General features: G+C 42.5%; 4 protein-coding genes, 1 long non-coding RNA gene and 1 other non-coding gene across 8 annotated transcripts in view; 4 read left to right on the top strand and 2 right to left on the bottom strand.

The window, feature by feature from the left end:
• The first annotated feature begins 27,716 nt into the window (after nucleotides 1-27,716).
• FABP3 (fatty acid binding protein 3) lies at nucleotides 27,717-34,655 on the top strand. The gene is made up of 4 exons (XM_039858689.1): nucleotides 27,717-27,887; nucleotides 31,139-31,311; nucleotides 32,908-33,009; nucleotides 34,382-34,655. The coding sequence occupies exons 1-4, from the start codon at nucleotides 27,815-27,817 to the stop codon at nucleotides 34,433-34,435; spliced, it is 402 nt and encodes a 133-aa protein (XP_039714623.1). The 5' UTR covers nucleotides 27,717-27,814; the 3' UTR covers nucleotides 34,436-34,655.
• Nucleotides 34,656-35,322: 667 nt separating this feature from the next.
• On the bottom strand, nucleotides 35,323-81,780 carry ZCCHC17 (zinc finger CCHC-type containing 17). 2 transcript variants are annotated; one of them, XM_039858685.1, is made up of 9 exons: nucleotides 81,669-81,752; nucleotides 74,429-74,539; nucleotides 73,405-73,525; nucleotides 68,304-68,361; nucleotides 57,364-57,464; nucleotides 55,942-56,033; nucleotides 51,595-51,695; nucleotides 49,664-49,809; nucleotides 35,323-36,246 (listed from the first exon to the last, which is right to left on the bottom strand). In XM_039858685.1, the coding sequence occupies exons 3-9, from the start codon at nucleotides 73,468-73,470 to the stop codon at nucleotides 36,085-36,087; spliced, it is 726 nt and encodes a 241-aa protein (XP_039714619.1). In that variant the 5' UTR covers nucleotides 73,471-73,525; nucleotides 74,429-74,539; nucleotides 81,669-81,752; the 3' UTR covers nucleotides 35,323-36,084. The 2 variants fall into 2 exon arrangements, with proteins under 2 accessions (XP_039714619.1, XP_039714618.1); XM_039858684.1 differs by lacking the exon at nucleotides 74,429-74,539 and having other exon boundaries at nucleotides 81,669-81,780.
• LOC120599620 (5S ribosomal RNA) lies at nucleotides 63,098-63,216 on the bottom strand. The gene has a single exon (XR_005651944.1). It is a non-coding gene; the product is annotated as a 5S ribosomal RNA (ribosomal RNA).
• A 159-nt stretch (nucleotides 81,781-81,939) lies between the features above and the next one.
• SNRNP40 (small nuclear ribonucleoprotein U5 subunit 40) lies at nucleotides 81,940-110,716 on the top strand. Its single transcript, XM_039858683.1, has 10 exons — nucleotides 81,940-82,136; nucleotides 84,067-84,196; nucleotides 85,607-85,700; nucleotides 86,919-87,084; nucleotides 95,936-96,058; nucleotides 102,992-103,112; nucleotides 104,994-105,076; nucleotides 106,089-106,150; nucleotides 109,383-109,486; nucleotides 110,209-110,716. The coding sequence occupies exons 1-10, from the start codon at nucleotides 81,993-81,995 to the stop codon at nucleotides 110,256-110,258; spliced, it is 1,077 nt and encodes a 358-aa protein (XP_039714617.1). The 5' UTR covers nucleotides 81,940-81,992; the 3' UTR covers nucleotides 110,259-110,716.
• Nucleotides 110,717-121,998: 11,282 nt separating this feature from the next.
• Nucleotides 121,999-144,179, top strand: part of LOC120599606 (sodium/potassium-transporting ATPase subunit beta-1-interacting protein 1) — a 40,271-nt gene continuing 18,090 nt past the window's right edge. The window contains exon 1 of one of the 2 annotated variants that reach the window (XM_039858687.1): nucleotides 121,999-122,491. In XM_039858687.1, the coding sequence (XP_039714621.1) occupies nucleotides 122,438-122,491 (54 nt within the window). In that variant the 5' untranslated portion in view covers nucleotides 121,999-122,437. The remainder of the gene's footprint in view (nucleotides 122,492-144,179) is intronic. The other variant, XM_039858688.1, reaches the window with a different exon arrangement.
• Nucleotides 130,123-132,348, top strand: LOC120599610 (uncharacterized). Its single transcript, XR_005651939.1, has 2 exons — nucleotides 130,123-130,442; nucleotides 131,727-132,348. It is a non-coding gene; the product is annotated as an uncharacterized LOC120599610 (long non-coding RNA).

Below are 144,179 nucleotides of genomic sequence, written 5' to 3'. Positions count from 1 at the left end.
CACAACACTGTCCCTCTGCAGGGGTCAGAAGCCAAGAGGTGGTCACCCCTGACTCCTCGACGCTTGGCGCAGAGCCTCTGCCCAATACATAGATGTTAAAAGATGAATGATCCGATAAAGAAATCTGAATCTCAGTTTCCTTATCTGTAAAGTAAGGATACTTACCTCATAGGGCTGTTACAACACATAGTAGGTGCTTGACAAACGTGAACTCCCTGAGCTCCCTGTCGTCCCTGTTTCATGTAAGACCCCAGCATTGCACTCTTTCAGTTGTCCTCCCCTCCATCCACCTGTTTCTCAAGCTCTCCTGACTTCTGTCTTGGACCACATGCTCCCCAGAGCCACCTTGTTCGGTGGCTCATCCCTCTCCAGGATGCCCAAACCCTGGCCCCCAGCTAAGGATGTCAGAAAGGGTGTGTGGGTCACATTCCTGGCAGACGGTCCAGTCCTTCCCCGGGGAGGTGGGAGAAAGCCAGAAGTGGGTTCTGTAATTACTCAAGGTTCATCCTCATGCTCCTCACTCAACCCTAGACAGAAAAATGTTAGGGAAGAAAATCTAGAAGCCTCACAGCTGCTCCCAGGGCTAAACATCTGGGGCTGAAGATCTGACCTGACTACATCCTCCGGTGATTCGCAGGACGCCAGGCTTAGCCATTAATTAAGCCAGGACTGTTCCATAAACACTCACTATACTTTCCCTCCTCCACACTTTTGCCCACATGATGTCCTCCCATTTGAAAGTCCTTGTCCTCTTCATCCCCCTTTCTGTCCTTTGAAGCCATATCTACTCAGTGAAGAGAAACGCCACCCTCACTCCCAAACCTCTACCCGGCACCATTAGGAATTAACGTCCTCCAACTTCCCCGTGTTTCTACAACATGGGCCTCCATGATGGTCTTACAAAGCTCGAGCAGGTACCAAACTCCTTCACCTACAATGGTCTCATTCAAGCCCCACAATAATCTTAGAAGTAGATTTATTCCTCACCTCACCCCAATTTACAGATGAGGAAACTGAGGCTTAAAGAAATAGAGTGGCATGCGTATATGTTAACTGAGCACTGACTAAACGCTTGCTGTGATTATGTGGTTGTTATTGTTGCTCCAGGCCACACAGCTCAGAGGAGCAGAGCTTAGAATACCACCCAACCTGGCCTTGATTGCAAACCCAAGGCCTGTCCCCGACATCTCACTGCCTCTCTTAGAAATAAAAGGTGACAATATCCAGTCCTCTTCTTTTTCTGTTCAATAATTCGTGCAGTCCTTCCATAGTCTGAGGCCCTTAGGAGACTTTGAGCCACCCAGGGATTGTCTGACTCATCTCTGGCTGCCCCTTCCCCTGCCATGGGCACAGCACAGGGCCTGACGCTAAGGCAGTAAATGCTTGCTGAATGAATGAATGTCTGAACTTTTACCACAAGCCCAGTCTCCTCACTCTGCCGTGACTGATCCAAAAACAGCACAGACACAGTCCTCTTTCACCCAGCAGTCCTCTGTGCCTGGAATGCCGCCAAGCAGTCCGAAATGAGCCTTTCTCATAGCCTCCTGCCCCAGGGTCAGCTTCTTTTGACACTTCTGCATGAAGCGCTAAATTTTTAGTCCCCCAACCCCTCCCTTTCCTATGAGCTAGTCCAATAGAAAGTGCCCAAGACCAAGCAGAGGAACATCTAAGACTCTTGTTCTGTCACAGCCGCTTCTCCTCTCTGTATCTCCATCTTTTCCCATGAAATAGGGGTGGTTATCCTGCTTAACCTCACGGAGCTGTCATGAGCACTGAGAAAGCATTCTAAGAAATAGGCAGTTATCTGAAAGGAGTGAGGGACTAATTGTACTGCAAGTGTAAAGAGATAGTCCCCTCTGGTTTTAGATTAAAGTTGCCATTGTCCTGACCTCATCTCACCCAAAACTGAGATGTGCTGGGCTCTCACATCCCCTCATGTCACTCTACATAGAAGCCAACCAACCCCACTGCAGATACTCACTGTGTGGCCTTGTACCGGTAACTCATCCTCTTTCAGCCTCATGCTTCTCATCTGTAAAATGGACATAACTGTTTTTGCTCCAGGTATCCCAGGGCACTACTGTGGAGATGAAATGAGGTTGTAGATAAAGAAGTTTTATTTTCCTGTGTCCTGACCAACCCATCAGCTTTTCACTCAGCCTTGAAACTCCTGCATGGGCCCAGAATCACTGTCTCTCACACCTCCAAAGGCAAGATCAAGGTCAGTAGCTATGTGTTCTTGGCAAGTCACCCAAACTCTCTGAGCCTCACTGAGGGTTGGGATTCAGGACCGTCACAGCTCTTCCAACCATGCATTGCCATGTAAACTATGTCCATATAGAGCTACATGCAGAGGTCACTTGGTCCAATCCCCTGTGTCCATCACTCAGCCCAGACAGATGCTTAGCTCTCCAGGTCCCAAAGGAAGCAGGTTCTAGATTCTTGGGGTACTCATTCCAGGGGTTCTTTAGTCTGTCCTCATTGGACTTAGTTTTCAAATCTGCAACATAGGAACAATCCCCCAGCTCAAACCCCCAGTGGCCCCCAATACCCCCAGTCCATCCTTGCCCCATCTCTTCTTACCATCTTCCCGTCCATGGGAGCTCAGATGTACTCTGGCTTTGAGCCTCCTGCCCCCTGGGCCTCGCTCTCTGCACTGGCCTCCACTTCCCACTGCGGATGCATTTACAGAGCAGGGCTGAAACTATCCTTTATGAATATGCATGTAGGATAATGAGGGCTTGGGATTAGGGAGCGTCAGGGAGAGGCATGCACAAAGGCACCATCCACCTGCTCTCCCCATACATAGCCCCCGCACCAATCTGCCCTTCCTCCCAAAGAGTACATGGGAGTTTGGGTTAAAGGCTGAAAAAAACAACTATGATAATATCCACAGCAACCATTTGTAAGTGCTTACAGCATGCCAGGCACCCTACTAAGAGTATCTCCTGTAAGATGCCTTTAAGGTAGGAACTGTTTTCTCCATTTAACAGTTAAGAAAACTGATACTCCAAGAAATAACTCACACATAAATCACATGTGGAATGTGCACAATGATTACGTGCCGAGTGAGGATGGAACCCAGGTTTTGATGGACTCCAGAGCCAGTACTCTGAAACCCTGCCACCCAGATGCACAGGGCCTAGCCAGGAGCCCTGAGCACATGATCATGGGTGCCACATCTGGACCTCACACTCCAGCAGATGAACTCGCTGTGGTCTTAGATGACCAAGGCTTTGGGAAAGGACCGAGGTCCTGGAATTGACTCCATTGGGAGAGTCTGGAGACGGCAGACAGGTATGTGCACACATAGTGCATGTTCATCCATGTGAAGATACATGTCTGATACAGGTGCGAGCATAGATGCATACACAGTGTGTGTTTGCGTGTGCATGGATGTAAGCGTGTGTGACGGAGGTGCCCCTGACGTTGCCCAGTGTGTGCACCTTTGTGCTGCTTTTGTTCCTTCTGCAACCAAATTTAGAGAGGATCTGCTGTCCTGCCATGTGCCCGGTGCTGGGGATGCAATGGGAACAAGGCCACACAGTCCCTGCCCTCCTGGAGCAACGGTCTGGTGGGCTTTGTACCCATATGCGGTGACGCTCTGGAAGGAGTCTTTGTGGGAGGTTTTCTATATGGGATGTGACTAGGGAGCGAGAGAGAAGACTGTGGTGAAGGGGAGAAAGATAAGCCATACCGGGTGGAATGCTGCAGGGGAGCCCCTGACACTTGCCAGAAATGAGGGGTGCAAAGTAAGCCAGGACCTGGCAGGGGTTCCACGGGGGTCACAGGCCTGAGGACTCTAAAAGGACTCTGGATTCTTCCCTCACAGACTTCAAGGGTCTGCCATGAATGCACATGTGGGCACTGTGCGTGCATGTGTGTAACTTCATCTGTGTGCACGGATGATTAGGTGTGGTGTTTGCATATGTGGATACATGTGGATTTATGTGTGGAGTGGACACGTGTGAAATGGGGGACATGGGTAAGTCATATGCATTGTGTGCACATGGGAGTTTTACACGTAGGTGTGTGTGTGAATAATGTGTGTGCAACAGGGCCTGTTGTGGGGAGGAGAGAAGACAGTGTCATTCGGCCCAGGCGTCACATTCATAAGCCTCACAAATGCGTCAAAAAATGATATGGATTCGGAGAGATTGATGGATGGAAGGAAAGAAGGGTGGATAGAGGGATGAATATGTGATAAAGCAAATATTACAAAATGTTCATTGTAGATTCCGGGTGGTAATGTTTTGGTGTCCACTGTACAATTCTTTCAACCTTTCTGAGTGCTTGAAATTTTTCATAGTAAAACATTAAGAAACAACATAAACTTAAAGGGCAACGGCTGGATGTCTAGTCCCAATGAATCATGCCCAAGATGGAAAGAACAGGAAGCTCATCCTGCAATTTTAAACTGATATCTCGTTGCCACTTCACCACACTGTGAACTCACGATTTTATAATTCCTATACTTATCTTGCGAATCTCTTCAATTACATTGCTTTGGGTTTGTAAGTGTGAGTGTTTCTTTGTGTGTGTTAAAGATGTTAACTTGTTAAATTAAAACATGTAAAACATTCCACAATTGTGATATTTCTTCATTCTTAACTTACGGGAGTCTAAAACAACAACTGGCTTAGACCTCATTTAGCCTCTGAGAGTCCCTGCTGTGTGAGGTATGCATGTGGGCTTGCACATACATGCACATGTAGGGACGTGAGCACACATGAGTGGGTGAGGCTGACACCCATTGAAAGTCCACCCCAGAAGCTCAGCCTCCTCCAAGCTATGAGGCCAGCACAGTTCCTGGAGTTGAGGGGATGTTTTGGGGCTGAGGACATGCAGCTGCCAGCCCCAAGAACTCTGTCATCAGAGGCTTGGACACGCTCAGGCCAAGCGGCGTCCCCGAGCCAACAGCGGGAATGTGGGTGGTTGAAACTGGGTTGTGACCCAGAGGAGAGAAGGCAGAGTGTCCAGGGCCCTCTGGTGCCCTGCGGCTCCTCCCTTCCTACCCGTACATGCACTTCCTCCTGTCGGCCGTTCCTCTTCCCCTACCCAGTGCCCATAGACCCAAGCCGCCAGCATCCCTTCACTGTACAGATGGGGAAGCTGAGGCCAAGAGAGAATAGAGCTGCCCAAGCCACACAGCAAGTCAGCAGCCGAATCAGAACCGAGATCCAGCCTGGGTTCTATTCTCTGTCCCCACTGCCTGCCATCTCTGCATCTCCCTCCTCCAGTCACTGCAGGAGGCGGTCCAAGCCCAGCAGACCCAGCCGGTGAGGCCCCAGAGTCCCCTCCTGCCCGCGAGGGTCACAAACAGGATCCAGAAAGCCATGTGGGCATCAGAAACAGCACATGGCAGGGAGGCAGGACCTGGCTTCTAACCCCAGCTCTCCCATGGATCCCGTCAGAAAAACCCTGGACAACTCCCTGTCCCCCTCAGGGCCTCAGTTTCTCCATTCGTAAACTATATGAGGTGAAACACAGCTGTGGCTTTCACATAATGTTTTGAAGCAGAATCCTCAAGCAACCACAGGAATTGCTGCCTTGGATGATATAAGAGAGCAGATAATGCCCGCCCACTTGGCCCCTTCATCTGCCCTCCACCAAGAAGCTCACCCAAAGAGAGTCCCACCCAGTTGCAAATCAGTGGCTAAGAGACCAGGCTTCAGCACAGAACCAGGGCCCGAGTCTGGCTGCATGATCCCAGACAAGGCTCTCCAAGCCTCAATTTACTCCTCTGTAAAATGGGGGTAACAATACCAATCTCATAGGGTTGTGCGAGGTTAAAGAAGAGAATTCATGTCCAGTGTTTGGCACATGATAAATTTATTAAAACTTCAAGGAACAGTGGCTGTTATTATTAGTTACTCCCAGAGGAGAACCACACATGAACCCACTGGCTTCACCGTGACTGGCATCTGTTGTTTCTGACCCCAAAGCCAATGCATTTTGGCAGTTGCTACCCCAAATTCTTCAGTCCCATCTATCTCCGCAGCTGCTCCAGCACAGCTGGGAATGCGGAGGCTGCTTTGAGGCCAAGCCAGGGCCCCAGAGGAGGGGAAGCGCAGGGCTCCCTATAATCAGGCTAGGTCTCAGAGCAAGGTCAGTTTCATCTGGATGACCAAGCCCCAGATAGCCATTATTAGCTCCTCACCCTACCCCACCCCTGGCCCTGGCCTGGCTGCTGAAGCCCCAGATAGAAGGTCACAGGTATTTAGCCAAAGCCATTCCATAACACAAGCAGGAGGGAAAGTCTGTGGGAAGCCTGGGCGCCCCTCCCCACCAGGCAGCAATCAGCCCCAAGGGAGAACAGAGAAGCTGGCGTTGAGAATCTGACTATGTTGGAGCCCAAGAAAGCTTCAACACCAATGGAACATTATTCAGTCTTAAAAAGGAAAGAGATTCTGACACGTGCTATATGGGTGGACCTTGAGGACATTATGCTAAGTAAAATAAGCCAGACACAAAAAGACAAAAACTGTATGATTCACTTAGATGAGGCACCTGGAGCAGTCAAATTCATAGAGACGGAAAATAGAATGGGGGTTTCAGGTCCTAGGGAGAGAGGGGAATGGGGAATTATCAAAAACAAACAAACAAGTGAAGAAACAAAAACCCACATCTAGAGTCTCCTCTCATTTAGCAGATGGGGAAACAGGTGGAGACAAGGGAAAGGACTTACCTGAAAGCACACAGTGGCTATTGAGAGGTGTTCTCTGGCTTTCTGCTCTTTCTCAAGCAAGCCCCGCCCCTGTCCCCCCAGGCTGCCCAGCTGCTGCAACAGCTTCCTAACGGATCTAAGCTTCTAGCTGGTTCTTTGGCACATCTACCAGAACAATTTTATTCATCTTTAAAAAAAAACAACTCTACTCTGGGTTTCATTTCTCCCAATTATAAAATCATACCTATTCCACAAGAGCGGGACCTCATCTGTCTGTCTCACCGCAGGATCTCAACTCCCAGATTTGCATGTGGCAGTGCATTGCCCAGGTGGAATACATGAAGTTTAGGAAATTGGGAAAATACGAGAATGCTTTAAAAAAGTAAGAAAGAAATCACCCAGGCATGTTCTGAGGGGCTCCGTACTTTCAGTGAATGTCCTCCACTCGGAAGTCACCTTCTTAGCAAGGCTCCTGGGACTACTCAGGCTAAATTACCCCTCCTCCCGAATCACTTTATTTTCTTCATGACATTTATCACTCTCTGAAAACTATCTTTTTCCCTCATCCACTTGCTAACGTATGTCTGTCTGACAATTAAACTGTCCATGAGGCAGTTTAAGCTATGGACAGCAGCAACCAATACCTGGCACACGGTCCCCCCAAGAAACATTTATAGAGTATGAACTAGACATAGTCCTGCACCCCGAGAGTATAGCAGTGAATAAAGCAGACAAAAATCCTTGCCTTTATAGAACTTATGTTCTAGTGGGGAATCAATGAGAGAGAGAGAGGAGAGAGAGAGAAGAGAGAAGAGAGAGAGAAAGAGAGAAAGAGAAAGAGAGAGAGAAAGAAGAAAGAAAGAAAGAAAGAAAGAAAGAAAAGAAAGAAAGAAGAAAGAAAGAAAGAAAGAAAGAAAAAAGAAAGAAAGAAAGAAAGAAAGAAAGAAAGAAACTGCCTCCTGTCGTTGGACATTTAGGTCAGTGCTCCTTAAACTTTCCCCTGTGGTACCTCCAATGGGCTTTAAGCAGAAAATTCCTTTACATTCTCATATTTTAAAATTAAAATGAATGTAAAGTTTGCATTGTATGCAGAGTGACCAACTCATCCTGTTTTGCCTGGAATTTATTTTGGTATTAGCACAAAAAGTCTCTTGTCCCAGGCAAACCTTCAGTCTTGGGCAAGCTGGACTGTTTTTAAAAACAGCTTTATTGAAATATATTCCACATACCATAAAATTCACCTATTTTAAAGTGTACGATTTAGTGGCTTTTAGTACATTCGCAAGGTTGGGCAATCACCTCCTCTATCTCATTCCAGAATATTTTCAGCACCCCCTAAAAAAGCTTCGTACCCATTAAGGAGTTACTCCATTTCCCTCCCCCTAGAACCCCTGGCAACCACTAATTTACTTTCTGTTCTGGAATTTGACGGTTCTGGACATTTCCTATAATGGAATCACACAGCATGTGACATTTTGTGTCTTCTTTCACTTAACATAATGTTTTTAAGGTTCATCCATGTCGTAGCATGTATCAGTACTCCATTCTTTTTTTATTACCCCAAAATATTCCACTATATGGATATAGCACCTTTTATTTATTCGTTCATCAGTTGAGAGATGTTTAGGTTGCTTCTACTTTTTGGTATTATGAATAACGCTGCTATAACATTCATATACAAGTTATTTTGTGGAAATACGTTTTTATTTCTCTTGACTTTGTACCTAGAAGTTGTATTGCTGGGTCATATGGTAACTGTTGAGCATTTTGAAAACTGCAAAGCTGTTTTCCGAGGTTGCTGTACCTTTTTACTTTCCTGCCAGTAATGGGTCAGAGTTCCAATCTCTCCCCATCCTTGTCAACACTTGTCATTGTCTGCACTTTTTATTTTGGCCATCTTAGTAGTGTGAAGTGCCACATTTGTTTCAACATAAAAATTTGATTTGAAATCTCATGAAATAGAATCACCCCTCTTTGAATGGGCCCCCTGTCAATCATGTGGCTCAGAGCACTCCAACACAATCCTCGGGACCTGCGAGGACAGGGAAACCAGCCCGATGTGTGTGGGTTAAAGTCATTTCCAAAGTTTTGATATTGCAAACAACAATTTTTGTTAATAATAAAAAAGATTACTTTTGTTTTAATGTGTTTGATTACTAATGAAATTGAACATGTTTCATATGTATTTTTATTTTTTGTATTATTTATATATAATATTATTTTTATGTCTCATATGTTTATTATTTGTACTTATTTGGTGCCAGAAAGATCTTTTTAAAAGAAAACGCTGATAGTAGTCCTGTTTAGAACTTTCGGTGGTTCTGCACCGCCCACGAAATAAAGGCTCAACTCCCTAAGGCGACCCTCGAGGCCTTGTGCCTTCTGACCCCATCTGCTCACCATTCCAAAGAGTCCTTTGATCTCTCTCCTCCTTCCTTTGGAAATTTGTGGATATCACCTCCTCCCGGCTGACTTCCAGGCTCACCTACCACCATATGCGCGTCTGATGGAATCACTTGTTTACAGGGCCGGCTTCGTGGGCGTTGGGCCTCTGCAGAAGGGTCGCGTACTTGGAAAGCACTCTTCAATTGGCTTAATGCTCTGCTGTCATGGTGCTATTTTGAAATTCTTAATACTTTCTAAAGGAGGAGTGTCTCACATTTTTGTTTTGCACGGGGGCTTGTCAATTATTTGGCCGGTTCTTCTTATTTACCTTCTGCCTCTCACACAGGATAATGCACCCCTTGACCTCAGGGTCTGTCCTCCCCCTTATGTGCCCCCAGTGCCTGGCAGAAGCTAAATGAATGAATGCCCAAAATATATGAATGGAATGAGAGAATAGATAGAAAAAAAATGAAGGAAGGAAGAAAGGAGAAAGGGAGGGAAGAAGGGAGAAAGAACGAAAAAAGAAAGGAATTAGTCTGTTCTACTTGAAGAATAAGATAGAAGGAATTTCCAGTGTAAACAAAAGCTGAAAGGACATTCCAGGTGGAGGGAACAATGTGGGCAAAGGTGCCTATAGGTGAACATTCCTTATAGGTAGGACTGGGAGGCCCCGGAAAATGTGGTTGCACTGGCTTCAGCTGAACCCCCAGGATCTGAGGGAAGAATGAGGGGTAGGAGCAATACCTGATCTGTGGAAGGAGCTGGGGGCAGGGAGAAAGCCCTGGAATCCAGAAGACGAGGTGTTAATTAGTACCCTTGGTGATGCCTCTCCTATTAGAGGTTAGGCCAGAAAGTCAAAGAGAACCAATGGGACAGCTTGGCCCAGAGTCAGGCCATCGAGGCTGGGTGATCTTAATGACTCCAATCAAAGTGACTTTGCCACCACTGGGTCAGACCTCAGGGCCTCTGACTCAGGTGCCAGCACCTCCTGCCCTTCACCCTAGCATTCCCTTGGTCCCCTTTCTACCAGAAGCTGGATGGTCATCAAGGTCCCAGGACCAATGAGAGGAGAGAAGAGGCTCCAGCAGTGGGCAGCCCCGCTGCCCACAGGGGCAGAGAGTTAATGACCTCCTGGGGTTTATGGGCATAAGGCTTGGCCCTGCCCTATACTCAAGGAAAGAGGCCCATCGTGGGGTTTAATATTGCCAGTCTGGGTCCCTCTACTCCACAGCCCCACCACCTCCTACCACTCTCGTCTTCATTCCTGCTCTCCTAGCCGCAGTGGCTTTCTTTCCAGTCTGTGATAAATCCAGTTCATTTTTGTCTCAAGGCCTCTCCACTGCTGTTCTCTCTGCCTGCAGTGCTCATCCCCCAGATCCAGGCATGGCTGCTTCTTATCATTAGGCAGGTCTCAGCTCAAACACCACTTCCTCATCAAGGGAACACTGTAAGAGTCCTCCCCAGCTGGACCATAGGCAGTCCTTCTCAACCCCATGAACTTGTTTAAATTTCAGACTGCCTGGGTCAGAACCCTACCCCTATTATTTATTAGCTTCGGTAAGTCATCGAACCTCTCTGTGCCTCTACTTCCTCACCAATGAAATGAGGATCATAGCAGCACTTGTGTCATTATGTTGTTGGAAGGTGTCAATGAAATGACACAGGCACTCCAGAAATAGGTATTAATGTATTTGATCTGTTTGTTTCTTTCCTAGCATTTTGACCTTTCTCTTTTCTCCTCTCTACCAACATAAGCAGGTGGTCTGTAGGCAGAGTAGAGGACTCCCCAGGCTGGAAAGGAGAGGAGTAAGGAGCTAGTGGTGAGGGAAGAGACATCAGTACCCCTGAGAGGGCCCTACTTTTGGCAGCCAGAACCCAGAGGGGTATCTACCACAATGACCCCAAACCACAGTGTGATCTTCTTCAACTTAGCAGAACAATTCTTGTTCCCTCCAGTATCACCCAGAAGTAAAGAGAGATGGCCCCAGAAGGGCCATTCAAAGCTAAAGGAACAATAGCTTTGCCAAGGTGACCCATATGGACACAGGACTGGGAAACACATGGATCCACCCAAGACTTAGCTGTACATAAATTCATCTCCCACCCCAATTTAGTAACAACCCCGGACTGAAGAAAAAGAAAGTTCTATTTGTTACACCCATGAGTCATGACCTGGCAATCATACCTGGCACTCAACTAGAATGCCACGTTATTTTTTGCTCACTGCGTGACCTCTCCGAGGGTCAATTCTGTCATTTCAGTTTCGCCTCTCTCACAGGATGCTCATGCAGGTTTCAGTCATAATTAAAAGCTCCCCAGGACTTGATACGCCATCTCATTTAATCCTCTCAACAGCCCTGTGAGATAAAAACTACTATAACCTTTGCTTTACAGGTAAGGAAACAGGCAAAAAGAGATAGGAATCTGGTCTGAGGTTGAGTAGCTGGTCTGACTGGAGTGCACCTCATCTAACCCTGGTCCCACCCTCTTCATACAAACAGAGCAGGTAAGCAGAGAATGTGAAAAATTTCCCTCAACCACAAAGACCTGTGCTGATAACAAGGGGGCCGAAGGGAAGATGGAGGATTGGCTCTGGATAAGGTAGGGTGTGGCTCGGCATGGGTCACTGTCCCAGGAAGAGGTGCAGTGCCATGTCAGCCTGGGGGGTGGCTCAGCACAGCGCAACCCAGAAGGGCCTTCACCAAGGGCTGTAGACCTTGAAGGAAAGGAGAACCCGCTTCTGGGCCACGTTCAGCTGCCCACGGAACACACCTACCTGACCGGTGTCAGGAGGCCCAGATCAAGTGCCAGCAATGTCTCTGGCTCTTAGGGTGACCTCAGCAAGTCCCTCTCCTCCCAGGGCCTTGTTTTTCCTGTCTGGACCAAGTACAGATAAACCAAAGCTGAAGGCTCGGTGAGCTGACTGCTGTCCTGGCTGGGCTCTTCCATGCCCCCTGGTGGACAAACAAGTGCATGCTTCCATCAGCTCTGAAATGAGAACCTCTGAAATCTCCCCTTCTCAGCCTTGACCCCTGGCCCTGAGTGCGTGGAGGAGGCACACATAAGTTCTCATTTCCAGGTCCTCAAAGGAAGTGGAAGGTCCCGAGGAGACGTGAGTTTGCCAGGAGAATTCCAGGACTCCTCACTTGCTGTGTGAGTTTGTGCTCACCTTCCTCTCTCTAGGCCTGTTTCCCTGTCTCTAAGAAGGCAGTTCATGAGACGAACCCTGATCTGGGAGGCTAAGGCTTGGTTTCCATCCTATTCACAAGTTGTGTGAGCTGAGGCAAGCCCCTGCCCTTCCCTGGGCCTCAGTTTCCCCATCTGCACAACAAGTCGATGGGAACAAATGGCCTCAGACCCCTCTGGTTCTGCCATTCAGGAGTCCAGGTGAGAACTGGGTCTTTAGGGAGATTAAGATGTGCAAGAGACCTCAAGGAGAGCTTCCTTGAGGAAATGACTGGGTAGAAACCATCTTTAGGGCTAAAGGAGGTCACGTGGCATTGAACATATATTCAGGTTTTTTAATTTGATGTATTTATTGGGAAAACCCTTGGTTCCAGACCCTGCATGACCATTGACCACACAATAAGATACAAGACAGAATCGACAGCCTAGTCGATGGCACTGACTAGTAAACAAACACTCACACTCTTGTCTGAACAAGTCACAACAGGAATATGAACAAGTCATAGCCATAGCAATGTTGGAAGGTGAGACAAGAGAAGGGAGGTGACATGTGAGTAGCATGAAAGGGAGTATAAAATGTACCATCTTTTAAAATTAAACAATTTTTCCTGTCTCATTGCCTTATGCAAAAATATTGATCTTAGTGAAAGTTCTGCCTTTTCCTGGAAAAGAGGATAAGCAAGTTGTAATGGGGATGGACAAATCTGACAAGAAGGGCTGCTCCTCTGGGCACCTGGGGTGAAAACGGGCAACTGTTGACTGTGATGAGTGTGGTGAGTCCCAGACACAAAGTGAGGTGCAGAGATGAACTGAGACCAGGGGTCAGGAATGTCTGTTGAGCCCTTAATAATACACAACAACAATCTCACATTGGCCAAACTGGCCATGTCGATATGTCTTGCCCTTGAATTTGATAGTCATTGCTTCAGGTTTCTTCCTCAGCTCTGAGGCACAAACCAGCTCAAACTTTCCCAGGACACATGGCTTTACTACAGTCTCTCCAGTGAGGGGACCTCTTTCGTTGACAATATCCAGTGGGATGCCTTTAGTTGGTGACAAATCCAGCCGTGCACCAGGGCTGGCTCACACCAGCTCACAAGAGCCAGTTGTTAAAGTTTCAGAAATTTTGCACACCAGTTGCTGGATAGTCTTATTAAAAATTAAATTGTATGAAGGTACAATTAAATTAAATTAAATTAAAAAGATAGTGCTATTCTCTATTCTCTTGAGGTCATCTACACCTACTGTATCTGTACACCGGGCCTGTGCCATATTGGTGTGCTTCTGTACATCTCCCCTCAACTCGAATTTCAGTGTTCGCTGACGTCACACTGCCAACTTAAAAACGGCCACGGTGGGAGTATTTACAACATGGGGATCGGCAAACACTACACATTGGGACTTGATTTATTGTTTCCTTGACTTTCTACACTAAAAAAGATGATGGGCAAAATGTCAAGAGTGCAGGCTAAACGGAAGCATTGAAGCTGAAAGTCGTTTCAGCCTAATGAACATATTTGTAGGAGATAGTATAACAGTAAATCACAGATCATATTTAATTAATGAATGTATTGGGAAAAAACAGACTGGAATGCAACTCCATTCTAAACTTTGGTTGAACTGCAACCATAGATTGACTACAGATACGAGAATTGGGCAAAAATTAATAAAAGCATTCTGTGAAGACCAATTGACTATATGGAATTTATAATCAAGAGTTCTTACATTGTGTTGTTATTTGTAAATTCTGTGCTGCACATCTTTTATGTCAGTAAAATTTACAGTGAACATATGTACATCTATAGTGTTCACATTTGGATTTCTGAAGAACCAGTTGTTGAACATCTGGCAGCACACCACCAGACAGATCCACGTGCAATAAATCCTTTTCAAAATAAACTTCTGCTTAGGGAAGCCCTCTCCACTGTTTGAAATATTTTCATGCTTCTGCTGGGGACGCTCCCAGGACACAGGTTGCCCTGTGGCTTTCAGATCTGCCACTTTCGACAATGACAATAAAACCAACACTTTCAGGGGCTTTGTGGTACTTTCTCAGGTCAATCGAAACAAAAGCAGGAGTGATCCTAAGTTTGAATGTCAGGGAGGAAGAGCAATTGTGGCCCTCAGCTGGAGCATGGGCAGTTCCTCTCTTTCTCCCCACATATCCCGTCATCGCTACTTCGTTCTTTTCTTCTCCTGTACATAACTTTCTGCTTCTTCCCTATTGTGCAAACAACAGTGAAAGTGAAGGCAGCTGCTTTACAGTCAATAAGCTTACCTGGTCTTAGGTCAGGAACGAGCCCCAGCCAGTTGACAAGCCGATCCACAATCCTTAGACAAAGAATCTGATTGGCCCGCTTGGATCAGGGACAGGATACTGACGGGGCCTCAGGGGTCACACCCAGTGCAGAAGGGCTACTCTGGGAGAAGGAAGGTGGGCATGGGCTCGGCAGGTGATCCCTAGGTCTATGATATTTAAGGAGGCCAGTTAGACACATAGGACTCATTGACAGGGCGAGTTTCCTTCATTCTCATTAGTGAGAAAGTCTTCCAGATAATCTGCCATAGTTACAACCAAAGTGATCGTCCGTTATCAGACCACATCCACCGTTGTCAGTGAAAATGCCTTAATTACAGATTTCACAATCTTGTTTGTAAAAGGTAAAAAAAAGACTGTCTCTTGCTCAGATATTTTCTAAATATTGAGATTGTGATAAAAGACAATCATCTCTGTTTCTGCAGCCCGGTAACCATCTGGGGCTCCTGGGTTGTCCATGGGTCCCGGTCAAGGTGATGCTGTATTATAATCACCTTTATTCTTCATTTCACAAGAGGCCCTGAGCTTCTCAGGGGCAGGTCCGGGAACCACCAGGTTCATAGCACCTGATACACTCCTGATACAGAATACTGGCAGAGCAGGCTCTGCAACAGACAGCCTGGATTCGGCTGTGTGATTTCAGACAAGTCACTTAACTTTACTGTGCTCCAGTTTCCTTATCTGTAAAATGAGGATAAATAACAGCATCAGCCTCATAGGGTCACGAGGATTAAGTCAGCCCTTCCTATCTGCAGGTTTAGATTCTGAGGATTCAACCAACCGAGGATAGAAAACAATATTTTCCATCCATGGCTGGGAGTCCATGGATGCAGCAGGCCAACTGTATGCATTATTCCATGCGTTTTATATAAGGTACTTGAACATCCATGGATTTTGGTATCTGCAGGGGTCGTGGAACAAATAAATCCCCACAGCTACCGAGGGATGACTATAAAGTGTTAGAACAGTGTCTGACTGTACACGGTAAATGTTCAACGAGTGTCAAATATTCTCATTATTATTATTATTATTGGCATTTCACACTTAGCTGTGTCCCTGCAGACCGGCATGCAGAGTGGGTGGAAGGGCTGGCATTGCCTCTCTTATTATCTGCTCCCAAGCCAGCAGGTAGTTGGTGTGTTGAGTAGGAGGATAGAAGAGAGCATGGCAGCCCGGATCAGGGGTAAGTGTGAGGGCCTTGTGGGCCATCCTTCTGGGGGCAGCTGAACCTGCCCAGGTGAGAGGAGCTCTGTCTCAGTGTGAGGCTCCAGCAGCACAAAGGGCTCGAGTGGTTATGTGTCTTGGGGGAGGGGAATACGTGGCCTCAGTGGTGATGGTTCCAGGACTGTGAATGTCTGTCTCCGGGTGAGTGTGTATCTTGGCAGGATGGTGCTTGGGAGACTGTGGGAATGTGTTGGGGACGGGACCAGAGTCATGGGTGTGAGACCTATGCAGTCAAAGAGGGCCCTGCGCTCAGGAGACTTCACTCTTGGTTTAATGCTTGCCTGTCACCCTCTTGAAATTCTTAATAATTTTTGAATGGAGGGCCCATATTTTCACTTTGCTCTGTAACCGATCAAGGGTAGGAAATATGTGTGCATGTGTCTTGGTGTATGTGTGTGAAGTCACATGTGGTTGTGTGTCTGTGTGTGTGTGTGTGTGTGTCTGAGATGTCTTTCCCTCTGGTCTCCGTGGGAATTTCAGAAATTACAAGGCAAACTTACCCCACCCAGACATAGAGAAAAGCTTCTGTTCTCAGTTCCTCCCTGCACACCCCAGCCCGGCCTCATGCCCCCACATCAGGACCCGTCTGTCTCTGCAAAATCCCAGAGTCCTGTTGCACCCTTAGGTTTGCCCCTATGGGAAGGTGGGAAGGACAGCTGGGGACCTTCAAGATCACCAGTCCTGGAAAGAGTGCAGTATGCTCAGAGAGAGGTGAGGAAGGAGACTCACGCTGGCTGGGCTCACGTTGTGCACCACAATGTCCACAGGTGTCATCGCCCACCCCCAGCGATTAGGAAGGGGTCAGCCTCTTCTCTTCCCAGACGAGACTATTCCCTGTACCTCCTCATCAAGGCTTCCTGGGAAGAGAAGCTGAAACGGGTGGTCAGGAGTCCTGGTTCTGGTCTTAGTTCTGCCCTTAATCCATTCTGGGACCTTGGACAACTGGTTGCCCCTCTTAGGCCTCAGTTTCCCCATCTGTAAACCAAAAAAGGTTGGATGTTACGACTCCTAAGTTCCTTTTGGCATTTGCATCCTACCTGACTCTTGGTTTTTGTCCCCCACCTGTGACAGCCACTTTCGGCTCTGTACAATGAGACCCTGGCCCTGGGCCAGCTCCAGGCCACTGCCCCAGTCTCTGATTCCAGGCAGTCACAGACTCCTGGATCTGGGAGCATCTGATCCCCTTAGACAGATGAGGAAAGTGTGGCCCTGAGAGGGGACGACATATACACACATCAACTTAGTGACTGAGCCCAGGGTCAAGTTAAGTCTTCCTGCCGACCCCGCCCCACCCCCTCCATGCCTCTGATGATGCACCCACCATCACTACCTCTGAATTACAAGCAGCATTCTGTTTCTCTTGGGAAACTCAGTACCCACAGCGCTACCTCCCCTCCCCCTTTGCCATCTTTCCTCCAGTCACAAATGAGAAAGGGTTTGGGGAGAGCATCGTGTTCTTCCCTCATTGCCCAGATGGGAAAACTGAGACCCAGAGAAGTGCGGTGGCTGCTTCAGATCACCAACCAGGTGGCTCCAGGAGCCTTCTGATTCCAAATCTCGTGGTGTCCTCTCATTTTCCCTTTCTTCGTCCTCATCCTCCAGGCCCTGCTAAGCACTCACAGGCCCTGGGATCGGAATCTGAGGGATCTCTCTAGGGACCCTTCCTTCAGCCTGAGGTGGGACCACTGTGTCTTCATCAGTGGTGGGTGGCACTGGCTCCGGCTCCCAGGAATAGAAGGGCAACTGGGGAGGGCCCCTGCCTGCTTTTTGCCAAAACCGCTGGGACATCCCACAACCCAACCCTTCCCCAGGCTGCAGAAAGAACAGGCAAAGTGGGGCAGCCAGGCCTGTGGAGGCCCAGAGAGCCATTCGAGCAGCAAGACCACACACGTAGGTTCCAGGCCCCTTCCTGGCTTACACTGGTACAGCTAGCTCCATTTTATTTGTTTCATCTCCTAGACTTCCATCTAAGAATTTGTTTCAAGACAGGATTCTCTGGTGTAAAAATAGTTCTCAAACCACAGCGCCCCCTTGTGTTACTCAGCTGGGGAAACTGCTATAGAGGGCAGGTGGTTTGTCCCAGGTCACAGAGCAAGGCAATGAGGGACCCTTGCCTGGGACCGTGTCTCCCAGCTGCATTTCCTTCCCCTCCAGGCTGCCTTTCAGATCTTCCCCTTAGCAGGGCCTGGGTCGGGGGCTTCATGAAGGTCCAGTCCAAGGGACTGAGTCTGGGGTTCAGTCAATAAACTCTGACAGCCAACCTGTTTTCCATGGAGGTCTATGTGGTACCCTGGGAGGGAGAGGGAGAAGTGAATTAAGGCGCAGCACCTGCTCTCAGTGAGCTCCCCATCTGAGTCTGAATATGGGGAGAATGGGTTCCTCTGAATCTAACCCTAGACACCTTCTTTCCCTGCCCACGAGCCCAGCCCTCGGTCTTACCATTCTGCCTTTTTCCTGAAGTTGCTATATCTTCCACCCTCTCCTATCTTTCACCCCAATGCTTCTGGGCTCTTCTCCTTTCTTCCACATTAGCTCTCTTATTTGACCCTGTTTCACAGCCAGTAGCCTGGGAAATGGATCATAAGCCAAATGAGGGAGAAGGTAGGACAGGACAGGCGAGTGGCTCAGCAGGACAGAGCTGCAATGCTCGCCCTCCCCAGGAGGGGGCGCGCTGTCATCTGCAGGGACCTATCCCTCCCTGGCGCTCAGGCCTGGAGCTGCAACCCAATTCCAGAGCCAGGACTAGCATCTAATCTTCACAGTCACATGGTGGAAGGCACTGGATAAGTGATCCCCAGCTTCCAGGTGGGAAGACCAGGTACAGAGATGGGCAATGGTGGCTGGAGGCCTGGGGCCGCACAGCAGCTATGAGTCTGAGTCGGACTTCAAGTGCCCTAGTCTCAAAACTAACCACCTTCTCCTGGTCCTGGCAGATCTGCTGTCCTGTGAGAGGAAGGGGCTCTGGGCTGCCTCTGAAACCACTAGGCCTAGCGTTATCTTTTCTTGGGCCACTTATTCTTGAACTCCCTCCAAAACTGCCCTTTCTTTTCTCAGGACTCTGCCTCAGCTAAACCCTTGGTTTAAGGGATGGGGGCTAAGTAGTAGTCCTGGCTGCCCTAGCCATACACCAGCCCCCATGTGGCTGCCTCAGCTTTGCTAAGGACTCAGGCAGCAACTGTCCCCAGAAAACCTTTTTCACTCAGAAACTAAAGATAGTTCTGGGCCTCACTATATGTCAGGCTCTACCTTAAAACTTGGTGTTATTTCACTGTACCCTCCGATGAGGTGACTGAGGCACAGAAGGCATAAGTGATCTGCCCACACAGCTGGTAAGTGGTAAGGTGGGGCGTAAACTCGGGAAATCTGATTTCAGAGAGAGACTTGTAACCATGGTATCGGAGACCTCCAGTTCCCTGAGACCCACTCCCTCCTTTTTCTAGACTAACATGCCGTACAGAATAATGACCCTGGTTCTCAGTCTCATTTGCAGCTAGATGTGGCTCTGTGCCTAACTTCTGGCCAAGAGACAGAAGATGTGTGCGTTTGCCAGGTCACGCCTTTAATTAAGAGAGGTGTACCCCTCTCCTGTTCCCCTTCCTGCTGGCTGCAGGCATGGGTGAGCAGACTGGGACAGCTGCCACAGTCGCCTAACCCGTCTCCAGTCCAGCCTCCACACAACAGCCTTCAGACGATGGGCCGGGCCTTTTCCTGCCTGACCTGAAACTACCCCAGTCTTATCATTTGCCACTTTCATCCCAGATTAATCATCAGGAAAATCTCATCCTTCCTTAAATATCCCTTCTTTCTCTGCCTTCCCGATTCCTCTTACCATACCTGGCAGACTCCTATGTATCCTTCAAGATCCAGCACAGAGGGTACCTTCTGTGTGAAGCCTTTCCTGACCCTCCTGGCCAAATAAGCAGCTGCCTCCTCTGGTTTTCCATGTTCTGTGTACATCCCTCTGGGGTAGTAATAGCCTTTCTGTATTGTCATAGTCTGTAGATGCATCTACCTCTTTCATCTCTCTATAAGGGCCAGAACTAAGTCTGGGCCATCAGTTGTTTGTCAGTGCCCTGCATGGGGCCGGGAGGCAAGCCAGCAGCAGTTAAGTTCAATGAGAGAGAGAGAGAGAGAGAGAGAGAGAGAGAGAATGAGAGAGAGAATGTGTGTGTTTATGTTTGTGTGTACGTGTGCATATCCTGAGTTGGCTGGAGGTCCAGGTCAAGGAGAAAGGGAGAACATCTAGAAATAGCCCCATGCCGGGCCTGGTGCCCAGATAAACTGACCCTGAGTGAGTTGGTGGGGGCACAGGATGTCTGGGTGGAGACTAAGAGGTGTGACTCAAGCAGGCTGTGTTCCTTTGCTCTCTGGGGTCTGCTAGCAGAGGCAGATGGGCCCTGCCTGATTGTCGGCAGGCAGTCCTGGCACTCAAACCTCAGTGACCCTCAGTGACCAGTGAGTATTTCAGGCTTGGGCTGAGTGTCACCTGCTCCCTTGGCCCCACAGCTTGTAGGGCAAAGGGGAGTCTGCCGCCAGTTTATCCACTGAGGAGGAGGTGGAGATGGGGCAGGGACACTGGAAAAGTTTGTCCTCTCCCTGTTTTGGCCTCACCGCACTCTCTTCCCCATTTGGAAGTTCTCTCCCTGAACCACCAACTGCCAAAATTTGAAGGATTACAGAAGTCATCTGGCTCAATTCCATGGTTGGGGACATTGAAAGAAAGAGAGTGGCCCAAGGTTGCGGAGAGCAAGGCAAGTTGAAGACTATCACAGGGCAAGGCAGTGTGGAATAATGGCAAGCCATACAAGATCTAGAGCCAGTCTTCCTGGGTTTAAATCCTGGCCCCCATCTGTAAATTGGGAATGGGGACAGTAGGACCTACTTCACTCAGTTATCGTCAGAATTACGAGAGTGGAAAGACAGAAGCTGCCAAGTCCAGTGCCTGGCACTTGGTAAGTGTTGTTGATGTTAGCAATCATTTTCTGTTCCACACTTGGCAGCACACAAAGCTTCTCTGCACCCACAATCTCATTTGTTCCTTCCGACAACCCTGAGAGATAGACATTACTATTCCCATCACACAGAGGAGGAAATAGGCATGGAGAGATTGATTGGGCCATGTCACACAGCTGGTATTATGCCTCTCAAACGTCCTGCCGGTGGTCTTCCTACCTCCTCCCCCTTGTCACTGACGGCTCATACACTGGCGATCACAGAGAGCCAGGTGGAGAGCCGGCCCTTCGTTCCTGATGCCGCCCTTGGCTCTTCTTACCCCTGCACTGCATGACCTAATTGCAGGGAGGACGACTTTACCCATCTGACATCACCCCCTCCTGACGCTGAATCCATCCTTCTAATCTCTTGGTCTTCCCACCTCCCACCCTTCTAGGGGATATCTCTCACCATAGGCTCCAGTCCTGGTCGCCCCCCAGACCACCTAGTCCTTCCTGCAAATGGCTCCTTCCTTTTCCTATCTAGTGTCTGTTTACTAAAGAGCCCAGGGATGTGCCCACCGACCCACAACCATCCCCCAAATCCCAGGCCCCTAAAACAGCCCAAGCCAGGCTAACAGCCTTGGCTCTATTCCTGCTTCCTGGAACACACCTGGCCCCAGACTCCTGAGGCCAAGATCCACTCCCTGCCAGGCCCCCTGCCATGGCTTGCCAGCTCTTCTCAAGACACACAGTACTCACCTGTCCTCACCAACCAGGCTCATCAGGCCTCCTGGAAATGCCTGAATTTTTCCAGAATCTTGAGCAGATTGCTCCTGAATGAAGCACACTGTGGGGAGAGACCATTGAACCATCTGTTTGGTGCCTCAGACCTCAGTGTGGTATGAAGTACTGTTTTATAGCATTAGGTTTACCTTTCTAATTATACTTTACCTAATCCAATATTATTTGTATTTTTGCACAGGCAGATTTTTCATTTAATAGAGCAATAGTTTGGGAAAGGAGCCAGAGGCAGCCCCAAGTCTGGGATCTGGTTTGATTACTTCCTGGGAATGGCCCTGTCCCCAAAGAGAGCTACCGTTGAGGTTCAGGCTACACTTATGCGCCCAGGAGGGCAGTTCTCTCCTGGGACTACTTGGGGCCTTACTCCACACCGGAAATGGCCCAGTCTTGTGGCCCACGTGGATGGAGTGAAAGAAGGACACGAGACAGGAGACTTCGGCCGGAGGAAAGTTGAGAGTAGTAGTGGGAGGGGGCAGAATTGTCAAACAGAGAGAACATTGAAGCGGATAAGTGGCTTTCTTTGCTTCTAGAGAGACTGTCTACTCCATAAATCCCTGTAGTCGGCTCTGTGGACATAGCAGAGAGCCACATCAACCCAGTCCTGGTGTAATAGGAAAGACAGACTCTGAAACAAAAGAACCCCCATGAAAACAGGATAAGCGCTATGATAAGTCCTGGAGGAAGGGACAGTTAAGCTGAAAGCTGAAAAGTGACTAAGAGTTAATCGAAGAGTGGGAGCTGGGGAGGAAGAGTATTCTAGGCAAACAGCAAGCAAGAAACATGGCGCCCCTTCAAAGTACAAAAAAGACAGAGTGGCAGCAGTACGGAGAGCTTGCAGGCGGGGGCCAGAGCCTAGGAGCCTTGGGGCTGTGGCAAGGGATGGGAGTCTTGTTCTGAGGGCAGAAGGCAGCCAGGGAAGGAGGCTGAGAAGAGAAACAATTAACCTTTGCCTGCACTCCCAAGCTTGTCATACCTTATCTTACCAGAGTCCTTGGGAGGCTGGCTGGGTAGGGATCATGATGTGTTTTTTTGAAGATGGAGATATTGAGACCCAGAGGGATGTGACTTGCCTAAGGTCACATAGCTGGTATGTAAGTAACAGGGGCAGGATTGAGTCTCACTCTAGAACCCCTAAAGCTACTGATAGATTCCCTTTTCATTCATTCATTCATTCATTCATTCAGTATTCATTCATTCATGCCTACTATCTGTCAGGTACTTTTCTTGGAGAAGGATTTCAATAATAAGTTAGACCAATGAGACAGATGGAGGCTAAAGAGCTTGGGCTTTATTCTGACAGCAACAGGTAGGACAGCTGGTTTCCGGGAAGGCGGAGGTGACTGCCCTTCACTCTGAGCTATTCACTCTGAGCTATACCCTCTCCTCCCTGGACAGGAAGAGCCATTATTTTCCTTCCTGGGAGCATTCTGCCACAGGCATCAGCTTCTCAGAAGCAAACTGGTATTGAGTACATCTCTTATCTTTTGCCATCATTTGATCTCTCAGACCCACAATATCTAGAACTCTTGGGGAACGAGGAAGTAACTTCCTAGTGGCAGAAAGAACACTCCACTCCACCCACTGTGGCTGTTATCCCCCGTATTGTGAGCTCAGGGTGATCTGATCATAAATTCCTAACTGGGCAGGTCAAGGAGGTAGCCATGCTCCAGGCACATAACTTCTTCAGTAAAACACTTATCTTTGCCTTAAGCAAGACCAGTCCATTGTTTCTGTGTATCTAGGTTAACATACCTTTGAGATGCCCTCTTTCAGACTCCTCTTTCTAAAGCGGGACCACTTTCAAGAGAGCACAGAATCTTAACTACCCTATAATCCAACGCCCACCTTGCTTTCTCCCACCTTCACGTAATCTTCCTTCATCTCAAATGCACGAAAGAAACTGCAAACTGTCACTTGGCAGCATTTATCTCAGTCTATTGAGATTTTCCTTCCAAGCTTATCCTCAATTTGGTTCAAATCAATTTTGGTAAAAATTCTCTACAGATTTGGATTTTTCTTAAGTTGACAGAGGGAAGGCGCCATGGTTCTGTTTACCCTGGATCTCCACTAAGTGCAGCACAGTGCCTAGGCATAGAAAGTGCTCAATTAAGGTTGGTTGAATGAATGAATTATTTAAAGAGAAACAGGAGAGATGAGGACACTTCTCTACTCTGCAGTATCTGAAGGCACCTGGTGACCTCAGTGAGGAGATATACTTGGATCCTTTTCTATTGGTTCAAGGTCTCAGAGGGCCTTGGATCATTCTTGTGCACCTCTGAGATAGCTGCCCCGGAAGGAAACTCAAAAGGGAGAAGGGAGGGGTCACCATTTATTGAGTATTAGTGTGTGTTAGGCTTTCCATGTTTTCTCTTTTCATCCTCATGACAGCCCTGAGAAGTAGATGGCCTTCCTCCATCTGGGAGGAAAGGAGACTCAGAAAGGGGAAGGGATTTGCTCTGGTCTTTAGCTAGTAAGTGGCAGGCTTGGGAGCTAGGCCTCTTCCCAAAGACAGTGCTTCTGAATACACCGTTCACCAAGGGGTTTGGAGAGACCTGATGATTCCGAAGGGAACCAGAGTTTTGCCACCCTAAAGCTGCCTTTTTGGGATATTGATTTTAAGCGTTTATTAAGAAACAAGACTCAGAAAGAACCTTTGACACACCCCCTTTCCCTACGAGATTCAGAGGAAAAGGACTACTCCTGAAAGGGAATCTTGGGTGGTTGCCTTAGACTAATTTGAATTAAGAATGGTAAATAAGAGGGCTTCAGGCAGAAGCCTGTTAGCTAGATACTGTGTCCCATTGTTCGAGTTGCCTAGCAATAATTTGCCCCCATGTGTGTTCTGCTCTTTCTCAACTACCTGTTAAGTCACCCATTCTCACTTCTGAAATCTAATATGCCACCCCTCCCTCTTTCTCCTTTGTACAAAAATTTCATATATACTCAATGTTGTCTCATTGTCTTTGGAATTTTCATGCTTATATGAATTCCCCATGTGTATGTATTAAAATTTGATTTTCTCCTGTTAATCTATCAGTGTTAATTTGGTTGTTGGCTAGAAGAACTTAGAAAGGTGAAAGGAAAATATGAATTTTTTTTAGCCCCCACAGTTCCATGGCAGGCAGAAACACAGAGCCTCACCACCATTACCAGCCAAAGAGAAAGAAAAATTCCCAGTTGCAGGTACTTGGGGGTGGGGGGAGGGGCAGTCATCATCGATAAACTCAGGCCCTGAAGAGACAAAGGAGGTCTCCCTGGGTCAGTGGAGTCTCCAGCTCATCTTCTTTGGGCTCTATCTCTCACATGTCTCCCTGTGCCATCAGCACATCCCCCCATGGAGGTGTCCAGATGGTAGGGAGGGTCCAGGGAACAGCTGAAGATGCTGAGTAGGCCTCCCTCTCCCACCTCCCTATGGCCCCATGGATCACCCGGTGCTTCTGGCTCATCTCATTGGCTCTCTCCTGGTTACTCATCTCTCCTCTTTTCCATCTTCCCAGCCTGTGGTTGCCATGGAAACAGAGAACAGTGACATCACCATAGAGTGAGAGCTAAGGAGATGCTGCTCTTGGCAGGAACTGGTCCTGCTGCCTGCTACACGTTATATCCACATCTGGATCTGCAAAAAAAGGAGGCAGGAAAAGGGAAAGGGCCCACATTCCCGTCCCTTTCTCCTCTTTCCCCAAATATAGTGAGAATAACAAGGCAAGGAAGATGTAGATCATCGGAGGGATAAGAAGGCCGTACGCACTTAGAAAGGAGAAGGATGAGAACCAGGTGGAAGGGAGACGGGGTGTGGAGTCAACTTTGGTGACTCCAGGTCTGAGCATGGTGGGGACATGGAGGTCAAGGCAGTGAGAATAGTGGGTCTCGAGTTTGTCCAGAGTTTCTTAAAGCATCATGCTGTTTAATATAGGCAGGGCTCAAGAGAGCAAAGCAAAAAAGGACTTTTTGGCAGTGTCCCCTCCCCCACAACCCAGCCGGAAGATCTCTACAGCCCCTTTCTCACAGCTGCAGCAGCTTCTAATACTGTCTCAGAAATAAGAAAATTGAGGATTCAAGAAGCAAAGCAATTTGCTTTGGGTGACCCAGCAGGTGAGGGGCAGAGCTGAGACCAGGTTTGAGGAGTACTGCACTATACGTGGAGATTATAATAAAAGCAGCGGCAACAGCAGTGAACAAGTCTACCATGCTCAGCACTTTAAATGCATTATTTCATTTGATCCCCAAACACCTCTGTGAGGTAAAGACTATCATTACCTCCGTTTTTCAGATGAAACCGAGACTTAGAGTGGCTTAAATAAATTGCCCACAGCCACATAACTAGAACACAATGGAATCAGAATTAGAATGCGGATCTATCTGCCAGCAGCTGTTAGCCCAGTCCCAGATCTCCATTGCTGCATTATAAGGACTGTGTAGGGAAACAGCTCTGGTCCTTGGGTCTGCAGCTGCTCAGTCTTTGAGAGAGGAGGCCCTGTGTTTAAAGGCTGTGACCTTGAGTCAGAAACCAACCCACTGTCCTCCTTCCCCTTCCCCGCCGCACCTGCTCTGGCAATAAGGTCACCAGGGCGCTATGCCCAGCCCTGGGGCCTGTCCTGTGGCTTTGGCGGAAATAGGACCCTCGGTCTTCTGGCAAGTGGACCTGTCCAAAATAACCAAGAACTTGGGGGAGAGAGGGCTCTTCCTCCACGGCCTCCTTCCCAGAAAGTCGGACGAAAGGAGGTAAGGGCAGATGTGCTCCACTTCCACAGAGAAACAAAGGCCGAGGAAGGAGGTTCCACCACACCGTTTGGCCGAGCTGGCAGGAGCCCAGGGCTACTGGGCCTGCAGCTTCCGTGTGTCCCCCTGGGTGAACCTCTGCTGGCTGAAGTTCCATCAGGCACCACCCCCTTATGCAGGGCCTCTTTATATGTCAGAAATTTATTTATACCTTACTTCTTCCGGGAAGTCTCCTCTGAACCCCCAATGAGGACAGGCCTCCCCTTAAAGTCACCACATTAGTTTTGTGTCTGCCTACCCAAAGGTGAGCTATGTGAATGTGTGTCTTACTCATGGTTGTCTCTCCAGAGCCTGGCACAAAGCAGGTGCTTTAATAACTGCTGAATTGAGAAATGAATGGCTCCTCTAAGCTTCAGTTTGCTCGTCTGTAGGTAGGGATAAGAACACCTACCTAATGGACATTGTTTAAAAAGTTCAATGAGACAATGTACTTAATGCCCTCAGCATGAAATAAACATCAATACAAAGGCGAATCTTATTATTAATAGTGATTTGTAAACTAAAGTGTCAAAGAGCCGTGTGGTAGTGTTTTTAAAGGAGGTGACTAATTGCTAGTGAGCAGAGGTCAGAGAAAGGGCAGCAGTTGGAGGCTGCAACAGTCAGGCAGGTGGGGGACAGAATTTCTGAAGGAGGATAAGGGGAAATGACCTCAACAAATGCCCAGAGCTGTGCGTAGAGGTCAGAAAAGCCTGGCGCATTGGCAGGGGGTACGGAGAATTGGACCACTGAGCGGAAAGGCTCGCGCAGCAGACATTCCTCAGGGAGGGGCAAGCACGTGTGGGGCGGGCACGGCGGGAAGGGTCAAGCTTTCGTCCAGGTATAGGGGCAGCTCAGCCACCAATGGCGCCCCTGGTGACTCTCCCCGCCATCGGGCAGTGGGGATTGGCGGGAGAGCGCAGGTTCTGGAGCCAGCTAGACCAGGCTTGGAAACTGGGCTCCAATTCACCTTCTCATTTCCTGTGACCTTGTCAGTTCCCCTCTTGGTCTCCTCACCTGTAAAATGAGGGAGGACCAAGATGCCTGATGACTGCGCCGTGAAGAGTCAGCCAGAGCTTTCCTGGCGTGGGCATCAGCCCAAGGACAAGTCTCCCATCTCTGCTCTAAGCTCAGGGAGGGACTTGAGGATGGAAGATGTGTGCGGCGTGCGCCCAGCTCGCGGGCACCGTGCCCCCAGCGGCTTTCTTCTCAGATTCCAAAAAGCGCCTTGAAGCCAGAGAAGGGAGCCGGTCCCTGCCAGCCAGGGACAGGGACTCGGAAGCCGGGCACCCGCTCTGACGCAGGCAAGCCGGGCGCTACAGTCTGCCCCTTCCATTTCGGTGGGCTGGGGGATGGGCGGCCAGCCCCCGGAGGGTGAGAGCCAGTCTGGGGCTTCCTATTTCGGGAGCGGGGGTTGTGGGCCACGCCTCGTCACGTGACTCAAGGGCTATTTAAAGCGGCAGCGCTGGTTAGGAGCCGCGGGTCCTGGAGTCCTTCCACGCCAGCTTTGTCGATTCTTCTTTCTCAGCCTAGCCCAGCCTCACCATGGTGGACGCCTTCGCGGGGACGTGGAAGCTAGTAGACAGCAAGAATTTTGATGACTACATGAAGTCAGTCGGTGAGCTGGGGCTCAGGATGCTGGGCTGGGGAGGGGCTGGCACGTGCCCAACCCAGCGCAATGCTCCCGTCCTGGCTGGTACCCTGAACGCCTGCTGCATCCCTTCTAGTCAAGGTTGGGGGATAAGGGGACAGGGAGACTATGGCAGCCTGGAATAGGGCATGCGAGGCCTGTTGGGAGAGGGCTTTCCTGGTCTGAACCTGGCAAGAGGGATTCTCAGGTAGGGAGATGCAAGGAGGCAGACTTGCTGGTCGATGTTGGAGTAGAGAGGTGGAGTAGAGAGGCACTGCGGTGGAAGAGGGCTGTATGATCAGGAGGTAGGGGTCAGGTTTGGATAAAAAGAAAGCATTCATTGAAGAAGGTGGGAGGCTAGCAGGCGGAGGAGGAAAAGAACAGGAGCACCGGTGGTTCAGGAATTGGAAATTGTGAACATAGAAAGGGAAGTGGGGTGGATGGGAGAATGTACTATGGCCTACAGAAGTAGAGAATTCCCAGGAGGGAGATGGAAGAGTGGGGAACCATGGTGATGGGAAATGAGGAGGTGAGATAGAGGCCCACGCAGTAAGCAAGAACCTCTGCTCCTCCATATTGGGTTAGGGAAAAGGATTTTGCCTGGAGGATACCCTCTTTCTCACCAGTCTCCGACCTTGCTCTGCACTGGTGTGTAACCAGGCTTTAATCACTGTCAGTGAGCCTAGTGGTATGGTGAGGCAAGAGGCCCCAACACCAGCTACATACAACCCAAGGCTCAGCCACTCCTTGGGCTGGAGTCCGATAGAGAAAGCCATTGGACTTCCGGGGTGCAGCAAAGGGTCCTGGAGCAAGGCCAAGACCTGTTAAAGGCAGGGAGGATCTTTGGCTGGGAGGGTCTGGTGTTTGGATGTGGAAAGGTTACAATTCAAAGAATCCTACAGATAAGGCTCTTGGAGATCCTTATACCTTGCCTAGTTCAACAGATGGGGAAACTGAGACCCAGAGAAAGTAGGAATTTGTCATAAAAATTCCACAGCAGAGATGAAAACCTGGACTTCTAGATCTGCAACCCAGATCAGTTCCCATATAGGCCTTGGGAATGGGGAGTGGTTGGAACTGCTTGGCTAATGATTGATCTCCAGCCTTTCCCCTTCTAGTATGTGCTTTGATGCAGAAGGTGATACCCTTTCCTGAAATCCCGATATGAGATTATCCTAGTTCCCCAGGTTGGGGCAGGGAAAACCGGAATGTTCACGGTGGAGCTACGTTCCATGCCTGTTCCATGCCTACTCCCCATGCCTTCCTCCCAGGCGGGCTGGATTACGGCAGGTGCACTCCAACCACCTCTCACCTGTTTCTAACCCTTCTCTGAAATAGGAACAAGTGTTGGCTCTTGAGGCCAAAGAGCCCCTACCCTATGCTGGGTACTATGCCTAGTGACTCCAGGAAGGTAGCCATTCTTGGACTAGAGGCGGGGCTTTGGGCAACTGTTGGGGGAGTTAGAATGCCTGAGTTAGTTCCTCCTCTCAAGCCTCCCACAGCAGACATTGCAGCTGAAGATCTTGGTCCCTGAAGTGAGCTGCAACATCCTTACCACCATTGCTTCCTTATTTTGCCCCAACTTGGGCTAGGGGTCTGAGAGTCCATGCAGCCTGCTTTTCTTGTCATACAGATTGAAAGGCTGGGGCCCAGGAAGGAGAGAAGGCCCTGCCCAGCTCTCTCACTAAATGGCTTCAGCTACATGTCCAAGTAGACGCCAGCTCTTCCCAAGCTTCCTGAATTGTCAGCCCAATTTGTCTCAAGTTTCTCCTTGGCTCAGTCCCTTCCTCACTCCCAGAGAGGTTTCCTTCCTCAAACACTGCACTCCTTCAGGTAGGTCCTATGCAAACAGAACTCCCTATGCAGCGACAAGGCCCTGCTGTCTGCTAGGGAGTGGAACTGGCGTGACTCACTCTGACAGCAGGGGGTGAGGCCACGTCCCTCACTGGCCAGGCAAGGTGGGCCAGCTGCAGTGGCTGCTCGCGCCCATCATTTTAGACCAAGAGTTCTCAGGGGGCAAAGAGGCCTAGCCTCGGTAGTACGAGTGATCACAGGCACATATCACAGGAGGCAGAATGGCCCAGGAGCAATAGTGAACAGTTTGGGAGCCCAGATTCAGATCTAGGTCAAACACTTACTCTTTGACTTTGGGCAAGTCACTCTATTCTCTGATCCTCATTTATGAATTGGGGATAATAAAACCTACCGTTCAGGGCTGTTATGAGCATTAAGTACAAAAACACATGGAGGGCATGGACTATGTACCTGCCAAGTGCTATGTAGCGAACCAGACAGTTTGGAGACTTTGTGCACCCCACCTCTGCCCTGGAGGACAGCTCAGCATAGGCAGCTAGGGGCAGGGCAGTTATGGAGGTTGTAGGCAAAAGGAGAGATTGTGGGGACACGTCTTAGACTCTGCCCAAGAACTCTGTTCCGCACTCTCTTGCAGGATTGCCCAGTGCCCAGGAAAGCCATGCTTGGGTCAGGAGGGGAGTCCCCATGGGGCCTTAGACTGGGAGCCAGGAGACCTGGATTTGAATCCTGAGTGCTGTACCACTTTAGGCCTCTCAAAAATCTACGCTGACACACACCCTTCTGCCTACCTCCTAGATCCTATATAAGAGGCTTTGAAATGTTTTGTTGCCCTCTATGGGGGACAAGAGCACCAGTGCCCCTCAGGATAAAAACTTCCGAAGGTGGAAAACTCTCATCCCTAAGGCTCTGGAAGGCAAAGTCCACATTTCTCTTCTTTCCTCAGCCTGTAGCTTGAAAGCTGCTCAGGTGCCCTGGAAGGGAGCCCTGTGCTCCAGCCTCAGGAGGCAGTATAGCTGAGCAGTTAAAAGAGCTGTGTAGTCAATTCAGATTTGTGACCTGGGCTTCAGTTCCATCTCAGTTTTAGCATCTGCAAAGTGAAGATAATAGATCAACCCTTCAGGAAGGATTGAATGAGATGACGTGTAGTTATCACACAGAAAGCACTTAATAGCTTATTCTAATCTCAGTTCTGTCACCAACTTGCTGTGGCATGCCTGTACCTTAAGTTCTCATCTAATGAGATCAGTAGTGTCTCTTTACCACACAGAGCTAACAGTCAGACTGAATTAAAAAGTGGCCACGTAAAGTCTCGGAAAGGTATCCTCTTCTTCCTCACATCCAGGCCTAAGAATTGTTCATTGCGCTTCTTGTACCCTGCCTCTCCACTCCAGCTCACATACTCATAACTTTCCCTTTGCCTTCAGGTGTGGGTTTTGCTACCAGGCAGGTGGCCAACATGACCAAGCCTACCACAATCATTGAAATAAATGGGGACACTATCACCATAAAAACACAGAGCACCTTCAAGAACACCGAGATCAGCTTCAAGCTGGGGGTGGAGTTCAATGAGACAACGGCAGATGACAGGAAGGTTAAGGTGAGTCAAGGGGGAATGGGGAATGGAGGACCTTGAGACCCTGAAGGGGAATAGGCTGGTAGTCTTGCCTCTTATTATTGCACCTGAGGGGTAGGCAATTATGGGGGACTGAAATGAAGAAGCGCCGTAAAGCCTGTACAGTGCTGGAATGTCTCAGGTGCTAAACACATGTTTGTCCTGCCCTCTTCTACATTCTTTGGAAGCATCTACTAGCTGCTCCTGGGAGTGGGCAGCATAGTCAGAATGTTCTGACCTCCGTCTCCTCCAACTCCGACTGGGTGACCTTGTGCATGGCATGCAGTAACTCTGGGTTTCTTTCTCCTTCCATAGATGGGGGAGTGGTGTTGCTATGCCTGTGACTTCTAGTGCTTTAGGAACAATGCCCAGAAGTCAGGACCTTCCACCAAGTTAGGGCATCTGGCCTCTAGCAAAGGGGAGGCAGCTGGGGACAAAGGGTTGAGACCCACTCAGATGTTTCCTCTTTTCCAACTGTCACTTCCTGGGATTGGCCAGTGACCCTGAGGAAGTATTTCCAATGCTGCCAGTCCACAGGCAGGACAAACTATGTTCTCAACAAGGCATTGTCTTGGGTGTTTGTTGTGTCTTCTGACCAAGACTTAATCTACCTCCCCTCAGGGAGGGAGGGGACATCTACCCCCAGTCTCAGGGCTTGCCACTCTGCAGTGACTCTGTCTTGGCAGCTTGTCTCATGCTTCCCAGTTAAACACAACAGCAGTCCTCTGGGATGCCTAGGCCGAAAATAATCCACTCCGAGTGGGCAAACAACTAGGGAATGGCAATGAGTAAGGTGATGGTAAGGATGCATACCCACCCCCAAATACATACATGCAGTCTTCTCAGATTCTCCTACTGAACTCTGCTCAGTCAGGGTCCCTTAGCCTGGCCTAGAGTCCCCAGATTATTGGAGAAGAGATCTGGGAGAGCTGCCAAATGAGAACCAGCTGATGCAGGCTGGTACCCAGAAGACTAAGTGGGCATTTGACCAGGGCTGTGAAACACTCCAAGGGCACCCAGTCCCAGGACCTGGCAATTGCTGCCCACTTGTCAGCTGAAGGGGTCACATGATGTAGATCAAGAAGAGGGGTAGGAATATAGGATAGAAAGTCTAATTTTCCAATACCTCCTATCCCCAAGGGTCTTTTAGACATTAGTGATCACCACTAGGCTGGAGAGTCTCAAGACTCCTCACACCTTTCCTGGGGATATAAGATGGCACATACCCCCTATATCTTTGGGACACTGGGGCTCTGGCATCACCTACAGTATGGGATAAGTGCCCACCCTGAATGCTGGTGGCCCTTCTCAGAGCTAGGCTGTGCAGTGCTGGTCTCTGATCTACCACACCGCCTGCCTTCCTCTTCCTACTTGCTCAACACCTGAAGGCAGTGGTGGAGCAGAGACCAGAAGTGAACTAGACATCCTGCAGGGTTAGGCTGGAGGTGGGCTGCCTGAGCTCTGGCCCTAGCACTGTCATTTGTTTGGTCCAGAGGCTGAATCCTCTGTGGCTCAGTGACCAGATCCCCCATGCTGTCCCTCAATCCTGGCTCACATCACAGCTCAGGCCTCTTTCCACAGTCCATTGTGACGCTGGATGGAGGCAAACTTGTCCACGTGCAGAAGTGGGACGGGCAAGAGTCAACACTTGTGCGGGAGCTTGTTGATGGAAAACTCATCCTGGTAAGACAGACAACTTCAGAGCCTCACCTGGTTGGTTATACTGCTGCTCCTTCAGCCAAGCCTGTTGTAAAAAACCAAGGTCTTCCCCTGGCAGCAATGGAAGCTGGGACAATGAAGGGAGGAGACCAGGTCAGGGTGGTATTAGATGGGAATTTTCTATGTAGTGCTTTTGACTCAAATCTCAGGCCTAGGTGCAAATATGTTTACAGGCAGTGTGACCTTGAACAAGTCACCTTCTTCAAGTCCAATTGTAAAACAGGTACTGATAACACCAACCTTGAAGGGCTGCTGGGAAATCTGAATGAGACAGTAGATGCAGAGCACAAAGAATCACTGACCTGGAGGGGGACATGGGATGCAGCAGGTGCTCCACTACCTTAGTTTCCTCCTGTCTGCCTCACCTTGATCCAGAGAGGTAGAAAGCAGGGCCATATCTGATCCCAAGTCCCTAGGAAAGTCTCCCATCTCCCATCACAGCATTCCCTTTCCCTCTCTTCCTTAGGACTGTACTGCCACATGTAAAGCCTTTGGACAGGGACAGGCCGGTGGGGCAGTGACTGACAGCATAGCCCTTCCTACCTCATTCTAGCCCCACCTCCTCTCAGTGCTTTTCATGCTTGGCCTACTTCAAGTACCTGAATACAGCCTAGGTAGGAAGTCACAACCTGGTTGACAGGTCTGTGTTTAGAGACAAACTTAGGGACTTCGTTCGGGGAATATAGATTTGACTGAACATCCCCAGACCCCCAGACCCAGAGGTAGAGATAGCAGTCATCCGCGGTCTCTACCTCTTAACTCGGATTTTTGCTTGGGCATGGTAGACCTTCTGGGGTCAGTGTAACCTGTTCTTTGCATTCTTGCAGTCATATAGAGCAGGGGGACTCACAGAATTGAGAATGAGGTGCCTATCTTTAGTGGGACTGTGATGTGCAGGACCAAATATTCACTGGGCAATCAGACTAGTGAGACCATAGACCTGGCTCTACAATGCCAGCTAGATGGTGGGGGCTCAGGGATCTGGCCCTGGAACTACTCCAACTTAGGGAAGGAAAGTTGGTGACCTACCATAGTTCTTCTCCAAGAGTCTCTGGATATTTTTATTTACCCATTTGTCTATTACATGCTAGGCACCATCTTAGGCACCACAGATGAAGGGAGAGGAATGGTGCAAAGGAAAGATAAACACTCTGGGATCCTGATCAAGTTACTTCCTCTCTCAAAACTCATTTTTTCCAAATCTCTAAAAGATTACAATGCCTAACTTGGTATAAGTATTTTAAAAAATACATGTAAAGTGCCTGGCACATAGTAGGTAGTCAATAAATGAAGATAATTAGGATAAAGGCCTTAATTTGACTCTCTTTCCTTCCAGACACTCACCCACGGCAGTGTAGTTTGCACCCGCACTTACGAGAAAGAGGCATGATGTGCGTACTCCTTCACTGACTGCTCCTCTGCCAACTGGCTACCCTGGACTCAGCACTAGATTGCCTCATTTTTAACTCTGGCATTTTGTATAAATCCACCTTGGTTGGGGAAATTCTTCTGGGATCCATCCTGGATCCAGTTCCGGTTCCCATTGTGTTCATTTTTTTTTAACTGCACCCAAAGGGTGCTCCGAGGTCAATAAAACAGAATCAAGACTACCTAGTTGCTTTTTTGCCTTTGGTGACATGACTCTGGGAGTCTCAGTTTCTTTGTGTGTAAGAGAGTGGGCAGAAACGCCTGCCTGAAGGTCACTCAGGAAGGAAGCACTGGATGAGAGACTGGATTGTTTCGGGGACAGGGTAACTGATCACCTTACACGTAAAATAATACTATAGCTGTACCTACACCTTGCCTTTACCTCCTTCCATGGCCAAATGAGCTTGTCCAGCATGGAATAATCAATCTGGCAGGGCTTCCCCAGGTTTGGCTACTGAACTATCACCTCAGACCCATTCTGCACAGTTGCTCTTCTCTGTGCAATGCTGTGTGGTCTCTTTCCAGAATGCAGGCTCGGGACAAAGGATCCAGGCTTGTGCCTTGGTTGGGGGAGAAAATGCCCACTGGCCAAGATGACTGGTGAACTACCACTTATGTCCCAGGCCATTACTCATGGTTACAAAGTCTTACTGATTCTCTAATCAGCTCTAGGGGAAGAGGTCATCTGATCGTTACAGAAGGGAGGGCTTATAAGTGATCTAAGAAGGCTGAGACCTGCTAGTACCTCTGGCTCTGTACCTCAGCTGGGCCTCTTTCCACAGTCTCAGGTAACATATTAAAGTCTGTAAGTTACCTGGGAAAAGGTGTTATAGCAATAAGAACTTTCAGTACGTTTAAAACCAAACACGCTTACATTTAGTGCCAGGAATTTAAGCAGAGACCTGAAGTGGAACCAATTAACTCACAGTAGTAAATACAAAGTAAAGCAATGATCTTGGCTTGAGCTGTCTGGTTTGGTGGTCTGGCAGAATGTCACACACAAGCTCAGTCACTGCGAACAATGATTTTCTGGCTGTGACCACTGGCTGTCACTTCTAGCATAGTAGAATCATATGCAGAGGGAATGGAAAAAGTGAGCACCACTTCTTACCATGTTCTCCCTCATACTGCCAGTCTCCCTCCCTCTCCCTCTGCCTATGTGTTGGATGCAGCAGAGATCACCCACCAACCGGCCCAGGGTAAACCAACAGGGAGGGGCCAATCACTCTGTTCTCCAACTATAGCTGGACTCACCTCCACAGCAGTAACTATGACTCTAACCTGGACTCCTATACAGGAATCAGGCTCTGGCAGTGGCAGCTGGAGAGGGTAATAGGACCTCCTGCTGAATGAAGGAAGTTGGGTGAATGAATGTGTGAGCTGCAGGGGTCAATTGCAAAGGGACCAGGAGTGGCAAGGAAACAACATATTCAGGCAGAGGCTTTTGACTTCTAACTCCCAAACCTGCCTGCTGTATGAGAGGAAGACATCTCCCATAAGAGAGAAGTCATGGGGTGGGAGGCCATATTCTCACTACTGAGTCTTTCTAGGAGCCAGGCACAAGGCTCCTGGTTCTTTCTTCTCTCAACAACCCCTCTATTCGTTGCACTCTCACTCCTTGTGCTTCCTCTTGTGCTTCTTCTTCTTTTTCTTCTTCTTTGCTGCCTTGCTGTCTTTTGATGTGTGCCTTGCCCTCTTGCCTGTATCACTCTCAGAGTCTGAGCTGTCAGAGTCAGATGACTTCCTGTCTCTATGTTTCTTTTTCTTCTTGTCCTGAAAAGAAATTTTAAAAACTCAACATTTGTTGTGTAATTTTGCTTTTTTAAATCATGGTATGTAATCAATAGGGGAGCACCTAATAAATTATAAAACATTAATTTAAAAGGATAAATCTTCAAGTACTAACAAGAAAAAAGCCCAAAACAAGCTAAATTCAAGAATCAAGACCATAATACAGTATGTATTCTAGATTCCAGTGTGTTCAACATATATGTGTCTATTACATATACACACATACATGCATACCATGTAATGTGTATATATACATATATCTACACATACCTGTATACATTTAAAATACACAGAAAACAACAGAAAGAACACAAACTGGTAACAAGTGTTACCTGAAGAATGCACCTAATGGGGGAAAGATGGGTCTTTCACTTTTTCCAATGAGTCTGTCCAGTTTGATAAGGCTCTACCTGCTGCCTTTGAATATTTGTCATTTCTACCCTTCACAACCTTACAAGATTATATTGATAAAGAAAAAGGCTCAGAAAGAACTTTCTCAAAACATAATTAAAAAAAAAACAAAACCAAAAACTACCCACTATACCATACTGCCAGATTAACAGCACAAACTCATATGAAGGATGGGAGGCAGATTCTCAGGCTTCTGTAGGGTGCTCTGAGCAGTTTTAAAGCTTTGCATAAAACTTTTCCTTGAACTGCAAATGTTTATATTGCCTCAGTAAAGTTCCTAAGAAGAAGGATTATGGGATGATAAAGAGACAGCGCAGAAGAGGGCAAAGCTCCTGCTCCTCCTATAGGCTTTCAACCAGCATCCTGAGAGCTATAAGTTTGTCTGAGTGATACACCAGCTTTTGGGAGCTGGCTGTGAGAAATTGTGAACAGAACACCAAACCAGGTATTAAACCCAGACTTGAGTTCTGGCTTTGCCACTTACTGTTATTAGTATTCTGTAACCTTAGGCAAGTCATTTTACCTCACCAAGTTTCCTCAAATGTAAAACAGAGATAGAATAGCACCTAAGTCACATGGCCATGGTAAAGATTTAATGAGATAGTATCTGTGGCTGGAGAAGTTGAAAGCCACGTGCCCCAGATCACAAAAGTAAGACTGTGATCTGCATGTAAATCATAGGACTAGAAATCTGAATTTTCCTCTGTAGCACACAGCCCCTCTTCCTGTATAGTGGTTAGAACAACAATTTTGGAATAAAACAGAAGTTAGTTCAAATTCCAACTCTACACTTAGCTGTGTGACTGGGAACAAGAGATTTAACTTTTCTGAACCTCTGTTTTCAGTAAATTGCAAATAATAAAATCTACTTCAAAGGATGCTATTAGGATTAAACAAGGTAAATTCTAACTATAGTACCTGATACACGGTAGGGGGAGCTAGAAGTATTGTATTATTCTCTCATTTCAGAGAACTCCCAAAATGTCCTGACGGTCTGGCCAACGCCTCGGCAGATGAATCAAAGTTTTGAGACGGGATTAACCCAAATTCCTTCTTGGAGTCTCCAATGGAGTAGAGACGGGGGAAGCTTCTCAGGCCCACATTACCAAGCTCTAGGAATCATGGCTGGGAGGAGCTGAGAGGTGGCAAATCAATGGTTTGGCTTATGGTCCTGCAAGGCCATCACAGGTTATGTGGGCTTGGGAAGCCTTACCAGGTTCTGCCCCTTAGGAAGGGCAGGGTCCTGGGAAGGTAAATAAGCAAATGCAGAGTCTAGCACCCATTCCCGCAAGCCTGAACTAGCCTGGAAATATAAACGAGGCAGGAGAGTAATAATACTTCCTTACATCTAAGTAGCACTTTAGTTTATCAAACTTTCTGCATCTCTTATCTTATAACAATAATCTGGTAAGGTCAAAATTCAGGAATTATTAGTCCTATTTTACCAATAAAACTGGAACTCGGAAAAGTAAAATGAGTTGACCCATGCTAAAGTGATGAGATGTACTTTCTTACTCAGAGTTTGGCATTATTTCCACTTTGCTCTCTCTCAAAGATGCAGGCTCAGGAGAAAGAGAAAAACAAATCACTAGTGAACCCTGGTGTGCTAGGATGCGGCCTCTAGTTAGCACAGAGGACGTGGGAAGATGGCCTTCTAGACCTGAATCTTGATGCAAAAGCTCTTTCTCAGCCTGGGCAAAGAAAATCTAGTCCTCCACCAGGTGGCATCATTTTCGTTGTGTGTCTAACCCAGAGCTAGAGAACAAAGGACAACTGATCACCTCAGAAGTTGAAGTTAAAGAGGAAAGTTGGGAGTCAGGTGGAAGGAGAAGATGGAGAGCAGGAGGTGAAACTAGAGCCTCCTCCCTGGACTGCATTCAAGGGAGAAATGGAGAAGATAAAGGGTAAAGAAACGACCCAGAGGTATGAGTCCATGGCAGACAGGACACAAGGGGCATGGGAAAGAAGCCATTGCTCAAAACTGCTTTCTAAAAAAAGAACACATACCATGCTACAGCAGCTAGCCCACCTATTTTCTCTCTTGCTCTGAAACAGAATAGCAGCAACCCAGGGTATGAGAAAAACAAAAACAGAGAAAGGGAATAGCAACTGACATTTATTGAGTACTTACTTTTCTAGATGCTGAGCTGGGCACTTTGTACACATACCAAATTTAACCTTCACATCAAATCTATTAAGTGGGCATAATTATCTCTATATTTTCAGGAAAGAAAATTAAAACTTCAGAGGGGTTTACTGAGATAAAATGACTTGCCCAAGTGGTAGAACCTGGATTTGACTCAGGCTGGGTCTCAATGTGAATATTCTTCTGAGCCCTATCTGTATTAAAGGCAGCAACTAAATTAGCACTTCTCAACCAAAAGGTATTGATTTGGCCAGAAATCAATGAAGCAAGAATTTATTCTTTTTACTTATTAAAAATTATTCTTGAGAAATCATTCATTATTTTCTTGAGAAGAGACTGATTCTCAAGAGATAATTTGATTCTCGAACTGATTCTCTAGGGTGGATTTTTGGGAGGTAGGACACAGGGTGATTTCTGGCTAGAATCTGTCTGCAAGGCATCAGTTTATCATAGCTTAGAAAGGGTATGACCAGAAGAAAAAGGTTTATTGATCAATATGTACTATATATACTACCTACAAAGCACTTTAGAGAGCCAGAGTTACATAGTGTTGTTGCTTAGGATATGAGAAGAACAGATTCTTAATAGAATTCAGAAAAATAGTGCTATTTGTACTACAGTAGGAGATGCAAAATAAACACATTCAGTAGTGGAGCCTGGCACTATTCCTCCAAACCAAAGCCAGCTTCAAACAAGGGAAAGACTGACTCTTTATAACCACACAGGACAACAAATATTTGAGTATCTTCTATGAGCCAGGGATATCTATTAATTAATTTGTCTTTTATAATAGCTGAGTGAGGTCAGAAATTAGGGATTAAGAGCCTTCAAGGAACAAATTATCTAATCAAGGAGAAAGACTAATGAAAACACTAGGCAGTCCATGGAAGTGATGTAAGATAGTACAAAAAACATGCCATGGACATACAAAAAAAAAAATCAATTATGTCTGAGGAATTCGAGGATGGCTTCATGAAGGATATGCATGCAATGTGTTGTGCTTTTGAAAGATGAATATGGTTTTGACAGGTGGAGTGGTGGTGGTAGTACTGATAGGAGGGAAGTGAGGACGTTCCAGCCAAAGGGAAGACAAAATGAGGCAAATGCTTGAAAGATCTTTCAGTGATAAATTATCCTCTGTGGCTTATTAACTATGTGCTGGATGCCATCCCTTCTCTCCCACTCAGAGAGAGATCCAGGAATTGTCACCTCTCTCGAGCATCAATTTTTACCTCTTTTCTGGTTCATTCCCAACAATAAACAAATAGGTTTTAAAAGTTCCCATTAAAAAAAAAAAAAAAGTCTCCTGAACGATTTTAACCAGGTTGTGACCCCACCACTGTACTGAAACAGCTCTTGTCAAAGTTACTGATGACTTCCACAAGGCCAAATCCATGGTCAATTCTTAGGTGTCATTTACTTGATCAGTTGCATTCAACACAGTCCATCTTCCTTAGAACACATTCCTCACTTAACTTCCATCAAATTCTTACTTTTCTGCCAATTTCCCAGGCTGTTCCTTTTCAGTCTCCTTTGCTGGTTCATCCACATCTTTATAACCTCTACAAGTTGAAACATTCTGGAGCTGAAGTCCTCAAACCCCTTCTCTTCCCTATATTTACTCCCCAGGTGATCCATATATGAACTTAAATACCATCTTTATGGAGATGACTCCCAAATTTATGCCTCTTTTTAAAATTGTAGTATAACTGACTTACAATATTAGTTTCATGTGTACAATAGTGATTAAATATTTTTATATAATACGAAGTGATTATCATGATAAATCTAGTTACCTTCTGTCACTGTACAAAGGTATTACCTTATTATTGACTGTATTCTCTCTAAATTTATATCTCTTACCTGGGCTTCTCCTTTGAACCCTGAACTATACATCCAACTGCTTACCTCCATGAAGATATCTGATAGGCATTTCAACTCCTATGCCCTGCCCCCTCCCAAACTACTCTCCTTTAGCTTTCTTTCCCATTTTCATAAATAGCAACTCAAACTAAACTCCTGATTGCTCCCCACTCCCATACTTAACTTCTGTATTCCTCTTCCCCTCAGCTCATATATTTAACTGTTCTCTTTCCTACCTCATATCCAACCACCCAACAAATTCTGTCAGCTCTACCTTCAAAATATAGCCACACTTAAACTCCCTTCTTATCACCTCCACTATTATCTAGTCTAAGCCACCATCATCTCACCTGGATTGTTAATATTGGCCATTAACTAACTTGCTGCTCCCACCCTTGCTTTATGAGCATCTAGTTTAGCAGACAGAATAATTTTCTTAAAAGGTAGATCAAAACATGTCATCCCTCTTGTCAAAACCTCTATTGACATCTCACTTTAAGTGAAAGCTGCAAGTCCTCATATTCTCCTATAAGGCCCTGGTTTCCTCTAACTTCCTCTCATCTCATTCATGTCACTTCAGCTACACTGTTCCTTAAACATGCCAGATTCATTCCCAACATCTGGCTATTGTACCTGCTGAAATGTTCTGAGTAGCTTGCTTCCTTCAAATATCCACTCAAATGATACTTTAAGAGAAAGGTCTGCCCTTACCACTCTATCTACAATGGCAAGTCACCTATCCCCGCTACCCCCCTTCTAATAATACTCTCCATCTCTGATAACCATAAAACATAAAACATCACTACTTGACACATTAGCATAATTTTGTATTTGTTTACTATTTCATTGTCTGCGACCCCCATTAGAATGTAGGTCCTCCATGAAGACAAGGATATTACCTGTTTTGTTCACTATTATACCTGCAGTGACAAGAACAGAGCTTGGCACATAGAAGTTCTTTTAATGAATGCGGCTGAAGTACAGTGTGTGTGGGAAAAGATTGTGAATGATGATGCTGGGAAGTTGGATAGATTGTGAAGGGTCTTAAAGGAACTCCACAGAAGGGGAATCACTGAAAGCTTCTGCATAGACTACACCAGACTCTGTGCTCTAGCAAAATGGGCCCAGGGCTAGCAATCTCTTTCTCTCTCTCATAGATAGGCATCAAAGAAGTTCTCTAGACAAGAGGACAGAGACAGCACTGCAACCAAGGGATGACATTCCTATTTCTGTTCTTCTATATGTAGTACAGCAGAAAGTAATGATAGTAGCTATGCCAAAAAAAAATTATAATCTGGATCATAGTTAAACTTCACTATGATCAGTGGGCAGGCTGATCTCCACGGTACATGCCTCCTCATAATACAGAACTGATTCAGAATGACCCACAATGGCATACAGTAAGCGAAAGAGGCCAGCAAAGCAGACCGCAGGTTCATGGAATATTATCCAGGGCTTCACTACAAAAATCTCTATTCCTATTTTGCCAACCACTTCATATTCCATTTCCATTTCTAACACACAGCTTCCTCTTGTTCTAATTATGCCCAATGAAAATGGCTTATAATTTTCAGACACTGAGATAAAAATGGTCATGGTACCAAATAGGTATATAGAACTAAACCAATGCCTACGAGATTTTTGGACAAAGGCACACATTCCATACATGTATATTTGATAAAAAGAGGGTGGATTTACTCCTGCCACTGCTCCCTTCATTATTACTATGAGCAGCAGGAGTCAGTCTCTATTATTCTTCAAACTGAAGGCAGGTCTCACTGAGTGAAGGCACCTGAGGAGCTTCAGAAAGCAGAGATTATGGAGTCTGTCTACTCTAAGAAAGTTATTAGCACACGCCTATTATGTGCCAAACATTATGTGGAACAGGTGACACCCTTTCTTTATCCTAGGCCATTTCCTGGTTCCCCAACTTGCCTAGCTCCTTCTCCTGTCATAGAGACTCTGCATTAGACATTCTCTTCCACCAGACTACAGAGAGGAGTGGGAAAATGAATCAGTCTCGTGAAGTAGAGATGAGAACCCAACAGCCTGTTCCTGACTTTCCAATTCCAGTTGTAAGCCATACTTCATTTCCTGTCATTGGATTTCTATGAGAGCCAATACTTTGCTTGAAGAGAGTGTTTGTCTTTGGCCACCAGCGATATCCTGGCTGCTTATCTTTCTCCTTATGCTATTAGCAACTTGAGTGTAGATGCTGAGTATGACCTTTATTTTATTATGAGTTGTCCATCACATATGTCTTCCACACATTAGGCATTCCTGCTAACCACAGACCTGTATGACAACATAGACTACTAAAGGCATTTCCCTTCCGATGATCCCACTTGGTTCCACATTTGGCTCCCAGAGCCAACTAATGCTGGATCAGGTATCTGAATCTGCCACTTTCACAGACTCCAAAACATCCACCTTGGGTAGAGGCTATTACCAGTAAGGAAAGCCAACCTCCTGTTGGAATCAAAGATTTAGAGGGCGAAAGGAAACAGACAGGAGGTCTGGAATCTTGATTTATGGTTGTGAACAGAAATAGATCAATAGATAACATCAGATGGTTTGCTAAGGGAAGCTGACGACAGAGTGAAAACTAGCAAAAAAGTAGCCTTATGAGGTCTGATAAGTCAAGCACAATATACAGCAGACATGTTTGAGGCACTCAATACATATTTGTTGAGTAAATAAATAATTGAAGAGCTAAATGAATAATTGAAGTGTGGTACACAGAAAAGAATATTGAATTAGTAATCTGAACACCTGGGTTATTTCAATGTTATCTCTTATAACTGTGTGACTTCACGAACACAATTTCTCTTAATCACTATTTACCTAATGTATAAAATAATGGGATAATCTACTCTGGCTACCTCATAGAACTGTATAAGGATAAAACAAAAATAAAAATATGAAAGTATTTTATAAACTGTAAATGTTAAACAAATATAAGGCATAAAAGATAATAAAGGGATTAACAATAAGGTGAAAAGACAATGATGCTAGATGATATCTTGGGAGAAACAGTGGGCATCAAGGGGGAAGTTTTAATGGTTTCGACTTTAGAACATTTTTTTAAAAAAAAGATTTTTATTAAAACATAGCTAACATACAATATTATATTTGTTTCAGGTGTACAACATAGTTATTCAACATTTATATACCTAAAGAAGTGATCACCATGATAAATCCAGCAACCATCTGACACTGTATGATGCTATCACAATGTTATTGACTATGTTTCTGATGCTGTACACCAAATCCCCCTAGAACACTTTTTAATCAAAGAGAACTCATGATTTAAAAGTTTATATACACAAAAGTACTTTAAAAAATAATGAAGGTGTGATGATTATTACTGCCATTGTTCATTAGACTATTTCTCTACTAAATGAAGAGCAATGGAGGGTAGAATAATGGGTTGACTAAGTAGGTCATAAAGAGCTTCATACCTAGCAAATGCTTAATAATTGTTTTAGTGAACTGAAATACATATCTCAAAGGAGCTTTAGAAACAAAGTAATAACTACTTGCACTAGGTGTATTAAGCAACGCAAAACAAAAACAACTTAACTGAAGACACACAGAAGTGAGATAACCACATAACCACTTTAGGAATCTGACAAATATCATTTAGATCTAAAAGGCTGAAAAAGAAAAATTCTTGGAACATATAAATAGAATTACGGTTAAAAATCTAGCTCTAAAAAAAAGTAAAATTACCCATTTGCAGACATGAGCTTATATATGTAGAAAATCCTAAAGATTCCACACAAAAAAACCTGTTAGAATAAATGAATTCAACAAAGTTGCAGGATACAAAATTAACGCTCAAAACCACTTGCATTTCTATACATTAACAATGAGCAATTCAAAAAGAAAAGTAAGAAAATAATTCCATCTACAAATAACATCAAAAAGAATAAAATACTTAGAAATAAATTTAACCAAGAAGGCAAAAAGACTTGTACTCTGAAAAGAACAAAATACTGCTGAAAGAAATTAAAGACAACACAAATAAGTGAAATAACATCTGTGTTCATGGTTTGGGAGACAATATGGTAAAGATGTCAATGGACTTGATGTGACCCTATCAAAATCCCAATGACATTTTTTGCAGAAATAGAAGATACATCCTAAAATTCAGATGGAATCCCAGGGGACCCCAAATAGCCAAAAAAATCTTGAAAAAGAAGAACAAAGTTGGAAGACTCACATTTCCTGATTCAAAACTTACAAAGAATAATCAAAACAGTGTGACATAGACTAATGAAATAGAGAGCCAGAAATAAACCCTCAGGTACATGGTAAAATGATTTTTGACAAGAATGCCAAGACCATTCAATGGAGAGTGCAGTCTTTCCAACAAAGGGTGCTGGGAAAACTGAATAGCCACATGTAAAATATGAACTGGGACCCTACTTCACACCATATACAAAACAAAACCAAACCTCAGAATGGATCAAAGACCTAAACATAAAGAATTAAAACTATAAAACTTTCAAAACAGGAAAAATCTTCATGACATTGGATTTGGCAATGATTCCTTGAATATAACACCAAAAGTATAGGAAACAAACAAATAAAAAACCAGACTTCATCAAGATTAAAAATTTTATGCATTAAAAGACACTATCATGAATTTATTTAACACTGCTACTGAACTATATACTGAAAAATGGCTAAAATGGTAAGTTTTATGTGTTTTTTTCATCACAATTCTTTAAAAAAATGTAAATCTGAAAAAAAAATAGGGCATTATCAACAGAGTAAAAAGGCAATCCACAGAATGGGAGAAAATATCTGCAAGTCATATATCTGATAACAAACTGATATTCAGAATATATAAAAGACTGCCTTAGAACACAATCTCTGACCATACAGCCTCTGTTTTTAAGCAACATCTACTAGTAGCAGACATACACTGGACTTTGCTGTATGCCTGGCACTGTGCTCAGTTTTACATGCATCCTAATAGCCTTATAAAGTAGATGCTTATTATTCCCATTTCACAAAAAAGGAAACAGATTGAGAAGTTCAGTAATTAGGCAAAGTTCCACAATGAGGAGGGGATTGAGCTGAGACTGGAACCCAGGCAGCCTGTCTCTGCAGCCCATGTTCTTAAGTACTCTACTGCTTCCAAAAATGCAATTCCTCAGCATCCACCTGATGTAATCTGGTGTAGCTATTACAAATGAGCAGTAAAAGACCATGTGGCAAAAATGGAAAAATGCTTATGACAAAGCAAAAGAGCAGGATATAAAATTGTACACACAATTTTATTAAATCTAGGTAAAACATTTGAAAACAGATGGTAGAAAATATGTGCCACGATAAAAGAAATTCTGGTAAAGCAGTCAGATTATGGGCTGCCTTTCTTTTGTTTTATATTTCAATAATGAGGTTATATAGTGGAAACTTCTCTTTTCCTTCTTTTAATCAAGCCCTCAGATTTCTACGAGGAAGGCTCTAGAAACACTTAGCATGAAGAATAACGGTATAGAGCATTTGAGATCTTGCTTCCCATAAATTTTATTTGGCTCAAATAAAATCAATCAATCAATCGATCGATCAATCATGCCAATGTTCAAAATTAAGCAATACTGCAGGTAGGATGGATCCAGGGTTGCCTCTGTGAAGGAGCCAGGCTAAATCTGGCAATGCTGAATTTTTGCAGAGGGCTTTGAGAAGAGGGCAGCGCTTGAAGCAGGGGCTTTTGTTAATTTTTATTTCTTTAGTTCACAGGAGAATAGTATCAAACTAAAATAATATCCCCACTGCTCTAAATCAATGTTTTCCAAGTTTCAGTCATTCCCATAACATCGCCATGATTTTACTCCATGTGTTTAAAACCTGTTACATTTTTTGCTAAAAATTTTATTACTTTCCTTTTTACTTTAAAAAGTTTTTCTTAAAAAGGAAACTATACCACAACTGTAAATAGAAAACTTGCATCCCTTGCCATATGTAGAAGTTAACTGTAAAAATAAATATATAAAAAAAGACAAAACAATGTTTCAGGTAGATACAATTTACTGCCTGCTAAAGGAAGTAGCTGAAAAGGAATAGGGTTAGAAGTTTGTTTTCACAGGAGGCAGTTTAGATTTTATTTAAAGGATAATGGGAAATAATTGAAGAATTTTAAACAGGAAGAGATACAGTCTGATTGGATATTTTAAAACTTTCTGGGGAATTAAAAAACATTAAAAAAATGAGAAAAGATAAAAGTGAACAAGTGAATAACACCATCCACTTTTACCTAATTAACAATTATAAAACACTATACTCTATTGGAAACTTTTGCACTGTTAGTAGGAACGTGAAATGGTATAGTCACTATGAAAAACAGTACAGTGGTTCCTCGAAAACAAAAAAAAATCACAATAGGATTACCATATCCAGCAACTCCACTTCTCGGTATACACCCAAAGGAATTGAAAGCAGGGTCGCGAAGAAATATTTGTACAACTGTGTTCATAGGAGCCGCAAGGTATAAGCAACTCAAGAGTCAACAATGAATGAATGAATGAATGAGCAAAATATGGCCAATACATACAGTGGAATATTACTCAGTCTTAAAAAAGAAGGAAATTCTGACACATGCTATAATATGGATGAACCTTGAGGATATTATACGAAGTCAAACGAGCCAGTCATAAAAAGACAAATACTATATAATTCCACTTGTACGAGGTTCCTAGAGAAGTCGAAATCACGGTGGTCAGCAGGGGTGGGGATTGGGGAGAATGAGAAGTTATTATTTAATGGGTACAGAGATTCAGTTTTTCAAGATAAAAAAGTTCTGGAGATGGATGTTATTGATTACACAATAATATGAATTTATTTAACACCAAAGAAATGCACACTTCAAAATGGTTAAGATGGTAAAATTTATGTTATGCATATTTTATCACAATTTTAAAAAACCACAAACACTATACCCAAAGGTTGCAGATTTTGGCTTACGATTCTGGGTGAATAGAGATCTATTCATTGAGATATGGCAGAATGTGGAAGGTGCAGCTTTGGGTAGGAAAATTTAAAATGTTTTGGGGTATGTTAAGCTTGATGTCAACTTGACAACTGGAGATGTCAAGTAGGCAGTTGAATATCCAAATTTAAGTTCTAGAGAAAAAGTGAGGGACAGAGTCACAGATTTGGATTTTAAAAAGGATACAAATAATTTAGGGGACTATTAGCATATAAATGGCACTCAAAACCATAGGACAGAATGAGATTACCTAGGGGGAAAGTAGTTAAAGAAGAGAAGGAAGTAATAAGAGCCTTGGAGCACTCCAACATTAAGAATTAAGGCAGAGGGTGAAAAATCATAATGAAGAGAATCAATAAGTGAGATAAAGAGCTTAAAAAAAAAACTCAGATGCTCAGACCCAGGCCCTAAGAGTTGGAGGGCAAATGTGTATTTTTAAAATCTCCCTAGGCCAGTTCAAAAATCTGAATAGGAAATGTGAGGGGAGGAAAAAATAGAATTGAGATACTTAAAAGATACCACCAACAGGATTTGATGACTGATTAGATGGGGGACGGAAAATAAATGACATATTGGTTTCTTTCATAGGAGACTGGCAGGTTATTAATGTCATTAAAAAAAGAAATACAAGATAGAAGGATAGAAACAAGGTTTTTGATTGTTTTTATGGTGCTGGGGTTGAAGGTGGGATATCATAGGTAGGAAGGAGGGTTAAAGACAAGATGATGATAGTCATGACAGCCAACAATAATTAAGCAAGGAGTACTGCCATCAAAGATCAGAACAATTCCACTTTGAAAATTAAGAAACTGAAGTTAGAGAGCCCAAAATTACATAGCTGGTAAGTAGCACAGAAGAGTTTCAAATCTAGGTCTGATGGACTCTAAGCCAAAGTTTGAGGTACGTGTGGGATACTTGTTGGGAATATGGAAGTCATCAAGGCAGCTAGTCTTAGAAAAGATGTGATCATCCAGGAAGAGAACAGACATATCAATAAGTTATCATTCTTGTATAAGTTATTATTCTTGTAATTGATTCTTACAAAGTTACGATGGGACTTTTCCCTCACCTATAAAATGAAGTTAATACTTATTTGTAGATAATGTACGCTGAGGGCAAGGACCTTATCACAGTTTTTGTATTCCTAGGTTTGTAATGCCTAGAACAAATTAACAGAAGCTTTAAATAAACAAAACCCTAAAACTTAATACTTGGCTACAATTAGAAAAATACTACACAATATAAGAACCACTATTTCCTGACCAAACAATAGTTTTTTTCATTTCTTCTCTGTGTAGCATGCTACAAATTACAAATCTGCTGTTTTTCTACACCACAATGTCTATTTTATAAATTCTTCTGCTATAAGTAGTAGATAGGAGGTAGAACTCAGTGAGACAGGCACTCATCCACTGCTGGGTACAGATAAGTACTTTCTGGAATGACAATTTGATAAAATTTATCAAGAGCCTTAAAGCCCTAACTCAGTAATCTTATTTAGGAATTTATACAAAGAAAACAATAAGATATGTGGCCAAAAGTTTAGGTTGGAAGTAATCAAAAATATCCAACAATAGAAAAATTATTAAATAAAACACCATACAGCCATAGGGTAGAATATCATATGCTGCGCTTAAATCAAGTTTTGAAGAACACTTAAAGATATTAGAAAATCCTTTTGATAAGTATAATAGAAAAAGATATAAACTATATCTAATATGACCATAATTGTTTATATATATATGTAGCATCATATATACACGTGTGTTAGCCAATGTGTATATTATTATGCTTAGCAGTATAGTAGAAAAGATTAGAATATACCAAAAATACTATAAGAGTTTCTCTGGGTAGAAATATTACAGGAGATCCTAATATTCTTTACATTTTTCAGTATTTCCAGCGTTTCTATTAAAAGTATACATTTTCATTTTAAAACAAAAAAAAATGTGATAAAATAAAAGAAAAATAGCACTCACCTTCTTTCTTTTTCTGGAAGAATTCTTCGTGGGGTCAGGCTTCTCAAATTCTGCCGACTTTGCCTCTTCCTTCTCCTCTTCCTCATCAGGTATCAGGGAGTATTTGGTCCCACCTGGTTGCATGAAACAATCCTTTGCAAAGTGGCCTGCAAAAGAAAATTAGAAAAGGTAGGGAGGGAAGAAGCAGTCCTTCCTCTAAGCAGATAGATCTTCCCCAGAGGCTCCAGAAAGGGGCTAGCTGATTCAGGAGATATTACTGAGTTCATTCAGAGCAGTTGTTGGATTCAGAGCAGATTTTCTGTCACCTCAGGATGGCATTGCTCACAACGAGAGCCAGACTAGTAGCTGGTCCTAGAGCTGTGGGAAATACTGGGGCTGCTTTGAAAATGGCAGAGGATGTGAGGATGCTGGCTTGTGCTGCCTTCTATTAGCAATGGGGCTTAGTAATTTTTAAAGATCTATTTGGAACTTATTCCTGACAACAAAAGGCTGCTCCAAAGAGCAGAATGCTTAGCAGAGGGAGCCGAAAGGCAGGCCAAAGCCCTGAAGGAAGATAGCTCTTAGGCAGCTGGCAGGAAGGCAGCATCCAGGTTAACAGATAGAGAGACAGGCACAGTCACCTAGGGGCACTCAACATTCACAGACTGTCTGGCAAGGGCCTCAGAGATCATCAAATCCAACACTGCATCTGCAGAGGATATGAAGCCCCAGAGAACAGAAGTAGCTCAAGGTCACACAAATAGCAGCAGAGCTAAAACTTACCTGGGGTCTTCTGCCTCCCTGCCCTGTGCATTTTCTGCTGCACCAAAACCAACCACCTTTGGCCCAACCTTTGCTGACTGGGCCAAATTCCATCTCTCATTATTCTTCTCTGCCTCATGTAACACCTGGTGGACACAAGTTGAAGGTAAGATGACCCTACCCTCCCTGAACCTATAGTGCTTTCAAGGGCCCTTTTAACAGATGCTACAGAGCTGGTTTTGTCTGAGCTTGTTACAGATCCTGTCTCAGAGGCACAAAGAATTTGATAAGATTATAAAAACAATATGTAAACCAATTTGCAACTCTGAGTCCAGAAGCTGGATGGTGCTTGGAAGGAAAATACAACAGAATTTTCCAAATATCTCTAATCTTCCTACAATTACCCGGAGAAGGTATTCTTCCTCTTGATTTTATTCTTCCCTTCCTCCGTGTTAATGATAAGTAGGGGACTTAAACTCCACAACCTCAACTAGTTGTTGTAGAAAAATCAACAAACTGGGTAGATGGAAGACTAGGGAGAAGAGGTGATGAATTGAGGTCACTCTGAAAATGAGAAGCTGGCAATCCCTCTCATTATAGCTCCAACAAGGGAAGTCAGGCTGAAAGAGCTCTTTAATAATTAAGGCTACAGGAAACCTGAGGAAACAGAGCTAAAAGGAAGTGACTAGTGTGTGTTCTTTATTACTAAAAGGATATTGTATTCACAACTGTGAAATTAAAGAGATGAGCAAGAAAGGATTTAACTTGAATCCTTAAGAAATATATTTCTAACTAGTTTAATTCTTGCAGCAGAACGATAATAAGATCCTTTAATCCTTGGATATAAAATTTTAGAGTGTTAATCATAATCTAACACTCTTACCTTCTTAGCATAATACGTGAGGCCTTGCCCAGGTAGGGCATCAGCTGCAGAGAGTGGGGAGAGGTGGTAACAATATAGTATCACCACTAGGGCCAGCAGCGGGGCTGGCATTCAGAAAAGGAAACAGAAAAAGCAGCAAGCCATGAACTCTGATGTGAGTCTAGTACAAATGACATCACAAGCAGGTGAGGCCATCGCTTGGTTAAAAAACAGGGTGAGCTAAACTCCCACTAGGCTGTCTCCCTCATCCTGTAAAGGGTCCATCAGCAGGGAGAGAAAGAAGGAAATGACAGAGGCTTTGGTTTACCTTTACAGCCACACTTCTTGCAGGTAGTGTTCAGGACAGCCTCAAGGGTGATCTTCTGCCCAGTGTAATCCTGGAAGGACCGCCTCCGCCTCTCTTCTTGCCTGTAATGAAAAGGATTCTGACTGTTGGCCCCCTTAGGAGATGTGGCCAGAGATATTGCAAAGCAATGCTGTACACTGGTTTTTTGTTTTGCTTTTAGCAGATACAGGGGAGAAAGGAAGAGCACTGGGCATAAAGAGACCAGTAGTGAAGGCAACGACATGAAATAGACATTCTTTTTTACTCAGGACAAAGCTCTGAATTAATAATCATGAATAAAACTAGACTTCAACTCATTGATGCCCAGAAGATAAAGATATAATCACTCATCTTGCTAAGCCACCTACAATCCTTACAAGGTCACTCATGGGTTTAAAAGACCTTCAAAGATTTCCTGGAAAATCAAGTCTAAATTCCTTACACCTTGGTATTCGAGGCCTTTAGCAGTCTGCCTCTAATCGACTTTTCCAGCCTCATCTTTACTTGTACAATACGCTTTAGCCAAACCAGACTATTTTACCTTCTCCAGATGGTTCCCTGCTTTTGCTCAGGTAGTTCTCTCTCTGAAATGCTCTGCTTTCCCTCTTTACTCCCACCTCACCACCTCACACAAACATTTCAAGGCTCATCTCAATTACTACCTCTCCTTCTACTAAGTCTTCTTCCCTGAGTCCTTCAGCCAGAATTAATCTTTGTTCACATTCCAAGAATACTATTTAAAAATTCTAAACTTCTGACCAAATATACATACAGAAAATTGTTCATAAATATACAGCTTGATTTTCACAATTTGAACATACCCAGATAACCAGTACTCGGATAAACAGATTATTACCAGCACCCCAGAAACTCCTCTAGTTACCATGCCTCGCCCAAGGGTAACCACTGTTCTAATTCCTAACACATAGATTGGTTTTGTAAATCATATAAATGGAATCATAGAATATTGACCCTTCTGTGTCTGGCTTTTTATGTTTGTTTGTGCAATACATCCATATTGTGTGTTGTTTGTTCTAATTTGCCATAAAGTATTTTGCTGTTGGTGTAAAGTATTTGATGTAATCTCTATTATGAACAGTGGAACTACTGGGTTGTAGGGCATCAGCTTTTAGTAGATACTGCCAAATAGTTTTCCATATAGTGTGTTTACCAATTATACTCCTACCAGAGGAGCCTAAGCACCCCAGCTATCAAGTGACTGTAAATTGCAGCTTAAACAAACCCTTTTATAATCAATCCCAATATTCTGTGGACTCTATAACATACCATAAGCCAAATCATACCTCCAGCTAACACTCGAATCCAACAAATGTGTCACTTACCACCTGTCTCCCTTTCTGCCCTCACTGACATCATGTTAGTTTAGGTTTCATCACATTTCACCTAAACAGTAATAATCCCTTCACTGGTCTCCCTGCCTCCAATTCTCCTCTTCCAATCTATCTAGTACACATAGTTGGATTAATCTTTCTCTTTTCAGTTCAACTAATAAGCAAGCACCGATGCTAATACTAGTGATACGACAAGTATATTAAAATAATAGGACACAGTCCTTTTCCTCATGGAGCTTATAGTCTAGAAGCAAAGGGAGACATATAAATGGATAATTATAGTGTGGTGACTCATAAATGCTCTTTCTGAAGACTATACTATGCTGGCTAAACCTAATGGAAAACTGGCTTTAGCCTCCTTCCGTTTGTACACAATCACTTATTAGATGACCTTGTTAATTCCTTGAGGCCTGAGGGAATGAAATATAAGAAAGCTAGATTTTGATGGCAAATGAAAGGAAGCTAACTGTGGGTGACTAAAGACAACATGAAGGTATTGAGCACAACAGGGTGAGGCCAGAGTATGGAGCCTCTCTCACTCAAAGGCTAAACAAAATTCATATTCTTTGACTGATATTCAACTCTTCCTCTTAAAGCTAATTCCTAGAATCCTTTCTTTAAATCACTCTTTTAGCATTTCTTACATGTTGCCTTAAAGTTATTTGCATAATTATTTCATTACACTAGGCATTAAGGTCCTTAAGCAGAAACCTTGGTATTGCCACTATACTTCAAACAGTATATAAACCCAGTAAATACTTGTTGAATAAAGAGTAAATGGATGCACTAACTAAATGACTGCTATATATCAGGTGCTATAGGTCACAGTGATCTCTGACCTTTCTGGCACCAGGAACCAGTGCTCCTATGAGAATCTAACGCCTAATAATCTGAGGTGGAGCAGAGAGGGTGATGCTAGCACTGGGGAGAGGCTACAAATACAGATGAAGCTTTACTGCTTGCCCGCCACTCATCTCCTGCTGTGCAGCCTGGTTCCAACCAGGCCACAGACTGCTACTGGTCCATGGCCCAAGGATTGAGGACCCTTGCTATAGGAGATAAGAAAGATAAGATGTGCTCCATGTTCTCATGGATCTTATATATTCTTTCAAAGGAAAAGGCGTGATAATCTCAGATATTAGAGAAAAAACAAAGAGACATTTTATAACAATAACTATAAGTAGCTATTATATATTAAGTTTCTACTATAGACTAGACGATAAGCTAGGCTTTTATAAATGAGATTTCATTCAAATCATCCGACTTTTCTGAGCTGTAGGTGTCATTATTTCCATTTTATAGTCAAGAAATTGAGATTCAGAGAGGCTAGGTAATCTGCTCAAAGGCATATACTAAGTTTGGGCAGAATTAAGACTCTTTCTGATTCAAGTCTAACTCTAAAACATGCCATCTTTGCACTGTGCCATGCTCCTTTCCTGGATTTAGCTCTAGAAATAATTTACAACAAAAGTTGTAGAGACATGTCTAGTGTAGAACGAACCAGAAAGCCCTTTCCCTCCTCTATCCTCATTTTGAGAAAGAGAGGCAGCTCTTTCATCTTACTTTTTTTATTTTACTCTTACAAGGGTGGCTTTGGGAAATTTCATTGCTTTTTAATGAGTCCGTATAGCATAGGATTATTTGAAGCAGAAGCAATTTATTATAGTGCAATTAGTAAATGTCAGAACTAGGTAACATTTCTCAGCTCTGAGTTATAAAAGATTTCCACCATAAATGGAAAGTGTTTTGTCAATAATCAGCCCTACCAACATGTCAATATTTATAGACTAAACTATAGAAATAAGAAAAACTCTGTAAGTCACATGCAACAAGTAGAAGTATCATGTGGTGAAAGGCATTAGCTTTAATGTCAGGGAGACCTAGAGTCAAGTCCCTGACCCACTATAATTTGCTATAAAACTAAGTTATTACCAAGCATTGAGCCAGAAAGAAACTAAGGATATTAAAGTAAAATGTATATAACACCTTTGCAAGTTGTTAGAATTAGATAATAGTACATAAACTGCCTTGTATAATGCCTGGCACATAGTATGTATTCAATAAATATCACTTTCCTTCCTTTAAGGTAATGTTTCTTCATATCCTAAGTTGATTGCTGAAAACAATAAACATAAGGGCTTCTAAACTTTTCGCTACCAAGATCTCACTCAAACAACATTTAGTTGTTTGTTTTTTTTTTAAATAAATCAATAACTGCCACTGACAGCACCTGATTAGCATGAGATAAATGATGTGATATTTTATCATCAAAAGCAACAAAATAATGTCGTGGTTAAACTGAAGATAAATGTATGGTTTTGGTTGGCTTTCTGAAACACTGGAAATAGTTATTAAAGCCCTAAGATTCCTTCAAGGAAACCTTAGGAATCTAGGAACCCCTGGTTAGAAATCAGTCATATATTCAAAAAAGACTTTGAGACAGAGGGCAAATTCCCTGTATCACTGGACATTATCCTATGAGGACAGAAAATTTTGCATTCTTAAATGAAAAGTCAGAAGAGCCAATGAAAGTAAGGTGTTGTGTTCAGAACACAGTGTATCCCAAGATGCAGGCGTCTAAAACCCACTGGAGTTGCTCCTAGACTACCCTACCTTCCCATATAGTCTTTTTCAGCCCTAGTGATGGAGAGAGGCAAATAACAGGTACCTCATGAATGCTTGTTGGCTAACTGGTTAAAGGGCAGAAGCAAAAAAAAAAATAAGGGGAAGGAAATAAAACCAACGATGGAGCACTTCTATGCCAGGAGCTTTGCATGTTAGCATTTCATCTTAGAACTCTATGCAGTAAAATGTTACCCGTAACACTGCAAACCTCTAAAAACCAAAAAACACATGGTTATGTAACTCTAATATCTCAGTCTATAATAAATGGTAGAGTTCCCAGGTCAGCCTGATTCACTTTAGCATTCTGTGGTTTGAAAGGAAAGATTTTAGCCTCTTCAAGCCTTTTACCTACTCAATGATAACGTTGTTGGGATCGAGGTCTTTCCCAGTCCCTTGGTTGACAACTTTCATGGAGAGGGATACCTTTATCCTATCATTTTTCATCTGAAAAAGACAAAAGCAAAGTCACCAAAAGCTCAAAGTAGATCACTGAACACCTCTAATAGCCAAGGTCCTGTGCTAGGATCTCTGGGCTGGGGCCAGGATGGGGGGCAGGGGGGAAGGATGGGTTATTAATAAACATAATGGGCAGATCTTGCTGCAGAAGAATTTTAGGAAATGGTTTTCGTCTCATTTTTGTACCTACTGGGGTAAAAGACAAAGACCGTTGCTCAGAAATCCAAGGCCTGTGGAAGTAACCAGGTAGAAAAGTAAAACTGTTTCTTCTAGGTAAGTTCAACATAATGATTGGTTCAGAGATTCATGAGCCCAGAATGGGATTCAGAACATTCTAGTATACTCGATCTACTTTTGCACTCAGTATAGAGCCTCTTTAAACATGAAGACCATTGTTAGCCATGTTAGTCTTATTTTGCTTCTTCCAGCACTTGTAGCCCTTTTTCACTTCAGGGTCTTTGCATCAACTATTCTCTTTGCCTGGAATGTTCTCATCCCAACTTTCTATATGACTAGTTCCTTTTCCTTTGGGTCTCAGCACATATACCATCTCCTCAGAAAGACCATTCCTGAGTACTTTATCTAAATCTACCTCTGATACTGTTTGAATCCATTACAGCATTTATAATAATTTGTAATTATTTATAATTATCCTAATTTGTTTAATTTTCATTTGTCTCTTCTAGTTATATTCTAAATAAGCTCTGTCTGGTTCACTCTTATATCCTTTAGACCTAATACATACTAAGCACTTAAATATTTTTGAATAATATCTCTTTCAGACCTGTCTCCCCTGTCATTCTCTGGTAGAAGGGCATGCCTCAGTGTATGTTCATATTTCTCCTATGGTCTGCCCACACTCACAGCCCCGTACCCTGAAGGGCTTCGTTAACAGGGTCTATCAGAGCTTTCTCACTTCCCTCATACTGAATGGTGCCAGAAATTAGGAAAAATGACTGGAAACTCTGTGTCCTTTTTTGTTTTGCTCTGAATTGAAGTGTACCTGGTAGGAATTCTTTGAAGTTTCCTTCCCTCCTTTTAGTTCTTTACTTTTTTTTTCTTCATATCCACCATTTGGATAAACTTCAGGGAGGGAGGTTTATAAACATGTACTTATTGTAGTTCACACCATCCCTTCTGAGTTTGTAGGATAGCCAGCCAGAAGGTTTAAATTCAGGTCAGATTATGGTGGCAGGATTCAAAACATGATCATCAGCCATAGTTAACAACATACACACACTTATCATCATGAAATACCCAGAAAATCTCAGCTTCTCCTAATCCTTTCTAACCATATGAAAGCTGCAGAGAACTTTACCTCTCGGCCAATAAGCTTCACCCACACTTTGTCTCCAACATCTACTATCTCCGAGGGCTTATCCACACGACAAGATGACATGTGAGTTCGATGGACCAGACCTGGGCACATGAAGAAGAAATAAAATAAAGCACAGGGTATATCTGGTATTTATACTCTAAATACAAGGTAAAGAGAAGATGGGAGCTGAGAATTCTCTGAAAAAAAATGCTCATTCATTTAAAACCAAATTTAAAAAATTTGAGATAGTTTTTTATCCCTTATCAACAAATATTCTTCAAAATAATGCTCAATGTTAGTAACATCTGATACAAAAACTATAGTTACATAATACTGATAAAAATATAAAGGTAAAATTCTTTAAAAGCACTGGGCATGAAGATGTGTTTATACTTCTGTTGCTAGAATATCATCATTGGAATTTTTCCAAAAGAAAAAAATTTAGTAGAGGCAAAAGCCTATGGGTATATAAAAAGATTAGCAGTATTATTACCTACAAAGGTTAAAAATAAAAATTCTAAAACAATCTAAATGACCAATAATTGGAAAATAGCTTGGTAAACTGGAGTAAATCTATCCAAAGGAAGAGTAAGCAGACGTTTAAATTACAGGTACAGAAAATAATTATGATAGATGTTAAGAAAAGGAAATATAAATAAGGTGCCATTTTTAATCTATTAAATTACCGAAATATTTAGAAAATAACAATACCCAATGTTGATGAGAGTATAGCAAAATAAGAAATATTGCTAAGGCTAGTTTAAAGTTTTAGAAATCATTTAGCAATGGCTATCAATGGCTAAAAATATTTAATAAAATTAAAAATTATAGTAATAATTATTAAATAACTTAATAATGACATTCAATAAAATATTTATTTTCCTGTCTTTCCTAGGTCCTATCCTGGGAGAACCATCTTTCTGACATTCTAAAACAAGCTGGTCAGTCCATGTAATTTGGTTGGAGCTGACCTAACTCCCAACTGGGGGCATATGACACAGGCTTAGTCAATCAAGGTACTTCATCCCTCATCCCCACCACAGTAATTGTTTCAGGGACACAGACTCTTTCTCAAGACTTTGTCAAGACTATAAACTACGAAGTTACCAATGCCGATCTTTACCACCAGGTGGCAAGAGTCAGCCAGAGGGAAGCAAAAAAAAAAGCATCAGTAATCAAAAGACAAAGTCCTGAGGTTGTCAACTGAGCACCTGATACAGCCCTGATGGAAGCTAGATTTATCCAGCTCTCTCCAGCAAAAGTAAGAAAACATACAACTGTGTTTCTGTCCCTTGCACCAAGAGTTCTGACTAATAATTAATTTGATCTATAATTGCTTCTGGACTCTGTCTTAAGAAAATAATTTTATATATAGAAAAAGCTATATGCATCTGGAAAAGCAATCTACATTAAAAAAATTTAATGTATTTTTAAAACAGAAAAAAAAAAGAAACCACCTAATATCCAACATAGGGTAATGGTTAAGTCAACTATAGCCACTTAGTGTATTAAAAACATTCAAAAGATTATGTAAAAATGTCAATAATTCATTCTTTAGTACTATTTATTGAGTGCCTACTATGTGCCAAACACTGAAGGCAACTAGCATTTCCCATGTACATATCAAAAATACAATGCAAAATTGCATAATGATTACAAATGCTTAAAATAGCTTTTAAATATTAGAAAAAAATGATTTAAAATGCCATAACAGTGGTTAAATTAGGATTTTGGGTATACGTTAACTTTTTATTTTCAAATGTTTTGATAACAGAGAAAACTACATCTATTCTGAGGGAAGTAAATATAATAAACAATTATTTTGAATGAATATAAACCAGGCATTAAAACTACGGGAAAAAACCTGATAAAGAATTATATCTAAAATAACTACCTCCCTCAAGGTTTCTTGAGAGAATTATTAACCTTTATTCTCTGTCAATCTCTCTCTCACATACATGTATTCACACAGATGTTGGCACCTGCCTGTAACTCTCTGATTGGAACGCCTATTAGAAGCCACTGCTTTCTCTGACCATGGTCACTGGGTCTCATGAAGCTACTTCAGCTGATTCTGGCGGTTGATAGCCTATCTCTTTTAATTTGCAAAATAAGCTAAATTAAGCTTTGCTTGTATGACTAAACTGGTTTTGTCTGCTCAGGGAATTTTCAAGGTTGGTCTGTTTTTCATTTTACCGGATGTAAATCATACAGCAACAATGGATGAAAGGAGGAAATAATAGACTTTTAAATTCTATTTCTCCTATGTATTTCTTAACATGCTATGTTGTCTATCTCATGACTGAAGTGTGAATTTAAAGCATATTACAATTGTTTATAATATTAATACTTCCACAGAAAATCTAGATTCTAAAGATAAATGAACCTACTTCATCTGATTCTGGAGGTTGATAGCCTATCTCTTTGAATAACTCTGGGGCCTTCAAAATGTTTTATATACGTTATGAAACCCACACTTAAAATTTCAGACCATCACATAATCTCCAAATCTGGTAAAATTCATGGAACAGAGTATTTTTTCCTTCCCTGTGATGATGTAATGAGCAGACCAGCCTAACTGGAAATGTGGAGAGGAAATGCCCTGAAGGAAAAGGAAACTTTTCATTTTGACACTTTTTGGCTGCAACTGTCCTCTAATTCTAAAATTCACTTCTCTCTTCAAATGCTAATGGAAGTTGTGAAGGAAATGAATGTTGAACCTAATCTATTTGAGAGAACATCTTTTTTTCTTTCCTGAAACAGAAAATCTATTTATTGGAGCACCCAAAACAAAGAAATAATGGCATTAACCTTTTGCCCTTCTCCCACCCAATCCCAAAGCAGGGTATTTTTTTGGTCCAGGCATCTAGCCTGGTTAAACATGGCATGTCTCAAAATATTAAATAGCAAAATATTAGAAACAATTTGAAATGATTAAAAGTACATCTGAATGACAGAATAATGCCATTTAATTCTTTACAAAACATTTTAAAAGATGGAGAAACGTTTAAGGTTCTTAAGTGTAAAAAGTTACAAAATAGAGTATAATCATCACCTTAATATGTTAAATCTTATGTACATATGTGACTATAAAGAAATACACCAAAATACTGACTGCCTATCTCTCTGTAGTAATATCACAAAATGATCATTTCTTTTGTAGTTTTCCCCCTTATTTTCCTATGATAAGCATGTAATCATAATAAAATGATATGTACACTAAGATTGAAATTATGTAAAACTATGTCTCATGGACACAGACCAAAAGAGAATATAAATAGTTATACTAGGGTGTAGGATATTTTATAGTTGAGACATTAATGGCTTATTACCAAAAAGCTTTATTACAGGATGAATTAAAAAAAGGGAAATAGTCTAGCCCTCAGTCTTAAAAGCAAATGTCAGGTAGGCAGTCAGATATATAAAGTCTGTAGCTCAGAGGAGGGGTATAAACTAGAGATGTAAATGTAGGAGTCTTCAGTATGCAAATGCTTATATACTAAAATATATTAACCAGACTGTCAATTTAGTGATCAGTTCAGAAATAGACACAATTTGCCAATTTACTAATTTACAATAGAGGATATACTTTTCTTATACTTAAAGGTTCCAGTCTTTATCTAGGTAAACTACCTACTGCCCCAGTATCAAATACCGGAAAAATTAGATTTGTGATCAGAAATTGCTTCAACATAAAATCAGAACAAAAGGGAGACACATGTTTTGAGATACTTTTCCAGTCTACAAAGGTTTAATGGACTATCAATTCCTCATAAAAGAATCCATCTCTCTAGTTCCTGTCATCAGATTCACTTCTGCCCTAAATAAGGCAAAAGAGATACTGCCAACTTCAGGCTCTCAAGCTTTCTTTTACTACGTTCCAGGCTGACAATCTCCCACCTGCTCATCTAATCTCTTCTTAGACAGAACATAAGGCAATCAATTAGATTTCAGCCTCCTAAATTACAATTTCATTCCAATCCTAGAATTATACCCAGATTATTTTGTTGAAGTCTTAAGTGCTCTCATCTCTTCGGTCACAGATTTATGGGCAGTTACCTAGTATATTTCTATCTATGGCTAATCCTATCTTTTGTATGGGGGATTCATCATCATCATTTTTATTCTCAGAAGGCAGAATTCTGAATTCAGAATTCTCTGAATTCTGGGGAGGAAATTCATTGTTAGCCACATACACCACCAGCTGGATTAAATATATGGTGCAGGGCACCAAATAAAACATTTAAGGTCCCCTTGCTCTGTGCTTGGTACCTCATGAGAAACAGTGTATCAACTCATTCATTTCATCCTCACATCAACTCTGTGACATAGGTTCACATGAGGAAATAGTAGTCTACAAGTAACTTGTCCAAGGTCACAGAACTGATAAGAAAGAACTACAGTTTGAATATGAGTCTGTCAGGTCTCCTACATCATACTGATATTTCTACATTTTCTTCTTTATTATTTATCTGTATTATCTTTTAAATTAAAAAAGGAGAAAGATGATCTCACCTATATAATATAAATAATAGAAACACATCTAATTTTGTTTTAGCATATGCTGCAAAAAAAAAAAAAAAAAAAAAAAAACCAGAAACAAAAAAATGCTTTGCTTGTCATGCCAGATGGAAGAAAGTGCTTCGGGGCAGTTTGCGCCTGGATTTCTGACATGAAGCCACAAATGCCTAAAGGGCATATGAAGTCCATCATCATGTTCAATAAACTCACCATGACACTTAAATGGAATGAGTTCCATCTGAGTGTCTGCTGATAAAAAAAAAAAGTTCTGACAACTTACAAAGGGCTAGCATTTCAATCATCATATGAGAAAAACAGTTAGCCTATTACAGTTCCCTTAAAGTACTCTTCCAACTGCATTAGGTTCAACTGTAATTTCTTTCAGAACTTCTATTGACAATAAAGGAAAGAGGTGAAAATTATAAACCATTACAGGACAGCTGCAGCTAAAAAAAAAAGTCAAAATAAAAGGTCTCCCTTTACTTTTGGGGGATCTGAATCTCTCTAGGCTTTTCAAATGAGTTATTTCCAACCAACGGTATATGACAATAATGTAAGCACATAAGTTAAAGTGCTTTCACATTCTTTATCTTGTTGCGATTGTGGATTCATTCAATCATTTAATGAACATCCACAATACTCTAAGCAAAAATGAATCCAAGGATAAAAGAAACATGATCCTGCCAGTCAAGAAGCTCTAAAATATGCATATCATTCCCATTTCACAGATAAGGAAACCAAGGCTCAAGAACTAAGCAACTTGCTATAGTCAAGAAACTAGTAATTGGTGGAGCTGGGACTAGAATTCATTTAATAAAATTCACTGAACACTCGCTAAACCTGAGGCTGCAGCTGTCCTGTAATGGTTTGTAATTTTCACCTCTTTCCTTTATTGTCAATAGAAGTTTTTACACTACAGTGTAATTTGTTCATATCCCTAGACTGAGCAGTCTGAGAGCTGCAGAGACTATTTTCTTATCTCTGTGTTCTCACCTAATAGTGACCAGAAAATAGAACTCAATAATTATCTGCTAAACTGAATCTATTTCTAAAACTATTTGAGCTTCTGCCATAAGCAAGGCACGTTAAAAGTATAACATTGAATTATCTGCTCTTGAAATTTCATAGTTTAGTGCTGTTGGGCAAAGGATAGTCACTAGCCACATAACTTTTTTAAGTTTAAATTTATTTTTTCTTACTTATTTTTTTTAAACACCTACAACACCTGGTATTCCCAGGTGGTCTCCTATCCAAGTACTAACCAGGCCCAACCCTGCTTAGCTTCCGAGATCAGATGAAATCGGGCATGTTCAGGGTGGCATGGCCATAGACTAACTTTAAATTTAAATTAATTACAGTAAACAGTATTTAAAAAGTCAGTGGCTATTGCACTGGACAGCACAGATGTGGTATAATACAAAAACATATTTGGTCTTTGTCCCTGCACAGAACTCCTAAAACTCTTTAAATTTGTGATTGAGTATCTTTCATTATTCATAACAAGCCCTTTCTTGATCATACCAGTTTATGCTAATGAACAACTTAGGCTGGGGTCCCTATACAGTCTCTGAATGGAGCTAGTCACCAGAACAACCAAGTGACTACAGAGTTAAAACTTTCAGTCCCACCATCCTCCAGGAAAGTGGGGGAGAAGCTAGAGATTGAGCCCCACGAAAACTCTTGAATAATGAAATTCAGAGAGCTTCAGGTTAGCGAACACATCAGCTTGCTGGGAAGTGGTGTGCCAGAGAGGACATGAAAAGTCAGTGTGCCCCTTCCCATACCTTGGTCTAAGCATCTCTTTCTTCCATTTGCCTGTTTTTGATTGTATCCTTTATAATAAACCAGCAAACATAAGAAAAGTGTTTGCCTGAATTTGTGAGCAATTGTAGCAAATTGTCAAACTTGTGGAGGGGGTTGCGGGAACCCAATTCATAGCCAGTCAGAAGTACAGGTGGCTTGGAACTTGCAATGGCAACTAAAGTGGGGGCAGTCTTGTGGGACTGACCTTCTTTAACTTGTGGGATCTGACACTAATTCCAGGTAGAGAGATTCAGAATTTAATTGAATTGTTAAATTCAGTAAAAGCTGGTGTGTCAGAAATCAAATCAGAACAGAAACATAACATTTCCATTATCACAGAAAGTTGGACAATTCCATGAGAGGGGAAAGAAAACCTAGTTTAAATCTGAATACTAGGAAGAGACCTTCAGCTCAGTGGTGGTTAAAAAATTCTGAAAAGTCTGAGAAAAATAACCCAAAATAGAGTCTACCAGCCTGAATCAAAAATGTTAAAATCTGGAGACCAGAGTTATTTCATAGCTCAGTCCTTTCAGGGTGAGACTTAATCCTTCCCTTTAAGAGCAGAGAAGCTAAAATACACTATAGGAAGTCAAAAGACCAAGTTATCTAATAAACCTACAGAAGAGTCTTGGATTAGAACTCAGAGTTTCCATCTAATTACTTAGCTCCCTGAGTTCTCCCTCCGAGGCTGGTCTCAGCAGTCAGATTGACAGGTTCACTGGCAGCCACAATCAGAGGCATCATCTGACAGGACACAAGTGAGTTGAAGACTGACTGCTGGAAGGTGGCAGCCCTTTAATCCCCACATAGTCTCTAAAGTGTCACATTAATGCTCAAGTAAGGATGGGACTTTTAGGTTCTGGCAGCTACAGCAATTTCACTAACAAGAAAATCTGTCTTCGGAATAAAAGAGGTGCATGCCCTATAGGCATGGGGATGAGTTCCACCTCATTAAATCTCAGCCAATACCAAATGAGAAACTACTAGAGATCACTGGCTGCTGACTTGGAAACTATTGGTAAGCCGTTTCTAATGCCCAGATGCAATTTGTAACACAGCAGTCTCCAAGGTTAGGGCATGGTTTTATTACCCAATGATCAACTTCTGGACTTTGTTTTAAAGAAAATTTTATTTTAAAAATTTGTTTAAATCCCTCTTCCATGTACATCTCTCCCTCAGCAAACCAAACTCCCCAGAGGTAACTACTGTTAACAATTTGTTGGACATCCTTCCATACTTTCTTCTAAACATATGCAATAATTTAAAAAATACACAGGCATATGTGTACATGCTTTAAAATGGGAGGAGAGTCATGCTATACAAACTCTTTTGTAACATGCTTTTCATTTTATTATCTTGGACATTTTCTATTGAGATCTATTCTGTTTTGTTGATTCTAAGAGCACTCCCCCACCTCACTTTAACATCTCTGAAATCAGAATGCTTCTTATAATCAGTGGTGTCTTACAACTGCCATTAGCCAGGTATTAGGGTTGTAGAATTGTATGGAAACTTTCCACTGACCTTTTCTGGTAAAATGAAGAAGGAACAAGCATCAAAGTATCTTAGAAATAGTTATTATTCTTTTTACATCATATAGTCCACTGCATAGATGTAGGTAATTTATCTAATTCTATATTGCAAACTAAATTCCTTAAGGAATTGCTAAATTAAAGGGTAAGCATATTAAAAATGTTAATAGTACTCGCTTTGGCAGCACATATACTTAAAAAATGTTAACAGATATTGCCAAAGTCTGTAACCACTTATGTTCCCAATAATAAGTAAAACTATTGCTGGAAATACCCATTTCCAACACTGGGTATTAATAGCAATCTTTTTAATATTTATTAATCTCAAAGATCTTATGCATTTTAAATTGCTTTCAAAAATATTTTAAGATAATTTCAGATTCACCTATAGTTGAAAGAAATAATAGAGATCTTGTGTACCCTTTACCCAGTTTCCTCCAATGATAACATTTTGCGAAACTATAGCAGACTATTACAACCAGAATATCAACATTGATACTGTGGTAGAATAAGAAATACATATTTGGTCTTTGTCCCTGATTCCTGGCACAGAGCTTCTAAACTCTTGGAATTTTCTGAGTGACAGGAACATCTTGTTATTTATAACAAGCACCTCTCAAGTTTACTTTATGAAGTGACTATTTGTGGGCCTCTAGAGAGCTTCAAAATGGGGACTAACAACCGCCAGAGGAACCGAACATGTGATTAGAGGGCTGAAACTTTCAGTCCCATCTCTAGACTTCCAGGGGCGAAAGAGGAGCTAAAGATTGAATCAAATCAACAATGGCCAACGATTTAATCAATTGCATCTACATAATGGAACCTCCATAAATACCTCTAAACAGTTTGGAGAGCTTCTGAGTTGGCAATTACATCTACGTGCCAAGAGGGTGATGCACCTCAACTCCAGAGACAAGAGGCTCTTGCACTTGAGACCCTTTTGGATCTTCCCCTATGTACTTCCTCTTCTGGCTGTTCATTTGTTTCCTTTATAGTAAACTGTAATAATAGTAAGCATAGCATTTTCTTGAATTCTGTGAGTCGTTCTAACAAATTATTGAAACTTGGGAGGGTGGTGTGAAAACTTTTAAATTTGTAACCAAGTCTGACAGAAGTGTGGGTAACCTGTCGGGGGACGTTAAACTTCCAATTGGCATCTGAAATGAGGGCAGTCTTCTGGGACTAAGCCCTTAAACCTATGGAATCTGATGCCACCTTCAAGTAGTTAGTGTCAGAATTAAACTGTAAGATACCTAGTTGGTATCAGAGAATAAAAGATTTGGAGAACTGATTGTTGATTCCATACCACCTTCTAAAATTGCAATAAAAGACAATAAAGTACTAATCGATTCACACTATAAAATGGATAAATCTTAAAAACATGCTAAGTGAAAGAAAACAATCACAAAAGACCACATATACAAATATATAAACACAGAAGTACACTGGTGGTTGCCTAAGGGTGGGCAGAGGGGAGAATAGGGGAGAGGGTAATAGGTAAGTTACTATTAATAGGCATGGAATTTCTTTTGGGAGTGACAAAAATGTTCTCAAATTAGATTGTGGAGATGGTTCCAAAATTCTGTGAACATACTGAAAACCACTGAATTGTATGTACAACTTTGGGTAAAAAATATGGTATGTGAATTGTATCTCAATAACTGTAAAAAAAAAAATGTTACACAAATGGAATTGTAAAGTGAATAACCTTTGGGATTAGTTTTTTGCACTCGCATAATTCTCTGGAGATTGACCCACATTGTTGCACATATCAATACTTCATTGTCATTTTTTTATTGCTGAGTAGTATTCCATTGTACAAATGTACCACAGTTTAAGTTATTTTTAAATCAAATTTAGAATGAGCATCTTTTAAGATATTTATCGATCAATTACTATTTTTTCTCCTATAAATTCTTTTCATATCCTTGGTCCCTTTTCCTACTTTGCCCTTTTTTATTAGTCCTTTGTCATATCTACTACAAATTCTCTTTCCCAACTGTACTTTATGATAATTTTTGCAATAAAGTTTTTGACTTTTATGCAATCATATTTTATTCTATATTTTCTCCTAATAACATCCTTATGGGTACATTTCTCCATTAAAAACTTTAATAAATTTTGTCACCCTGAACAAGCCCGATCCCATCTGATTTCAGAAGCTAACCAGAGTTGGGCCTGGTTAGTAGTTGGATGGGAGACCACCTAGGAAGACCAGGTACTGTAGGCACAAAAAATAAAAAATAATGGATTGTAAGCTGACAAGGTCCTTGCAATCTGTGAGGTCAACCAAGGGTTGCCTTGCCTTAAAAAAAAAAGAAAAAAAACTTAAATAAATTTTTATTTTAGCACAAGAAATAACAAGTTAAGTTCATGGATCCTCTAGTAGTATGATGTAGTAGGCAGGGCTTGAGGCTGGGAATCAGGAGGCTTGGGTTCTAGACCTAACTGTGCCACTACCTAGCTAAGTCACTCTGAGCAGACTACCGGTTTGTGAAACTTGCTTTTCTGCTTAACACAAATGTTTTGAGAAACAAATAATATTCTATAAATATGATTTTATGTATATATATAAATATTATAATATGAAATATAAATTTTATATAATAAAATAAATAGATGAGAAAAAGAGTCTCCAAAAATGTTCAACAAATGCCTATCAATATGTAAAGAAAATTTAAAGCATAATACTTGTATTGGTTATAATACTATTTCCTTTCCATGTGCCATAACTAGAGAACTCACAATGTCGACTCTAGAGAGTAAATAATTTGCTTTCTCCAAATCCTAGACCAAAGAGGTCAAGTGACATGCCTAGGGTCACAAGTGAAATTTAGGGAAGAGGTGGTTCCAGAAGAGAACCCAAATACCTATGCCACATCCCACCCTCCAAGACAGAGAGCACCATTCTTCTGAGTTAAGACCTGCTGAAAATGAATTGTCATCACTTGTCTGTATTCATATCTCTAAACAAAAACAAAAACCTACTGCCTAAAAAAATGTACAGCTATAAATGGAATGCAGTGGAGGTGACAGCAGAGAGAGTAGAATGGGAAGGCTGAATTTCAAGTTACAGGCTCCCACCTTGCTTCCGACAGCCTGGGATTTTGATAAAGGCTCCATAGTCTGTCACCATAGCAACCTATAAAGACAACAAACAAACCAAAGAATCAGTGTCACACAAATGAGACTCTCTATTCTGTAACATTTAACCTTGTCTTCCTGAATTTCTACTTCGTACTGACTGCCTTTGTATGCTGCAAAAACTGCCTCAGAGTGATGTGTCAAATATCCTTTTGGTTCTTTTTGAAATTTAGACTGACAGGTATGTGTGAACCTGTTAAAAACAATGGTGAGACTGGACTGTTGTCAAATGGTATGACAGTATGTAGGAATGCCCAAATCCCAACACTACTGAAATCTCCAAAGAGGTATATTAACAAAAGGAACAAACGTCAGAAAATCAAGTATTAATGTTACACTTTACACTAGCTGGGACTGAAGCCTCCAAGCCCTCCAATACAAAGAACTTTAATAATTTGGAATAGATCACATAGGACATGCCTTTTTCCTAAATTTCAGACCAAACCAGACCATACAGCCTGCTCTAGTTCACTTTAAACCAGAGTCTTAGTTTTATCAAGATAATTAGAGAAAAAGCCAACATAGACATCTGACAGAATCTGAGAGGATATAATCAGAGAAAGAGCTGACATAAGATGGAGAAGTCAGAGGTTTGCTCAGCTACATACTGTGTGATGTGTAATAGTAATAAAGGTCCAGATCCCTTGACAGATAAATCATTACTCCCTACTTCTTCTATTTCTCTCCTCCCCTATCCTCTAACCCACCCCCCACCTAAGAATTGGCATTAAATTAAAGTTGTCACTACATACTGTATTTATCCTACATTCATTATTATTTTTTTATAAAATATTCAATATAATCTTAGACATATAAACTTTACTCTTTTCAGTGACTTTGTTTCATCTTGGGCAATCACTGTTTCAGCTTCACCACAACTAAAACAAGAGGAAGGAACAAGACAATCCCTGCTGTACTGCAATTCACTAATATAATTAAATACTCACTATATGCAAAACAGTATTCAAAGTGCTTTACATAATTCTCATGACACCATATGATGCTGGTACTATTAGTATGCTCATTTGATAGATGACAAAACTGATGCATGGAGACTAAGTAACTGGCCCAATGTTCAAAGCCAGTAGGCAGCAGTGTCAGGATCTGAACCCAGGAAGTCCTAACTACATGAGAGCTGCTCGTGGGTTTTCTTTAAATATAAAACTCTAGCAGCCAAAAGCAATGTGACAGTTGATATCTTATCTGCTCCTGGCAATAATCTGAGGAAATATAGATGGTGGGTTCCCATGTTGTAGATGAGGTGAACTAGCATAGGTGTAGGAGTGAAATAAGTGGCTTCTAATCCCAGCTCTGCCTCTTCTCACCTGTGGGATCTTGAAAACAACTTGCCTTGCAGGGCCTAAGTTCCCATTATGCTCACTTTGCTGTTGTAGATAACAAATGATGTACATAAAGCACTGGGCACTGGTATCTGGCACCCAATGTACATTCAGTAAGTTATAGCTTTTTAATAATTTACAGTCTAAGACACTGACGCACAGAAAGGTAGTAACTAGTAGAAGGGCACACAACTAACTTAGAAACAAGCTAGGCACCGACGCTAGATCCCTTGACTCCTAGTCTAGAGCCTCCTACTTCACCAAATAGCATCACTACTCACTTCAATACTAGGATAAAAATAGATAAAAATATCCAATCTTCTCACTGTTAATGGGGATATGGGGATGAACACTTGAACTAACTCTCTAAGATAGAAGATTAAGAGTTGGTTAAGAATCAATTGTTTGAAACTATTTTAACATGCTACGCTGGGGTAGGGACCAGACAGTCCCAAAGAAACAGTACAATCAGGCAGATACTACATTTAAAATCAAAGCAAGGTGGAACTGGAGGAAGGACTTATGAGATTAGCTGGTCCAATCATGTTATTTTTCAAATGAGAAAAGTGAAGATCAGAGACATGAAGTGCTTATCTAAGTTCACAAAGCAATTTGTTCTCTGTAAAACAGGCCTACATGGATAAAGATGACTTAAATTTTTTAATTACAATAAAAGCATATCTCTTTTTTTCTGAACCAACTAAAGGCAGTTGGTTTTTGCTCCAGGGTCCTAGAAAGAAGATAAGACGGATCACATTGCATAACATTATGAAAGGACATAACCATCTAACCACTTAAAAGTAGCAGCTGGAAGTTGGGGCCCAAATCACCTTGCTGCTGTAAATTAAGACAATCTCACTTCTCAGTCCTGAAGCTCCAGTGTCACATTATGATCTTTTGAGGAAATATCATAACAGGCCTTAATTTTGGCCTCTCCCAGAAGGAAAGGTTAATATGCTCCAGAATGGAGGCACTCGAGTGTTCAATTAGGAAAAGGCGTTCTTCCCTATTTCTAGCACCAGGTGTTTCCATCGCTGTGTCTCCTAGGACGTAGTCAGAGTTGAAATTAACAGAATGGCACCTGCTATAGATGATCACACAGTCTGTCCTGGTGTTCCAAGAATAATTAGTCAAATAGCTCAGGGGGAAAAAAATTCAGTAATTAACTAAACTCAGGGCTTGGGTAAAGTGAATTTACCATCAGAGGTTGCACAGGCCTTGAAATGAGTTATCTCTAGAATGTAAAAGAGGAATTTGAGGCTCATAGACATCAGTTTCTTGTCCAAAGTCACAAAATTAGAATGTAGCATGACCAGACAGAGAACAGAAGTTTTTTGACTTCTGTCCAATGCTATTTCCACCTTACAAACAGCAATTTCCCCTCAATATTTCTTTGGCTATAGGTAGGCTAAGCCAAATCCCAATTCCCACTGCTATGCTTGCACTCCCTATCATGTTTAATGGACTCCAACACTAAGATGCCTCTCAGAAGAGAGAAGATTGAATACTGGCTTCTCAGCTATTCAGTCATTGCCCCCATCTCCCAGCCCTGAAGAGAAGAATTCCTAGATTATGGACTGCACTATCAGTTTCTTCAAAGGTAACAAAGACAATTTGGTGAAGACATACACATATACAAAAAACAATAATACAAGACAGACTATAATTAATGTCATAATAGAGGTACAAAAAAACAACCGTGGAACAACCAGATTTACCATCTACCTTCCTCCTATACCTCAATTCAGTCAAGAGTTCTCTTATGGGTCATTGTGTTCCTCGATGCATTTATGTACAGTTGGACGATTCCAGCTGCAGTATAGCAGAAAGCAGACTCTGAGAGAAAACTTGATTTAGAATCCTAGCTTTGCCATTTAACAACCATCTGGGCAATTACTTAACTTCTGAGAAGTTTCCTTATCCATAAAATAGGGTTAACAATTTCTTTGGATAGAATCAATGACACAAAATGTGTGAAATACATTAGGCTTACAAATTTAAAAAAAAAAAATTAAAGTAATCAGGTCTTCTTTGTAAATATTACGCACTCATTAAATGTTTGTTGGATGAATATTCTGAAAAAGTTTCTTCTTTCCAAGGTATCGTGAGATTTCTCTTTTCCTAATTCTAGTCACTTCTAAACCATTATTTTTCAAAATGTGCTCCTGAACACTACCCTAACCCATCCATCCTTAATAGCAAAATATAAAACCTGCACTAATTCAAGTCCCATCCCACTTAAGAAAAAGCTGTAGATCAGGAGCCGCTTCACTAGAAATCTGAGTCAGTCTGTAAAGGGCAGAGTGTTCTTCTCTTTCTTGCAATATCTGACAGGCAAGATCAAAAATTCTATTTCATCTCCAGTGCTATCACTTCCTTTTCCTAAGCTGTGGTACCTTGACCTTTGGGGATAATATGAGCTTTAAAGGACGAAGGCTCTGAAGAGCAGAGTTGTTTGCTATCTGTTAGAATGCCATCACCCTTTGTATCTTGACTATTATAAGTTGGGATCGACAACAGTAGTCAAGGGCCACAATTATCTATAGCAACTGGCAGTCACAAAGTGTGTCCTCAAAGGCCTCACATTATTAGGAGGTAAAACTTTTGTCAACCATATAACAATTATAAATGCCATAAAAATTATATAGTTAAATTACTACAGGCACTCATAAGACACTAAAAACCATTTTTTTGGCTTTACTTTTGCTTCAAGAAAAGGGAGATAATATTAATTCCTACTACATCTCAAGCATGTGTTTTTATAGATGACAGCTTATTTAATCATCATGGCAACCATATGGAAGTAGTTATTATCTCTATTTAGATAATGAACGGTGAGAAAAAGATCTGAGGAGATGACATTAGGGTTAAGACTTAAAAGATAAAGAGAAGTTGGTGGGAAAGTGGGGTTAGAAGAAAGAGTATGTGCAAAAGTCCTGAGAAAGAAGCAAGCTTAGAATGTTCAGAGCTGTAAGGAGGCCAGAGTGGCTAAGAAACAAGTATAGTAGCAAAACAACATTGTTAGATTAAGTAGAGGTTAAGTCATATAAGAATAACGAAAACAAGTTTGGATATATTCAACTATAATAAGCCTAGAAGAGTCATGAGAAAACATCATGCTCCAATCTGTTTTTAAAACGTTATTTTGGCTGTGAGGTAAAGAACAGATTAGAGGGACTACAAAAGAAGTAGCAATGTCAGAAAGGGCCAGGCAAGAGATGGAGAGCTTAAACTAAAGTGGTTCCATGATAAAGAAGTAAATGGGCCAGAGATATATATCTAGAAGGTAGAAATGATAGGATTTGCTGATGGTCTGGAGAGAGAAAATCAAGATTAAATCAAGAGGAGAAATCAAGGATGATGTCTGGATTTCTAGCATGGGTAACTGAATGGACAGTAGGTCTATTTACTGAGATAGGAAAATCCAGAAGTACAGATTTGGTGAGAAAACCAAAAATTCATTTTAAAACATAATTAAGAGATGCTGTAAGGTATCCGAATGAAGACATCAAGTATGTAATTGGACGGCCCTGAAGCTTAGAGGAAATACATGTGATAGCCAGATGCTCCACTAGACCTTCCCATTTAAACTATAATGCTCAAGATATTCTCAAATGGAAGGAGCTCCAAACCCAGCTGCTTTTTTACCCTCAATCTATGCTTAACATAAATGGTAGGTTTTCAAAGCCAAAAGAATATACCTCTCCTTGGAAAATAGTGTAGAGAGCAGGCAAGTTTTCCATGGTCTCAGGTCTTCCTGAATTCATCCTTAACGTTTTATGGCTCCTCCATCTCTCTTCTGCTAAAGCTAATTCAAGTGCCCTGTCACAAAGAAATAAAACAGACAATAATTTGGGAGACAGCTGCATTAAAAGAAATGTGCAGGTAATTCACAGCTAGTCTTACAGAATAATACCATAGATTTATATGTAACCTAATCTCTTTTGTCTACTCTAATTGTGTGGAGTTTTGGAAACTCTGATCTTATTTCTTTACAATTTGATACTTACCCAAGGCCATTAGTCTACTGTTTTGTTTTCTTGTTTTTAATTGCTATCATTGCTATTTTTGAGGGGTATGTGTGTGTAAATGGATCTTTAAAAAAGGGAACAGTGATAGTAATTAGAGCTAACATCTATCAAGCATTTACTATGTCCAGGTACTGCTAAGCATTGGACATCCAATATCTCATTTAATCCTCAAAACTCTCAAGATGTAGGTTCTATTATAATCATATTACATAGATGAGAAGCCAAGGCTTCCCGAGGTCAAATTACTATGCCTATGTCAAAAGCCAGGAAGTGGTAAAGTCTAACTCTGGCAGGCACCAGAGTCCACGCTTTTAATCACTATGCTAAGTGTGAAATCTGAAGTGACTTCAAAAAGAGAGACTAACTTACTTTTTTCCTGATAAAATTAAAAATACAAATGCTCATTTTAAAAGTTCAGATGATTCATTAATAATGAAGAAAAGAAAATAATTTATAATTCAATTTTATTTATATCCTTTCAGACTTTTTAATATGTACAGTGTTTTTTTTTTTTAACGGAATCATGAAATCATTAATAGCCATAATTTTACTTAATATATTTTAGCAATTCATACACACATATACATCTTTTTTAATGTCTATATAACAAGCCATTGTTAGATATAACAAATTTATTTAAATCTATGAATCATGTTAAAATATAGATTACAATTCAGTAGGTCTGAGGTGGTACCTGAAATTGTATATTTCTAACACGTTCCCAGGTGATGCTGATGCTGCCTTGGTAGCAAGTCTTACTGCTCTGCAGTAGAATGGGACCTGAGAGGTATTCTTGCTCAGCCTCCTGGTTTTAAACAGAGAGAAAACTAGCAATCTAGTAGCTCTCAACCATGCCCCTTTACTCTGCTGGATAAATCACTGCTACATTTAGATAAATCTAATGGTATTGTCTTTAGTTCTCTTTTTCCTCCCAATTATACTTGACACTATTAAGACCTGAAACTATTTTCCTTAGGTTTTCATAAGCAAATATTTTCTTCTCTCCTCAACCCCCAGCAGAACCCCTCATTTCAGATGACTTCAGGTCCTAATTTTGTAAAATCTTCCTGATTTATAATCACCATCTATTAACGAAACTGCCTCACTTGAAACAGAAATGAAAGAAAATCCTGTTAGTCTAGTTCTAGTATAGTATCATCCCAAGGCCCAGAAATATCCCTGTTCTCAAGTTCCATAAGACAATCTTGTATCCTTACAATAAACTTGCCCTTTTGTGGTTAGGTCAGCCAGAGGTAGGTATTATTACTTTACTAATAGCATATATATAGAATGGAGGCAGATTTGATAGTTCTTAAGAAATAGCTGATAAATAGGTTAAATTCAAGTATCACAGCCTAATTGGATCCTACCTCTTCTACTTCTCAGCTATGCGGTCTCATTTCTAGACCTTCCCTTCCCTTTGACCAACACCCCTCACATCACATCCTAGAAGAGAGGTTATTAACCTGAGGCCAACAGCTCTATCAAGCAACCTTAATTATCCGTTCAACTCTTAGAGCGTTAGTGAGGTACAGAATTCATAGAGGAAACAGTAGCTAAGACGTCTAAATTGAACTCAAACACCTTAGTCTATCACCTGTTCCTCCCTACACAAAGGTCCAGGAAAGAGCAATAAAAGAGGAAATAATCTTAAGTTGATTCTTGAAGATTTCTGCTGTGATAAAAATATGAACAGCTAAGTTTAAAGCTCTCCTGTTTGCTCCTTCTGTAGAACAGTAGCTCGAGAAACCCTACGCAATTCTCCAAGAAGGAAACTGGCATGCATTTTTTAGGGAAAGCCTGAAATATGACAGCACAAGTTTACAAGTCAGGGAAGGAGGGTTGCCATTTTTTAAAATGAGATTTAACTTTTTTTTTCAAATTATGTTCTGTAGAAGCCTAGGGTTCTATGGTAGTTATTCAGAAGCTGTTCAGTTAATTCAAGTTTATTTTTAAAAAGTCAATTCTGAAATAGTTAAAGATCATAGGTTCAAGAAGGCCAAAGTAGTAGGGCTGTAGGCCAACCAACCAGAAGAAAGCCTCTATACCAAAGGTGCAGAGAGCAGAGCCCCAAGGAAACCAGAGTTGCGGGAGGTTCCATCCAGAGCAATTGGAAAGCTAGGAGCCTCTCCTAGGCAGAGGTCGATTATTGCTGATTCCCAATGGCTCTCCCAGCCTCGCAGTAGGCCATGGTAGCAAAGAAGAAGAAGGACTAAAAAAGAGCTTCTAGGTAAGATTTCATTTGGGAAAAAAAAAGTTTATAAAACACTGAGATAAGTATAGTCCAGTCAGATAGGCCCACATCTGTAGACTTAAAAGAGAAAGTAAATTGACAAGGATTGAGGTACACCATTTGGAGTTGTCGTGCAATAGTTCTAGAAACAGAAAATCTTTAAGTACTTCATTTTACTTGACTGTTTTAAACAACTATATTATGTAGGGTAGTTATAGGGACCCAGTTACTGGCCGCTTCCTTCCCAAAGCAAGGGGCAGAGCAAGAAAAGAATAATGTGAGAATGAGAGTTGTAGCAGGGAGATGGTGGCCCAGAGTGGGGTCAAAGCCTATGTTGGGTGAGGAAGAAATCTGCAAAGAGCAATCTAGTGTGGGGAGGAGCAAGGTGATGAGGGCATCCACACCCTGAGCAGTCCAGAATGGGAGCTCAGTGCCCAAGCAGGGCCTGAGGGTTAGCAGTAGTAATACAATGTTAATTTTCCGATTTTAATAGTAATACTGTGGTTATGTAAAAGAATGCCCTGGTTTGTAAGAAAACTAAAGTATTCAGAGGTGATGGGGTTTCAGGTCAGCAACTTAACTCTCAATAAATTTTTAAAAACTGTTATTTGTATTTTGTCTCCATAATTTTGTGATTGTTTCAATTTTTTTTTAATAGTGCATGCAATTGGAAAAAAAATAACCACATCCTGTCCCTCTTCTTCTCAAGCAATGAGAAGTTTATGGAACAATATTAAATTGGTAAGATACTTTATAGCCCCTTTGGAACTTCATTTCATGTGTCACCTTTCTGATCTAGCTATTTTTGTTGTTGTTTTTAAGTTCGTTTGGATTTCAATTTGTTGTTGTTACTTAACAGTACTAACTGGATAGAACTCTGAGAGTTAAAAAGAATTTTAATTCATCCTTAACTTATGCAAATGAATTGAGAAGAGATAGGTTGATGAGTAAAAATACTGGGATATGAGCAAAGTAAAAATAATGGCTACAGAGTCTACATTCTCAACTGCTATTCTACACTGCCTCAGAAAGAATTCAGTCCTCACCAAGGCTTTGTAGAGTACAGCTATAACACTAACTAGGTCCCAAAATGACAGATTTCAATTAGGGGAAATCAAAAGTAGTAAGCTACCATGAGCCGAACCTGGATTCACTCATTCAAACATGTATCCAAGTACCATTTCTTATTTGGTTTTGTGTTCCCAGTGCCTAGTACACAATAGGTACTCAAAGTTTACTTGAATGAGTAAACAGTGCCTTACTTTGTGCCAAACCAAGGTAGAGAAAGAAGGAAAAAAGAAAGCATTCTGGTCTAAAGAATAAAGAAGGAACTCAGTTCCATACACTATGTTGGATAGGTTAGAAGATGGAACACTTTCAAAGGCAAGCTAGTGGCCCAACCTTCCTCCTTCCTGCTCATTTTTAAAGTGACTATCTTAGACATATAGCTACTTCTTTTCTGAACTCCAGTCATGGATCTCTTGAGAAAATGGTCAAAGCAGGAAAGAACAATAATAAAAAAAAGAAAAACACAAAAAAGAGACTCATAAAATACAAAAGCTGAATGGAATTACTGAGGTCATTCAGCCCATTACTTCTCTTAAAATGAAAATGAACTAACAAAGATCAAGTGACTTGATAAAGGCTGCTCACAATTAGCCATGCTGGTACTAGACCCCAAGACCAGTGCCTATTCTGCTACTCCATACTGTTCTGTTAGTCAATAATGGTGAAGGTCTCTTCCAAGTTCCCTAATAATAATGGCTAATATTTGAGTACTTCCTATTTGCCATGTATTAACCTGAAAGTTTTGTTGTAGCTAATTGAATTCCTTTTTTGACCACCCGATGTATAAAGCACACAGAAATTTACAGCTGTTACTGAAATACTGAAGTACTTAATTTTACTCTATTTTAAATTGTTAGTTAATTCGTCAATTCAGCAAATTTATTGATATTTGTATGTCAGGTATGTGCTTAGCACTTCATAAACCTCCTTTCAACCCTTAAAACAACTCTACAAAGTAGGTATCCCTGCATTATAGGAATGAAGTTACTTGTCCAAAAGTCATAGCTAGAAAGGGACAAATCTCAGGCCATTCCAAGGGCCATACGCACTTGCCATGAAACCACCCTTTAAAACAGTCCCTGTCCTCAAAGACTTCCTAGTCTGGTAGGGATAATGGTAACCAATTGCAATGCAGTATGATCAGTGCTAAAATAGTGGCTAGATTCAAAATAATGTAGGGATGAAGCAAGAGAATTAAAAATGTTTATCAGGCCAAAATCAGACTGCAATATGTTGATCAGCCCTGAAGCCAGGCCAGGAGGACATCTTCAGAACAAAGGAAGATTTCTGCTGGATAACTAACAACCCACTTGTGAAGGAGAAACAGGAACCTAGTTATTCCCTATGGCTAAAACCAATGGATAAAAGGCTAGGAACAGCCAGACGCCTTTCACTCTACTCTTACTTCCCCGCCCCACCACTACAATACTCTTCCCCTTTCTCGCTGTAAGTCCATATCAAAGGAAATGGGAACTAAAGAATGACATATATAGGAATTCCAGGTGTAGGCATTAAAAAAAAAAAATCTCTCTCACTCTGCCTCTGCGAGGAGACCACACTCTGTGGAGTATTATCCCTTTTCTAATAAATTTTCCTTCTGACTCTAACTTAGGCGTGTGTATTGAAGTCTTTCTACACTCTCCACCAAAGGACCCTCTTCTCTCAGTGCAGGGCTTGGTCTCCACCCACCAACTCTGGGGAAATTTGTCCTGTCCTGCATCGAAAACAATAAGAAGAGCCTGGGGGAAGCAGGGAGGTTTAAAGGGTAACAACTGAGTAGGCCTTTAAGAATAAACGGAAGTCCACTAACAGAGAATTCTGTTCTTTGACCTCACTACAACCCTGATCTATTGATGTCTATTTTCCTCCAATCAACCCTGTTTTCTTCACTTTCCTCTCTATCCAGCTTAGATTCCACAGTCCATCATTCAAACAATACTGTGACCTCCCTTTAACTGTCTTCATATTTTGACTGTATGGCAAAACCCTATGCTGGTGGAGTACAGCTGCAGAAATCAGAACCCATCCTAGCTAGGTTAAGCAAAAAAGGATGTATTGCCAGGTATTATGTGGCTTACAAAATTACTGGAAGGGCTACAGGAGCAGGCTCTGGTAAAACTTCCAGGAACAACTCCTGACCCACAAAATAACAGTATTTGCCACAAATCAAGAAAGTCATGGCTATCATTGTAGAAAGTCACTAAACCAGAAAGCTGCTGACTCAAGAAACTCACTGCCTCTGCTATATTTGCCAGCAAAATTAGATGTCTCTCACTCTCCTCTCCACATTTTAATTCAGTTCCACATTCAATTTTCATTTTAGGTGCAAAGGAGTCCAGGAGATTTTTTTTAGTGTACCAGGCTTTTCAGTAAGAAAACACACATTGGAGATGGGAATGTCTGTTAAATCAAATTCACATCCTTGCCATACCCAGATGTTTTTTTCATGCCTGCATGAAAAAGCCTAATATTGCTAGAAAAAAATTATGATCTCCAACTTCGAATGGGTCCTTAACTCTGCAAGACAATTTTTGATTTCTCTGGTAAACTCATTCTCTCACACTCTACAATAATTTCCAAATCTTCAATCTTCTCAAATATTTGACCTCTTCTCATTCTAAATATATAATTCCAACTCCTACATTACTGAGAAAATAAAAGCCATAAGAACTCATTTTACCAACACCAAATATACAAAAACCTAGATCTACTGCTTTCATTTTCTTCTTTCTTCCTTTCTCTTAAATGAAGAAACTCCATCTTCCTAAGGCTGTTCCCTCTAACTGTACTTTGGATCCTATCCATTCTCATGTTCCCAGACCACTATCAGTGACCCAATTTCTTTCTTGTGCACTCAATTCTCCATCACTCTCTCAATTGGATCTTTGGTGACTCCTCATCTCCTTCAGCTTCCACATACCTTCCTCTCCTTTACAATCATATGTATGAAAAATACTCTAGATTCACTGCCTCCATTTCCTTGTCTAAATCTCTGCTACATATCTAGCTTCTGGCCCCGTCACACTAACAAAATAACTTGCTAAGGATACCATGAGCTCCATAATGATAAACCCAATAAACATTTTTTCAATTCTCATGTTATTTAAATTCCAGGAGTTTCTAACACAGACCATTTCCTTGCTTCTGAGACTGCTTCAGATCCTTCTTCCTAGATCTCTCTTCTCTCTCTCCTGTAGGCTCATACTCCTGTTCTTGGCCATTAAATGGTGGAACTACTCAAGGCTCTGACTTAGGTGATCTTACCCACACCTATGACTCAACTATCACCTACATGCAAATTATTCCAAAATTTATATTTCCAACAAAAATCACTTTTCTGAGTTCCAAAGCCGTATCTCAAACCTGCCTTCTGGATGTCATGACCTCTCTCTTCCCCTGCCAAAACCAACACACACAAAAACTACCCAGTTGAATAAGCCAGAAACCTAGGAGTTACATTTGAGTCCTCTTTTCATTCCCTGAATCCAATCCATCACCAAGTCCTACTGACTTTACCTTCTATATATCTTTAGAATCTGGCCAATTCACTGCAATTTCACCAATACCTCAGTCCTCATTGCCAACAACTGTCACCTAAGTGGTTTATCTGCATCTATCTCTCCTCCATCTGTTCATACTACTGAGCCTGAGGGATTAAACTTTTTCCCCCACCACACCACCTATTCCCCATGAAAAACAAAAACCCTCAGTGGTTTCTCATCAGTCTTATAGTAAAAACTACAAAGTCCTGCAAGGTCTGACCCCTACCTGTCTCCAGCTTTATCTTGTACTGCACTCCCCTTAATTCTCTTTGTATCGGCCACACTGGCCTCTGTGCTTTTTTAGTCATTTTCCTGCCATTTGTCACAGGATCTCTGAACATGCTGTTTTATATGGAATATTCTGCCTTCCTCTCTTCACTCAACTAAAATTCTTCCTTCAGGTATCAGTTCAGGCATCTTTTCCTCAGAGAAGCCTTCCTTATTATTTCAGGCATTCATAACATCAGTTCCTCTCCTAGGTTGCACTTAGTTCACATTTATTTCTCAGTGAGGTCATTGTTTAACATGTTTTCCCCTCTGGACTCAAAACTCTGAGATCAGGGACCACGTTTGGCTCACAATGGATTCTCAATGCATTGCACAATAAATATCAGTTGGAGATTAAGGAGAAGGCCTAGTTTATAGGTATGAGTCCAAATTTCTCAACAAGACTGTACGCTGGAGAGGCAGGAGACGGAGATTTCCTTCATCTCTCTCGCAGGGGCATAGAGCAGACCTTAGTAAAAGGCTGCAGAATCAGTTGCAGAAACAAGTCGGCCTCCTCACCCGGGACCCTAGTGGAGGCTGGGAAACAGGGTTTTTCTCCCTGGGAGAGCCTGGCGCACGGCTGGACGCAGACGCTTGTTGAAGTTAGACGTCGAGGGCCCCAGGCAGCCGCAGAGACCCCGAAGCTCTGCTCCAGTCTAGAAAGGGAACCCAGGCTACAGCATACCCAAGCTAGGATCTCTGGATCCGCCTCTGCCCCCAGCAATTAAACCTTCAGCTGAGAAAGGCCAGGCTCACACCACAGAACCCAAGCACCGCCTCCAGATTCCGCAGCCACCCACCCCCCGCATCTTCCCAATACTTACTCGGCGTCAGCTCCAGGTCTCCACGCCGCAGCATTGCGCGAAACGCCAAAACCCAGTCAGTGCGCTTCCACCCACAAGACACAGCGCGCCTAGGCGGGACTCCAGCTCCATCCACCAATCCTGGAATCGTACTCTCCTGACATCAGAAAGAGCTGACCAATAACAGGAGACTATCCTGGGGGGGCTATGCAGAGGGGAGTATTGGAAGCTGATTGGTTTCTCTAAGCCGGAAATTGTAGGGAAAGGACTAAGTCGGAACCAATCGTGCGGTTCCTGAGGGTGTTGGCGCGGTCAGTGGCGGCGCTGAGGAGACCGGCTGCCGCCATGATAGAACAGCAGAAGCGCAAGGGCCCAGAGTTGCCGCTTGTTCCAGTCAAGCGGCAGCGGCATGAGTTGCTGTTGGGAGCAGCGGGGTCGGGCCCCGGAGCTGGGCAGCAGCAGGCGGCCCCAGGAGCTTTGCTGCAAGCGGTGAGTGAAGTAGCAGGTGGCCTTTGGCCCTCAGCTCATCTTCCTCTCTTCAGAGCGCTACACCCAGTGATCCCACATTGGCCCTTTCCCCGCAGTGCGGGGCGGAACGAGACTCTCTACTTGGAGTTAAAGCAGGAAAACACTGTAAAACCAACCAATACCCTATGTATGCTCCATACGTTTCCTCGTTTGACGCCCGTTTTCAGCTGCTCGACCGCCCTGTGAGGTGGCTGGCGTTAGAGTTAAGGGCCTTGAGCTCAAAGTCGAGACCCGAGTTTTCGCATCCTAATGTTTTGGCATAGAGTAAACATTCAGAAAAGTTTGTAGAGTGGACGGATGGATGGATGAATGAATGAGGGAAAGAAGGAACTGAATGATACTGGCTCGCTTTGGGACTTTGAGCAAGTTGCTTTTCCCTTTATTTCTCTGCACTGTTATTAACAGCAACTGAAGCTAGTTAACATTAATTAAGCCCTTGTACTAAGTGCTTTTTTAAATGAAAACTCCATTAATATTGGCTTAAGAGTTAGGGATTTATCCCATTTTGTAGATGGGAAAACAAACTTTTAGCTAGTAAAAATGACAGAAACGGATTTTAAATCCAGAACCCATGCTCTTAATTACTATATTTCTTGTAAGACAGAGGTGGTGTCACACCTTCTAAGCTATTAGGCCCAGATTAAAAAAATATGTCCTCTCTATCAACTCCTCAAGCTGTTTGTTGGTCACCAAATCCTGCTAGCACTGTCTTCAAAATATATTCAGTGCTACCACTTCTACCATGTTCATCACTAGCTCCTCATCTAAGCTGTTATCCCACCTGGCATTACTCAGTAGGGTCCTAACTGGTATTCTTGTTTCTGCTCTTGTATGATCAATCTGTTCTCAGTCCGGCAGCAAGAGGATCTTTCTAAATGTCAGATTATGTTATCTGCTGAAAACTTTTAGTGGCTTTCCATTTCACTCAGTATAAAGCCAAAACACAACCTTTTGCCCTCTTTGCTTTTGTCTCTCTGATATACCAATTTTCCATTGCTCACTCTTGCTCCAGTCACACTGGCTTCCATGCTCCTGCCTCAAAGCTTTTGCATTTGCTGCTACCTCTATTACAATGTTCTTCCAAACGTACACATGGTTTACACACTCAGCTCCTCTAAATCTTTGTTCAAATATCGCGTTTTAGTGAGGGATATCCTGACTACCCTGTTTTAAATTGCAATACCCTGTATTCACTAACCCACATTGCTCCTTTGTTTTTCTTCAAAGCACATACATTTTACTTGTTTTCTTTCTGCTTGCTTCCCAGTAGAACACAAACTCCGTTGTTTATTTTGTTCAATACTGTTTTCCCAGTGCCTAGAACAATGTGGTTGGCACATAGTATTCTTTTAATAAATGAGTAAACTGGAAACTACTAAAGAGATTTGGGGATTATCGATAATATCATTTGTCTGACAAGCATATCAGCCCAGGTTTCAGCACATTGCCCAAGCCTAGGCTTAGTATCAAGACCATAATCAAAAGGATTTTCCCCAATAATCTGTTCTCTGCAGGGTTGTTGGGAAGTTCATTTTAATCTTTCATTCCTTAAACAGTGTTGAAGGACACAGGCAGGATCCCTGCATTCACAGAGCTTCTTTTCGAATGGGGAAAAAAGACAAAATATGTAAACAAATACATAAGGAGGGTAATTTCAAGTAATAAGTGTGAGGAAATACAGTATGGTTAGTGGAATACAAAGGAGAGGTGGGGTGGTGCTTGAGTTTGATCAAGGAAAGACTTTCTGAACAGGAAACGTTTGAAAGGAGCCAAACACAGGAAGATCTAGGGGAAGGGGATTTCTGTCGTGGTCAACGAGTGTAAAGATAGAAATGAGTTTTAACATGTTTGCCTATATATAGTGACTACCCTGTGTGTCTTTTTTGTTTAGGGGCCTCCAAGGTGTTCCTCCCTTCAGGCCCCAATCATGCTTCTCTCAGGACATGAAGGAGAAGTGTACTGCTGCAAGTTTCACCCCAATGGATCCACTTTAGCATCTGCAGGATTTGACCGACTGATATGTAAGGCATAGTTTTTGAATCTGGAGTAATTGTTCTCTGCCAAATATTGATTATTTTTTAAAACCTTTGGTGTCATGGAAGGTATCAGTCTGATAACTGTGTGGCTAACACGCTAAAATAGTAAAATAGGGTCATGAAAATGCTGGATAATCTTGGTTGTAGAACTCAGGGTCTATATGGTAAACACAGAAGGAGTTACGTTACTAGTTGGAAAGTTAGTTGCTCCAGTTTGAGAATATCTTCCTCATGGAGGCAAATTTTGAGCTGATTCAGTACAATTAAGAGATCTAAGTTTAACAGGTTGTTGAGAGTGATGCAGAGAGAGAGAACTTTTCTCCAAAAGTGAGATGCCCTCCTCTTGAACCATTCAGAATCTTAGCCTATGGGAAGGAAGGAGGGGATCCTAACGTGGCACCTCACTTGCATTATCTACATATACATCATTAGGATCTACTAGCTTCTCAGCTACGAGTCAGGAATACCCATTTTTGAGAAATAAGTAGAAAAAAGTCACTTTGACGGAGTCATGAGAGAGCAAGAAAGAAGGTAACAGAAGCATGACTTTTTTCTTCTGGCATGGTATGCTGCATTGTGTGATGAAATGATGCTGCATTTTTTTGGGCTGCAAATGATCCAGCATTCTTTTGGCTCATTGCTTTTTAACTCTGTACCTCAGGGTGGATGATAATTGTTTTAATTTAGGTGTCCTAGTTTAGGTGTTCGCTGTTTTGATTTAGGTGTTCTAGTTCTATGATCTTTAAACTTGCTGATGGCCAAGCATCTAGAAGGCTGAGGCATCTTTGCAGAACATCCTCGAATTATTGATACGCTTCATTTTATCAAACAAACTAGAAAGTTTTCTCAGCAAAAAAAAATTACTGTATACATGTACTTTATTATGTATAGAGGTGCTCCTGAATAATTCTTAACTCCTTGCTAGAGCAAGCTCCCTGAGGATAGGAACTATGTCTATTCATTTACCTCATTTTACCGCAGTACCTAGCATGTTATAGGTACTTACTGCATGTGGATTGACTAAATGTAACATAAAGTCATTGCCATGTGACCTTCAAGTCATTTACAGCTTTCTACGTTTTCCATAAGTGCCAACATTTTGCAGTCTGCTTATATTCATAGGAGACAATAGTGCCAACTTTTTAAATATAGGAAAAAAACCTTAAGATTTAAAATATTATATCCGTTAACTTTATTACCTCATGAAATGTGAAAATATTGCATTAACTTTGTTACAGTGTCAGGAATATTGGTCCAGCTGGTAGAACCAATAGTGTTCCAAGGGAGTATCATTTCAAACTGTTTTTCTGGTAAATTCATAAGGACCCTTTCCATAGCCAGTAATGAATTTCTTTTTGCCTAGTAATGCTCACAGAACCATTGTCTCCCTAACAGTATTGTGGAATGTCTATGGTGACTGTGATAACTATGCAACATTGAAGGGACACAGTGGAGCAGTAATGGAACTGCATTATAACACAGATGGCAGGTGAGTATTCTGCATGGTGGAATGACAACTGCTTCTTATACTAATTCTTCTTGGCATTTATTCACTTTTCGTCCTTGAGTTTTCTCTCTCAGGAGACCATGCTGTCAAAAACTGGTACATTTGAGCAATTTATTATCCTATCACTGTCACCTCAAGTAAGGTGTTTATTGTTCCATATATCCTTTATAAATACATCATCTCTATCATCTAACATTTCAAGATCGCAGACAAATTTGTTTTCTTAAGACATAGAACATAATAATTTTTATATGTAGAAATTAGCTATTTTATTACAAAAGTAGTAAAATATTTTGAGAAACTAAAAGCAGAACAATGAAAAAATAGCCAATATTTCTACCACTCCAAAAGATAATCACTTAATATTGTGACACGTTTTTCTCAAGCCTTTTTCCTACTCAGAACTGTTGGGTTTTTCTTATATGTTGGAGTTACATGTGTAATCTTGTCTACTGCTTTTTTTCCCTTAACATTCACCTAACATATCTGTTGATCATAACATACTATTTATCATAATCATTTTAATGTTTTTCATAATTTTAGAATAACTAGATAATATAAAGATGTGTTTCTACAAAGGTGATCTCATTAGATATTTCAGTAAACATTTCACACCTCTGACCTCTAAAATCTTAGGGTTCTTTGAATCAACTGGTATGTAGCCTATATACACTTATTCGAGTAAAGAAAGCTTTATAAAATAATTATAACTTAGAAATTATCCTCAGAGACAAAATAAAAACTTTGATTTTTAGAGAAAGGGTTGGAGTTGCTGAGCTGTTGGGTTAGGAATTGCCAGTCTGTCTTACCTCTGCAGCAAGGAGTGATTTAACGTTTCCAAATGGGAAGATGTCTTATGTGTAAAGTCTTATCTATCACAAAGGAGGGAGAGATTGAGAAAACTGTCACGAAGGAGGGAAAGATTGAGAAAACTGCTGTATTAAATGTGTAGTATGAGAACTGATAGAAGGAATTTTTTTTTTTAATGTTTCTTAAGATATGCCTTGTGACTGGGTCTAAAACACTAATAGGATTTTGGTAGGCGAGGTGAGGCAGGCATTCCAGTATCATGTGCCAAACTGTCAGGGCACAACACATCAGTGGTCTTGAAAAGTTTGACACATTTTGGTAGGTGAGAAAGGCACATTGCTGTTGTTTGTATTCACTTATTTATTTTTTGTTCTTCCTCTTATCTTCTAGTATGCTCTTCTCAGCATCCACGGATAAAACTGTGGCAGTGTGGGATAGTGAAACAGGTGAAAGGGTTAAAAGGCTGAAGGGGCATACGTCCTTTGTGAATTCCTGTTACCCAGCCAGGAGGGGCCCCCAGCTTGTCTGCACTGGCAGTGATGATGGTACGGTTAAGGTGGGTGTTCTTGATGTCTCTGTTTTGCAATTTCTGAGGTGACATAATGTGAATTTTATCTTTCCTTCACCTCCTCGCTATACCTTCCTCGCTACAACTTTGTTATAGCAGTCATTTCCAAAAACAGAAACTTTAAGTATCCTACAGAATAATATTAGAACCGAATCAGCCATTGTGACAGAATAAAATGGACCACCTGAATTGGATTCTTGGCTCAGCTGCTTACTTAATTGTGTAATCTTGGGCAGTTCACTTTTCTGATCCTCAGTTTCTCGAGCTTTAGAATAGTAATAGTAGTATATGTGTCTTACACAGCTGTTGTGAAATTAGTGTATAAAAAGTTCAGTACATGTTTTAATAACACAGGATGAGATCTTAAAGATCATTTAGTTCAATGATTTCCAACCTATTTGTATATCGGAATCACCTGAACCACTTGTTAAAAAAAAGATTCAGCCAGACTCTGGTTCAGTAGGTCTGAATGGGATTTTTTTAATTTAAGACTACTTTTAAAGGAGTTTTAGGTTCACAGCAAAATTAAGGGTAAAGTACAGAGATTTCTCATATACCCACTGCCCCACATATGCGTAGCCTCCCCCATTATCAACATCCTCCACCAGAGTGGTATATTATAACTGATGAATCTGTATTCTTAGTCTCCCAAAGTCCATCGTTTTACTTAGGGTTCACTTTTAGTGTTCTATATTCAGTGAGTTTGGACAAATGCATAATGACATTTATCTGTCACTATAGTATCATATGGTATTTTCACTGCCCTAAAAATCCTCTGTGCTCTGCCTATTCGTCCCTCCCAACCCCTGGCAACCACTGATCTTATTACTGTCTCGGTAATTTTGCCTTGTCCAGAATGTTACATAGTTAAAATCATACAGTAATCTTTTTCATATTGGCTTTTTACTTAGTAATATGCACTTAAGATTCTCTGTGTCTTTTTATGGCTTGATAGCTTATTTCTTTTTAATGTCAAATAATCCATTGTCTGAATATACCACAGTTTATTTATTCACCTACCAAAGGACATTTTGGTTGCTTCCAAGAATTGGCAATTATGGATAAAACTGCTATAAACATTCTTGTGCAGGTTTTTGTGTAGACTTAAGTTTTCAACTCCTGTGGGTAAATATCAAGGAGTGCAATTGGCTGGGACGTATGTAAGAGTATGTTTAGTTTGTAAGAAACTGCCAATCTGTCTTCCAAAGTGGCTGTACCATTTTGCATTTCCATTAGCAGTGAGTGAGTGTCCTTGTTGCTCCACATCCTCATTAGTATTTAGGTTGTCAGTGTTTCAGATTTTGGTTTTCTAATTGATGTGTAGTAGTAGTTGGTTTAATTTGGATTTCACTGGTGACATAGAATGTGAAGCATCTTTTCATACACTTATTTGTCATCTGTATATCATCTTTGGTGAGGTGTCTCTTAAGGTCTTTAACTCATTTTTTGATTGGGTTGTTTGTTTTCTTATTGAGTTTTAAGAGCTTGTACATTTTGAATAACAATCCTTTTTGGTACCGGGGACCAGTGCTCCTATGAGAATCTAATGCCTGATGATCTGAGGTGGATCTGAGGTGATGATGCTAGCACTGGGGAACAGCTGCAAATACAGATGAAATTTCTCTTGCTCGCCCGTCACTTACCTCCTGCTGTGTGGCTCCTTTCCTAACAGGCCACGGACTAGTACTGATCCACAGCCTGGGGTTTGGTGCCCTCTGCTTTAGCAGATGTGACTTTTGCAAATATTTCCTCTCAGTCTGTGGCTTGTCTTCTCATTCTCCTGATAGTGTCTTTCACAGAGCAGAAGATTTTGATTTTAATGAGGTCCAGCTTATCATTTTTTCTTTCATGGATTGTGCCTTTGGTGTTGTATCTAAAAAGTTATCACCATACCCCTAATCATCTAGGTTTTCTCCTATGTACCTTATAGGAGTTTTGTATTATACATTTTACATTTAGATCTGCGATCCCTTTTGATTCAGTTTTTGTTAAAGGTATAGGGTCTGTCTATATTCTTTTTTTACATGTGGATGTCCAGTTGTTCCAGCACCGTTTGTTGAAGGGACTGTCTTTGCTGCATTGTGTTGCTTTGCTCCTCTGTCAAAGATCAGTTGACTGTATTTATGAGGGTCTATTTCTGTGCTCCCTATTCTCTTCCATTGATCTGTTTGTCTGTTCTTTCACCAGTACCAAACTGTCTTTATTACTGTAGCTTTATAGTAAGTCTTGAAGTCGGGTAGTGTCAGTTCTCCAACTTAAGTTGTTCTACTTCAATACTGTGTTGGCAATTTAGGGTCTTTTGTCTCTCCATATAAACTTTAAAATCATTTGGTTGATTTTCACAAAATAAGTTGCTGGAATTTTGGTTTGGATTGCACTGAATCTATAGCTAAGTTGGGAAGAACTGACATCTTGACAGTATTGAGTCTTTCTAATAATGAACATGGAATATCTCTCCATTTACTTAGTTTTTCTTTGATTTCATTCGTCAGAGTTTTTGAAATTTTCCTCATATAGATCTTGTACATAATTGTTAAATTTATTCTTAAATATTTCTCCTTTTTTTTGGATGCTAATGTAAATGGTATTGTGTTTTTAAGACTCAGAATTTTAAATGTGTAGCAGATCTGACATTGTGGGAGCCATTGATCTCATCCAGCATCCTCATTTTACAAATTAGGAAAATAAGGCCAATTAATAGTAATAGTAACGTATTTCAAGAGCACAGAAGGACACACTGCTGTGTAGTACCAACCATTTTATTTCTTTGGCACTAATTTTGGACTCTGGGTGATATTTTAATGATTAAACAGATGGACTTCAAAGGGGTACATCTGAGCAACCCCTCTAAACTTGCGATTGTTGCTTTTTTAAATGAATTTGCTTTTTTTCATAATTAAAGAGGTAATGACACTGACACTCAGAATTATCTGCTTTATGCTTTTCTATTGAGTGGTTTTTATAATAAACCTAATCAATCGAAACCCTTTGATGCTTGGCTAGGAGGAGAGTCTGTGGCTTAGGAATTGTTCCAAAGCCCAGAGCTCTTAACCTAGGTGTAGTATAGTTGGAGAGTCTTAACAGTAACTAATTTGCTAATTGGCATATCAAAAAGCAGTTAGAGATGAGAGTACCATAATGGATTTTGTTAACAAACATTTATTGTAAGCCTATTATAATAAACATCTAAGTCCTACAACTAGGTCACGTCAAATACCAGGTTACCTCAAATCAGTAGTTGGTGTGGAGACACTAAACAGCCCAGTGCCACAACCGTTTGTGGCGATCGAGAATTGAGAGGGCTTACCCTGGCTGCAGAGCCACCTCCCCCACCTGAGGACCAAGGGATCCCGGCTGCACACTGAGTTCCCCAGCCCAGGATTCCAGTTCTGGGAAAAGAACACCCCACAATCAGCGGAGATTGTGGCTGAGTGAGACAGAGGGCTGCGGAACCATAGACCTTCTTCTTAAAGTTTGTGCCCAGCCTTACTTGCTGGCAGACTCGCTTCCTCTGAGCTCTAGCACTGGGACAGCTGCTCAAGGAATGCCAGGGACATGCAGGGAGATGCTGAGCTTTCGGACATCAGGGTGAGGGCTGGACGGGCGCCTAGTTCTAGGACAGAGGTGCAGGCAAAAGGCATTATTCTTTTGTTGAGCCCTCCCTGCTCCCAGCCTGCAGATGCAGGTACCATCAACGTGAATAACATAGGTCACCCTACCCAGGGGATTCCCTAAGACTTTGCTTCTTCCAACTTATCAGCCCATCTAATCTGCTTCCAGTGATTTATTCCATACAAATGGGCTGTCTTGGCTCCTGCTGTGAACTTTCATAAAATCTCTCAAAAGCTCACAAAACCCAAAGAAGCAGCAATTGGCCTCAAGCATGCACTGTACATCTTGCTGAGCAGCCCTGAGTCCCACACTAGTGGCAGCCGGCTTGGTTTCTGACTTGGCCCCTCAAGGTACCTGTAAGTCTAACATGGGTGGCAGTTATATGTGGATTGCTTGATAATCTTACCATGTGGCCCTGAACGTGCATAGGCTGCAGCTAAAGTTGGCCTGCAGCTGGACCCCTCCCACGACTGTGCTACTGGGCCCCACAGCACACCTACTACATAAAGCCACTCTACTAAGACCTTGAGACTTAGGAGCCCTACCTAATACATGGAAACAGACACAGGGAAATAGCCGAAATGAGAGACAAATAATCATGTCCCACATGAAAGAACAACAAAGCTCCAGAAAAAGATTTCACCAAAATGGAGACAAGTAATCTACTGGATAGTGTTCAAAACACTGGTTGTAGGGATGCTCAATGAACTTAGGAGAAGAGTAGATGAACTCAGAACTTTAACAAAGAGATAGAAAACAAAAATGGAGATGGAAAACAAAAGGGAACCAATCAGAAACAAAAAATACAATATCAGAGTTGAAGAGTACATTAGAGGGGATCAACAGAGTGGATGTATTAGAGGATCAAATAAGCGACATAGAGGATAGAGTAGCAGAGGACACCCAATCAGAACAGCAACAAGAGAAAATCCAAAAAATGAAGATAGTTTAAGAAGCCTCTGGGACAATGTCAAGCTTTAGCAGCATTCTCATCATAGCTGTACGGAAAGGAGAAGAGAGAGAGCAAGTAATTGAAAACATATTTGAAGAAATAATGATGGAAAACTTTCCTAACCTAATGAAGGATATAGACCTATCCCAGGAAGTTCAGAGTCCCAAACAAGATAAACCCAAAGAGACCCACACCAAGACACATCATAATTAAAATGCCAAATGTTAAATTCAAAGTGAGAATCTTAAAAACAGCAAGAGAAAGGCAATTAGTTACATGGGAATTCCCATAAGACTGTCAGCCGACTGTCAACGGAAACTTGAAAGGCCAGAAGGACTTGGCACAAAATTTTCAAAGTAATGAAAACCCAGGACTTACAACCAAGATTACCCAACAGAGTAATCCATTTAGAATCAAAGGACAGATAAAGAGCTTCCCAGGTAAGAAAAAGCTAATGGGAGTTCATCACCACCAAGCCAGTATTACAGGAAATGTTGGAGGGACTTCTTTAAGAAAAAGAAAAAAATATGTATCAAAAATATGAATAAAAAATGGCAGTAACTACATATCTATCAACAAGTACTTCAAATGAAAAAATTAAATGCTCCAATTAAAAGTTAGGGTGGCTGAATGGATAAGAAAACAGGACCCTTACATATGCTCCCTGTAAGAGACTCACTTCAAATTAAGACACACAGACTAAAAGTAATAAAAAGACATTTTATGATAGACCTAGAGGGTGGTGTGCTGAGTGGAGTAAGTCAGATAGGGGAAGACAAATGCCAAATGATTACACGTATGTGTGAAATCTAAACAACGAAATAAACGAAAAACCAAACTCAGATACAGAGAACATTTTGAGAATCACCAGATGGTAGGGGACTTGCGGGGGGCGGGGGTGGTTGGTGAAAAAGGAGGACGGGATTCAGAAGTACAAATTGGTAGTTACAAAATAGTCATGGAGATAGAAAGTATAGCATAAGGAATATAGCCAATAATTATGTCCAGTGTCAGAGGAGCACCAAATTTATTAGGGTGATCACTTTGTGAGTTATACAGATGTATAACCACTGTCCTACACCTGAAACTAATATAATGCCAACTATAACTGAAAAATAAAAAATAAATGTTTAGTTTTTTAAACAAGTATATATTACTTAAGTAATTATAAGAAATTAACACACATTTAATACTTTAATACATTAATAGAATCAGACAGTACTAAATTCTAGTCCTTTTGCTGTTGATGTGCTAGGTGTTCTTCAAGTCAGTTTCTTTGAGCTTTAGTTTCTTCACTTATAAAAGTTGAGATTAAACTAGATAGTCTAAGCACAGTAACTTTTAAACATTTTTTATCATTATCTACTTTAAGGAATACATTTTATATTGTGACCCAGTATATACCTCCCTCAATATGTCTACTCAGTGAACTAACCCTTTCTATATGTGCCATTCTCTAATAACTTCTTTTCTATCATTTTTTAAAATTGAGGTAAAATTCATTGAACATAATTCACCATTTTAACCATGTTAAAAAATGCACAATTCAGTGGCTTTTAGTACATTCAGTGTTGTGCAATGCCACAATCCAGTACCAGAACATTTTCGTCATCCCCAGAAAGAAACCCCATACCTATTAGGCAGTCACTACATTCCAGCCCCTGGCAACCACTAAACTACTTTCTGTCTCTGGATTTGCCTGTTCTGGACATTTCATATTAATGGAATCTTATGTGGCCTTTTGTGTTCCCCAGGTTCTTTTACTTCGCATAATATTTTCAAGGTCCATCCATGTTGTGAGCATGTATCAATATTTCTTTACTTTTTATGGCTAAATAATATTCCCTTGTATAGATATACCACCTTTTGTTTGTACCTTTATAAGTTGATGGATATTGGGTCATTGCCACTTTTTAAAAAAATTATTATGAGTTATGTTGCTACACTCGTATAAGTTTTTATTTGAACACTTGTTTTCATTTATCTTGGGTATTTATCTAGTAGTGGCATTGCTGGGTCATATGGTAATTCTATGTTTAACTTTTTGAGGAATGTCAGACTCTTCCATAGTAGCCACATCATATTACACTCCTACCAGCAATGTATGAAGATTCCAGTTTCTCCACATACTCACGAAGATTTGTTATTTTCTGTGTGAGTTTCATCATCATCATCATCATCGTTATTATTATTACCATCCTAGTTAGTGTGAAGTGGTACCTAATTTTTTGTTTTGCATTTCCCAGATGATTTATGATATTAAGCATCTTTTTGTGTGCTTATTGGCCATTGTTCTATCTTCTGAAGAGATATGTTTTTTCAGATCCTTTGCTCATTTATTAATTGAGCTCTTTGTATTTTTGTTGTTGAGTTATAAGAGTTCTTTACTCTGGATTCTACACCTTTATTAGATTTATGATTTGCAAATATTTTCTTTGATCGTTCTCGTTTTCTTGATATTATCCTTCGATGTACAATAGTTTTTATTTTTATGAAGTCTAAGTTATCTTTTCTTTCGTCATTTGTGCTTTTGGTGTCATTTAAAAATTCATCACCAAATCCACAGTCGTGAAGATTTACAAATCCATTTTTTCTTCTAAAAATTTTATAGTTTTAGCTTTTACATTTAAGTCTTTGACCCATTAAATTTTGTATATGGTGTGAGGTAAGGGTCTAGCTTCATTCTCTTGCGTGTGGTTATCCAGTCGTCCCAGCACCATTTATTGAAAGGACTATTAATTTCTTTTTTCCTTCTGTGTGGGCCATACTTTTTTGCTTCTTTTTGTGCCTCATAATTTTTTGTTGAAAACTGGACATTTGAATATTATAATGTGGCAACTCTGGAAGTTGGATTCTCCCAAGGGTTTGTTGTTGCTGTTTGTGGTACCTATTGTTTGTTGGGTGAATTTTCTTACACTTTATCAAGTCATGTATAGCCAACGAAGTCTTTCATTTGCTTAGTGGTTTGCAAATAGTTCAGCAAAGATTTCCTTAATCACCTGGGAGAAAATAAAGTCTCCCAGTCTTTGCAAATTGGCTTTGTGTGTGTGTTGGCACCTGCCTTCACCTCTCAGCTAGGCGGTTTACAGTTCTGCATTAACCTTCACTTCCTGCTTGTGCAGAGCCTGAAGGTTAGTAGTGGTAAGACCTTCTCAGGTCTTTTCTAAGCATGTGCCCAGTCATGGGCATATGAATGACTTTTTAGAGTCCCAAGAATATGTCAGAACTTTTCAAAGCCCTTGTTCTCCAAATTGCCTCATTCCCCACCTTCCCTCCCAAGCTGTTTGGTTTGTCTTTTGTTTGTCCCAAATGTTACCCTTGGCCCCAACAGGCAGAAGCTAATGCATTTGCCTGCAAATGTTTTTGACAAATGCCTCTGCCCTGGTAGAGTTCTAAATTAGGCAAAATAAAGACAAACCCTTTGAACTCATCCTTCAAGGAGCCACCAGACAGGTAAAAACAACTACAATTCTTAGTGTATGTGGTGCTGAAGCGAGCACAACAACCACAATTCTTCAAGAACAAGGAATAAGGTCTGTTCTGTTCCCTCCAGTACTAAGAACCTATATGGGGAATATGGGCTATTACCTTCAAAAGTATTGCTGAATTAGGAGATGAAGCCAAGGTAAGTTAAAACACTACAGAACTCTTCCTAAGACGCAGGTAGCTCTTTCCTCATCAAGTATTTGCCTGGTTGCTATAAACTTTTGATTAGTGTCTAGAGTTCTGATAAAGTTGATTCTGCCAGGTTTTTTGCTACATAATTCTTTGTAGAAGGACAATCTTTTGGCAGTCCCTACTCTGAAATTTTTGCTGAAGTAACCTCTTCTTCATATATACAAATGTACATATATATACACACACATATATATTTTGTTTATTTATTTATTTCGCCCCTTATGTAAGTTGCAGCCCACTAATAAAGTGGCATCTACAGTTTGAGAACACTGGTGTAATATCCTTGCTGTGGTAAGGACATATGAACTAAGCCAGTAGAGGATTTCCACTCTTAAGGGCATATTGATTAGCTTTGTTTTTCAGATTTTAACAAAGGAGTCAAAACATAACCAAAGTGATTTGTTCTGCTAACTTTCAGATATGTAGGCAAAATTGTGGTCACTTCTCACCATGTTACTAGTATATCCATAGGAGTTTCTGAAGGGGCTCCTATTAGAGATGTGTTCACCTCCACAAAGTCCTTGGACTTAGGAGTATACTATGCAATTACTTCTCAGAGTGCTGTTACTGTAGACTCTCCTGTTCTTTCTGCTTTAGCTTTGGGACATCCGGAAAAAAGCAGCCATCCAGACGTTTCAGAACACCTACCAGGTGTTAGCTGTGACCTTCAATGACACAAGTGATCAGATTATTTCTGGTGGAATAGACAATGATATCAAGGTATGTTTGGTGTTTTGTTATATTTCCCTTTCACTATCTCCACTCACTGAGATGAATCTTTTCAAACCTCTGAGATTGTAGTAGCTTGCACTTAATACCAACTAAAAGGAAGATAGTAATTTTGAACATGTTTTCTTTCTGCCCTGTCCTCATTGACTGCCTAAGTCAAGGGTTGCATTACAGCTCTTGTAAATGCTGTAAGGGCCAGGCAGTTAATGTGAAATGTGCAGTTCCCTGTGTGGGGACTCTGAAAATGAAGAATACGTTCTCTGCTTAAAGACATTCAGAACCTTTGTTGTTGCTGTTGTTGGCTTAATGAAATCCATTTGTGATTTTTTTTTTCTACCCTAATGTCTTAGTGTGTCTTTCTTTTTGAGACTATGGAAATGAAATTGTGGAGAGTCTATAACTCAGAATGAGATATAGTTAATAGTGTTGGAGAAAGAGATGCTAGACCATGTGGTTATTATATCTAACACTTTGATAGTGCTTACATTATTTTTAGAGCTTTACATTATTCACTTAATTCACAACAATCTCATAAAATAAGCACTATTAAAAAAATTTTGTAGCTGAAGAAACTGAGCTAAGAGAGGCACGACAACTTATGGTTATACAGCTAATAGCAGTGGAACCTCAGAAAGTTTAGTTCCAGAGTCATGCTCTTAATACCTATGAGAAATCCCCTGAAGATTTTTCTACTCACTGTCTTCAGTTCCTTACCTCCCTTTCATTCCTCAATTCCAAATTTCCTGATCACTCCTCAACAGTTTGGCTTCTGCCTCCATTGTTTCATTGACACAGTCCTCTTCAGAGTCAACAATATTTTCTTGTTACTGAATCCAGTAAATTCTTCTAGTCTTTTTTTTTTTGTTGTTGTTAACTGGTTATAACAACATACTCTCCTACCCCTCTGGCATATCCTTCTCAGATACCTCTCTGAGCTATCTCTCTGTACATTCTTTAAATACCATTATTCTCCAAGGTTCTTTCTTAGGCGCTCTTCTCACTTTACACCTTTTCCCTGGACAGTTCTCATCTATTTCCATGACTTTGTCCTCTCTGTGCTGATGACTCCATATTCCCAGCCCAGATCTTCAGCTTTAGAGCCCTGAGTACAACCAGCCACTCAGCATCCCCTATTTGGGTGTTTCATAAGTACTTCAGAATTCACCATTTCCAAAATTTAACTTCCCATCCCTTTTCTACCACACAACTATGGTAGAATATGTGGAATCAGAACATGGGAACTTAATTAAATCATCTTAATAGCTAATGCGCTATTTCCCAGAGTGAGGTTTGGGAACCCACTAGCAGTAGACTCACTAGAGGACGTATACAGATGAAAGTAGGTTAATGTCATGAAGCTATGATAATTTTTATACTTTGAAAGTGTTAGTATTAAAATTTATATACAGTGAAATTAAGTTTTTTAGTGTACAGTTCTACGAATTTTAATGCTTGCCTAGATTTGTGTAACTGCCACAAACAGGGTACAGAACAATTTCTGTCACCACCGCCCCCCTCCCAACATTTCACAGTGCTCCTCTGGTTCAAACTCTCTCTATATCCCTAATCTTTACCAACCATTAATCTGTTCTTTATCCTGTAGTTCCTTTTCTAGGATATATAAATGGAATCATACCATATGCCACCTTTGGAGACTGAATTATTTTACTTACGCTGTAAGAATTTGATATTCTCATCTCCACTGTGGGAATAGACCAACCTAAGAATAATACTCTTGTGCTGGTAAGATCTTCTTACCACAAAAAGTATGATTTACTTCAGGCTTTTTATTCTAGACTATTCCTGGCCCTTCAATAAACAAATATATTCAATTGTGCTATAGTCCTGAAGGGATACCCAGTGCTTTTTAAGGGTTTGAATGTTTTCCATGTCTTCTCAGACACACACCATATGATGTAGCTACCCTTAGAGTTGGTTATTTCTGCAGATAGCTAATCCCTGTCATTGTTGATTTATATCAATTTTATTCTGAAATCCAAACTAATCTCAAATATGCAGAAGTATAAATACAGTCCCATGAGTACAGCAGTTATGTTCAGCACTAGCTTTTTTCTAAAATATCGTCCTTTACATTTCTTTGAGAAATCTTCTGATTCTAGTTTTGTACAATTTGGTGAATTAGTTCCCAGTTATCCTATATATTTTACAAGTTTACATCATGACTTTGTTTTTCTAAACTAAAAAGTCTTTATTCTGTCCACAGATACTCAAATTTTTCTGTTAGTGCTTCATTTTCAGGAAATATTTTTATGAAAAGTACACAGCGTATTCCAAAAACTGGGACATCTTATTGTGTACCTGGTCAATATCACTGCCTTCTCTTGCCAGAATTGGGAGCTTTCTGTTTGTGCACTGTATGTAGTGTATTTCATTTTCCAAACTAAAAATCAGGATGGACTGTCCCGTTTGCCTGCTTATTTACCTTAAAAGTTTTGCAGAAATGTAAAAATTGCATTCAAATGTATATTTAATAAATCAACTTTATTGGGAATAAAATTATTAAAAATTAAGATAAAATTGTTTATTACAATTTAAATGTTTTAGTAATGAAAATAACTTTTGTTCATTGAAGAAAACTTAGCAAATGTAAAAAAAAATAAGACAAATAAATCACAGTCTCATCATCCAAATTCACTCTTTGATATTTTAATATACTTCCAGTCTGTTTCTATACTATAATGTTTTGTACGAAAACATCTTAACATTCACACTTTAGATAAAATAAGCCCGACTTCGTCTTATCTCAGAAGCTAAGCAGGGTTGGGCCTGGTTAGTACTTGGATGGGAGGCCACCTAGGAAGACCAAGTGCTGTAGGCATAAAAAATAAAAAGGATTGTAAGCTGCTGACAAGGTTTTTGCAATCTGTGAGGTCAACCAAGGATTGCCTTGCCAAAAAATAAAAATAAAAAAATCTTATATGACATTCTTTTCACTTAATAACATATAACTAATTTTTTGTCTGGAACCCCACCCCACCCTAATAGTACCATAATTAGCTAGCTAACTCTTGTATTCTAATCTTAGCTCAGTTATCTTCTCTTCAGAGGATTTCTTAGACTAAACTAGACTTTCCTTCTACTTGACGTCTATTGCATCACTCATCTTATTTTCTTCTTAACATTGTAGTTAGAATCTTTCAGGATTATAGTTAGGATCATTTTTCTTTTTTTCTCTAGTTTTAATGGAATATAATTGACATATAACATTATTAGTTTCAGATGTACAACATGATTTGATATATGTATGTATCGTAAAAGGATTACCAAAATAAGTTTAGTTAACATCCATCACCTCATAGTGTTACAAATTATTTTTTCTTGTAATGAGAACTTTTACAATCTATTCTCTTAGCAATTTGCAAATGCACGGTACAGTTTTGTTAATTTTAGTCACCATGATGTACATAACAACCCCAGAACTTAGGGTCATTTTTTCTGATTCTCCCACTTAACTGCTAGCTATGTAATCTTAAGAAGGTTATTTAACCTTTCTGAGTTTCCACTTCTCATCATTAAGTGGGAATGATCACCCTACCTCATACAATTATATGGATTAAATGAGGTAAAGAATATAATATTCCCAGAAAAATAGTAGTTACTTGTAAGTATTCTATATATGTTAACCACTTTCATCATTATTTTACTTATTAGAATATTTGATAATGTAGTAAGTGACAACCATGTCACTGGATGTTTAGGCTATTTCCTATGTATCACTATCACAAATTATGCTGCTATGGACATATTTGAGCATGAACCCTTTCCATATTAATTTTCTTAGAATAGATTTCTAGATGAAAATTAATGTGTTAATAAGTATAAGGATATTTCATATCTTAGATACAGGTTCCCAGATTGTTTTCTGGCAATAGCAGTTAATACAGACAGTATTTAAAATAAAATAAGATTGCTATAACTATTTGACTTCATTTTGGCTCCTATGTAACTAAAGAGTATGCTGGAGAGGTATGAGACTATTAGGATTGCAGTCTTCTTTCTATCTAACACCTCTTATTCTTACACCCTTAGGGAAGAATAACTGCCCCTGGACCCAGAAAGATTCTTAATTGTCTTCAGGCCCTCATACATTTCTTTAAATGTGAAACAGAGCCTCCTTTTCAATCAGAAACAGACTCAGAGAGTGTTAAATCTGAAAGGGACCTTAGACATGTAGTTATCCCTCTTACTTTACAGATGACTAAAGTGAAGCCTTAACAAGTGATTTGGCCAAGATCACACAGTCAGTCACTCACATAGTCATTGGTAGAGCCAGTACCAGAACTCTATTTTCAGGGAGCTAATACTCTTTCCACTCTATCGAATTGTCTCTAGTTGATTAACAAGTATCTTTAAGCACTTACAGGCCTACCAGTCTTGAGCACTTGTTTGACAAATCACTGTATTCCCTCACTACATCAGGAGGTGCTCCTGAAAGTTTTGCTTCTCAGTCTCTTACTTAGCACCACCTATTCTAAGAAAGGGGGAACAAATAGGGAATGGGAACCCGTTTTAAAATCTGAGGTGAACAAATTCTTTCTGCCAACCTCTTGGGATTTTTCTTTCTGGTTATAGTATTGGGGCATCAGAGGAAAATGAATAAAAGAAGAAAACGTGCTTCTGTCTGATGGCTTCAAGGTCCAACTAGCAGTTCTTTGGCATTTCTTATAATTCTGAGCTCTGGTCAGAATGGGAGTTTAGTTGATCGTTTTTTGTTTGTTTTGTTTTTAATGTAGTGGGTTGGGTAAGGGGAATAGAATAAATCCTCATTGATTTCCCAGCCTTCGTTCTCATCCTTTCAATTATCTGGGCCTAAAGGATCTTTCTGGAATGTAAATCTAACCAAATCATCCCACTACTCTGAACCCTTCTGTGGCTCCCAGTGAGGAAGATAATGTCCAAGCCAGGCATTAAAAATCTTTCATGAGCTGGCCTCTGCCTGCCTACCTCTCAAGCATTGTCTGCTGCTTCTCTGCCTGATTGCCTACATTCCAGCAATTTCTTCATGCCTCTATGCTTTCACACATTATTTTTGCCTAGGAATACTCTTCTACTTTGTCTAAGTAAAAAAAATATCTCTGCTCAAATGCTTCATTCTCTATGAAACTTTCCCTTCCTCACTCCCATCTGTGGACCACGAGAGAGTTAATCTCTCTTTGCTACTATACCTTGTATAGCATTCTCATCTCTTAAAACTAACATGTCTGTTTTTCCTGCTGACTGAAAGCTTCCTGAGAGCAGGGATTATATCTTTTTTTTAAAATCTCTAACAGTGCCTACCACTAATGACATGCCCCGATGTTCACTGAGCAGTTGATTAGGACATTCGTAAAATATTTTGCTTAAATTGGTGCTTTATTCACGCTTTCTGTGGGAAATCCCAAATATATTTTGGCTCTGCACAATATGTGCAGGCCTCAAAGAGGAAAGTCTGGAAATACCACCCAAGGGCTGTGAGAGATGGTGAATTGCATTCTCTCTTAGTTACAAAGCTAAAGATTTCAACAGTATCTTCTCTGAAGAGGAGTATCAACAGCTTGAACAAAAAATTTCAGCTATTTTAAGCTTTCCTGATTATTTAGGCAGCAAACATCCTGACACAAAATGATTGTTTATAAAGTATGTTGGGCTCCACATGAATGAGCTATTGACAGGGAACGAGGAGTTGTCTCTTACGTATTTCTTGAGTACGTATAACACTGAACTCATTTCTAGATGAGGAAAGTACCTTGTTTAAAGGGACTTTTCACTTAGAAAAAAACTACATGGCAAAAATAAATCAGATTTGGAGGAAATTTTGTGTAATACCAATGATGTTAAGAAAATTGCTGTTCTTTTTCTATATGACATGCCAGACCATTTCTGTTGGCTTTAATATATTTTTCACAGTTACAGGTTATGTAAATATAAACACTGTTTTGTATTTTCCTTATTTACTTAGTAGCTCATTATATAGACATTTTTATATTTGGTCTTCAGAGTTATTTTTAGGAGTTGTTTAACAATAAATAGGTACCAATTATTGAGGACCTTCTGTGTGCCAGGCACATTTATGCTAAGCATTCTATTTGTCATCCTCACAACAGCCATAAGAAATAAATGTTGTTATTCCCATCTTACAGACCAGAAACAAGTTCAGAGAGGGTTAGTGGACCAATAACACATAACTTTTACATAGCAAAGACTAGTTCAGTCTGACCCTAAATCCCCACTCTTTCCACTCTGCTCTCCTATCTCTAGCATGAGAACTCCTAGTGTTGCAATGCATTTATGAGCCAAAACTTAATAAACTGTATATTTTTTCTGTTTGTCATTAGGTTATTCTCAGCTGAACCGTTTCTCTTACCTTTCCTACCCAGGCATATTTTAATGAATGTACTTTTCCATAGTGTGTATATATATGTGTGTATATACATATTATGATATCAAATGAAAAATTTTTAAGCCTCTATCTTTGTATGTTACTTTGTTATATAATTTTTTGCGTGCAATCATAATGCCTTTTTCAAAGGACATGTTTACTTGTTTTTTTACATAGTTATAATAGTTTATTTTTAATTGCTAAGAATCAGAGTTGAAGCATTTTTTAGTTTTTTAATTCCTAACTTATTTCATTATGATTTGAAAATAACTTATACATTCTACTATTTTTTGTTAAACTTTATCTTAATATTTGACATTCATTAGTTGTTATCTATCTAGTCAAATATACTAACTTTGACTCCCTTTTTAGAAAGAGGAGAGTGTTACCTCTTTGGTAGAAATCCTATATTTTGTGGTAAAGTAATTCTTGGCCCAGAGGTAATTTAAGAAGGGGTTACCAATTTCTCTAGGCAGTTGACTCTTTAGTAACTAGTTTATTGCTGTTCATAACTTGATTTCTGAGAGCACCTTTTTGTTTTATAGGTCTGGGACCTGCGCCAAAACAAGCTTACCTATACGATGAGAGGCCATGCAGATTCAGTGACTGGTCTGAGTTTAAGTTCTGAAGGCTCTTATCTCTTGTCCAATGCAATGGACAATACAGGTAACTTTGGAAAGGAAAGCACTCTTCAGTTCCTAGTCATTGTGGGTCATAAAGAAAGTAGGCCTTGGGTGCTAGAAGTGTGTGCTGGGATAAATGAGAGTCCAAGGAAAGAATCAGGACAGCTCACAGATTTTCACCAGGACAATTAGGAGGACACGTAATAGAAAAAGCTTTAGAAGAAAGAGCTGGTCAAAGAGCCAGGATTCTAGTCCCAGAGCTGCCATCTAATCCCTGAGCAGCTTTGCACTTAACATTTCTCTAAGCATCAGTTTCTACACTGGTAATATAAGAAGATTGGACTTTACTTTTAAGGCCCATTTTAGCTCTGGCATACTGTGGATTCAAGTAGGGGACAAGAAACTCTTGGTGATTAGTATATTAAAAAAGATGAGAGTCTTAAAATTTATCTAAGACAGTTCTCAGACACTTCAGAGAGCACCAAACTTGGATGATCAGTAGACCTATTGATATCTTCATTGTGCTTTCTGCCAGTATGTCTTCCCTCTCCACTCCAAAGCATTGGTGTGACAAGAGGACCTCATTAAAACATGTCAGCATTCCAAATTTACACAAATACTCTTGTCTGCTTGTTTTTGAGTTGTTATGTGGAAGGATGGGTATTGCAGAAAAAGAAGATGAATTGTTGGATTATATGCTTAATTTACAAGAGTTTGGAAATGCCTCTCTGGTATGTAAGTTCATAGGTTTGTCAGGAGCAAAAATGTTTTCACTGGCATTTTGAAATGAAAACAGTGCATCACACTCAATAGGTGCTCAATAAATATGTGTCAAATGAATGAATTAACATTCTTACCTTCTGACTGGATTCTCAGGTCAATAGCAAACTTTTACACATAACTTCACCTTCTTAGGCCTCTCTGAATTCAAGGATTGATATTTTTTTCACACTCAAAATGATATCACTCAGATTCCATAGCTTTAATTAACAATAGCCATAGGTATAGCTTTAATTAACAATGGGTATAGCTTTAATTAACAATAGCTGTAGCTACCGCTTAGCGTGGGTATTTATACACATATCCTGATTTTGATGGATTTACCATTAACATTCTGGCATTGGTCACAGTAGAGAAAGATGAGATTCCCTAAATGGTTATTAAAATAAGGAGAACTTCTTGTTATGGCTATATAATAAAATTACAAATTTTTTGTTTATAGCCTCCAATCTTTTAGAGCCCTTTCACATATATCATCTTATTTGATCCTTAAAATACTTTTATTAAAAAGAAAAATAAAATAAAAGTAGTATTCTCATTTTAGAGGAGACCAAAATTCACCCGAATCCCGCTATTTACCCTACGTCGCTTCCGCCATCATAAAGCAGAGGCCAATTCGGAATCCGAAAGTTCCACTTTTTAGTTCTTGTTGCCCGATGCTCTTTTAATATGTTTGACTTTCTTCAAGTTTAGGCTGTCAGGTGCTCATGAGCGAAATTAGAAAAGGTTAGTTCTGAGTTTGTTTTTTATAGACTGAATGTCACAGTAGTCAGTGGTAGTTAGATTGTCATGTCAAAGCTTTGCTAGATGTGACTCTTTGGGTTGGCAGAGGAATCATTTGCAGGATGTTTTGTTGGAAGTTAGTGTCATAGCCAACTACTTAATGTTGTACATCCCTAGCAATATGTTTGACATTTCTCCTTCCTACCCCCTCAGCTTTCCTTTTTGTCCTTAGACCCAATGGAACTTGAATGCATTTCATTCCTGTTAGAAAAAGCAAAGAGCCTCTCCAGGTAGCAGTGTACCATGTTGGACCTCCTCCCCTCAGAAAACAGTACCAGTCATTGACATGGTACTGATTTCAGCTGGGTTCTCAGGAGGCTGTGGCTGATAACTATTTTGCTTGGTTTATTTGAATTTGCAGTGCGGGTCTGGGATGTTCGGCCATTTGCTCCCAAGGAGAGGTGTGTAAAGATATTTCAAGGAAATGTACACAACTTTGAAAAGGTGAGTTCTGCACAGCAAAGGAGTTTTACTGTTCATTTGATTCAAAGAAACATTTAAGGTGGTGCTAAGGTGCAGTATCTATGTATATCAAATCATTATGTTGTATATCTAAAACTAATACAATGTTATATGTCATTTATATCTCAATTTTAAAAAAAAAGATAGTGCTAAGGGTAGAGAGTGGTAGTCCACTAAGAAGAAGCTATATTCCGGTAACACTGTTCTCCCTCAAAACTGTTCTTCCCAGAAATAAAACTGATAGAAGGATAGAGCAGAAGGCAATCACATAGATTGTGGTGGAGCCAACTCTCAAATTTAGAACTACTGATTTCGACAAGACACTCCTACCCTTTTAATTCCTTAGTAACTTTGACCCTCTTAGGTCAGTGTTCTAAATGGGACCCAGGCTCCCATGGCTGTTAACCAGATGGGCTCCCTCACTCTCCCAGTGACTAGCTCTTAGGCCCTGAGAATACATCTCTACCCTCAGTAAGCGTCACAGCCCAAGTTCTGAGAGACAGAAATTTTTTCTAAACTGTCAAATCCCAGATCAGCTCTTAAAAACAGCTTTTTCTCCAGATAATTTTGTATAGAAACTAATATTTTTCTTTTGAGAGCCCATTGAAATTCACTTTCACTTTATAAACCAAATCTTATTTTTTTGTTGGATTTTGTTTTGTTTTTATTTTCCTTCAAGATAAACACAACATGTTTTTAATGAGGATCAAGATAAATGGAGCAAAGGGAGCTTCCATTTGTAGGCAGAACAAAATTTTGTTGCTAGGTCCGCTCTACTAAGAATTCAGCATTTTCTACAGTTTTTATATGGCATGAAGTTATAAAGTATGCTCTCTTGGGCCAAAAAATACAAGATAATTGCTGATCATCTTTTTGGGGAGAATAATTAAAACTACTTAAGAAATTTAAAGTCTCTTAGTGATTCTATAGTCTAATAAAGAAGGATTTGGTACATTACTGTATTCATTGGATTCCTGCTTATGTATTATTTTAGAATCTTCTGAGATGTTCTTGGTCACCTGATGGAAGCAAGATAGCAGCTGGCTCAGCCGACAGGTAAGGATTACTGGGCTTGAGGTAAAGAATAATGGAGCTATGCAGGTATCTAATGTTTAATACATTAAGTGCGGATACTGAGCTAGAGTAGACATAGAGTTATAGCTGTATTCAGAGATGAAGCCATGTGCAGTATGAAGGTTTTAAAAATCATGTCGGACAAACACATCATTTCTACCCTCTTTGGATACATTTTAGACCTAGAGGGTAAACAGTTTCTTTGATTCTGTTGTGTTCCCTTTGCCATCATAACAAAATTCAGACTCATAATCTGACTCCTGTTTTTTTTCTTGTATTCTTCTGCCATGCTTCAGTTCATTCAAATACGTATGGCGTGCTCTTCTCCCCCACCATCCCCACAGTGCTTCACTCACATGGAACTCCTTCTCCCTGTTCTTACATCTCTTGTGCCTCCAGGCTTCTCTCTCAGGTTTCTTCTCAATTATCCAAACTCTTATATCTCTCTAGTAATCACCTCTATGTTATGTGTCTAAACTTTCCCTGGCCCTCTCTCTCCCTTACCTCTTGGGCATAACTAATTTCCCTTTGTTCTGAGCTGTAGTCATACTTTGTACATCTAACCTTTATTGGCATTTATTACATCTTACAGTCAGGCAAACAGTGGGACCCGCTGTTATTTGCTCCTGGAGGTCAGAGAATGATTCTTAGTTATCTGAACCCAGGGTAATGCTCGACCTATTCATGAATATTACATGAATGAATTCCTTGTTCAAGGATGGCAGTTAAATTTTGGTGACCTGTACTTCGAAGAGAGTCAGAGGTTAAATAGGGATGTCCAGGTGCCCAGGCTATTGCTTTACCAGATGTGGAATGGTAAAGAATGAGAAAGCCTTCTGATGGCAAACTGTGGATCTAGCTCCCATCTTTCTCGCCTTTTAGAGCAGGGGTCCCCAACCCCTGAGCCATGGACCGGTACAAGTTCATTGCCAGGAAAAATGGACAATTATTTAGCTACTTTCTGCGGAGGGGGAAAGGATCCAGATGCAACAGTGCCACATTGATAGTTTGAGTCCTGATGGTTTAGAGAACTGCCTTGAAAAGAGAATCTAAGGGATTTTCAGTTGTTAGGTTACTAAAGATCTTAAACGAGTCCACAGCCTAAGGTATCTTGCATTCTGATAGAGTAGCCACCATTCTGAGTATGTTTACATTAGAGAGATTGTATCTTATGTAATTAAGCTTTTAAATGATATTTGCATGTGCTTTTCTTTTGAATAGTTTGTTTCTGACATTAGTCTTTCTGACTTTCAATGTCCCCTCTTTCCTCTTTCCTTCCACACTGTTCCTTTATACCTTACATGTGGTGGAAGCATGGCTCTGGTCTGGGGAAAGTCTGCTTGCCTACCTGCTAGGGGTTGGCCAGATTTCACAGGCCTCCTTGCCAATTAGCCCCAAATCAGCAAGCAGCTCTGTTATATAAGGAGCCTGGTTCCTGCTGAATGTTGCCATGCCAAAGTAAGGAGAGGACATGGAACCCCTCTAAATTTAGCACCTAATTGGCATCCATGGAGAGTGCAGCCTTGAAGTAAACCTTTGGAGATCTGGGTTTCTGCTGGCCTTTATGTGCCTGGGAAATGTATCCTTCTCAAAAAATTGCTTTTCAGCTTGGCCTGGATTCGGCAGATTTCCCCTCTCTACTTTCAAATCACCTACCTCCTCATATTCAGACTTGAAATCCATCAACAGTCCTATCAAAGACTGCAGGAAAACTGGCCAGTCCTTCTGTTATGAGTGATTTATTCAGCCTATTGATTTCATGTGATTCTGTTTTTTTTAAACAACTGTATTTGTCATAACAATAGCTATCAATTGTATATGCCAGGCACTTTGCATACGTTATCTTATTATTTCTCTCAACCAAGCTGTGAGATCAATATTGTCTTCATTCTTACAGCTAAGGAAAGAGAAGCCTAGAAAAGTTAAATAAATGTCTAAGGTTACTTAGCTATTTAAGTAGTTGGATTGAGACTTGAACCCAGGTCTTTCTAACTCCATAGCTCATAGATGTTTTTCACTATGCCACATCGTCCTTCACTGGATTAATGAGGACAGTTATTTGTGCATGGCAGGAAAGAAGACAGTAGGGAGAACATGAGCATCGGAGCCAAGGAGTCTGTAGACATATGGGGTTCCTGCTTCTCTTCCATCTTGCTTGGAACTCATATTTAGTTCCTATGGAGTCCAGCTCTTTTATATAATTAAGGAGCTCTTGTTTATTTGCATTTTAGACCATAAGTGTTTTGAGCAGTACTAGGCATTTTATAATCAAGTACTGGTGAGTATACCCTTTTAGGTATAGACTGAACAAAACAATGTAAATAATTGAATAACCTGTTTGAAAACTACCAGCCCTTTGAATTTACCAACAGATTATTTTTTGCATGGTCTTATGAAGATAATATCTCTATTTTACCTTAAGCTTAAAATGACCCAAGCAAGGTTGAGGGTCAGAGGAACTTTAGAGGCTGAGGGCAAGAGTGGGGCAAGGTGTTTGCAGGTGGTAAGAGAAAGAATACTGGAATATATTAAGAGTTCTAGTTTTAGTTATGCCACTGATGAACCGTGTCACCTTGGAAAGATCACTGTACTTTAGTTTTCTTAATCTGTAAAATGAGTTTAGACTAGCCGATTTCTGTTGGCCCTTTCCCATGCTAGAATTTCATATTCTTTCTGTTCATGAATTCAGTGCAAGATTTGGGTCAGTGTATATTTGGGTTATGTTTAGATAGCACAGATTTCCTGTTTCTTCTCTGGGCTCTGTGATTTGAATACAATACTAAAAAGTTCAGATGGATCTACAACCTAGGCTCCCAACCTGCCATGAAATGAATTACCTTTAAGACATTCCTGGATGCATATGAGGTTAACTACAGCTTAATTATATTGGATGATCTTTGAGAAAGATTTCTCTGTGGAGTCTGTAGGAAAAACTTTGTCTTTTTCTTGTTCTTCCCTTTTTCAGAAGCTTGTGTTTGAAAATACCAGTAATGCTTATAAATTTGGCGATTCCTCTTTCTCTACTCAGTTGCTTATGGTCAGGGTCCATGCCATATTCAAAATCAGTATTCCTAGTTTCTGAAAGTCAGAATACAGTTCAGTAAATATAGGGTGAATAAATAAATTGTTCCTCTCATTTCTCATAAAAAGCCATGCTTCTACTTTACTCTCAGCTCTGGGAGGCCTTAGCTTTGCTCTTCATGATACCTTGCAGGTTTGTGTATGTGTGGGATACCACAAGCAGAAGGATTTTGTATAAGCTGCCTGGCCACGCTGGCTCCATCAATGAAGTGGCTTTCCATCCCGACGAGCCTATCAGTAAGTCTGTTCAGACTGTGGGGGAAGGGAAACTATGGGAAACTTCTGACAGGGGCCCTGAGAATACAGAGGCAGAGTTGGATGTCTGTTTTCTGTGAATGTCCATGCAGATGGTCTTTATCGGTGTCACTGACGGGTCTCACCATTATTCTAAGTAGTAAGGGTAAGCCCAGTGTTTTATTTTCTTCTCAGTCTCAGAAGGAGCTTGATTAGTCTAGTTCTTGTGAGTTTACTTGTTTCAAGTCTGTTTCAGTGAAGTATTTGGATAAAAGAATGATATTTCTTAATACTCATTTAAATTGTAACTTAACTCATTTTATTGGCTAGCTAAACTAAATAATGGGCCTCGAATTTAAGGAGAAAATGTAACTTTCTCCAGGGCTAAGCACATTTACAAAATGACTGGCACAGACATTGATTCTGCTCTTCTATAATGACTTAGAAGGTTTTTTTCTTAGGGTTTAACTGACAGGAGACATCAGAATTTAGAGACTGATCATGTATTCCCCCATAGCACAGTTCACCCTCATGGTTTTGAGAGGACGTGGATTGAAAAGCCAGGCTACAGTTTCCTGTGAATGGTGTTTTAAGAGGAGGGGGATTTAAGCCAAATCCAATGCTCTTTTATACCAAAATTGGCTCTTGACATAAGAGCCCTTGAACACCGACTCTCCTTGAGCCTTCATTATTTCCAGTTATCTTCTCTGTTCTTTTCACCTCAGTTCTCTCAGCATCCAGTGACAAGAGACTATACATGGGGGAGATTCAGTGAAGATAAGAAATGGAAGACTCCAAGGCTGCTTGACCTTGAGACTTCAGACTGCATTGTGGCATCATATGGTGCCCAGGCCAGTATCTTCCCTTCAGATGAATATCATTACTAGCAGGAAACTAAGAAGAGGTGGCCGTATTCCAGCAACCACATGTATCCAGTTTCAACAGAATGATTAAGGCAAGCTTACAGTGGCCTCTGAAAACCACCTGCCAGATTTCAGGGACTCTTTGGTTTTTTCCTTTTGTTTTGTTTTGTTTTGTTTTGTTTTGTTTTCTTCAAAGGGACAGATATTGTTTGGTTTGTAGTTTCCTATTTTCTAATTCAGGCCGAAGCCAGAGAACGTGACTGAAATTGGTTGGGGATTTTTTTTTTTTAATTCAATAACTGCATTGTATATTTTCTTTCTGTGTTTCTCTGAGTCATTTTGTATTAAAAGCCAAATAGATGCCTTTTTACAAGAGCCATATAGATTGGATTTATTGCTGTCCTTTCTTTGCTGCTTGATCACTAAATTTGAGCAGGACATAATATGGACGGGGGATACATCCAGTTAAACTTCCGAGAAGCTGTTTACTGGGATGTTGTGGGCTTTTTTCCCCCTTTTCTGTGTTTTTGTGGGTTTACTCACTCATGAAAATGACAAACAGAATAATTATCAGTAGCAAATACTGCTCTCCTGCTAGAAACATAGTAGTAAAGAGGTGATAAATAGGTCTGAAAGAATCTGGTTCTTGTTTACTTTTGCATGATCTTTAATGAACAGGGTTTTTGTCTACTCTGCCTCCTGCCCAAAAACACTTCTAAGCAGTAATCCCTACACTGAGGGTTCCTACAGTGGGTAGATTTGGGGCTGTCTCAGCTGGCAGAAATGACATTGGCTGGAAGGCTGCATCAAACTCAAAAGGAATATGAGAAAGTTTCGGTGTAACTGGGCCATGACATTGAGATTTGTTTATGATTTTGCTTGCCTGTCTCTCTTTCCTAAATTGACAGGGTTATTAAGAAATGCTATTAGTTGTCTTTTATCCCCAAGACAGATTACTGTCTCCCTGAATCACTGGGTGACTGGCTAGCACGCAAATCAGCACTAATAGATTTCACCTGACACTAAGGAGTGGCATGTGTCTTTTCTGAATCTCATATCGCAACACAAAGGTCTTCACACCTCCAACCTGTTCTGAACATGATTGGTTTTATACTTTTAGCTCACAAACCTGAATCATCTATGCATCTTACAGAGAGAAAGGATGGTTTTAAGTGAGCACATGTCCAATATTTAACTCATTGATAAAGGAACCAACAGGATGTTAAAGCTGTCAGATCAGTTACTTTTAATACAGTGAATGAAGTTTGAATAAAATATATTGGAAACATCAATTTATTGTGCCTGGGAGAGTTAAGGAAGTTTCACAGATAATGTGATAATGCTTAAATTGGGAGTTAGAGAATAAATAGGACTTTTTCAGGTGGACAAAGAACGTGTGCGTCAAACTTATGCATGGTTAGACATGGGAGCAGCATGTAGTAAAGTTATAGAATTCAGTAGGAGCAAAATCCTGGAGAGCTTGTACTTATGTTCTTGATCCTGTAGGCTGAGGTTTCCTAAAGTGTATTCCACAGAACAGTGTTTCTCAAGTATGTTAGATACATTGGTGCATAAAGATTCCATGCTCAAGTAAATTTGGGGAAGCCTGTGTCAGATAAAGTCAGACAGGTTTCTTTACTGGAGGACTGCTTAGAGCCTTTACTGTACAAAGTGTAGTGGGATCTTCAGAGGGAATGGTGACTCAGATTTCAGTCCTGAACAATAATTATATATAAGGTCATGACTTCAACCAGGAGAGATTTGGCAAGAGATGTTTTGCAAGCTGCTCCTCACACCTCTAGCACTATGACAAGTTACTCCCTAATCCTTATGAATATCCACATACCTCACAATTGGTCCAGTACCTTCCACTCACCCATTTTCTTGGCTTGAGGTAAAACAAGGCTTGAACCTTGACGTTGCACTTTTAAAAACCTACCAATCCCTTGAGAAGTTGGCAATGAGTGGGAAGAACCAAGGCCCTGGAGACTGTAAGGGCTTCCCTCTAATCTTAGCATCTTCACTCCTCCCAAGTGCCTTTTTCAAAGGCTGAGTAGAAGCCATTAGGAGGAGATGACAGTACCACTTAGACTTTGAAGGAAATAGAGGCCCCAACCTGGAGAATAAAGGTTTGAATATAAAACATCCCCAGAGGGTGCAAATTGTATTCTCACTTTAGGAGAGATAGATTGTTCCCGAATGAGTAATGGCATCTCTGGTTTTCAGTTAATTTCCCTTTATGATTTCCACAGTCTCTAGCACTTAATACTGTTGGCACTTAAAAGAGCTAGATTTTTTTTTCTAGGTGATTGAGTTTTGTGGACTGAATTGTCAGGGAGGTGGATTTGGACAGCTCAGGGCTCTTGTCAGAGTTGCCTCTTCACAGCATAACTATAGTTATTTGTTTCTCACAGATAGACCTAGAATCTACTACTTGTTAACAGTTAAGGTGTGTGGGTGGGAAACTGAGGTCAGTGAGAGCTCTGAGCAATTTGAGGCTGTAGGCAGTTGAGCCAGAGGAAAAGGCTGTCGGGCCATTTGAGTTAGAGCAGGATTGCTCCTTCCAAGAGACTTTAAGTCTTGACAGCTGTGTCTCAGGACAGAGGGAGGGGCCAGGCTTAAAAGCCTCATTCCTGTGGGACTAAATGAAGCCAAGTCTGATTTCTGAGACTGCCCTCTGGTCAATTGTCTCTGTCCCCAAGACCCATAATAATCCTTCGAAAAAGTGCTGCATCAAGCCCTGAGCTATCCCAAAGTCTCTTTTCTTCTAGACTTCAGCTTTTCTCAGTTGCATCTGCAACCCACCTAGACTCTTAGATTCTTTTCAATTTATATCCTCTAGAGCAGTGGTCGCCAACCTTTTTGGCACCAGGGACCAGTGCTGTGAGAATCTAATGCCTAATGATCTGAGGTAGAGCTGAGGCGGTGATGCTAGCGCAGGGGAGCAGCTGCACATACAGATGAAGCTTAGCTTGCTCACTTACTACTCACCTGCTGTGCGGCCTGGTTCCTGACAGGCCCCAGACCATACTGGTCCATGGCCCTGGGGTTGGCGACCCCTGATCTAGAGTGGTAGTTCTCAACTCTGGGCAATTTTACCACCCAAAGGACATTTGTCAGTGTCTGGAGACATTTTGATTGTCACAACTGGAAGGATGCTATGCACATCTATGAGTAGGGGCCAGAGGTGCTCAAAGAACAAATGCCCCAAAATATCCTTAGTAGTGCTGTTGAGAAACCCTACTCTAGAACTGTGATTCTCAAAATGTAGTCTTGAACAGCATCAGTGTCACATGAGAAATTGCTAGGAAAGCAAATTCTAGAGCCCCACCTGAGACCTACTGAATCAGAAATTTTGGGGAAAGGAAGTATTCAGCAGTCTGTTTCAACAAGCCCTTCAGGTGATTATGCTGCAAATTTGAGAACCACTGCTCTTGATGCACAGAAAGTTTTTGTCTTTCCTAGGAACCTTTTCTGTTTATTCATTAATAGTTGTCCCTATCTATGTTCTTTTTGGCTTAGTGCTGTACATGCATTATCTCACTTGGTTGTTACATATGGGGATAATGGGACAACAGGTTCAAAGAGAAGTAACACCCAAGATCGACCAACCGTTAAATGGCAAAGCCAGGATGTAAACCCAGCTGGAGCTCTTATCATCACCATGATGTAGGCCTTAGTGGCTTTCAGCCTTAGAATGCACGTAGAATCACCTTGGGAGCCTTTAAAAATCCAGATACTTAGATCATACCTCAGACCAATTAAATCAGAATCTCTGGGGTGAGAATCAGTAATTTTTTAAGCTTTAGTGATTGCAATGTGTAATCAAGGTTGAGGATACTGGTATTAGCCATGGTTATGACTTGCCGGAAGGGCAGTATAAAGCCACAATGACTTCCTCTGCTACCCCAGGCTCTCAAGGAAACCAGTGCTCTGTTTTCCTTGCTGTGGGTGAGCTTAAAATTAGAGAGCAGAAGCTGATCCACTGTGGTCTTCTCTACCTGGAGAGACTATGGGGCTTTGTATAGAAAAATACCATTGACCTTTCTTCAAAGACCCAAGTATAGCATCCAAAGGGGCTAGGGCTACAAAGGACCTTACTTAGGTCATCTAGTCCAACCTCCTTTTACAGAAGGGGAGACTGGGAGAAGATATGGTTTTCCCAAGGTCACATGCATATTGTTAGTGGTTTTGCTCATTCAGGGAGCATTTATTCAACAATCCTCTGTGCTGGGCTCTGAGAATACAGAAACAACTGAGTCATAGCCTCTGGAAGTTCACAGTGGGAACAGAAACAAAAATCAGGGCTTCTCAGACTTTCCTATAAGTGTTCTTAATGGCAGAGGAGAATGAACTGGAACAGGAAAGACTCCTGAAATTAACAGCTTTGAAATTTTACCATGAATCTTTAAGCTCTATGATTCTCCCAACTTTTTATTTTGAAAATTTTCAAAGAAAAATTATCTATATAAAGACAGTCCCTAACTTAATGATGGTTCAACTTAAAATTTTTCCACTTTACAATGGTACAAGAGCATTTCACATATAGTAGAAACCAAACTTCAAATTTTGAATTTTGATCTTTTCCTGGGCTAGTGATACATACAATATATACAGTATGATACTCTCATGACCCTGGGCAGTGGCAGCTCCCAGTCAGCCACACAGTCATGAGGATAAACAACTGATACTCTACAGTGGTATTAAATGCATTTTCGACTTAGGATATTTTCAACTTATGATGAGTTTATCAGGATGTAAACCCCATCACATGTTGAGTATCTGTATGTCCCACCTAGATTCAATAATCTTTGTCTCACACACATACGTAACTTTCAATTACTATTGGAAGATGGTAACATAATTCTTTACTCTTAAATATTCCTAAATACTTTAGCAGGTACCTCTTAAGAATGTTCTCTTTTATAACCACAATATCATTCCCACACCTAAGAAAATTAACAGCAATTCCATAATACCATCTAATGAGCCAATTAAAATTTCCTCAGTATCAATAATGTCTTCTATAGCTATTTTTTTCAATCTAGAATCAACAAGCTTCATGCATTTGGCTATTCTGTCTCTCCAATGTCTCTTTAATCTTAAACAGTCTCCTTACCTTTTTTCCCAGTGAAATTGACTATTTAAACGTATGTGGTTTGTGTGCTGCTTCATAAAAATAGTTGTGCTTGTTTTATATTAATAAATGTTTTAAATCACTGAGCACCAAGTAGAATTGACATTTCAGAAAGATGTACTGCATTTATTTGTGCTTTGTGTCTTCTCATGTACATGTTTTAGAAACATCTAAATAAGGAATTCAAATACAATCTAATACATACTGTTGGAGGTATACCTACAAACTAGAGGCAGTGCCTAAGGAGCAGTTAGGGAAAGTTTTACTGAGGAAATGACATTTATAGTGAATCCTAAAGGAGGATTGGAAATTGGGGAGAAGAGAGGGAGCTGGGATGCGGGGGGAGGGGTAAGTACGTACAGTCTAAGTAATGGAAAAAACGTGAACAACAGCACAGATCGCCAAATCTAGTATATTCAAATTGACACAGCACATGATGGTAAGAGCATGTTGGGGGAGTGACAGATGAGTAGAAACCTTGGAAAGCGTTGGAGCCAGATCGCAAGGGGTCACGAAAGCCAGGTTGGTAGATTTGGGTTTTGTGCTATGAAAAGGGAGCCAGCAGAGGTTTCTTGGTTGTGGTTAGAGGACCACACCTGAGGACATTTTTGGTTCTGGGTACCCTCTGAGAAGATCATTGTGGAAAACAGTTGTAGGAACGGAATATAAATGAGATCACTGTCTTTAAACATCAAAAAGATGCCTTGGAAAAGAGGAAACACTCTTATTCTGGGAGGCAACAAAGTGGATTATAAGAAGGCACTTTTACACTCAAGGAAAGCAACTGAATCAGAGCCGTCCATACAGAGAATGGTACAAAGTTCCTCCCCTCTGGAGGTGTGCTAGCAGAAGCTGGATGAACATTTGACAGAAATGCCTGTGGTATATTGATTTAGAGGGTTAGAGCTGCTCATCAGAATATCTGAGGAATATATTTTTAAAACACCCATAATCAGATCCCACCTCCAGAGATTTTGCTTGTGTTGGGCTGCTGTGGGGCCCTGATTCAGATGTAGGTCTGTATACTAACATTTGAGAAGACCTTTATGGTCCTTTTCAGCTCTACTGTTCTATAATTGTAGATGCTATTTTCCTCTGACTCTAAAATGGTAATTTTAGAATTCAATGAATTGTTTGCCTATGAAAAGATGCCTGGGTGAGGACTTAATAGAAAATGATAAGGGATGTGGAGCCAGCAGGGGTATTGAGAAGCCTGTGAAGGCATTTGGGACCTGCTAGAGGGACCAGGCCTAAGCTGCCTTCCTATCCTTGTTGGCCCTTGGACAAGCCCAGTACAACATAATAAAGGCCCAGGGAAGCATGGGGCCAATTGTAGAGGGCCACTTGCCATCTCTCAATGTCCCTAGTTCATCTGGCCTGCTGGCAGACTTTAGCTGAAAGCCCATGTGGCCTCCAAGGACTAGTGGAAAGGGAGATTTATCTTGGCTGTCAGAAGATTCTGAGCTAGTGATTCTGGACCCTACAGCCCTAGACAAGGAGAATGGACTTTCTACAAGCTTTACTGCCATCAGAGTTGTTCACAGGGTTTCAAGACCTAGAACTTGCCCGTTCATATACACCCTGTTCTATCCTCTTCCTTTTTCCCCCATCATTCCTCCACAGAGATTTTTTTCCTTTTAAGATTTGCTCTGGAACTGAGATTTTGAAGAAAGTTGATTGGAGAAGGGTAGTGGCAGTACGGAGGCAATAGGAAGTAAAAAGTATGTGCAGAAGTGTAAGGAAAAAAGGGGTCACAGTTCCTGAAATGCACCTTGCTGTTAGATACTTCCGTGTCTGTACTTTTTCTGTCTGGTAACCTATATTTCAGCCATCATCTTTTCTCTGAAGTTTTCCATCACTATCCCCAAGCAAAGTTAACCATTCTTCCCACAATTCTGTTTGTGTACCTAGTAGATGCTATGCCATTCTGCGTATTGCTTGTAACTATCCTTATATAGTCTGCCTCTCCCACAGGCCCAAGAGTCATAAACTCAGATACATCAGGGCCCAGAGAGGAAAGGCAAATGGGTGAAGCCACTGGGTTTAAGAAAATAAGCAGTGCACGGTGTCACACATTGGTCAGTGTGCTAACCTCCAGGCCTTTCTCCCAAGGATCCTCAGGGATGCTTGTCCTGTTCATCTTTGGTTCCGAAGTTTTTAGCTCAATGCCTGGCACAGTAATGGAACTGGCCTGGAGATCTTGAGATCCAGCTCTGCCCTTCACATGCTGTGTGATTTTATAGAACTCACTCAACCTCTGCCTTTCAGGTTTTTCCTCTCTTCATTTCTCCCCTTGACAATCATCCAGGCCAGTAGTTTTTCCACTTCATTCCTGAGAGACCTTGGATTGAGGTGCTGACTTGGAGGTCATCACAGAAGGCAAGGGCAGACAGCAGATTGCCAGTCCTCTCTCTCCATATAACCAGAGCAGTTCTACATTTTCCAGTTTTAGAAATGTATGATTTCTTTTGAAGATAAGGGTCTACTGCTAAAAAAGAAATGTTTGAAATCTGTAAAAACTGGAATAGAAATGGTATAAGTAAAGACATTTTGCCAAGGTGCAAATCCTGATTCTGCCACGTCCTCGTATGACCCTAGGCAAGTGATCTTACCTCTAAGCCTCAGTTTTATCACCTAGAAAATGGGGATAGTGATGATCATACCTACCTCAAAGGTTTGCTGTGAGGTTTAATGAGTTGATGTGTAGAAGTTTCTCAAAACAGCGCCTGGCACGGAATACTTAACAGGTATTAGCGATTGTGATATAAATCAAAACTATGTTTGGTCTTTGTCCCATTCCTGGCCTAAAGCTTCCAAAACTCTAATGGCCTCAGTGTCTTTTGTTATTCGTGAGCCCCTTTTGATCACACTTGAGTGTATTCTAGGGAGATGACTTAGGATGAGACCCTTAGGTAGACTCAGAATGTGGCTGGTTACCAAAAGACCAAGTGATTAGAGGGTGGAAACTTTCTGCATGGAGACTGAGCTCTGTAAAAACTCTTGAACAGTGAGATCCAGAGCAGCTTCTGAGTTGGTGAACCTGCTGAGAAGGTGGTATATCCCAACTGTACAGGGACAGAAGTGCCCAGGATCCTTCCAGACTTTGCTGTATATACCTCTTCATCTGGCTGTTCATTTGTATCCTTTATAAACCAGTAAAGGTAAGTAAAGTAGTTTTGTGAGCTGTTCACAAGCAAATTATCAAACCTGAGGAGGAAGTTGTGAGAACCCTCGATTTATAGCTGGTTGGTCAGAAGTAAGAGTGGCTGGAGACTTGCAACTGGCATCTGAAATGGAGGCAGTCTTGTGGGACTGAACCCTTAAGCAATGGGTCTGTGCTAACTCTGGGTAGTGTCAGCATTTAATTGAATTGATGGACAACCAGCTGGTGTCAGAGAATTGGCTGGTGTCAGAAAACACCCCAGAAACTAATTAGTGAGCGTGTTCAGTCTTCCAACTTGGAAGAAGGAGAAATAGGTGTAACATTTTGGCTACCTTATGAGTGAACTTTCTCAGAGGTTTTCAGTGTTTTACCCCATACAGAGGCTGTAGTGGCAGATTCAGACACTGAAGCCAGCTTTGGTTTAGGTCAAGGGAGGAACTTCTTAACAGCTCACCAGTCTCATCACTTCAGCAGCTCCTGCTGTGCCTCTCTCTGGGGCTGACCACGATTCTGCCTTCTCACTCAGGAGGCGTGGGTATGTTCTGAATCATCTGTCCTTTGTTACTAAATTCTGCTTCATTCTCCCCACAATCTTTCCCTAGTTGAGGGGTTAGTCATCCTTTATGTCGACTTCTGCAAGTCCCTCCCGACATCATCCCCAGCTACTAATTCACCCCCCAATTCCTTGCCAAAGCCGGTTCCATCTGTTCCTACAATTAGATTGCCCTCCCCCTTAGAATCCTGGACTTGCAGGTGGTAAAAAGGGCACAAGGTATGCTGGGGCCCCAGGCTGGGAAGATCATTCATTTACCACATACTTGCTGACTCCTGACATGATCCAAGCCCTGTAGGATATAGAGAAAATTTATGACACAGTCACTGACTATGTAGAGCTCACAGTCTCTTGGGGAAAACAAAATCAGACAAGTACAGTAAATCTCAGTAACAGCTATAATAAAGGTGTGAGCCCAAAGGCAGGGTACCTCCCCCAGGTCAAAGTGACAGTTGAGCTGAAATTTGAAATTTATAGAATTCTCCAGGCTAAGAATTTGAATGGGAGATGCAGTCTAGAAAGAAAGAACAACATACACAAAGCGTGATGTGGATTCATCAGAGTGAGACTTGGACTAAGTGGAAATGACCAAGGGGCAGAAGCTAGTTTTGCTGATGTCAGACAGGCCATCCTTGGTCGAGTGAGTCAGTCAAGTCTGGGAACAGGGTGTCATAGGCATGACGTGATAGAGACAAAAACCTGGCAAGGGCCGGTCACAGCCCCAGTGGAATCCACTATTACCACAAGGATTAAATGAGATGATGTATGTGAAGTGCCTGGCTTAGAGTAAGCACTCAGTAAATGGTAGCTGTTATTGTTATTATTATTGAATAGCTTTGGTAGCATCACAGAGGCAACTGGCAGAGGCTTTACATAGAAGAGGCCCCAAAGAGGATTTGGTAGAGAACTGTCACATCTGGGCTAATCCTTTGTGGGCTGGTTCCTATTCTTTTGTGGGAAATGGACTCTGGAGAATCTCATGAAAGTTATGGACCCTCTCCTCTGAAAAAGGCACATCTGCTCACATGAAGCTTTGCATATTATTTCAGGGACTTCACAGACTCCTGGGTGCCTGTCTAGTCATGGAATCTGGTTGGACACAGCTGTTACTAGCCCAAGTATGGCCGAGAAAGTTCCCACTATTCTCTCAGCTTGTTATTCCAAGTGAAAACCTCAGCACATGTAGTTTCAATTCTACTGAGTATCCTGTGTGCTTTAAAATACCAAGTGGCATGCTGAGGAATGGATGGAGGAGGGAGACCAGTGAAGAGACCTTTTTAGTAGTCCAGGAAGGAGACAGGGCTGGCTTTAGCAGCACAGTGCCATACCTGTACTTGGTTTAATGCTCTGCTATGTCATCATTCTTAATTTTTTAACAAGGAGCCTTGCATTATTATTTTACACTGGTCTCCACAAATTATGTAGCCAGTCCTAGGAACAGATAATAATGTGTTTGATTACTACGTAAGCAGCATACAAGTGGCAGTGCTGAGACTGGAACCCAGGCTATTTTGGTCCAAGCTGTAGTCTTAATCTATGTCATGCTGCCTTCTGGGTCAAGAGGGCTAGTGAGAGTGGAAAGGAAGAGCAAGAATAAGAAATGTTCTTTCTTCTGCTAGAACACTTCTCTACTCCTCTGCCTTTCCTTCTCTTCTATTTTCTTAGTATCAATGTCATTTCCTCATGGAGGTCCTTCCTGGTCTCCAAACATAAATTATGCCCCCTTATTCTCTCCTTTGCTCTTTATTATGCTTTCAGGCACTCACCAGAATTTGTTATTATGTATTTATTGGTGCGTTTTCTTGTTTTAATGACAATCCCTCGCTAGGCTGTTCTCAGTGAATGCAGAGACTGGTGCATTCCCATATCCCCAGTGGACAGCCTGGCACATAGTAGGTATTTCATAGATATTAGCTAGAAGGTACAGTGCACAGAATGTAATGGCAGGTCAGACGGGATAGAGAAGCCCAGAGGATGACACAGAGATTCCCAGTTGAGTGATGCTAATCACCAAGATGACTATGAGAAGTTAGGAGTGAGGCAGGGGTGATTAATTGGATTTGGGATGTGTCTGATAATTTGCTTTTGGTGTGTGTGGGGGGGCTCTTGGAGAGGCTGTCTATGCTGGCAAGCCCTTCCTTCCTGAACTACCCCGCCCCCCCCACACACACACACATATTGCAACCTGGGTTAAGGGCCCTGCCCAGACTTGGCCCTGGGAGCCTGACTGGGAAGCTCAATGGGTTCTGGCACAGTGCTGCAGGGCTCATCTCTAGATCCCAGAGGTGTGTATGCAGTCAGGGCTCAATAAATACCAGTAGAAGAAAAGAGGGAAAGAAGGAAATATGACCAGGCATTCAGGAGGGAGGCGGGGATGCCAAGCAAATCTGAGAACTGGAGTGGAAATAGAGGACCAAGGTTGGAACCCCGAGGCCCTAGAGACAGGGTGGACAGAGGCGAGCTCCCGCACCCTCAGGAGGTCAGGCTTTGTTCACATAAATGCATTTCATCTTCCTGGCAACACTGAAGCAGACGTTATTATTCCTACTTTGTTTAAGTAAACTGAGGCTCAGAGAGGTGATGTGATTTGCCCAAGGTCACACAGACAGTGAGGGAGCAGTGAAGTTCGGGTCTGACCCAGGGCCGTCAGCCCCCAGGCCTGCACTCTTCCCACTTCACTCTCTGCCTCTCCCCCAACTCTCCACTTCCCTACCCCTTCTCACCTCCCCTCCGCTCTCGCGGCCGCTCCGCCCCACCTCTCCCCTTTCCTCCCCTCCCCTCCCCTCCGTCCTTCCCTCTCTTTGGCTGCGACCGCGGCAGAGCCACGTGGTGGGGCTGGGAAGCCGCGGCCGCCGAGTGCCCGGGCGGCCGCCCCAGCTGGGCAGTGCTGTTCTGCGCTGCCCCGCGCTCGGTGCCTGCGCTCCCTGCTCTGCGCTCCCTGCTCTGCGCTCCCCGCCAGCGGCCCCGCGGCAAGAGGCGCGCCTGGCGGCCGGCGGGATAGACAAAGGAGGCGCGGCGCAGCAGAGCCAGCGCGCGGGCGCACGGACCATGGACTCAGAGCGCGGGCGGCCCGCCCCAGCCCTGAGGACCCGGCGCTCCCGGGCCCGGCCGTAGGCTCCTGGCCCCGCCGCCCGGGGCGCCCTACGGGAAGGACGCGGAGCTCGTGCGGCGCCGAGAAGGCGGCGGCCGCCGAGCTAAAGGGGCACCGCGGCGGACCGCCTGTGCGGCCCCTGGAGCCATGGGCAAGTGCAGCGGGCGCTGCACGCTTGTCGCCTTCTGCTGCCTGCAGCTGGTGAGCACCGCGCGCCCAGGCGGCTGGGACTGGGTGGGGCGCGGCGGGGCGGGGTCCCGGGGCGTGCGGATGGGGTGCTGTGGCTCCATGTGTGTGTGTGGTGCGAGTGCCCTGGTGGGGGGTGGTCTAGAGTCACGGTGCGGACGGGCGGAGCCTGCTCCTGCTGGCCGGGCTGTCTCTTTGTGTGCGCTTCTCGCCTGGCGCTTCCCCGGTCCAGAATTGCGCCCTGTGCGCGAGTCCCCGGCCCGCCCGGCATCTGGGGTTCCACGCGTCTGGCCAGCACTGTGCCAGTGGCCTCCTTCAGGGAGTGCGCTGTGGAACTGTGGCTGGCTGGGGCTGGGGGTGTGTCCGGGGCTGGTTTGTGGATCTGTTGAGATCCCTGCCTGTGTGTTTTTCTCTAGATCACTCGTTTGCGTGGGTCTCCCTTCCGGGTCTCTCTGCCTCTGGTCTCCGCCCCTGTGAGTGTTTCTCACAAAGTCTCTGCTCCTGTGTGTGTCCCTCTCCGGGTTTCTCTTTGGTATGTCTCTAGATCTCTGACCATTTCTGGTCCATGTTCATCTGTTTGTGTTGGGATCTTAGACTCCAAGAACCGTTCACTCCTTTGTGCTCTTTCTGCCTCCCTACACCCTCCTGACTGGGCAGGCCTGGAAATGGAGAGCCACCTCCCTGGAAAGGGTCATAAGGAGCTGCCAGGTACTGGGCCAGTCTCGCCAACCGGATGCTGGACCACCTGAGCTGTGGCCACTATTCCACCAGAGCATCAGGGGTGGGCACAGGCAGACCAGCTCCTCTGCCTGGGCTGGCACTGATAGGGGTGGGGATACTTGGGTGCCCTGGGTAGGACGGGAGCATCTGGGAACACTATGCCTCACCCTCACTTAGAGAACTCCCGCTCTCGTATCTGGGAGGCCAGCTGAGTGAATTCAGGGGCAGAAGGAGACCAGCCCTGCCCTTCAATTCAGGCTCTGGCAGGTGAATTTAGGAAGGTGGTTTAGGAGGGACCAGGGTCTCCTGCCTACCCTAGAGCTGAGGCCCAACAACCAGGGGTTTTAAAGCTTTGGCGCTCTGCTAGATAGAGGTACATGGGGAACTCCATGGGAAAAACTCAGGTCCGAGTGTCAATTGTGCCTGTCTCTGTGATCTAAGTCTCTAGTTTTCGCCTGCATCCATTACCTCTCTTTCACCACGGTGTGTTCAATAAAACATAGTAAAGCTTTGAGCTTGGATATGCAGACTTCCTTATTCATCTTCCTTCTCACCTCTTGGAGACACCAGCCCTAAACCTTCCATCCACAGGCCTGCCCTCTTGGGCAGTGGTACAAACAGCCTGGCTTGGGGGATTGTAGCCCTGCTCCCAGCTGTGGGATGCAGGCAAGAGACTTCTGCCTGGGTCTGCCTTGGTCTCTAAATTGCTCATCCTTGAGGGTTGTAGAAGAGATTAATTAAGATGAGGTAGAATGGAAACTCCAGAAGGGCAGAAATGATCTGTTTTGTTCCCTGCTAAATCCCCAGCAGCTGGAACAGTGCCTGGCACTCCATTAATATTTGTAAAATAAATGAATGAATCAGTTATTTGGCAACTCCTGGCTCACAGTAGAAACATTCTTCTTTATCTACGTTGAGGAACATAAAATGCCAAGAAGTGCTGCAACTTCAGAGGATTTTTTCTCTTTGTTCATTTTTAAATTTTAAACTAGATTTTTTTATTAGAAGAGTAATATATGCATATTATAAAAAATGAATAATTCAATAAATAAACAGGGCAAAAGATTTTATAAAAGTTTCCTTTTATAACCAGTCCCACACCCAAAGGTAAGCACTGTTAATAGCTTGTCCCATGCTCATATTCTCTTGGTGATAATAACAAGAGTTAGCTTTGGGGAGTACTTACTAGGTGCTGGATACCCTTGCCAGCACTTTTTTATGTATTAACTCATTAAATCCTGATAATGACTCTATAAAGTAACTTGCCCAAAGTTCCACAGTTAGGAGCCAGGCTTTGAAGCCATGCAGCTGACCAGCACCCTCTGTTGTCTGATAAGTCAAGGGTCCCTTGGGAGATGTTTACTACTCTATGGAGACATGAAGGTAGTAGAGGTTGTCTTCCTGCCTCCCACTCACCTGCCTCCATAGCTCTCCCCAGCTAAGCTAAACTCACCCTCCCACAAAGAGAGTTCACCAGCAAAGGCGCTTTGGAGTTAGACAAGGCCTGGCTGGGAAGTGTAGGGAGGTGCCCCAGGAGGAACTTGAAAACTGGTCTCTTGGCTCTCTTGCTCTGTCAGGGTTGATTGCAGAGTGGGTCCCTTCAACTGTCACTAACCCCTCGGAGCCTCTACTGCCTGGCAGCTTCCATAATGTGCTCCTGGATGCTGGAATTCACCAACCCGACATCATCTCAGAGAGAAGGGAGACTGTTTTCTCATCCAGTGGAAAGGGGCAGAGAAGGAAAAGGCTGCTAGTTTTCTCAGATGAAAACTCTACAAGGGGAACTGTCATTTTTCTTTTTCAAATGGGGTTTGATCAGTGCAGTAAAACAGGCCTGTTCTAAACACTCTTCTGCAGTTGGGGTAGACTTGCTTTGAGTGAGGGAGTAGAGTGCGAGGGTGTACTGGAGAGTAGGAGAAGCAGGTGGGGGCTGTGCCATTCAGGTGGACAAGTATAGGGACAAGGCTCTGGAGTTTGAGTCCTGACTGTCACTTCCTAGCTGTGTGATTGATCTTAGACAAGTTGTTTACCCTCTCCGAGCCACGGTTTTGTCATCTGTTAAATAAAGATAAACAGTTCCCAAATCTTAGGGTTGTGAAGATTAAATGTATATAATGAACATAACACTGTGCCAGGCACAGAGTGAGATTTAATAAACCCTAGTTTTTTATTGTGATTATCTTAATGATGTATATATACCATGGGATGTTTTCACGGACTTGTGGCCCAAACATATCGAGGTACCCTCCCACAGCTCATTTCCTTTGTGTGAACCAGCAGGTATTGGGCACTGAGCTGAGAGGTAGAAGGCCTGGATTCAAGCTTGGCTCTGCCACTGACGCCCTGTGACCTTGGGCAAGTCTTGTCTCCACTGCAAGCCTCGGTTTTTCTATTTGTAAAAGGGAAGAACCATTGGTCTATGTCTCTAGGGTCCTGCCAGTTCTGCCCAGCTGGGACTGTGGGATGAGGTCTGGGCTGGCCTGGAGGTTTCAGTGCATCTTGGTCTGGTTCCATTCCCTAGAATATCTTGCTTTATCTTGTCCTTTGCTTTCCTGGCTTCTACTTGGTGTATCATCTCAACATTATTAATATATTCATCTCTAATTTTTATGTGTTTCCCTTTTCCCTCTCCTGTCCAGACCTTGCCCTTTTCTCATCCACCTCCTTCCTGAAACCTTTCAGGCCACTCACTCTTTTCTTCCCGTAAGAAGATGAACTGAGCATATTTGCCCAAGGGAGTCATCATCAATTTCTTCATCATCATCATTATTACTCCCATTTCTGGAGTCCTGTGCTAAGCACTTTATATGCATTACCTCATTTAACCAAATGAGCTTACATATGTAAAGTGCTTGGCAAAGTGCCTGGTACATGTTAAACAATCGATAACTGTTAGCTATTTTACAGTTTTTTCCTTCTTATTATTGTTATTCCACACAATGGGAGAGATGTTATTATCCCCCTTTTCAGATGAGGATGTTGAGGCTCAGAGAGGTGATGAGGTTTGCCTGCGAGCACTCTTCTGCCTGAACAGAGAGCCACCCTCTCTCCCCTGCGCCACTCTGCTGCTCACATTTAAGCACTGTGTGACCTCAGACAGGTCTGTTCATTGCTTCAGGCCTCAGTTTCCTCATCTGAAAATGAAAATGGTAATGTTTTAGTAGGATTGTGCTCATGCCTGGCACTGTGAGCCAATGTGTGCTCATTAATACATCATTGCTATGGTCGTTCTTGCCCCAGCTCTGTGTGACCTTGGACACATGCGTTCACTCCTTCGGACCCCAGTTTCTTTCTCTGTCAAAGAGAAAGAGTCATCTCTACCTGGCAGAGTTGTAAAAAGGGCTCAGCCAGGTTCTCTGCACATAGTAGGAACTTGGAAAAATGTTGGTTTCATTCTCTTCCCTTCTGGAAAGCTCTTTGCTTTCTGGAAAGTGGTGGGTGAGGGGGGAAAGTAGTAGCTTCCTGCTGAGCTGCGAGTAATGGTGTGAAACGTGGTCAACCTGATTGATGTCGTTATTAGTGGTAGTGATGGTGAAGACAGAGGGAGATGACTCCTGCAGGGGTCTGTGCTCTGAAGCTGCTATGTCTGCAAGCTCATGGCTTCCTGGGGAGGGTCTGGCTCTGCTCTCGGTGCATCAGGTCCTTGAGCCAGGCTTCAGAGTCGGGAGCATGAGCTTGTCCAGGCCACTGACCCTTTTTGTTCCTCATGCTCCTTTGGATAAGTGGGGCCGGGGTGAAGGACTCCTTTTTTGCATATGAACAGACTGAGGCCAAACATCTCTCAAGACCCTTATGATGTGGGCAGAGCCCAGTAGAATGGAGAAGGAGGCCTCCAGGGAGCCTGGGGAATGGCTCCTTTTGCAGGGGTGGGTAGGTAGGTGGGCGATTTTGAGATAAGTATCCCATAAATGGCATCTGCTCTAAAATCTGGCACAGGGGTTAGGAGCAATACACCTGGGGTCAGACAGACATTGCTGCCTTCCTTTGTGACTTCCAGAAAGTCCCTTACCCTCTCTGAGCCTCTGCCTCTCTCCTATAAAGTAGTCAGAACAATAGCTCCTACCCCATGACGGTTTGGGGGAGTCCATGAGACAGTGCGCACACAGCACCCAGCACAGTGTCTGGCCCAGGTGACATGTTCCCTATGGCTAGCTGTCATTTACCTTGTGGCTTGGACAAGTCACATCAGCCCCTATCTCTACCCAGATTAGAAATGTAGTGGTCAGAGTCATTCCCATAAACTCTTTTAAGTCTTAGGTTCTTTATATGGGAAATGTATGGTTCAGTGGGAAATAATAATAACAACAATAATAATGAACAACTTCTTTTTGTTTGGTGTCTGCTACGAGCCAAGCACTGTGCTAAGCACTTCATATACCTGTCTCTTGTTACTATCTGGCTTATTCATGGCCACATATATAGCAGGAACAGAATGAGGATTTAAACCCAGATCTAGGACTCTTAGCTTCTACCTTGCAGGCCCCATTGCTTCCCCTGTATGATTGTGGGATTGCTGGATGTAGAAACAGATAGAGAAATCTAAATCTTTCTTCAGCCATAGTGGTTGTTACTAGATGCCAGATCTCTTGAGCTGATCGTTCAAATGCCTTCCTCCCCAGAACTATCCCCAGTTCTACTCACCTCAAGGCTTGTGTTGGGCTTAAGGGGAAACTATGATACAGGTTGAGAAAAAGTTACCCAGGAAAGAAATTAACCTGTACTGAAAACTTATCAGCCCTCATAACAACTCTGTGAAGTAGGTATGGTTTTTATACCCATTTACTGTTGGGCATACTGAGGCTCAGAAGAATGATTTGTTACCAAGGAAACAGAAGATACAGTCTAGGCCTCAGATGAGTGATCAAGGAGAAAGGATTTTAGAACAGTTATAAAATCTGGACCATGTGGAGATGGTCATCTCTGATCATTGAAGTCTCTTCTTTAGTTTCAGAGAGGAGTGGATGATGGGAGAGCAGGCTGAGGCCAGATATATGTTTTTTTCAAAGCTAGTTCAAGGCCACAGGGAGTGGAGCTGGCTTTGGTTCAGGGGATGCCAGTCCCAGTGCCCTTGGCCTCTCTCCTTGATCTGGAGAGGGAGAGGAATGGTGATTTGGAGACTGAGGGAGCATCTCGGGCATCAAAGCAAGCTTCCTGAGGCACCTGCTTCTGCCAGGGAGCACCAAGGTTTTAGAACAGCTGTTACTGTGCTTGCAGGTTTTTATTTGTTACTCTGGCCTCCTGGCCCCTGCCTCACAAAGCAGCTGGCAAATCCTGAGGCAGAGAGATAGACTGGGAAGAGCGTGGGCTTTGGGGTCAGGCTGGGGTTTGATGAGTTCCATCTCTGCCTCTTTGTAGCTGGGTGGCTTTAGGCAAGACACTTAACCTCTCTGAGCTTCCACCTGCATTTCTCTAAATCAGAATGGTAATAATATGTCTCAGAGAGTTTTTAGAGACTCTTTTGAGATAAGATATTCTGAGTAGGAGCTCACAAAGGGTTCACAGTCTTGAATGCCCTGGAGATGAGAAAGCAGGTTCTAGAATCTGAGTACTATGGGGTAGGAAATGGGACATGTCCCCTTTTTCAACTAGTAGAAGGCCCAAGTTGGAGCAGAGGTTCTGCTAAATCTGTGTCGCCTTGGCCTTGACTGTCCCTCAGTCTTCTCTTCTGTAACATGGGAATAATAATAGCATACTCATGAGACTAAAGTGAGGATGACCTGAGCCAGGCATTCATTCAAAGCGAATCAGAGAGGAAGGTTTGGCCTCTGTGTCCCCCTCTGTAAAGGAAGAAGGTTAGACTCCTCATCTCAAAGGACCCCTCCAGCTCTGAGTCATCAACGAGTTCCTTTCTTTCTCAGGTGGAAATCAGAGCTGCTGCCCCATTGGCCCACCTGGCTGCAGGCAGTGGTGACTGATAAGAGTATCAGGCTCTAGGGAGAGGAGGAGACTCCTGCCTTTGATGACCTGCCCCAGCCTTTACTCCTGGGTATCATTTGTCAGGTACTCTCAGGTGACATCTTCCTCTGTCTGTCTGTGTGAATGAGTGTCTGTATTATCCCCATCCCAAATGCCCACATGGCATGTTTGGTTGTAAAATCAAGTCTCAGACCACAGAGGTTCAGAGTGGGAGGTTCTGACCCATCACTAACCCCTGGCTTCCACAACTGAGCTTCCTTAACTCCAGAAAGACTAAATACCATTGGGTCAGAGAGTAAGAATTGCCACCAGCTAACCCTACCCAGAGCAGCATTTAGCAAAGATTTATGAAGCACTCACAAAGTGCTGAGCACAATATTAGATCCTGAGTAACCTTAGGGTACAAAATTTGCCCTCAGCTGCAAGTCAGAATCCCAGGGTTCTGGTGCCCACTTGCTGTACAACTTTGAGCTGTCCCTGTCTCTCTCCGAGCTTCCTTTTCCCCACTCTGTGACACTGGGGGATGGAGGAGAGAGTGTTGAAATCCATCAGTGGTTTTCAAACTGTAGAGGTTCTGCCGTGACAGACTGACAATCTGGTGGTAAGTTCCCTGTCCCTGGCAGTGATTAAGAATTTATAGGTAGATTGGATGACCACTTGTATGGGTAAGTGATCTAAGGATGATGCAGGTCCCTTGGAGTCACCAGGTGCTGGTTCTGGGTCCTGAGAGGACAGTGGCAATAGCACAAAATGGTATCTATTACGAATATTGAAAAGTGTGTGCATTTTTGTGCTTTTACTCTGTCCCTTTACCTTCAGCATGTTCCTCCTACCCCTCACCCCAAATCACGGAGCCTGGCTGAGCTCCTGGAACAGGAAGTAGGGGGAATGGGAGTCTATAGACACTACCTGCCATGTCCTCTCTGGCTATCCCTTGCTCTAAAAGGCCTAAGGTTTTCAGGGTAGGGATGCTTCCTAAGCCTCTTTTTTTTTTTTGAAGGTGGGGTAGGTTCTGCAGCCCCAGTCTGAACCAGAGATGTGGGTTTTCAATTACACAATTAAATGCACAATTAGGCATAATTACCAGTGCTCAGAGCCCGAGACTGCTCATAATAGGCGTGTAATCTACTGCAGCCTCTGTTTATACTACTCAGCACACTCCCTAATGATGCCAGGATGCCTTCACACTGCACTGTTGCCATGGAGATGAGCCCGCCACCACCATGCAGGGCTGACAAATGGTGTTCCGGTTCGGGCCCCTGCATTGTTCCTGAGGCCTCTGCAGCTAGCCTTGGAGTGGAGGGGCCGGCCAAGTGGGCCAGGAAGACAGGTCAGTCCTCCCTGGCTTCTGACACACTCACTAGTTTGAGCCAGCCTTGGAGCCACCATGGAGGACAGAAGAGGGGAACTTCAGCTTCCCCTCCTCTCCGAGTCCTCAAGCCTTGAGCAGGATGGCCCAGGGACTCTGAAAGGTCTTGTGGTCATCCCTGCAAGCTGAGGTCTGGACGGGGCACCCTGCATACAACTGGCTCCCACACAGGCCCGGCTCTGCTGTGAACTGGCTCTGAGACATTGGACAAGTCCTCACCTTTCCTGAGAACTGGCCAAGCTGCTGGGGGCCACAGGCTCCATTTCCCTATATGTGAGATGAACTGCAGGCTCTCTGCACGTGGTGTGCTGTTAGAAAGGAGATGTATTGAGCACTTAGGACGCACTGCCTACTACTATAACTGCTTCACCTATAGTGGCTCATTCACCCTCATTATGCCCCTATGTGGTAGAGTTTTACAGAAGTAGAACTTGGATCTGTAGGCAGGAGCAGAGCTGGGATACAAACCCAGACAGTCACTCCAGGCCCCACTCCCAGCCTCTAGCATATGGCCTCACGTATGTCATCTCATATCGCCCTTGCAGCAGCCCCAGAAGTGGACTGTCGTTATACCCATTTCCTAGATGAGGACCCTGAGCCTCAGAGAACTGAAGTCATTTGCTGAAAGTCACACAGCAAAGTAGTGGCAGAGCAGGTTCTGGCCAATGCCAAAGCCAGGATTCCTAACTTTGGCTTCTTAGTAGAGGTCACGAAGAGGTAACAAGATTTCCTGCCACGAGCACATGCCAAGGATGCCCATTATCCCACCTGGCCTGTCCGTAGCCTCTGAGGAGGCACGGAGTCCTGGGGTCCATCAGACCCAGCACTTTGTTTTGACCTTGAAGGAAATTTTGGTCACTGGAAACGGAGCCTATTATTATACTCATTTTTTTTTTTTACATTTCTCGGTCATTCAGCTCATTATTATGAACATCTACTATGCCAGCTCTTGGGGACTAGGTGGATCAGACATAGTAGAACAGCAAGACTTTGGGGAGGGTCAGATGGGCCTGGGTTCGGATCCTTCCACTTAATGCATGATTTAGGGCAAGTTGCTTGACCTCTCTGTGCCTTCATTTTATTGGTAATGAGGGTACCAGTCTGCACCTTGCAGAGTTGTTGACAATATTAGCGATCACAACTACTGCTTGCCAAATGCTCACTATATACCAGGTACTCACCTAAGGCCATTATATGCCCTGGGTGAACCTTCATAACATATAGTGTGTCATTCTCATTTAACAGATTAAGCAACTGAGGCTCAAGAAACTCAAGTCACTGGCCCAGGGCCTCACAGTTGGTGAGTGGCTGAGCAGACATCAGTGTCCAGAACCCCTGCTCTTCCCGGCCAGGTGTCCCGCCAGCATGGAGATGATGGGCGTCCCTTCCACCACTTCCCTGTGGCCCCCAGCAGCTTGGCCAGTTCTCAGGGAATGAGGCATCCAGATGAAAGGGCAATCTGAGCATGACAGTGCCTTCCAGGGCCAAACCGGGATTCTGTCTAGCTGGATGACTGACATACTGGAGGCTGAGTTTTCTGAGACGAGGCTGTCAGACATTACCTTCACCCCTACTCTACACAGCTGGGAAAACTAGGATTTACCCAAGACCACGGTGCAAGTCAATGGCAGAATTAGGACTGGGACCCAAAGTCAGTTTAGGACACTTCTTACCTTCCTTTTCACCCCCCACCTTTACCCCCGCCCTCCACACCAGTTCTTTGGAGAGAGAGGTTTGAGGGCTGTGGTGTATGTTCGTGTGTTTGTATGTATATATTTAAAACTGCACACAGCTCCATGCCTAAGCTTTGTGGGACAGACACTGGCATGTCAAGATTTGTGGATCAATAAACATCCCTTCTCGTTTCCTCCCTCTTCATTTATTCATGAACTCTGAACTCCTTGGCTCCAGAGAAACTGCCTGGAAGAAAGCAATTAGAGCATAATTAGAACCACTCCTATTATCAACTCTCAGCGGGAGGGGAAGGGGGCGCTGCTAGGGCGTGGGGGTGGCCCGGGAGTTCCCTATAACCCCAACTCCTGCAGCTGCTCATTCAGCACCTGCTTACTCTGTGGAGCTTGGCCTCCCTGGAGTCCTGGGCACAGGTCCATCTTCAGCAGGGAATAAGGACCTCATCCCCAGAGGCATCTGAGCGCTTGATAAGCATAGGGAGGAGGGCTTTCTGCCTTGCATACTAAGTTAAGAGTAGATGATTTCCAAGTCCCTTCCATGCTGAGCTTCTTGGGTGCTCCCTGCCAGGGCCTGGGCCTGGTGTTGCAGGAAAACTACGAAGCTCATGAATCCTGCTTTCTAGAAAACATCCCAGTGTCAGATTGTAGTGAATGAAGACTACAATGACAATAGGAAATGTAAATTGCCGGGAGGAAGCAATTTACCAGGCAGGGCTCCATTCATGGCCAGGTGATGAGTAGTAATAGTAGCAGAACCAGCAGTCAATGTTTATGGAATGTTTCTGACCCCAGAGCCACTGCTTTTCCCCACCACGTGTCCCACCATCAGAGAGAGGTCGCCCAGGAATAACGCTCCTCCCTCCTCTCCGAGTAACAGGAAGGCAAGAAAGTCACAGGGAGGTGCCAGGCACTGTGCTTCTCACTTCAGATGTGTTTCCTCACTTACTGGTGCAGGAACCCTGGGCAGTCGATACTAATATCATCTCCTATACACAGGGGAGGAAACCGAGGCTCAGAAAGTGACAAAACCTGCCCAAGATTACACAGCGTGGGTGCAGGACTCAAACCCAGGCTTTCCAGACTCTAGAACCCTCGTGCTTTGTGCTCTATCAGGTTCGAGGGTGTGGTTTGCTCTCTTCTAAGCTTCCGAGTTTGAGTCCGAGTTGTTCTGACATTCCGTGTTGGGCCATCTTTTTGTTCCTCTTTCTCACTGTGTCAGCTGAAGAGAGAGTGGGAGAGCCCCCAGACAGGGGCCACTGCCCCCAGAACCAGCCTTGGCAAAGGAAAGTGAAGGCCTGGCAGATGAGGGTCTTGGCCTCTTGAGAGAAAGTCACCATGGATACTGGAGCCCCAGCTGTAACCAAGGAGACAGCCCCCCAGCCCTTCGGCTGTGACAAGGAGAATGTGGTTTCATGATGAGGAGGGGAGGCAACTGCCACCTGGGGCCCAAATGGACAGAAGAGGGGATGATGGGCTAGATGTAGTCAGAGGAGGACTGTGGGGTCAGTGGGGCTTCCTCCTGGGAGTGGAGATGGGGTACCTGGGAATAACCAAGCTTCTTCTTTTCCTACCCTGTCCCACCTGAGGAGAGGTTGCCATGATAACCGGCTCCCCTTCACTGACCCTCTATAAGGCGCTGCCCCCTTTTTCCCAGTGACAGGTGGTCACTCTGGCAACAGGCCTTGTGCCCAGCAGGGGTCTCTAACTTCCCAGTGGTCCCTTCCCTGACAAGGAAAGACAGTTTGTTTGCTGCACACAGCAACTCTGTCCAGCTGGAGGTGAGAGTCCACATGGGACCAACTCTCAGATGTGGGTTTTTTTATCAGCCCCTCACCAGACTGTTGGTACCTTTCTGATCCTCCCTCCTCTCTGTTTACAACCTGTCCATGGCTCCTCCTTGCCTTCAGGAGAAAGTCTAATGGGGCAGGGGCGGGGCGATTTCAAACTTTAGCGTGCATCAGAATCAGCTAGAGCAGCAGTCCCCAACCTTTTTGGCACTAGAGACTGGTGCTCCTATGAGAATCTAATGCCTGATGATATGAAGTGGAGCTGAGGCGGTGTTGCAAATACAGATGAAGCTTCACTTGCTTGCTAGCCCTCTGCTTACCTGCTATACGGCCCATTTCCTAACAGGTACGGACGGACAAGTACCAGTCCACAGCCTGCAGGTTGGGGACCCCTGAGCTAGAGGGCTTATTAAAATATACATTTTTGGATCTTGCCCCAAGCTTCTGATTTAGTAGGTCTGAGAATCTGCATTTCTAACAAGTTCCAAGGTGCTTCTGCTGCAGCTGGACTGGGGACCAAGCATCGAGAATTATGGTCTAACCAGTGGGACACTGGGCTGTCTGGCTGGCCTGACAACCCTAATACTCACCACCTCCAGTCCCTGAGTTCTGGCCATATTGATATAAGCATGACAGCTGCACTTCACACCTCGGTGCCTTTGCATGAGATGTTCTAGTCTCTGGAAGTCCTTTCCATTCTGTATCTCTTTAAGACCAGCTAACCCATTATTTCCTCTTTAGAGCTTCTCTGTACTCCTGCACCCCCACCACCCACTGACATCTTCCTTCAGACTCTGGCAACCCACTGCCTCCGTTACAGCTTCACAGTGTTGGAATCTATTTCCACATAGATTCTCTCTCCCTAGACTGTGAGCTCTGTGAGGCCTGGAGAGGTGTCTGAGCTGTCTGGACCTCAGAGCCAGGCCCTCGGTGAATGTGTGATGCTTGAATGAACCCCATAAGCAAACAGAAAGCCCGGGTAAATAATCACAAAGCTTCTTCATTTACTCAGCCAGTCAGATATTCATTGGTGCTTACTCTAGTCCAGGCACTGTGCTAGGTGCAGGGGTGTCAGCCATGTGGGCCCAGTGATTGTGTTGGGACGTGGCCAGTGCTATACAAGAGAAGATGGTGAAGGATCTGGGTGTTACAGAGAGGGCTTCCTAGAGACGATGGTCAGTGTGGAGTTGAACAGTCTGCAAGCAAGGCACGAACCTTTGTGCAGACCTGATTGCATTTACTCTTCACTGCAACCCTACCAGGCAGAAACTGTCATCTCTGTTTTACAGATGAGCAAATAGGACCCAAGAGGGGAATTCACTTGGACCGCAGTCACAGCAGGCACGTGGTAGTGCTGTGCTCTACCAGGATTCTGGACACTGAATCCCAAGCTCTCTCCATCCCCCGTGCTGCTCCCAGAGTCCAGACGCCTGTGTGGCCTGAGACTGTGCTTTGAGAACGTGTCTCCAGTGAGGATTTACCAGTTTGCTCACGACAGATCCTAGAGTCCCCCGTCCACTCAGCCTCAAGCCCACTTGCAGGACCTGCCAGGGCTTCTCCAGAGGGACAGTATATGTGTCCCAGGTCCCAGAGACAAAGGCCAAGTGTGTGGGGGAGAGGGGCATTGTGGATGTTGCCTACACACGTGTCCAGACCTGTGTATGAGGCCCCTGCTCAGAAGAGAGGCAGAAGGAAAGCCTGCAGGGTGCTTCTGTCTTCTAGCACAGAACTCGAAGAAGTTTGGGAAATTTAAATTCACGCCTGGCCTTCCAGACCATTATGTCTAAGTAAGGAGATAAAACATATTTTATTTAAGTGCTTGTTAGCTTGGTTTGTACCTTAAATACTTAGACACATGGTGCTCTATTTGCACTCTTGGCCTGATGTTAGAAAAGGGTCAGGACTTCGTGTAGGGTGTAGGCAGAGGCTCCCAGGTTTCTGATCTGCCTCGGACGATTCCAGCTGTCACTGCCTGTCTGCTGTCAGCAGCCCCGTGAGCCATCTGAGTAGGCAGTTGTCCCCAAGCTGCTACTAGCTGTCATCCCCAAGATAGGTCACCAGGGACACGGGAATCCCCCACCAAAATGAGAGGCTGTCTGGAGCCCATCCTGGGCATCACACTGTGGTTCTCAGCTGTGACAGGCCGGACTGGTTGGCACCTAGGGTCTGATGGGACAAGACAGGTGTTGGGGGGGCAGTTTATCAAGGTGTGCACTAGGCAATGGTAAAACGTCCTGCTTCTGCTGCTCTCTAGGCGTGTGAGCACAGTCAAGTTGCTCAGCTTCTCTGAGCCAAGTTTTTTCATCTGTAAAATGGAGATAATTGTACCTGCCTCTTAGGGCTACTGAGCAAACTCAATGAGAGAAGCCAGGAAAAGAACACAGCACAGCATCTGACATGTAGTCAATGCTCAGAGGGTGGTGGCCGCTATACTTCCGGCTGACAATCAGGATCAGGCCCCTGGAGGGCAGTGTGTGTAGTTGGCACATGGTCATGACTGTTTGCTGAGTGGGAAGCTCCCAGGCAGAGGACCCTAGAATTTGGGAGCCAGGAGGGTCCCCAGAGAACATCCCTCCAGCCCTTTGGACAGACACGTACATGAAGGCCCAGGGAGGTGGTGGTGATGGGGGGCGGGGAGAGGCTGTGTCCTGCTGGGTCCGATCCAATGCCTGGCATCGGGGCCCTTCATGGACTGTTCAAGGAAGCGGGCTGATGTCATTTCTGGAAAGGATCGCAGTTGGGCATGTGATTTCAAACAAAAATACCGTGAACAAAAAATACACTCCCCTAGGTGGGCGGAAGTGGTCTGCTCTTCTGTTCAGTTCTGGGTGGCTGTGGGCAAGTCTGCTGCTAGAGCCATTCCCATGGTTCATATTTCCAAGCAGGAGCTGGTGGAGAGCAGTGACAAAGGTGCCCATCAATCTAGGAGGTCATAATATCACGGACATTCCCAGGAGACGGGGCTCAAACTCCATTCTGACACCTGGTGACCTCAAGAAATGGCCTTACTCTCCCCCACACTGGAAAATGAGGACACCACTCCCTTAGCAGGACTGTAAGTCTGTTCCTCATGGATCCTGGGGCCAGAGGACCTGGTTCAAATTGCTATCAGCTGTATGACCTTGGCCGTGTTACTTCTCTTCATTATGCTTCAGTTTTCCCATGTGCAAAGCAAGGATGATCTCAGTCTCTCCCTGGCATGTTTTCTGGGAGGATTAAATGAATCAAAGCCTGCTGAGCATTCAAGAGATACTTGGCATATAATAAGTGTTAGCCATTATCTCTTAGTGTCAGTCTGGGGATAAAATGAAATGCCACCTTTAAAGTGCTATGCTCAGCATATGCACATAGTAGGCACTTTAGGAACCGTGTCCTCCTTTTCCTTCCTCCTGTAACCCCAGGCCTGGAGATCAGGCAGGGGTACAGTGCTTGGGAGGGGCCCCCCCTCCATCCTTGCTTCCACAGTGCACCTCTTCCTCCAACAGGTTCTGCCAGCAGTCTTCTGGCCCAGGGCCAGGAAACGATTGCAGGAAGCAGCTCCACTCCCTCTGAGAAGCTCCTCTTTCCTCCCTTTAATCTTTCCAGCCAGCCTGGGGGGGTGGGGAACGGGAGGTGAGGAGGAAACCCTCTCCTGGGGGCTGCAGTATCTAAGAGCCTGGGCCCTGAGGTCAGAGCCACCTGGTTTGCCACAGCTCTGCCCACTCTCCAGCTCAGAGATCTCAGGCTGCGCCCTCCTCTCTAGAACGAGCAGTGACCCATCCCTCACTTATGGTCATTAGGGCTAAATGAGATGGCTCATGTAGAGCACCTGGCACAAAGCCTGGCACAAAGCCTGACACAGAGTAAATGCGCAAAATATTAACCGTCGTTACTAATACTAGTGTTAAAGTTCAGAGACAGGCATTTTGAAGGGAAAACTTCAGCCCAGTCACCTGGGGTGGGGGGTACCCCCTCAGGGGCCAAGGCTGGACCTCCGCACAGGGCTTCTCCTACATTCCTCACTTCTCCATCCCTCATAGGCCCCAAATGACCCCTCCCCCAGCCCTTTCTTGAGGGCACCCCTATCCCCCAGAACTAGTAGATTACCAGGAAAGGAAGAGGATGACAGGGTGGGGGGGATGACATTCCAGTTCCATTCATTTGTTCCCTAATGCCACAGATGAATCAGAGCAGGAGACCTGCACAGATAAATAGACCTTTACCGTACAGGAGAGTAGGGGCAGTACAGAGGGAAGGATACCAGGCCGGCAAGCACCACCCCCCTTCGCCTCTCTGAACCTCAATGTCTTCATCTGTCCAGTGGGGCTAATAATCCCACATTACAGTAGTGGTATAAATCATAAACTGAGCTGTGAAGGGCTGTCCGGATGTTGGTGGCTGCTGTGATTCTCCACTGGAAGAATCGGGAAAGCTGGGATCTGAGCCAAAGCTGGGACATTAATGGAAGGGAGATCTTGAAGTCCCAGAGGAGGGGCTCCTGGTGCCCACCACTGTTGCTAGGCAGACTTCCCCACCTGGCCTTTAGTCAAGAGGGAAGTCTGAAGTGGTTGCTGTTGCCATAGCAGTGAGGCTGGTTTTCATCAGTATTTTCTTCCTGGGAGCTTCATTACAAGATGTGCCTCTAAGTAAGTCAGAGAATTGGATATTTTCCTCTATCAGGTCACATGAAGAGTGGCTCAGCCAGGAGAAGTCACCTCTCGACTCCTTCCAGATGTTTATTGGGAGCACGTGACCCCGCAGTAAGTGCATCATACTGCCAGTATGATGTTTGACCCAAAGCGGGGTGTAGTGCCTCCTCTCCAGTTGCCAGCTGCTTTCCTTGCCCAGCCTCTATCCCTGCTACATTGGCATCGGGCCACAGGACACAGAAGCCCTTCCAGCCCTTCTCTCTGGTGCCCTGTTCCCTCTCACTCCCCCTGCCCTAGCCACAGGGGTTTTTCTGGATCCTTCTACTTGCCAAGCTTCTTCCCACCACAGGACCTTTGCACATACTCTTTCCGCTGCGGGAACCTTCTCTCTCCACCGTGCCTTGGTAACCCCTCTTTCTTTAGATCACTTCCTTCAGGAAGTCTTTGACCACTCCCATCATAGTTCTCATTCTTGGCACCCCCTCCTTCAGAGCACTTAGCGCAACAGTAATTTTGCTCTGTATGTGTGTGTGTGTGTGTTTGTGTATCTGTGTGTGTGGTTCCCTTTCCCTCAACCCCCACTGAATGTAAGCTCCATGAGGGCAAGGGCTGTGTCTAGGCTGCTATTTCTCCTCCTCTTTTGTTTTTTTTGGTGTTTTTTTTGAGGTATAATTCACATACCATAAAATTTTGCCATTTTAGTGTATACTTAGGTGATTTTTTTAGTATGTTCACAGAGTTGAGCAACCACGGTCTAACTCTAGAACATTTCACCCACCCCTCGAATAAAGAAACCTCAAACCCATTAGCAGTCATTCCCCATTTCCCTTCCTGCCAGCCCTTGGCTACCACCAATCTACTTCCTGTGTCTCTAGATTTGCCTATTCTGGACATTCATATAAGTAAAATCTTACAATATGTGGTCCTTTATGACTCGCTTCTTTCACTTAGCATAATGTTTTTACGGTTCATCCATGTAGCATGTATCAGCATGTCATTCCTTTTTATGGCTGAATAATATTCGATGTATGGACGTATCACAATTTTAACCATTAACCAGTTGATGAACGTTTGGGTTGTTTCCACGTTTTGGCTGCTGTGAATAAACTTGTCATTATGTGTGTTTTCTATTTTTAGCTACCCTTGTGGGTGTAAAGTGTTATTGTGGTTTTGATTTGTGTTTCCCTAACGACTAATGATGTTGAACATCTTTTCATGTGTTTATTGACCACTTTTTTATCTTTGGAGAAATTTCTGTTCATACTCTTTGCCCATTTTTTTTAATAGGGTTATTTATCATTTAATCATTGAATGGTAGGAGTTCTTACATATTCTGAATTCAGGACATTTATCACATCTGTAACTTGAAATACTTTTTCCTATACTGTGGGTTGACTAATCATTTTCTTGATAATATCCTTTGATGTTCAGAAGTTTTCTATTTTGATGATGTCCAATTTATCTGTTTTTTCTTTGGCTACTTGTGCTTTTGGTGTCACATCTAAGACATCCCTATTCCAAAGTCACTCACATTTACACCATTGGTCCCTTCTGAGAGTTTTATACTTTTAGCCTTTACATTTAGATTTGTGATCTATTTTGAGTTAGTTTTTGTATTTGGTATGAGATAGAAGTCCAACTTTATTATTTTCATATAGATATCGAGGTGTTTTAGCACAATTTGTTGAAAAGACTATGCTTTCTCTATTGAATGATCTTGGCTCCCTTGTTGAAAATCAGTTAGCTTTAAATGTATGAGTTTTAGATTCCCAATTCTATTCCACTGATCTATATGTCTAACCTTATGTGTCAATACCACACTGTCTTAATGTAGTGTTATTATAAGTTTTGAAATCAAAAAGTGTAAGTCCTCCAACTTTGTTCTTTTTCAAGATTATTTTGGCTATTCTAGGTCCCTTGCACTTCCATGTGAATTTTAGGACCACTTTATTCATTTATGCAAAAAGGTAGTTGGAATTTTGACAGAGGTTGCATTGAATCTGTAGATCATATCGAGAGTATTGCCATCTTAACAATATTAAGTCTTCCAATGCATGAACACTAGATATCTTTCCATTTATTTAATTTCTTTCAACAGTATTTTATAGTTTTCAGAATAGGAGTCTTGAACCTAAGTACTTTATTCTTTTTGATGTCATCATAAATGGAATTGTTTTCTTGATCTGAGTTTGGATTGTTCATTGTTAGTATATAGAAATACAACTGATTTTTGTATACTGATCTTGGATCTTGCAACCTTGCTGATCTAATTTAGTAACTCTGAGTTTTTGGTGGATTCTTTAGGTTTTTCTGTATTCAAGATCATGTCATCCGCAAATAGAGCTAGTTTTACTTCTTCCTTTCTAATCCAGATGAGTTTGATTTCTTTTTCTTGCCTAATTGTCCTGACTAAAACCTTCAATCCAGTGTTGAACAGAAGTGAGGGGAGTGGACATTCTTGTCTTGTTCTTGAATTTAGGGGAACACTTCAGTCTTTCGCCATGAAGTGTATTGTTAGCTGTAGGTTTTTCGTACGTGCCCTTTACCAGGTTGAGAAAGTTCCTTTCTGTTCCCAATTTTTTGAGTGTTTATTTCATGAAAGGAGCTGTGTCTCTTTTCCATTGGCTTGCCACTGTATCTCCAACGTCTAGTATTGTGATTGACATTCAATAAGTGAGGTGCGAATATAGGTCTAATCATGGCCGATAGAGCTAGTCTTCTCAAGACCCTCCTACAGTGTCTCCGGCTGTCCATGTCCCTGACCTCAGGCTTTGACCCATTCTCCTCACCTACTCCTCTCAGCCTTACCCTGGCCTTGAGCCACAGACTTGGATTCTAGTATAAATTATCCCCATTTCAGAGGAGTAAACAGTCTCAGCCATGCTGAGTGACTTACTAGCCATGTGGTCTGTGGATAAATGGTAGAGGTGGTATTCACACCCTTTCTGGTGGCTTCTAATATTGCAGTTCTTGTACCTGCCAGGTTGAGGGGAGGAGGACATTAAGCCACAGGATAAAGATGTCATGCATCTCTACAGAGCATCGATTCTATCCTGATTTGGGGGAAAATGAACTAAAGAGGAGGCTCTATTTCAGAGTAGAATTTTGGATACATGTTCTTTGAAGATAAAATAGATTCCCAGAAGAGTCCTCTTTTGCAGCTGACTTCCTGGACTTTGCTGTTGGGGATGCTCAGGTGGGAAGGAGATGGGGCCTGGACTTTGCTGTGCTGCTTCTCTTGGCCTAGTTGGAAGAGGAAGTATGAATCCTGGGGTCTCCTCTGTAAAGGAGAGCTTGATGATTCCCCAATGTCAGTTATCCCATTGGATCTACCACCAACCCAGGAGACAAGTAGAGTAGGGATTATAGTCCCCATTTTACAGATGAGGAAATGGAGGCCCTAAAAGGTCTCAACAACAAAATTCTGAGTCAGACCCACTATCCCAGACCCACGCCAGAGCCCAGCAAGGAAAAGCCAGTGTCGGGAGGAGGCATGGAAAGTGAGGAGGGTTTGCTACGGCAGCATCTCGTCTGCTATCCCATTGGACTGCTTCTGCTGCAGGCAAGGCCTGACTGCTCTCAAAGGCCAGTCCAGCTGGGCTGGCCCGGTATGAGGGAGTCCCGGGTCAGCTTCAAGGGAACTTTTTGAGGGGGCCCTGAGGCCCAGCAAACTGTGCACTTACACAGGAGGTTTCTGGGTTGCTGTGAAGGCGGGCAGGTCACCTTGCTTGAGGAGATAGCAAAAGGGCTGCAGGAAGAGCTCTCTCTGTTTTGTCTCATTAGCAAGGACGAAATGCCTCCAGAAAGAATGAAAGAAAGCTTCCCCGAAGGAAGCCGGGAATGAGAAAGCTTCAGCAGAGCTGAGCTAAGTCAGAACACAAATCTCCAGGAGCAAGGATGGGGAGTGGGGAGAAGGATTGGGCTCAGAGTTGATGAAAGAATGGCAGTTATCAGATGTCACTTCTGTGCCAAGTGCCATGCTCTGCATCTTTAATATCAACTCCGAAAGGTAGGTTTTGATCTTTTCCTTTTTATAGATGAGGAAACTGAGGCTTAGGGGGATTTAGATACTTGCCGAAGGTCACATGGCTAGTAAACGATGGATTTGAGCAGAACACATCTCAGCGTCATTGGTGGCACTAATGGATCCCTTGGGAGGGTTGCTAGTTTCATCAGTGAGAGAGTCACGGCCATGGTGGGGATGCTCTGAGGGCCCAGCAGCCATTCATGGACCAGAAGAATTAGTGGGGAAATCTGCGATGGTTGTGGGCAGGCTTCAGAGCCCACAGGTCTCTTTGAATCCTGCCTCTGCCTCGTACCTGCTGTGCAAGCTGGGGTCTGTTACTTTGCTCCCTGGGCCTCCATTCTACGTATGGAAATAACACCACTCAAAGAGCTGAGTAAGTGAAATGGGCATAAGGCACTGTGTACAGGGCAGGCTCGATGAAAGTCTCCGAAGTCAAATCCTTGCTCTCTGGGCTTGTACAACACTGTCATCTGTGCAGCCAGCGCAAGTCTGGCGTGGAGTCAGAATGAATGCTTGCTTGGTGGGTGAATGAGGAGAGCAAGGATGGAGCAAGGGGCCAAGAGGGGCCAGGCAGCTGCCAGACCAGATGGGGTGGGTGGGGAAAACGCTACCTGGCCTTGAAGGGGCCTCGCACACCAGGACAACTGTGGTTTTCTCTCCTTCAGAACATATGGGGGACCCGGGTCCAGAATCTTCACTGTGGGTAACAATTATCACAGCTAACGTGGCTTTTTACCCGTGGCTCTAGGCCAGGCAGTGTTCTGAGCATTTTACACATATTCCCTCATTTAGGCTTCATGACAACCCCATGAGATAGGTCCTATTATCATTATCCCCATTTTACAGACAGAGACATTAAAGCACAGAGAAGTTAAGTGACTTGCTGAAGGTCACACAGCTAATAAGTGTTAACGGTATAATTCAAACCCAGACAGTCTTGCTCCTAGGTCACACTTTTAACCACTACACTGTACAGCTTCTCAGGAAACAAGCAGCAGAATCTGACCTTGATATGAGACCAAGGACTTAATAATTATGCTAATAATGGCAGATGTGGGCACAGTACTTTTCAGTTTAAAAAGCACATTAGACTATATACATTGCTTTCATCGTTGTGATCTTATTTGATCCTTCAATTTCTCTGTGAAGAATACAGGACGTTATCATCCCATTTTTGCTAGTGAGAAATTAAGATCCAGAGAGGGAAAGTGACTTGTCCAGTTAATGATAATTTACTGAGCATTTACTATATGCAAAGTTCTTTACCCACATTACCTCATCGAACCCTCACACAACCCCAGATATTATTATTAGTAGTATTCCTATTTTATAGTTGAGGAAACTGAGGCTCCAGGAAGTTTCCCAGATCCCACAGCTTGTAAGCGAGAGCTGGGCCTCCATCCCAGGGCTGCCTGACTCCCAGAGCCTGAGCTGGTAACTGCTCAGACCTCAGTCCCGTGCTGGGCAGATGTTAACACTGATTATTTTTGTCTACCTTCTGGTCTTTTCCACTCTCCCTCCATTGTTATAACCACTCTTGAAACTTTCACACTGCCTCCTTAATT

This window comes from Pteropus medius, unplaced genomic scaffold (assembly GCF_902729225.1).
Source record: "Pteropus medius unplaced genomic scaffold, Ma_sr-lr_union100, whole genome shotgun sequence".
In the NCBI taxonomy this organism is placed as follows: domain Eukaryota; kingdom Metazoa; phylum Chordata; class Mammalia; order Chiroptera; family Pteropodidae; genus Pteropus; species Pteropus medius.
This window is presented reverse-complemented; position numbering and strand designations above follow the sequence as displayed.

Excerpts from the sequence above, each read along its gene's own strand:
- SNRNP40 (XM_039858683.1), top strand. The coding sequence starts at position 81,993 with ATGATAGAACAGCAGAAGCGCAAGGGCCCAGAGTTGCCGCTTGTTCCA. Across the intron at positions 87,085-95,935 it reads GTGATGATGGTACGGTTAAG|CTTTGGGACATCCGGAAAAA; the intron begins GTGGGTGTTCTT and ends TTTCTGCTTTAG. Across the intron at positions 103,113-104,993 it reads CAATGCAATGGACAATACAG|TGCGGGTCTGGGATGTTCGG; the intron begins GTAACTTTGGAA and ends TTGAATTTGCAG.
- FABP3 (XM_039858689.1), top strand. The coding sequence starts at position 27,815 with ATGGTGGACGCCTTCGCGGGGACGTGGAAGCTAGTAGACAGCAAGAAT. Across the intron at positions 31,312-32,907 it reads CAGATGACAGGAAGGTTAAG|TCCATTGTGACGCTGGATGG; the intron begins GTGAGTCAAGGG and ends CTCTTTCCACAG. Across the intron at positions 33,010-34,381 it reads TTGATGGAAAACTCATCCTG|ACACTCACCCACGGCAGTGT; the intron begins GTAAGACAGACA and ends CTTTCCTTCCAG.
- ZCCHC17 (XM_039858684.1), bottom strand. The coding sequence starts at position 73,470 with ATGAATTCAGGAAGACCTGAGACCATGGAAAACTTGCCTGCTCTCTAC. Across the intron at positions 57,465-68,303 it reads CCCAGGCTGTCGGAAGCAAG|GTCTGGTCCATCGAACTCAC; the intron begins GTGGGAGCCTGT and ends TCATGTGCCCAG. Across the intron at positions 36,247-49,663 it reads CTTCCAGAAAAAGAAAGAAG|GACAAGAAGAAAAAGAAACA; the intron begins GTGAGTGCTATT and ends ATTTCTTTTCAG.